At 41.7% G+C, this 109,654-nt stretch overlaps 2 protein-coding genes across 3 annotated transcripts; both read right to left on the bottom strand.

The window, feature by feature from the left end:
• Nucleotides 1-26,517: 26,517 nt before the first annotated feature.
• Nucleotides 26,518-81,181, bottom strand: TTC17 (tetratricopeptide repeat domain 17). Its single transcript, XM_066552182.1, has 25 exons — nucleotides 80,954-81,181; nucleotides 68,540-68,629; nucleotides 67,042-67,211; nucleotides 65,937-66,048; nucleotides 64,717-64,848; nucleotides 63,915-64,024; nucleotides 63,477-63,621; nucleotides 62,956-63,095; nucleotides 62,570-62,730; nucleotides 62,148-62,260; nucleotides 61,064-61,204; nucleotides 60,508-60,623; nucleotides 59,212-59,386; nucleotides 58,640-58,717; nucleotides 56,272-56,496; nucleotides 53,915-54,101; nucleotides 37,635-37,805; nucleotides 37,029-37,279; nucleotides 36,309-36,474; nucleotides 33,855-33,975; nucleotides 33,374-33,533; nucleotides 32,812-32,895; nucleotides 31,234-31,353; nucleotides 28,916-29,059; nucleotides 26,518-27,587 (listed from the first exon to the last, which is right to left on the bottom strand). Exons 1-25 carry the CDS (start codon nucleotides 81,167-81,169, stop codon nucleotides 27,456-27,458), a joined length of 3,660 nt encoding a protein of 1,219 aa, XP_066408279.1. The 5' UTR covers nucleotides 81,170-81,181; the 3' UTR covers nucleotides 26,518-27,455.
• Nucleotides 81,182-82,854: 1,673 nt separating this feature from the next.
• On the bottom strand, nucleotides 82,855-99,605 carry API5 (apoptosis inhibitor 5). 2 transcript variants are annotated; one of them, XM_066551949.1, is made up of 15 exons: nucleotides 99,428-99,605; nucleotides 95,711-95,872; nucleotides 94,827-94,920; nucleotides 94,275-94,340; nucleotides 93,763-93,914; nucleotides 92,238-92,444; nucleotides 91,595-91,699; nucleotides 90,812-90,901; nucleotides 90,057-90,238; nucleotides 88,778-88,871; nucleotides 88,211-88,267; nucleotides 87,084-87,160; nucleotides 86,606-86,746; nucleotides 86,423-86,432; nucleotides 86,141-86,343 (listed from the first exon to the last, which is right to left on the bottom strand). In XM_066551949.1, exons 1-15 carry the CDS (start codon nucleotides 99,494-99,496, stop codon nucleotides 86,245-86,247), a joined length of 1,605 nt encoding a protein of 534 aa, XP_066408046.1. In that variant the 5' UTR covers nucleotides 99,497-99,605; the 3' UTR covers nucleotides 86,141-86,244. The 2 variants fall into 2 exon arrangements, with proteins under 2 accessions (XP_066408045.1, XP_066408046.1); XM_066551948.1 differs by lacking the exons at nucleotides 86,141-86,343; nucleotides 86,423-86,432 and adding an exon at nucleotides 82,855-85,007 and having other exon boundaries at nucleotides 86,610-86,746; nucleotides 99,428-99,603.
• Between the last annotated feature and the right edge of the window lie 10,049 nt (nucleotides 99,606-109,654).

Genomic DNA, 109,654 nt, shown 5'->3' with positions numbered 1-109,654 from the left:
ACTATTCTGAAGTTTCTAAATTTTTTATGTTCTGGAGGGAGTGGACAGAGGGAAGCCATGTGCACTGGCTGAAGAGAGGCAGGGTGGGTTGGCTGGATGCAGAGGGAAGAGGGGTCTGGAGGAGAGCAGAGGAAGGAGAGGATAGGATTCTGGAGGCACAAAAGCAATTAGAGTGAGTGGGTTAGAAGACAACAGGAAAAAAAGCAAGGGAATAGAGCTGGGGCCCTAGCTCAGAAGTATGGTGAAAGGCCTGGTGCAGAATGAAGGCCAGGTAGGCAGTTAAGAATACAAATTAGAAACACTTCCCATTCCCCTCTGTTTTAGTGCAGTAGAGGGGAATTCTGCTGGGCATCAAGCCTGTCTCTAGCCAGAGCCACCTGGTGTTGTGCAGACATTGTTTTCCTTCATGTGGCACTTTTGTTTGACAAAGAATGAGTTTCTGAATTTCCAGAGCTGTAAATCCCCTTCCCAATGCACCAGGAGCAGCCTGGAGCTGTCCCTTGCCTCTTGTCCCTTGTGCTGCCATTCTGTGCATGGTACACCCACACCTCAAAGCACTGCCATGCTCTAACTTTCCCATAGATATGTCAAATAACCTCCAAGTGTGATGTGGGAAGCAGAAGGGTAAAGTTGGGATGGACATGTGGGAGGAAACAAGGGAGGAGAGCTGCCAACAGAGCTGCAAGGAGAAGAAGGAAAACGTGTCAGAAGGTAGGAAGGTACCAAGTGTGGGTGCAATGAAAGAAATTTCAGAGGACCTGAAGCACTGTAGGAAGTAAAAAGAACCCAAAGGAATATGGTAGATGAAAGCAGTGAAAAATAATGTGAGAAGTTGATCAACTTCAGAACCAACACCCATACCTCACAGGCCTTTGGGGCACTTTGTTTCAGGTCTCCTGCTTGTCATATGTGCTCTCTTCACATTTATCCTCTCCACCTTTCAAAGTGTAGTCAGTGGCCCAGGCTACTCCACAGTCCTTCCCTCGCTCCTCTTTGGAGCCTCTTGTTGGTACCTGCAAACATAGGAGCATAAAGAGGAAAGTGGTGTGCAAGACAGTGAAGGAAATCCAGTGCGGGGATCGGAGCTCTCAACGTGGAAAGGATTGGGTTTTTCTAGGGGTGTGTATGTTTATGTGAACTGAAGAAGACTCGGTATGACTTGGTATCCCCAAAACTTTGCTTAGAGGAAATTAAATTTCCTTCATTACCTTTCAGGAAGTAGAGAAGCAGAGAGTGGGTGAAAGCAAGCAAGGAAACTGAAGAGACCCAGAACTGTGTTGCATGCATTGCTTTTTGCAATGAGACCTCAACTCTGCCCTCTGGGTTCTGTGACACAGCAGGGCTCTCACCTGCCATTGCATGCACACTGGGAATGAGTATGGAGACTCCTGGACAGAGTCTAATGTCTCCCTTGATGTGGCAAAGCACAAGGTAAGGTCACACAAACAAATGAGTGCAAGCTAGGCTTGGCCACTGTTTGAGTGCTGAGTCTACATATATCACATAAAAAGATGCATTGACTTTTCCCTTTCTATACAGATTTCTTCTGTGTAATGACCTAGTTGACCTCTCCCAGTGACCAGGAGATCACACACAAGGCTGCAGACAATTCCTGCAGACACATTGGCCAAACCTCTGCTGGTGAACCAAATAACCCACTCACCATCTCTCAATGTAGACCTTGCAGTGTATCACGATATCAGCTTTCCCAAGCTACTCTGACAGACAATCAATACAGCTACAGTCAACACAGTTAATACACTCAGAATAGATGCAGATAAATGCTGGATTTCCAATTTGTTGTCTGTGATTCTAATAATAGCACACCCAAAGAGAGTGTCTATTTATTAGGCTCCTCAGTTTTTGCCATGCCATTTCCAGGAGCTAATGCTAGCAGCTCACAGCTAAGATCGTGTTGGGAAAGGATATTTCTTTTAACATTTCATTGTTGACTTCTTAGGTGTTGCAGTCCTATGACTATTGGAATTTTCTAGAAGAGCAGGGAGTTACCACACCACCTGCGCAGCAGCAAATGTTGTAAACATTAAATAATAGTGAAAGGAGGTAGTTCAGTGCACACAGTGCTGTATGGTTCAATATAAGAGAGCGTGCTGTACACAAGGAGATTGCAGTCTAAATGAGGAACTGCGCAAAGAAGAGCAATTAGAAGAGAGGAAGAAGGATGGACAAAGTAAGCTACCAAATTTCACTGTGGGTGGGACAGATCCATCTTGCTGTTTTCAGCTTTTAAATCAAATCAGCGTCTTGTATTTAAAGATTGTTAGTGATTACTGCAGGAGCTTCAGTCCTGGAAGAAGAACCAGGAAATCTGGTTCATGGCACATGGCTTTAGGGCTATTAGAGGCCACAGGCTACAGAGAGCAGGAGGCTGTGTCTAGCCTCAAGTCAAAGGAAGATGTCTTTTTTCCCAAGTGTAGGAGGATTACCCTTGGAATTTGATGTCCAAAGGAAAATTTCTGGTCTGCACAAAGTGCAAGGAGTGAGATGGAGGATTTATCTGGAATTTAGCAAAAGCAAAAAGTACTACCAAAGGCCTAACAAATTGGTAATATGGTGAGAGGTGACTGTCCTGCATCTCACCTAACCAAACATGTCCCAAGGGCAAGCTAGGGTTCCCAAAGCTTTGCCCATGCCACACACAGAATGTTGACTGTTGTGGTGTCACTGTCAACATATGAATTAGCTTCTGAAAGAGACTCGTATGCAGCAGCCTTGGATATGACATCCCAGGCTTTAGGCTGAGTTTGTTTCTGCTGATTTCTCTAAAAAATCTTATCACACACACATGCTACTGTTTTGTCAGAGGATCTTACATGACAGAAAGCCCTTTGCAGGTTTATTTCTACCTCTGCTGCATTGTACTCAAAATTTTCAGACATGCCATTTTAGGAAACTCATTCAAGACTTAAATCTGTTTCAGACTACAAGTAAATCCAGCCTGTTTCCCCTCATCTTTTTCTTTTTTTTATAAAACCTTGCGGTACCTACGTCTTGCTTGTTCCTGTGCAGAGGCAGAGATGGACACAGAGGGAAATGTTACCTTCTGACCTGCATGATGAGGGCATTCCCTGCCTATTTAAAATGAGGAAGGCTGAATTACTGAAGTTAAACAATGGTGGCTGTAGGCCTGGTCCTCCCATGCCTCATTACTTGAGGAGGCGTTCCTTGTGACACACCAGTTTGTCACTATGGAGTAATCCAGTATCTCCCCTCCGCATGCTGTAGGGACAGCACCGGTACTTCTCCTTAGTGCCTGGCTTTCCCCTTCCCCCTCCCCATCAAAGAAAGGAATGGGAAGTGGGAAATAATCCAGGGAGCAGGGCAAGGCTCACTGTCTGCAAACCCTGCCCCTTGTTTCAGCACGGTCTGTAATGACTGGTGGAAGAGCCCTTGACTGGTCACAGCCCATGGTGGGTGGAGGTCTGACAGCATTGCCCAGACACTTGGAAGGGAAGGGTTGCAGAAGGAGGGCATGGGCACACAAGGCAGGCAGAATGAGGGTTGTCTTCCCGATCCTGATATCGCTTAGGATCATCCTGATAAATTAACTTAAATTAACTGTCAAATTCATTCTTGGCTGAACTCCATATCCTGGAAATTTATAAACTGACTCCCTGCACATCTGGCTCCATTTTGGATTGAAAATACTCTAAAACTCTAAAAAGCCAGTAAACCATTTGTGAGGTGACAACTTATTGTGAGGTCCTCAGACAGGAAAGCTTCTGTTCATCTCATATTTTCTTTTATCCATTTCATTGGGAAATTTGTTTGAAAGCAGGACTTTACAGTGGTCTTTAGCAGTTCCTAGTGCTTTAATTCATTAGAGTACTCACACACACCTGAGACCATAGAAGGGCTGGGCTAAAGCATTCACAGGGGTCCATGCTTTCTGTTCAGTGCTCAGTCCCTCTCTCTTCCTTCTACACTGGTTCCCATTTGGTGAAACCACCCAAAGTGGTGAAACACCCTAGTGCTCTAGGGCAGAAAGAGACAGCAAAAGGTGGGGAACTTACATGGTGAGGATGGGTTCAGCCACACCTGGCTAGGAGGTGGATGTCAAGTTTGCTTAGAAATAAATATTCTGCTTGTAAATATGCTTCTTAGCCATTAGCCTCCTCTACTGTCACCTAGTGAAGGAATTAAAAATGTTTGGCAGCTGAGAGCATTTGCTCTCAGAGCATTTGCTACAAGACCTTAAAAAACTAACACGGCATTCCCAGAACCAGCTCGAGCCTGTGACTATCACTAAGATGTTGCTGGCTTTAGAGTTGCTGCTGTCATTACTTTCAGAGGAATCTGGGAGCAGAATTAGGCTCCCTGACTCCCTCACCAGAGCTCCCTGCTTCAGCAGGAGAGAAGCACAGAGAGACCCCAGGTGCCCTTTAGACCCCCACCACTTCTCCCTATCTTTCTGTTTCCCTGGGCACAAGACCCCGGCCAAAGCTCCCCGTCACTACCCGTGTGTTCTCCAGCAGCATTAACTTATGCACACACCATTCACCAATTGTTCAGCTTTTTTTGTCAATGAAGGCACATTTTATGAATTAGAAGAGCACATGCCCCCTTGTGGCTTGACTTCGCTCCCTGCTCCACACCGCCAGCCCCCTCCGCACCCCGGCGGGGGGACTCGGGCACGGGGAGGCTTCGCTCGAACCTGCACCGAGGTTAAAAATAGCCCACGGTACCCGAAGAGATGGCCGAGGTGTTTAAAGGATGAGCTGGAACGACAGCATGCAAAAAAAGACAGAAAAGGAAAAGAATTAAAAAAAAAAAAAAAGGCAGTAGCTTGAGCAATAGAGGGATATCTATTTCTACAGGGTTTTAAGAAGGGTTTAGTTAATTGAACCAAACTGAAAAGTAAGGCAGCTGACACATATGCAAAGTGCAGTCTCCTGCTCATCCATGGAGCAGGTACAGCACAGCAAATGGCTTCTGCCTGACCTATATGGCTCAGACACTCGCTAGAGAGCGTGAGTGGAGCTGATTCTTCACAGCCTTTTCTCTCCTCACCCTTTCCAGTCCCTAACACAGGATTTTCTGGGGTCGACTATGGTAGCAGTTTAATCACAAGAACCAATTTTACTGAGAATGAAATTAATCCCATGACCTAATTCACAGAGGGACTCCTGAGAGGATCTGGGTACAACACTTTGATTTGGGAAATACAGGACTAAAGACCAGAGGAGAAGAAGCAAGACTGACAGTGCATAACCCACCCATGGACCTCATTTGCAATCAGGGTCACATCCTGCAGTTGTTATTCATGGCAAAACCCAAAGAGATGAAGCCAGAACAAACCTCCAAAAGCCAGCAAGAGCCCTGGCATCATGGGTTGTGGGATTTCTGTCTCTGGGATTGTGTCTTGGGTTAGGAACTAGGAATGCCAGAGATCCAATTCCAGCTATCATATCACTCCTTTCCTGGGAAAGTCTCTGTGAAATGAGGATTTAGTTCTCCACCTCCTGGGGGCTATGTGGCTGAATTATAGATGGTGGAAGGTGAAAAGCAATAAACAAGAAAGCAACCAAATTGCTAGCATGAGGGAAGAACAGGTATTAATGTAATTACGAAAAATAAAATCTTTGTTTCTGCAAATGTGGGAGGGCGTGCTGTCTTATGGTTACTGGAGACAGGGAGAGGCAGGACTCCTGGTCTGCAATGCTGGCATGTGTGCAGCAGTCAGGGTCAAACTAAGTACTCAGGGCAGTTTGATCCTTACTTGCAGTTGCACATTCTTTGGTCAAGGATTTCCCTGTTACTCTGGAGGGAGTACCTAGCACTGTGGCGCCCATGGCTGGTATCGTGAGGGGGTTGGATACTAGACATAAACCACACAGACACACTTGTGCATGTGTATATTTGCAACCGTTTTCAGTGTAACTGTGTGTCTACATCATTAAAAACATTTTTGGGTTGGTATCTTACCTTTATATCTGGAAACACAAAGACCTTGATCATGATAAGGGCTTCTGAGAATGGACATAATAAAAGTTATAAATACAAACAGTAGTGGGTGTTATGAATGACCTTTGTTTCCTCTGCCTTAGACAGAAAGCCTTGTTTTCCAGTAAGGCTTACACAGTCTTATATAGCTTGTGGGATGTTTTAGTTCATGTGACTGTCAGTTTAAAATACTTGTGTGGAATATTTCACTTGAATGCTTTCCACCTTCTTCTCTCATACTTTGCAACACAAGTTTCTTCTCCTAAGTGAGCAGAGTGTCTCTAATACAAGCAGTGGTAGCTAAACCTGAAATTGCTGTGTATTCTTTTTCCTTGGTCTTGGTTCAAAACATTCAGTCTAGCAAATAAAGCCCATTCACACGTGGGGAGAGCTAAGCCAATAAACTAGATCTCTCTTTCCTCCTCAGAAATGCAGAAGAAAGCAGCTTGCTAACTTATCTTTCCTGGGGCAAGGGGCCAGCTCCTTTGGCTCCCAAAATGAGACGGGGACTCAACACTTGGTGGAAAACTTGTCATCACTGCCTGTTCACAGGAGCAAATCACCAGGACTGCATCCTAAATTTCTTCAATATGCTTTTCAAAGGTGAAACACATAAGATTCTACCCAGGAGAGAGCAAAGAGGCTTTTGTCTTACTAGCTTTGTAGCTCCTGTTAGAAATGTCTGGAGGGCTACTCCAGTTAGTGAGGACGTACTAAGGATACAATATAGCCCAAATTATCCTTGGTTCTCTGTGCTACAAAGACATCAATTCCACTAAGTTGGTTGTGTCATGCCCAGCGAGCCCCCATCAAACTGACCTGATACAATGGGAGCTGGTGGTGATCAGGGCTAACTCCAAAGGGCACTAGGAGCTCCCACCATCACTGGTTGTTGGCTGGGGAGAGATCCAGTCCTGCTTCTGTGGCCACCACCACTCCCAAGCACAGTGCAGAGGGTGCTTGTTCTTGCTCACCACATTTGCTCTGGTGTGGTCCAGGGACTTTGACCCCTGTTTGGCTCATCTGGGGTGGGTAAGATGAGAGTCTCTGCCTACCCATGCTGGGGAGGCTCTGAAAAGGAAAACTGCTTCCCCCTGCCCGTGTCTCTGGCACACCTGGTGGTGCCTGAGAGGGTGAAGCTCTTCAGGTCTTTGCATCGATGCAGCCTTAAACAGGGAGTGGGAGGAAGATGGCTGGTGATGGGCTGCCGAGCTCTTTGTACTGATGTTATTTCTGCATGACAGAAATTATGAATCCAGGTGGTTCACTCCTTTTGGACCCAGCGTTGGAAGAGTGAATGGTAAGAAGGCACCTCATAAACCAGGCAAAGGTACAGGTACAGAGGATAAAACTGTCCTATCATTTCCCTGGTGTAAACCCCTGTGGGGTCAGAGCAGTCATATTGCCAGAGTTACTTGAGCCCACTGCAGCTACAGATGTATTTTGTATTTTACCTTCCCTCTTTTTCAGTTCCTTGTCACAGTGGGGATGTGACTGTTTGAGTCAGGCAGGGCCGGCAGCCTGCCGTGCCTCGGGAATGGAGGTGGGCAGAGGCACGAAGCGCCGGGGCCGGCGGTGGGGAGGTGGGCTGCGGCGGGGAGCATATCCTGCCCTCAGCCGGGTGACTACATTTACCTTGGGGATGTTCGGGTTTGTAACGGGGTTGTTTGGAGTTATTCGCCCCCCAGCACGCAGGGCTTACGTGCCTGTGCCTAAAAATAGAGTGGAGCTCGGCAGGCCCTCAGTGCCGGGAAGGAGGGCAGCGGCAGCGCTGCCCCAGCGCGGCGGTGCCGCAGGGCGCGGAGCGGAGCGTGCCGCTGATGTAACCGCGTGTGTCCGGGCCAGGGCTGGGATGTGTGCCGGCTCCGTGCTGTGTGCGGGGCTCACGTGGAGCCACTCCCGCAAGGTGGTGGTGTGGGGGTGCCTGGGGCATGAGGACGCGGGGAGGGGGCCACCCGGGCTCTGCTCCCCCCGAGGGAGCAAGGGGCGGGGGTGCGGCTAAGCTGCGCTGAATCCCCTTTAAAAATCTGCAGTTTGGTGCCTTACTGGGTTTTATTTCTCTCTCCGGTTCCTCTCTAGCCCTGGAGTTCTGTAGTAGCCCTGAATTAGCATGTCACGTGTATGGCATGTGGAAATGAATCAGGGGCATGTGAGGAGGAGGAGGACGCCTGTGTCTGTGTTTGCATCCAAGGATCTCCTCTCACTCTGTGTTTGCGTAGGTGTCTAGCTCCCTTCTCCCTCCTCCTATCCCTGCCTGCCTCTCTCTCCCTGCCTCCCTCTCATCCCTCCATCTGGCCAGCCCAGCTCTCCCTGCCAGCTCAAGCAATACCTCAAGCAGAAACTGCAGCTTTTTCCCTGCACCCCATTAGAAAAATGGGGTGGCCCTAAGCTCTGGACATGTACTCAGGGGAGAGCATGAACGCACACACACTCCCAAATCAAGCTCTCCTTCCTGCTCTCCACCTTCCCTGGATTTTTGCTCCTTAGTCAGCACCTCAAGACCTGCAGACTGCACCAAGGGCAAGATTATTAATGCTAACAACAACAGAGCACAGCCGCAAACTGAGCCCCAGAACTGCCTCATCAGTGGGTACATTGCCCTCACCCCCCTTTTAGGGAACTGCCACCAGCACATCTGCACATAAAGCCAGGCATGAATCAAATCCACCCATGAACAGGGAAGGGAAAATGTCCCCACTGGGGCGTGGGAAGCAGGCAGGATCCCCAGGGAGAGGGGCCAGGCATGGCAAGGGGAGCTTAGACTCAGGGACAGCTGAGGGAGCTGGGGAGGAGGCACCGAGACCCTCCTGGGGGTTGCCACGCATATGCCATGGTTCTGACTGTCTGCTCCAGCCAAGGTCAGAGCTTGGCACCCCAAAAAGGGGATGATGCCAGGGAAGAGTTGGGAAGTACCCAGTCCCAAGTCAACAGGCCACATAAGCCCAGAATTCCCAGACCCATTTATGACTCTCACTGGACTTGCTGCCCCCTCCCATTGGGACAAACTCCTCTTTTTTTTAGATTCTCCCTCTGTACTGGGTGAGATGGGATGTTTCTGCATCTCCCCAAAAAGGCAAGTCTCACTCTGACTAGCTCCCAAGTACTCCCCCAGGCAAAGGTTGCCTCAAGATGGTTTCATTCAAAGCCCCCATACTAACCAGAAAATAGCTACCTGACCAAATGTCTTCCAAAACAGCTTCTGTCAAGCACTGGGGACAGCTGTCCTTGTCCACCTCCCCCCAGCTCCTCTCCACCTTGCATGCCATGGTCCCCCACTTTGCACACCTCCTCTGCTCTGCTCCCTGCCCCTCTTCGCCTTCCAGGCTTTCCACTGCCCTCCTCTCCTTGCCCGGGTCCCTGTGCCCTGCCCTGCCCTGTGGAATGCCCTGTCCTGTCCCCCCCCCGGGGGCTGCTGCTGCTGCTGCTGGCAAGGTGCAGCCTGGTGTGGCGAGAGGCTATAAATAGCTCCGTAAGCTCCACTCTCACTGACACCGTTTGGACAGAGGACGGAAAAATAAACAAAGGAAACTCCAGGCTCCAAGCAGCAGCTACATTCCTCATGCTACATAGTGTCAGATTTTCCTCCAAGGTGTGTGGGTAATATACAGATCGGCACTGGGGGGCTGGGGGGGGGAGCAGGAATCAAAACAAATTATACACACCCAGTGCATGTCAATATTTTGGTTCCTCTCATTCTGCCTTGTAGTAGTTAAGCACACACAGATTGCCTATATTTAGAAAAGGGTATATTTTTAAATACTCTGAAATGGAGATTGTTTCCATTAATAATGATGGAGCACATTGGAGGAGGCAGACCTGGTGAGGAGCTGTCGAATGTTGCTTTAGTGACATATAGAGGTCCGAGAGATAAAGGACAGGGCAGGAGCAGAACAAATATTTTGAAATCAAGCAGTGATTACTCTGAAGTTTGCAGTTGTGTTGCTATTTTTACACAGGGGGCTGTTTGCACGGGGAACTGTGCTGTTCACAGTTCCCTGGTGCAGAGACTCAGACAGTGGAAGAGGAATTATACTATCAGGGGTTTATTTTATTTTTGGGTTTTTTCCTTTTTCTCCCCTTTTTTTTAATTGAGGACAGAACATACACTGCAGCAGAAAGGTTCAACTCAGAATGGATGAAAGAAGGGATGGACACAGGAAAAAAGCAGCATTTATTGCCTAATTCTAGGATGCTAACTCAGCCTTGCTTAGGAAGGGCAATGACTGAATTTTAACAAAATCCTTTTTTTTCCCCCTTCAGCCTGTCATTCTCAAAATAGCCTCTCCCAATCTCAGTATTCCTACAAGGATATCTGAATAGTGAATTCTCATTTATGTTATGGGAGGAAGTAAACAACCAAATAAGATCTGCACCATAACATGTGAGGAGCTAGACATGCTAGGTATTAAGAGGCTGCCCAAGGACCTCAGGATGTGAAAAGAGAAAGAAAAGAAAAATAAAATAATAAAGACAAAAAAAAAAAAAAAGCCAGTTGCACTTACTTTATAGCTGGGTAAATAGAAGTTGAGTGACTTATCCAAGGCTGTAGAGATAGTCTGTGTCATTGCTGGGACACAAAGCCAGTTTTTCTGTCTTGGGACAACATTCTTCATATGATCAAGAAGGTGCTTCCATTTTTTTCTCCTAGATGTTTCTGCTTAGCTACTTCACAGGCAGGAGGATGTACAAAAGCAGAAATCCCAGCAATCTTCCTATTAGTCTCTCATGGAGGGACATGTACTAACCAGAGCTGCTCTCCCCATTGAGTGTCCAGCACGGTGAGGGGAGGCAGCCTCAGCAGCCTCCAAGGCCCTCCCTTCCATGTTGCAGTCACTCCTGTGCTCAGTCTGGCTGTGGTGAGCGCACGCCCGGGGCTCGGGGTGACAGCTGCCTGTGGTCACTGCCCGGCCCTCCTGCTGGTAGGGCTGCCCAGGAGGGTGTCCCTGCTCCTGTCCCCTGCTGAACTGAGTCAGCCTACTCCAAAGCTTCCTCACTCCTGGGGAGGAGAGGTCAGAGGAGGCTCCAGCATAGCTCTTCAGACACCTAGAGCAGGGAGCTTAGCGCTTCTCTCCAAGGGCTGTCCTGGTGACACTGGGGAAATCCACTCCTGAAGGGCCATGACCTGTCTCCTATCTCCCCCTCCTGGCCAGGGTTCAGCCCCTCTCCCCAGCCATGCCACATGGGGAAGGTCATCCTCCTCTGCAGCTGCCCAGAGTGGAACTGATCTTCACCAGCTATGGCAGTTACCTAACTTATCAGATCTGCACATGCAAATATACTCCCAGCCTCCTGGAAAAACCCATTCATGCACCAAGTTTTCCTCAAACTTGCATACAGAGGGAACAGATATAACCTGACAGGTAGGAAAGCACTGGGACCAGATATTCCTGAGGCTTTCTCTTGCTTCTGTCATGGCCTGACCTGGGCAAGTCATGCTCCCTGACCCAGCAGCATAGAGCAGGAGTAGCTGGGGTAGTCACAGGGTGAGATTAATCAGTGACTTGTAAATGCTTCTAAGCTCAGAAAAAAAATGAAAGTTAGGTGATGGAAGATGCTGAAAAGTTTGGGAATGTGGGAGAGCTCCCAATCAGAGTCTTTTTTAACCTTCCCTGCACACACAAACTGGGAAAGGACACTGCTGGGAAAGGAAAAAGCCCTTTCTCACCTGGTCTTCACCAACATCAGGGTGAACCTCAAGTTGTCAGATAGCTTAAGACGATCATGGTAGTTTTTTGGCTTTATTATTTTTTATCTTGGAGTGTTCAGCCCACAGCTTTTCTCTCAAAACTTTCTTACAAACAGATATAGTGAAAGGCAACAAACTGAGCTGCCTCCTTTCTCCAGAGGGAGAAGGGTGGATAGAGGTGGGCATATCAGGCTAAGCCTACTACACTTGCTGAAAAAACTTCCCTTGAAATATATGTGTGGAGTTCAAATCTATCTTCAGCTAAACCTTTGAATGAAAAATGAGTCGACAGCCTCATTCCGCCCATCTGATGCACAGGCGGCACACCCCACACACAGGAGCTTGGGATTTGGGGGAGAAGCAGTGGAGGGATTCCCATTAAGGAAACCCCGCTCACTGTCTGCTCTGGTAAGATGCGGGGGAGGGCTCCTCTCCTTCTCAGCGATATGAACATGAGATCAGTTGCCTCATGGTTGTGTAACGTCCTCACTCATTTGATAATTTGTGTGCTAGTCCCATTTAGAGCCAGCAAGAAGAAACCCCTTCTTTTGGGGATTAGGGGCTAAGGACTGCTACTGAGCAATGCCACTGGGCTTGTGTTCACAACTATTTGTCTTGCACCTCATTGAAACTCTTCCCTCTTCTAGGTTTCCTCTCCAAGGGAAATAGCTGCTTCACCTGGGATTGGAGATGGGAACCAGCTAGCACAAGTAGCTAACTATGTGTGTTGTGCAACTCCCTTGGGGTACTGGGGGTCACAACGTGGGAACTGAATGGATTTGACCTCTTAGCACAACGCGGTTGCAATGTCAGCATGCTGGTAAAGAGTGACGTAGCATAGGAGACCGGCCATTTCTGGAAAACGGAAAACTCATCTTGAACTTCCAACCTCCCTCTAGTCTGCTCCTTGGCAACAGAGGATGAGATGGACCCTGGTTTTAAACTATGGCAGGTTACCAACTTCTGCAGTTGTGCTATAGCTGTATCTACACTATCACAGGTTTGGAAGTACACTAATTTACTACAAGCTCTCTCCCCAAACCAAAATAGGCTCTTGTCTTCTCTTTATGTTTTGGTTGTGATGGCTCATCAAGCTAATGGTGGCACAGACTGCTCTCAAGGGGTTGTCACAGAGTGGCAGAGCTGGAGGGCACCTGGGTTACTTTATCTAGTCTATCCATCTAGCTGGAGCAGAGTCAGCCACAACCAATGTCATTGCTGACAGATGCCAGTTCAACCTTTTTAAAGGCTTTGCCAATACCCTTTGCACACATCTCCTTTTGACAGAGGACCTCCTTGTGCTCCTCCACCCTAGACAGCAAGTGCAATGGTTCAGCACTGGCCACACTTGGAGAACCTGGATGGACCTGGCCAAGGTCCATGGTAACATCACATAAAGTGGACTGGACTGTCAAACCTGGCAGGCAGCAACCAGCTTCTGTGCTAGCCCAGAAACATTAAGCAAGCATAGATTGAACCTGCACTGCAGAGCTGTGAGTCTTGAGAACAATGTAACTATGAGAGGAGAGACATCATAACTTCTACTCCTTCTTTTGGAAACTCTTGGAATCATGAAAATGAAATGGGGGTATAAAAAGAAATACAGCTATGGAAGACAGCTCCAAGGAAGACTTGCAATAGGAGGATGAGGTATAAGATGACTCCTAGCTGAGCCCCAGGACTAGGATTTCTACTAGCCTTGATGACAATAAGCCTCTAGCTGACAATGCAGGCTGCTGTTATGCTCTGATATAGCTACAGGGACAGTGGCACTGTGCCAGCTGGGTGTTTTATTCATATTTTGCTACTCTTATAAAGATAGGCTCAAGTGACTCATATGTCACTGACCACATACTACACAATTAAAGTCATTGCCTTGTATTTGATTTCTGGGGGTTAGGTTGTTGTTCTTTCTTTTCTTTCTTTCTTTTTTTTTTTTTTTTAAGATATTAATTCCTTTCCCTCTGCTCTCCTCAATTTAATTACAGCCATGTAATCTGGAGATCTGTAAGGCTCTAGCATGAGGTCTCTTGCTATCAAGTTCCCATGCTCACAATTAGCAAATGGAGACAAGAAGAGCAACACTGGAAGAAAGGGGTTTTAACTTAAGATGCTTAAGAGGATCTATGATCCTGTTGTCTCACTGACAGGAGGGCCATGGGTGAGGAAGGTTTCATGTTTCAAGCCAAGATTCAGGACACTTAAACCAGTATAAAAAAAAATCAGACTTTGCTGGACTTTCTAGAGATAGACATGTCTATCTTCTAGAGATAGACAAATTAGGAGGAATTCCTAGGACAAAGGCATTAGGAGCACTAAAGGGATTTTAATCTGCCCCCTGTAATGATCAAGAAACACTGAACAACACTGATGTCTGCCTGATCTTAACTGAGAAGTTCTCATTTCCTCTCAAATGTCAATGAATGCTGGCTTTTGAGCAACACAAGCCCGAAATAACTGAAATTAATTTTTTCACATTCTGATTATCAGCGAATGCTTTCCCTCTCTTTTCTTACTCATTTCATGCCACAATACCCTCAGAGATATCTCACTTAAACTTTGCACTTGCTCCTAGACAGATCCTTGCAGAGGGCAAGGGCCTTCAGCACAGTCAAGTGGAAGACAAGAGGCTTGGAAAAGTCCAATTTGGCTCCTGTGGTGCTTCCCCTAAGACTTCTACACTGAACTGATGTGTGGAGAGCACAAGCACATGAAACACAGGGCACACTGATTAGCAACATTGTCCAGAAACTTGTTGGCGTGCTTTTGAGTTCAGTATTGGTCCAGCATACTTTCCATGTCATGTATGAAAAGTTATGTCTCATACCACACTCTTGCAATGCTAACTAGCATCCTCAACAGGGTTTTATCTTATTTTAGGATGAACTCAAAGTATAGATTCAGAATGGTACCATCCCAGAATTAAGAAAAGTAGATGTAGTGTTTTGGGAAAAGATTCCAAGTAAGTGATTTGGTAGAGCTCATAAACATTTTCCATTTCTAGAACAAATGTACAGACATGAGGAATTCCCTTCTATAAATCCCTTCTTCCCAAGAACCCATTTTCTCCCTTTCTTCTGAGAGATAATTTTTTTTTATTTTCCTCAAAGTGCAGTAGAGTGTAAGCTAGCAAATATTTTACACTTGGCTTTCTCAGAGAAAACACCATACCTGTTATGACACACCTGTCTCCAAGGATCTTGCCTCTGTCACAGGATCTTCACTGCCATCTCAGATGCTATGGAGCCTCTTGCTCATGTCTGTGCTGTACCACAGTAATGGGTTGTCAATGAGAGAGAGAGACAATCTCTACACATCTCCTATACAGGCACCCCAAGATGCTGGTTGGGCCCAGTCAGACCTGAAAGTAAAAAAAAATGAGAGAACTGAAAATTTGCAGACCATGGTGAGAAGGACAAGCATATTTAGGCAATGCTATGCTTTAATTGCCATGGCTGTGGAAAAATTCTTCTACGGTGGCTCTTGCTGCAGCCACAACTGAGACTTTCTGTGGGCTGTGTCCCTGCACAGGTGGTCTCATGCTGAGATTTTGAATTGCCCACAGATACAGGGAAAAAACATTGGAATAAAAGTATGTGGTACATTGGGAAAAACATCGGACCTTCTCATGGTGCTTAAACATGGGACAGATGCAGCACCTAAAGCAAGATATAATGTATAATTCCCTCCTCAGCAATGATGCTCCATTATAGAAATGAAGGATAACACAAATAGCCAAAAGCATGAATGCCCTGGTTCAGCTTTCTAAATGGCAGTCTCCCCAAAAGGCAGGTGAGGGTCTGGAGCCTACGTGTCCCTCCACCCTGATGTGGTACCAAAGATGACAAGACGATGGAGGATGCTGTTGCATGTTTGATACTGCAGTGGTTTGGCACTGCAGGTTTGGGAAAAGGAGGAAACCTACCTTGAAGGTTAAAGTCAGAACTGAGAATCCCACCTCCTAATTTGTGTTCTAGGAATTGTCTATTAGGTGACTTTACACAGACAACTGTGGCTCACTGCCCCTCTTTTTATAAGCAGGTTAGTGACACCAGCTGTCTCCTGAGAGTACCTGAGTGAAGCAGTGGCTGCAAAGGGCTTTAGGAACCTGAGCTAAGGGGTGAGGGTAAGAAAATATTAACTGGCTGGTAGCAAACATGCCCTTCTGCATATTGACTACAAGAAAGCAAAGGGAAAAATGACTCTAAGAGCTTCTCCTTGTCGTTTCCTTTAGGCTTCTGCTGCCTGATTCTTGTTTCTGCTTCACAGGGAATTTTTTTTTTTTTTTGATCTGTCATATAGACAGAAAACTCCTGGACCAGGATTATGAGGGGTTTTTTGGGTGGGGACAACTGCAGATAGTACTGTAAAATGTACTAAGCCTGTACATTTTAATCTTCCTATGTGGCTAGATTAAATACATTTATAGCACACAAAATGTGCTGCAAAGTAGAAGCTAGAAGGCTGGCTTTGTTGGGCAGGAGAGAGTTAATCCCTATGGGGTGCTCATGTACGTCAGAGCAGGTTCCTGTCTGTGCAGTGCTCAGCTAGGATTGAGAGCTTTTGTTCCTTGTTGTTTTTCATGATTTCTTTGCATTTAATAGTGTTTGGATTTATTTTTTTAAAATACATTTTAAAGAGCATTTCAAGCTAGAAAATGGGGGGCAGTCTGAGAATCCTGTAGACTGCAATCCCCTATGTATCCTGAGATATTAAATATCATAGACACAGGCAGGACAAGTCCCCACCATGGCTGTGGCATCTGTACTTCAGCCTTTAGTGCCTGTGCCACACCCTGCGTGGGCAAGTTCCCAATTTATCTCTCATTACCTGCCAGGGGGTTGAGCAAGGACTAACAAATGGTGGTGCAACTTGGGGTGGGGCTGCTTGCACCACTTCTCCAGCTCTGCCCCTCTAGGTCTCCAAAAGGCAGCAACTACCTGTCCCAGCAGGATTGCTGACCATCAGGTGAAAAGAGCCGATGTTTTTCTCCTAGGCTCCACATAAAGTCCAGCTCGAAGCATGACTCCTATTTGATTTTTGTCTGAATTTAAAACAGTTTGGAAGAAAGTGGTGTCATTCTCTGAGGACGAATCCAGCCCGAAAGGTTTGAAACTGACAGAGCCTGAGGTGCTTTGAATTATCGACATTTCAGGGCCGATGCAGTGCTGGATAATGTCTCTGCCCGCTCCAGAGGCAGAAAAGGTGAGCAGGGAACTCCCTGCCAATGGGCTGTCCCCTGGGCTCGGGAGAGACGGGCTGCTGTGAGAAGCTGGAGGGCACGCAGAGGTGAGGCACGGAGCTGGTAAAAAAAGCTGGGGAGGGTCATCTGGAAAGCAACGATCGTGAGCTTCGTGAAATAGATAAAGATTAAGCAGCTGTGACTGAAGTTTTGGCCAAAACAACAACCCACAGTGAAAGGCGAGGGAATCACACACCGCAGCCCGAAGGGCGGATCGGCGTGAGGCTGCACAGAGGAGCATTCCGAGGGCTGGGAGGATCGCTCGGAGAAACCTTCCATGGGCAAACCCTGTCCCTGCAGAATCTAGAGCTGCAGTGGGTAAACCTCTCAGAAGTGCAGTGCTGGATTCCACCTGCCCCGGAGGGGAAGCCGGTGACATCGCGCCGCCTCCTCCTTTCCAGCCCCGGCAGCCGCATCCCCCGAGCTTCAGACCGTGTGGGCGGGGAGGGAAGATTCCCCCCAGCCGCCTGGGCGCTGCAGTGCCCGCGGGGAAGCCGGGCCTCCTTCGGGGCCGTTCGGCGGGCGGGGAGGCGGGGACGGGGCGGGGGTTTCCCCGCAGCCAGGGCTGTCCCGGACCCGGGGACCTGCGGGGCGAAGTGCGGGTGGCTCCAAGCAGGGGGCTCAGGAACACCCCCGCAAAACCTGGAGCTCCCAGGGAGCTACCATGGGGATTCCCGTCCCCAAAAACCCAGAACACATCATCCCCCTGCCCCCCCATCCACTCCGCAAGGGGCGAACCCGGGCCGAGGCGGGAACCTCGCGACCGCACCTCGGGCTCTGAGGGGAGCGGGGCGCCGCTCTCCGAGGGCAGCGCCCTCTCGGCTGCGGTGTGGGCGGGGGAGCAGCCGGGTGTCCATGGGGGCGATTCCACCGGGCTGGGGCCGCGGTCCGTGCGGGGGCAGAGCGCGGCGGGGGAGCCCCGACGGGAGCCCCGGGCCCGCGGCGGCGGCGGCGCTGCCCCGCCCGGCCGGCCGCCTCACGCCGGGCTGCGGCTGCCACCTGCCGGCCGAGGGGGGCGAGACGCCTCCGGCCGTCCCCGGCCTGCCGCCGGCTCCCCCCGCCGCCTTCGGGGCCGCCGAGCTGCGGCGGGAGCGGCTTTTGTCCCTGGCAGCGAAAGGGCCGGATCCCCCCCACCCCCGGACAGGGACAGAGCGGGATATCTGCGGCACGGACATCCCCTTCCCCTTCCAGCATGAGAAACTCCTGCCCAGGGTTAGTTCAGCCCGAAGCTGGGGGTACTGGGGAAGCAGCGTCAGCCTCGGCGTGTTCCTCAGTGTCCATCGCCAGCGCTTGTCGCACTGGCAAAGCCTGGCCGAGAAAGGAATAGAGGGGACAGATAGAGGGCTGCCATGAATCAGCAGTGAGGGCAGGAAGGGGGCTCTAAGTGTACCTAGGAGGCTCCAGCGCTGCAGTTGTGTAGGCACAAAACTGCACTACCAGGGCCAAAGATGGCACACAGAGAAAGGCAGAGCAAAAACTGGGTCCTGCAAGAGTGATTCTGTCAATGGAGACCAAGAGTGCATGGCAGAGGAGGAGAACAGGTAGCATGACTGTGACAGGGCACACAGCTCAACAAACCTGGTGTGCCCAGACTGGCAAAGAGTTGCAAGACCCTCACGTCACAGTGACTCCCCCCGGGAAGATGCTGGGACAGTCCGTGGGATGGGATAGGGGAGGTGTACTGGGATATGACAATCTTACCTGCTCCTAGTAGGATAGACCATCCCATCCAAGTCCAGATACATCCAGGGAGGAGCAAATACTAGTTTTGTCCTTGACCACTTCTCATCTTTGCTTCAGCTGCCCATTCATTAACTTGGAGGTAGAGCGAATAAGGCGTGACAGTGCTGGAGTGCTTCAGTGTCAGTGACAGCACTTTTCCCAGCATGGAGAAAGACAGAAGCACAGCAAGGGGGAGGGAGGTGGTTGGCATTGCCCCACAGCCACTGCTCACACCACTACCTGCTTGTCAGCCCCTCTGATCTTACCTCTAGGTGAGGAACAGAAACACAGCTGGAGGGAGCTGTGAGAGGGAGCAGACAGCAAGGCTGGCTCTCAGCCCCCAGGTGCTCTTCCCTCTTCTTCCTCCCACTCCTCCCACTTTCTTCCAGCTGCTGCTCTTTTCTCCCACACAGCAGCTCTAAGAGGCTGGAGGAGACAGTAAGGAACAGGGGAAGCACTTACAAGCTGACAGATGCCACTGCCTGGTTTCTTTCCAGAACTCCATCTTCCTTCGACCTTCACTGTCTCCTGCCTTTGCTCCAAGTTGGCAGCAGCATTCACAGAGGTGGCCGAGCTGCATGGTGTGGATGAAGTGGGGCACAGAGAAATGTGAGTGCCTGGGAACTAAAGCTGGTGACTGAAGCCCTGGGAAGAGGTCATTTTGCTGCAAGTAAGGGAGGATTAATGTAAACAAAAAAAAGTAAAGCTCATGGGTTCTCCCCCTGAAAACCAAGCCATGCCATCCAGGATCCATTTTGCTGGAGATCTCGTGAGTAGTGTGCAAGCAAGGCTCTGAGATGGTAATCAAGGGGTATTGGTGACACTTTGAAGTGAAAGAGTCACAGGGATGAATTAATTTACATTTTATCTGCTGTGACCTTGCTGTTTGTTCTAGTAATACCAACTTTTAAATGAATATTGTGAATTCATTCACACTTCGCATTCCCCTCTCAAACTTCCTAGAGTCATGCTGACAATACTAGAAGGTCTTGTTCTTCTTTTTCACCCACTTGAAGGGTTGTGTGCTGAACAAAGAAATCACAGTAACCTGGTATGCTAGGACATGCTATCCAGACTGAAAGAACTACAACTGCCATGCAGTCAGTCAAAAGGATTAAAAACAAAAAAAAAAAGCTCAGGGCTAAGCCAATACATAAAAAGATGGAAAGAAAATAAAAGCTCTGTCCCTGGATTCACACAGGTAATGGAATGGGCAGGTTCTAAGCCTCTGCCCAGCACTGAGGAAGGTTGAAACTACAGGCAAATAGAAGGGTTTGTCTTGGCTTCTCTTCTGAAGCATTTCTAAAGAAACTTCTACCCATTTGGGTTTTTTCCCTTATTTTTGTGTCTTGCTGGTCCTCCAACTGAAGAAAGCAAGCCTTGCCTACACTAAAATACACCAAGTTGTTTGTTCGTCTGGTCAAAATGTCTTTGAAACATTTTAGGAGAAAGTGTTTCATAAGAAACACTCTAGGCATCGAAAGGCACAAAATATCCTGTTTATGAAAAGGGACAGAGGGTTCTTTGTCAGAGTACCAGAAGCAGTGCTGCACTGATCTGATCTGCTCCTGAGGAAATGCTGTCACTTGGGTTGCAGCCACCCAGTTTTCTAAGAGCTTTCAGTGATGCTCCTGCTAAAGTTGGTTATTGCATGCAGGTGTAGGGGGTGTTGCTCTAGATATTCAAAGGAAGGCCCATGTAGACCCACAGTGACAAGATAAGAACTCTTGTAGAGCTCTTGCAACCTGATGTGCTGACTAAGCTGCTCCAAATAATTAAAACTGCCCTATGATGACAGTCAGGAATTAATTAAGTAGGGTTTGGAAGATCATTTAATTCACCTCTCCCAGATCACTGAAAAAGACTGTAAGACACTACTGTATTCAAGAGATAACACACAGATTAAATAGATTTTAGACCCAATTCTCATTATGGCAGTGTAATAGTTAATAGAACTGGTTCAGTGACTGAGGTAGGGTGCATCATGTACTTTTTGTTGTGCAAATGTGTGCATCCAGCCATGCTTAGGGACACACACACCCTGCCATCATGCCACCCACTTGCACAGCAAACTGCCCACACCCTTGTGTGACAGGTCCCCATGTCACACAAGACAGAACTCACTGTTTGCAGGTCCCCAGGAAGAGGGCAAGAGTGAGTGGGAAGATGAATCCCTGTGTGTGAGGTCTAGATTGGTTTCCCTGGTGTTAACACCTCAGTTACTGGAATCACATCCTGACCCTTCTTTTCCAGAGGTAACTTCAATCTAGCCTGAGAAGGCAATAAAAAAGCAGATTACGGATGCTGTACAGTCTTATTATAAAAAAACCTTAAAATTGCTTTCAAGCAAGTATTCTACCCTCCCAAAGAAGTCAGTAGGCTAAAAGCCAAGCTGAGTCTGCTCAGGCCTCAGTTTAGTCAGGAAGGCATGCCTTAGATAAGCATGTCACAGAAAAAGTGAAGGACAAAAGCTGTTAATGATCTTTTTTAACACAGAAGTAGCAGGCTCAAAAAGAACAGATATTTCACTGGAAACTGACCTCTGGGACTCCCAGCTGTAGATGACCAGGAGAGCCTTCGTTCTCGTGCTCTCAGGACGTTTCTGCACTTTGGCTTGTCCCTGGGCCAGGGAGGCTGAGCAGCTGTGGCCCTCCAAACTCCACGGGCACACTGACCGTGCAGGAATGCACGTCAATGCCAGGTGCCCCGCTGCCTGCAGTGGCTTTGCAACATTGACTCACGGCTTCTTAGGCGTCCTTCTCCTTGTTTTGTGATGCCTCCAGACAACCAGAAGGAACCATCCACTTAGGCCACTGCTTTGTCCTTTTCACTTTGTCTGGTTCTGCCACCAGGAAGTCTCTGATGGTACAAAAAGCAGGACCCTTGTCTTCCTTGCTTCTTCTACCTGGAGCTTCCTCTCTCTTCTTCAAGAGTCTCCTCTAAACCACTAAAGCCTGGTTTCTTTTCTGTTTTCACAGAGAAATCATTTTCCTACATTAGCTTCTACCATAGCAGTGAGATATGACTGGCTCCTCCATCCATTTTTGTTTGGATTGCATCTGCCCACAAGTTGGTGTCCCTTAACAACTTTTATATACCAATTCTTTGCTCCTCAGCATATGAATCACAAGACAGGGCACAGCAAAACACACTCCTAAGACATAGTGGTAACTCATGCTACCATACTGTAATCTGTAACAGCTGCAGCTCTGGGGAATAATTTTTTTAAAAAAACAAAAAACCAAACCAACAGTAGAATTAGACTATTATGATTAGATTTAGATCAAGAAGCAAAACAGACAAAAATTTTCCATTGAATTGTAGTAGAATGATGATCATTGATTTATCAGAGTATTATTCTCGGAGACATAGGGATGGGTTGGATTTCAAAACCACCAGTGGTGTCACCATGGAGGGACTGTGGCCAGAAGATTTGACTCAACAACTGTCTGCTCCCTGGTTAAGGCACCAGTAACCACTGAAATTCTTCTGTGGGCCAGTGTCTGGGGCTGTACACCCTTCAGAGCAGAGACTGGCATTTCTGTGAAGTACCTGGCATGCCATAGGCACATATAAACATGCACAGCAATACACTGTTGGACTACTAATAACCCGATTCTGAAGGACTGGAAATGGAAGGAGAAGCCTGAAATTAGATTAAAGAAAAAAAACCCAACAAATCAAAACAACCGCATTAAGAAAATACCCCTAGATTATAAATACCACAAAGCTAACTCCTGCTCACCTGTATTCAAAAGCATTCCTTCTGTGGCACTGTCATTGCATCTCCTCTGGGACTACTGAACTTGAATACTATTATTTTTGCTCTGAAATCCAGAAATAGATCATTAGGTTTAAAAGTTTAAAAAACCAGCTACTTACAAAAGTTTGAGGGAATGCTTTTTTAAGCAGTCAGCCTTATCAAAACACCACTCCTAATCAATCCTGAGCTTTTCAATACTTAAAAATGAAAAAAGCTTAAAGTACAAGAACCCTCTCCCTTAATTCAGATTGTCACTTTTTAAACTTTCTTTGTGTGGAATATAGGTGGTACCACTCTTGTGCAGATTCCCTAAAAATGGTAGTGAAAACAAATAGCCTTTAAACTTACTGCCTTTTCTTTTGTAGTAGTCATTTGCACAACTTTCTGTTGGCTCTCACAGATGACCAGCCAGTGGACTTCAGCAAGAGGACCACAAATTGATAGGAAAGCTGCGTAAGCCTCAGTGTTCACAGACTCAAATTGTTTTGTTTGAATAAATACTGGCACACTTGAGTACATTCAGCAAATCAAGAGTAAAAATAAAATCAACAAAACCAATCCCACACCTGACAAAGCCTTCTCTTGGGGGATGTTTCTTTTAAGAGAGTCTCATTGACTCAAAAATGGCCAGCTGGTCCTCTAAGAATCAAGACAACCTGCAGCACTCCAGAAGGACACAGCTAAGTAATGCTTGAGATGGGAGGATCAGCTGAACCTGCCACACAGCATCCAGTAGCTCTGGAGAAGAGGAGCTTGTGTTTTTCTGAATACCCAGGCAAGTCCTTCTAAAGCATTTTCATTCTTTCATTGCTGATACAGACTTAAACTTGGCCTATTCCTTCTCATAGGTTGTTTTTCATTTGGGTTGCTATTATTCATAACCTCTGATTACAGCAGTTTGTCACCCGAATTCATAACCAGCAATAATTTCAGTCCCAACCAATGCGCCCCCCCCAGTATGTTCTAAAAAGACATCAGACAATGTGTGGGAGGGAGAGATACAGCAAGGAGAGGAAACATGTTGCCTAAAGTCATACAGGAGGACAACAAGGGTAGGAACATTACTGACCTGGGTCCAAATGTGGGGGGGTTCCTAAATTGGTACCCAGACAAGTTAATGGCAGCTACTGCAAATTGTAGGAAGCAAAAGCATCACAATACAGCAACAGAACTAATTAGCATCTTCAGCTATACCATACTATTCTTAGGGAGAGGTTGTGGGGTTTTTGTTTGTTTTTGACCTTTTTCCTGTGAGAGAAAAAGAGAGAGAGTTATAGAGGGGAAAAGAAGTTTGTGTGCAGCATCAGAAAACTTTTCTGATGGCCATTTTCTATCATAGGTGATGCAAGGTGTCCACAGATGATGTCAGTCTCAATTGCATTTTAAAACCTCTTGTTTGAATATGATCCTATATGGTATTTCAGTGTTTCCTTTCTTTGTATGGCATCAGTGGAGTCCTGACCAGTACAACTAAGGCATCAAGAGTGAATCAAATCCAATCACTTTATAGATACAAGTATCTGATTCTTTTCCTGTACCATTTTCCCTCAAAAACCCCTGAATGTCAGGAGCTTTAGAGGCTATCTAAAGCCTCTAAAGTGAGGATGCTGAGGATTTTAAGGATACTATCTGTGAACAAATGGATACTTTTTTCCCATTTGTACTTCATTCCTGGATATGCTGAAAACAGCTGAGAAAACCCCATCTTTTTGGAGGAGAGAGGATTTTGCCATTTACCGATGGTTATGTCATCCCTAAATCAGACTACTTTGTGATATGTTAAGCAGAGCAGTCAATGTGAAATGAGTTACTAAGCCTCATTATTAGAAATCATACTGAAGTTCAGTTTGTCAAAGGTATCCAAACAGTCCACGGAAAGGAACAGGCAATTTGTCACACTCTACAACAGGGAGGGTAAATCACCCTCTCAAGGTAACCATCTTTCCCATTCACGAAAGACAGAGCCCAGACAACCACCTTAGCTTATTTTGAAATAAGTTAAATGGAAGAAGATGCATGTACTCTCTGAATAGGTATCTTACCCTGCAGAGAATTACACTTTTGCTCTTAGAAATCCAGTGGCCTCCATTTCAGCATGCTGCCCAACTTGTTTCCTGTTCATACGATCAGCATAATTAATTTTAATTGACTAACATTTGAACACAGTCAAAGCACTGAAGCCCACCACTTCTTGGCATTTATACAGAAGGGTTGAAGGCATGGAGATGAGAGTGTTCCATTAGCCTTCTCCAAGGGCAGAAGCCAGCATTCCCCAGCAGATCACCAGGGGGTGAAATCTTTAAGACACACACTGTTGCTAGCATTAGGCCAAGTTTATGCTCCCAAGTAGATCTTTTTACTTCCCTGCTTCAGTTGGATGTACTGCTTGTGCACTACATATCTAGGAATTACCTAAAATTTCAGGAAATACAGTTAAGAGAGAAGCATAGGCTATTTTAAAATTGGCTGTATGGCAGAGAGAGCACACAGTAGCCAAGTAGCAAATGAACATCTGTACATACAAATTTTATGGGCCTAAGGCAGTACACATTTAAGTACTTACCCAAGATTCAGAAGAAAAACCCATCATCAGACTACTGCAGTTTTCAAGAACCATTTCTAATGGGCAAATTCTCTGAAAATGTGAAACATAGCAAGAACAGCAATGTCCTGCTACCTCCTTGCTGCCAGTTTAAAGTAGGACCACACACATACTCAGTCTCCTTACATTTTTGCTTGATGTCTGTGTACAGTGCATCTTGCTGGATTTCTTAAATAAATCAGTAAACACTTCAGTAAGCAAGATGTAAGCTGGTGTGAGTATTAATTACCAATTTCAAGTGCCCAGCAACATTCTCTACGAGCATAATCCTTGCTGATCCAGAAAAGGTCTATTTTAATTCCATCTTTTGTCAAAGCCATGACCACCAGTGCTCCATATACTGGTGCTTTAGGCTCTTAAGGACCAGCCTTACTCTAGACTTAAATCTCAGCATCTCCCAGCAGCAGTGAGACAGATGCAGTAGAAAAGAGCTCAGCACATGGCAACCACTTGATACATTAGGAAACCATGTTGTAAGGTACACAGTCTGTACCAAGCTAGGTTTTTGCATACATTTTAAAACTAGTATATGAAATGGAAGATTTACCAAATGTATTTAAGTGACTCCCAATACTTATTAACCACTATAAAAGTGAAGCAGACTGCTTAACAAAACTGAATAAAAGCACCTGCTCTGCACATTAATTCAAGGAAAAGCCTTTGTTCTTTCTTCCTACATCAAATGGAAATTCTTTCCATTTACTTGCACCTTCCTTGCTATTTTCCCCTTTCACAGCTCTATGTCAGAAATCTTTGTTAATTCATTATCCCAGTCCATGATCCTAGTGGTGGTATTAGACCTTTCACGAAGTAATTTTCCTCTTGGAGTTTATACAGAGATACAGTTATGCCTGTCTCCAGCCAACAACATTCAGCCTTCCAGTAGCCTTGGGAAGAACATAAAATCTGACATGCTGTTGACTCTCTTGACAAAAATTTGACAGGTTCACACACTTTTAATAAAAATCTACCCAACAGCAGCACTTGCTCATACCTCTGTCAGGATTCCTAGATAAATGGAAATTACTTGCAATAAAACAGAGGTAAAATTTGCATTAGAACTGCTCATCTTCAGTCATATATAAAAATATTCAAGGATCCTTTTATGAAGTACTAAGTTCCACTATAATAAAAATTACACTGATGTCACAGTTTCTACCACTGCCATACTTACTCTTAATTTGCATCAATGAGACAGGAAAAATACTGGGGGAGAAAAAACACCCAGTAAGTTCAAAAGCATTGTTAGTTCTTTAAAAAGAATCACAAAGAAGCATGTTTGACACTAGAAGCTGCAGAGTGGCTTACATGACAGCTGAGTTAGTTAACTTTTCCTTATTTCCTTCTGCCACAAACAGAGTGAGAACAGCGGTGCAAGGAATTTTCCAAGGGTATGCAGGAAATCATTGTCTGTTCAGGATTGTCCAAGGCTTTCCTGGCTCCCAGCTCAGTCTGCTCCCAAGGAAAGGCTGTAGCACCTCCAGACTAACCTGCACTCTTGTGAGTGGCGCATCACATACACAGTACAGGAGAAGCTGTGAGTTGTTCATAAACAATTTATTTTATTTCAAGTATGTGCCCTTTTTGATTCTGGAGAATCATGTCCTCCACCAACCAAAGACAGAACTGATTTGGAAATCTTCCACCTGACTTTTTTGCTGTTGATACCTTGACACCATGTCCCTCCTCCTCCTTGGCAGCTGAAAGTATGGCTCAGGGTGAGCATAAACTTGCACCTCATTCCAAAACGGCTAGAAATACAGTGAACAAAGAATTAGTAAATCAACCACTCAGGGAGGCAGAGGGCTATGAATATACAGACAAATATAAAAACATCTCATTGGGATTTTTTACCAATTTTTTTTTTCCTGCAAGTATGATTAAAAACTACTTTGACTTTAGGGTCCTGCTGTTACCTCCTCCTCATTCCCCAACAGAAACGAAGAATTCCAATGATGCTTCATGTTTCTCATGTTTTTTAATAAATATTTAGAAGTCTGTTCCTCTCCTTCCAAAAAAGCAGGTAATGTGGTATGGAGTGAACAAGACTGGACAAAGCATGAGTTTCACATGGATGAATTGCTGATTATCTCTTCTTACTATTTGGTATGGTTGTGTGCTTTGCATTTCCAGTGGCTTAGATTATAAGACATGAAGCAAGTTATTTTGGATGCTGATGCCAATCTGAGCATTACGGAAAAACTAACAGTGCCTAGGTCCTGTTACAGGTGGTCATGGACTCATGGAAGTTTCTTGGTTTAATATTTACACGGATGTTTTAAAATTACGGTCTGTGAAATATATTTTCCAAAGATGCTCCTCTATTTGACAAAAAAATAATAAAAGTACCCTTGATCCAAATCTCATCTCTTTTTAACAGTCTTGTTAAAAATTTCAATTCATCAATTTATCTTAGCACACTTAAGAGCAGAATAGAGAATAATGACATTTTTAAAAAAGAGAAAGATGCTGATCTCTAAGGAGACCGCCGCTCTTTTTTCAGAAGTAAATGACACTGAATGGTGCGGATTCGGTTCTTTGCTGGGGCAAACTCCGGCTGAAGCTTTAGTGTTGACTCATACCATTTCATGGCCTTTTCAAACTCCTCCTGTGGAGAAAGAAACCCGAGCGCAAAGAGTCAGATTCTAAAAACAGTGAACACATTTTCTATGCCTTTCCCATCCCAACCAGTTGTGCAGCATGATATGCACAAAAGTAAAAAAACCAATCCTTGTGATTTAGGATTTTTTTCCTTCTCCCACAAATAACTGATTTTTTTTGGGCTAATGACTCAATTCTGCATAATCCATGGAAAGGAGTCAAGTTATTGCTGAGAATTATTGACCAATGTTCTCGCATTTTCTTTTTAATATTACACCTCTGTATTCTTGCTGCGCAAGTAACTTCTAAAAACAGATTTCAGTCAGAATTTGAGTAGATCAAAGCTTTAAAATCATGGACAATGAAAAACCATCACATTTTCTGAAAAGCTAACATTTTTAGAAACAACCTGAAATTATTTTTAAAAAATTACTCAATAAAAAGAGTAAACCTAAACAAAAACCCCCCAAAACTTAAAAGTGCATACAATAGCTAAACAATTTCACTTGATAAACTGGACTCCAGGCTGGTAGTTAGAAGCATTCATGTGGAAATAGCATCTATTTTTGTAGAGCTGAAATCTCATTACCTACGCCACCCTGCTTTTTTATTAACTAGGAAAGCATGCCAACATCCAATAGTGTATTAGAGGAAAAATGAGAGGAGAAAAGACCCAGAACATTCTGAGGCTTTCAGTTAGTTTCATCACTTATTTTTTTTCTCTTAAGTTCCTTTTCTCAGTAACTTTAGCTATGAAGTAGAGATAATATGAATTTCTGGCCATATCATAAAGACTAACTAGATCAAGGTGAGTTTTAAATCTTGATCTTAAAAGGTGTATTTTAATAGTATATATAGACAGTACAAAGAAATTTGAGTTCAATCTGAAAATTATATTGGGCATTAAGAATCCAGATATTGAAATGAACTTCCCTTGTGTTTGTTCACCACAACTGAGAGTTGGGTTTTACTTATTCCAAGCTTAGCTCTTCAAGACAGAGACCAAATTCATCATCAATTTTCCAGTATGATAAAAATATCCTGTATTTAGATGAATGGACAACCCAAATTACCAATTGTTTGCTGCTGTCTTTACAAAGCTTGGCACACAGCATTCTTAAGCCAGCTTATAAAAATGTTGGCCTTAAAGTATTAAATGACAAATAGGGGTAAAATAAGTAGTAAAAGTTTTGTCATTCTAAAGATACTAATTCTTGATGATCATACCAAATTTCTTGAACATTGCTCCTTCAAAATTATTTGTGAGAATAAGACTTTTACATACATGTAAATAGTGTCCCAAAGACAGCTATACCTGGGCAAGAGCACACTCACCATTGCTACATACACATTGGCCAGTGTGAAATGATTCACCACGAAGTGCGGCGCTATTTCCACTGCCATGGTAGCCACAATGATGGCATCATTCCAGAGTCTGGCATTGTGGAAGATGTTTGCTAGGCTTATTAGTGGTACATCCTGTAAGAGAAGAGCAAGCAACAAACAGTTTCTTTCCATTGCAATTGTCTCAGGATCAGCAAGACAAACAGAAGAATCCACCACCAAACCACACTCATCTGGTTCCTACCCACTTTCCTCTCTTTTGATGTTGAGAATAATGATCCAGACCTATTTTAATACAAAACTACATTTGAGCCTGAGTTACAAACAAAAAAAACCTCACATCCACTCACAATAGTGACAAACATTACTCTTGGACAGAAAAAAGTCAACGATTAACTCACTTAAGTGAAAGTACATTTAGTTTTTAGATGCTCTTAGACTATTTTTCTCTCCAAAGATGAGGTGCACTCTTTAGAGACAAGAGAAGCTGTTTTGTTTGAATACCCTCCTTCAGCTCTTGCATAAAAGGAAAGGGAATATGAACAAAGGGGACAGCAGGGAAGAAAACACGGTCTAATCATTAGTGCAACAGATGCATCATTCTTTGTCCTGCCTCTGCCACAGAATTGTTATTCTGATGCTGAGTAATAGCTATAAATAAAATTTTCTCAGCGAGACACTGATGGTATGTTCTTTATTTCCTGGATTTCCAGACTGTGACCTTGTCTGACTGAAAAAACTGTAGAGCCCTGGCAGCCATAACAAACTCTCTGGGAGCTGGGCCTCAAATCTTCAAAATACCGCTTAGTACCAAGGCTTAGGTGCCTTCAACAGGACAATAAAAAGTTCTGGATGTATGTGATCCCCGTTTCCTTGACCTTCACATGTCAAGGAATACCTGTGCTGGACAAGTTATTCATGTTTGAAAAGCAGATATTATGGAAGTCAGGATCACAGGAGAAGTTCACAGGAAAATTAATTACCCTTTATTTTCATGAGAAAAGTCAAGAGAAAGTCGCCAAAGTGCATAAAAACAAAGAGGAGGATAAACCAAAATACACAAAATAGCTTTTACTCAGAGTTAGCACTGAATTAAAAGTTGCAGCTCTATCTTTAGAAACAAAAACCAGAGTTTTCTCTGGGGGCAGCTTCAATATGGAGGACAAAAACAAGCACAAAGTCGGAGAGTCATACCGTCTCAAGCAACATTATATCATACTTCTAGAAAAAAGCATTACTTCACCATAATTTTGAAAACCTGTAGTTTCCAATCCATAATCTGACCCCTACAAATCACACAGCTAAGGACTCCTCTCCTGAGGAACCAATTACATGGAAAGACAGGAAAATAAGCAAAAGCTGGATGTGTTAGGTCTTGGTTCCAACCTTGTTTTAAATGGATAATGCAAATAAATAGAATTATAGGAAATATACAAAGGATATGCAGTGGGGATGTGCATTTCTTAGTTGAGGCATTTCTGCTGTTAATGGCTAAACCTTCCTAATAATATCCTGAAAGCATGAATTACTTTGTCTGGCAATTTTCAGACAAAGGTTGAAGACCAAGATTCCAGTGGAATTTGCATTTTTCCAGGCTGTACAATTTGTGGCCCAGGTCAAAAAGAAAAAACTGCTACGTTGAGTAAGGAGCCTATATTACATTTACCAGTTTGCAAGAGGGAGCTTAGTGTTCAAGAGCAGACATTACAATGCTCAGCACAGCACCTGCCAAGGTGAAGGGTACAGAGCACTTCAGCCAACTGAAACACTGAAGGCAAGACTGTGTTCAAAGTACTGCCTTTTTTTTGGAGCAAGGAACCGCTGCACAAAATCAAGGACGAGTGTACAACCGAGATTCACAGCCCAAATGCTTAAGATTCAAGCACTTTAGTAATTCCTTTAGATAATCACCTCCCACCCTCTCTAAAAGCACAACCAGAAGACATACTCCCTTCTCTAAAAGCATAACCAGAAAACATACACCCACATCTTAGGTTAGACTTGTCCAGACAACGTCTGATAAAGACTCCAAGTCCTACCAAACAGGAGGAAGTTCAAGTCTGGGATGCCCAGAGGAGATGTCACACCCACTGAACTGCAAGAAATTCCACTGAACCTTTTCTGCAGTTAGCTTTTTTTAAGTCCATACTAAACAAAGGGTGAAAATCTTGGTTTCACCTCAACTAGCTAGTATCTAATACATTACAGACACCTGATATAGTGTTGGCCTTAACAATAGTCTGTGAAAGCTCTGCTGTGACAAGGAAAACATTCTTTCACCTGAGGAGTGGGCACACATGTGTACACACCTTCATGTGATGGGGTGCATAGTGCAATGCTTGCCGTAAACAGTCAATTGCCTTCTTTCCTTGGCCTTTCACCCTCCAGTAAAGAGCTGCCATGCTAGAGAGGACCCATGAAGTCTGATTCTGGCAAAAGAAGAATACAAAAAACTGTCATGTAAACACTGGTAGCAAATACTCTTCCTACCTTTCACTCTTCCAATTTATTTGATATACTGAGATAGAGGATGTTACACTTTAAAAGAGCATTAAACTATTTTAAAGCAGCTAAAAGTTTCTGACAACATATACGCAATAACAAGGTAAATGAGACTGCCAAATGAAACAAATTCCAAGTTCAACATCATTTCCTTAGGAACAGAACAGCAGTTAAACAGCTTTCAACAGCAACAGTTTCAGCAGCCACAACAGCTTCTAACAGCTCTCTGATGCTGAGCATCTATATGTGCACACACATTACCCAACATGAAGGAAAAAACTTAGCTAAATTAGCTGATTGGACCTGTAGGCTCCCTGCAGTCACTGGAAAGAGAAAGGATGCCCTGGGATGCAGCTCAGTCCAGAAGCCTGCCAAAGCCCAGTCTCTACCTGGCTGACTCCCATGCCCTGTGTTACAAAGGAAAATACTGAGAATTCTGTTTCTAATCTCTGCACTAAATATTCAGCTTATCTGGATAAATCTTGGTGTCTGCAGGGGAAACTAGCATGTAAGCGAAAAAGCTAGTATACATCTAAAGTGAAAAAAACCTAACTCTTGTAACATGAGGATAAGAGTAATGTCTTTACTTTCAGGGGATGGACAAAGCTATATTGGTAATAATTTCAAAGCACAGCAAGTATCTCAGACAGCTTTAGGTCCAACAGGCTAGGGGCACCAAACTGTTTTCATTGAGCTCTCTTTTCCATAGTAGTTTGGGATATTGTCCCTACTAGTTGTAAGTACAGAATAGCAATCCCTGACATTGCTGTCTGCTTCGTGGATCCTGTGAAAATTATGCCCCTAATCCTCTCATCCTAGGGCTCACAGCTGAGGTCCTTTACCTAGGAAGCTTGGGTTTCTCTGGGGAGAACAAGAAGTGCAGGCTTGCACATGGTACCACACCTCTCCCTGAACACTGCACCAGGCAGAAGCAGCAGGCTGAAACAGGAAGCCCCTTTGAGCTGTCTGACAGCAGCATGCCAGGAGTGCTACTGGAGAGGGGAGACACGGCTTAGCTCCACTCTCCATAAGCTCCAAGTCAATGTAGCATAAAGAGAAAGAAGAGGGCCAAGAACTGTTGAAATAGTTTAATAAATCAATAATCAGCAATGCTGCTCACTACAGGGCACAGGAAACACTGGGACATTTGACAAGCTTAGGTTTCAGAAGAGAGATACAGAAGACACTTGATGGTATAAGCATAGGATATACCTCCACAAAATACCTGTGAGGGCATTACAGATGCTAAATAGACACAAATCCCTAGTCCAAGTACTAATACACTCCTTCAGCAGGATTTCAGACAAACGATTGGAGACCGGATTGACCACTATGCCACTCATGAGCAGTAAGCCCAGACTTCTCATCTTCTCCTTTACACATACCTTTTCCAGAGCTTTGGCTATTCGAGTACCAACTTGTTCTAGTGATTGTGGTGAGTAGTGGTCTTTGCCAAGATTCTGTAGGACCTGTGGAATAGGAAGTAAAAGTACTTAGATGCTGGAACCTAGTAAGAGACGTCGCCTTGCTCATTGGTTGCTTTTTTGCCTGGCATTTTTACAAATGCTGTAACCTGCTTCAACCTAAACACAACTGTCTATCTTGAGTTGATATCATCTATATAACACAGTGCTATAACTCCATGACACTGAATACTAAGAACACTAGAAATTCTGAGTATGCTGAGTTGGACTTTACCTTCACTTATTCATATACAAAGAGCTACAAATACAGAGACACTAATGATGTTTTAGGATTTCCCTCAAGGCAGACTGTAGATGGCTGGGAAAGCATTCTGGGAAAATTTCATGCTGCACTGTTCTTCCAGTTTTATCCAGGCATTCACTCACTGAAAGTCACCTCTGGAGACAAGGCACTGAGCTAAATGCACCTTGAATCTGCCACGGTATGGCCACTTATGTGTGACAGCCTTCAGCTCTGGCATACCTCTTTCAGCTGACTTTCTCCAGTGTAATGCAAGCTGGCCCGACTAGAGACACCTTGCAGGTGGTCCAAAGTATGCATACTGGCTGGGACGTTTGGGTTACAAAGGGGCTCCATGGCTGGTTCCTGCAGCTGTGTGGCAAAATCAATGTGTTCTGTAATGCTACAAATGTCATAAAACAAGTCAAATTAGTTAAGAGAACAGAATAGTCATTAGAAAGCTCTCTGCTGAACGTAAACTGCTCAGAACCTGGCAGAATCTCATCTGAGTAGCTCAAGAAACAAGAGAAACTGGATCTTTCATCTGCACTTGCACTTTCCAAGACTAATTGATGAAATTCCACATAATGCTTTCAAACTTCTTGGAAATCCTGGAAGTTTTTTCTTACTAACATAAAATCTTCAGTTTACACACACTGAAGACCAAGTAACTGTCCTGCTTTGTGTAAGTAACTTACTTAGGGCTCATATCCAAGATACTCACTCAATGTTTTTAGCAGAAACAGCAAGCCACGTGCTGGCTACAGTTGTAAGCTCTACCCTGCGGAGTTTCAGGCATTCATCAGGACTTGGCCAGCCAAGGCTACGGTAGTCACGCCTTTTTCCTTGAGAAAACAAAAATAGAAGAAACTTTCTGGAAGGAGAAAGACATTCTACTTCAGTACAATGACTCTTAAAATACTCTATGCCAGTGGATACATCCCCTACATTATACAAGTCGCTGTCTTGTAGAGACATTTCTTTAAGAATGTTCCTGAATCTAAATGGACTGAATGGGACTGGTAGCATGCACAGACAGAACCAGACTGTGCACAAGACAGATTAGGAGATGAAGTTTCAAACCTGTCTCATTACACTTTTTCCAAAACTACAGATTAAGAACAATTGCCAATCTTCTTTACAGGTAATGTCGCTACTTAAATGTCCTTAAACCAAATTTGTGAATCATCATTAATGTTCTACAGCTACAGTTAAAAACTAGTAAAAGTTTACTTGTCTATCTGTTGACAATTCCAGGCAAAAAAACCTGCCAATACTTTCAATGAGTATTGTTTAAGACAGTCAGTGGCTTTTACCATGTACTTAGACTCAAGATGGAATCCTTCCTGAGAGTATTTAACAATTACACTTTAGTTCTCCCACTTTGCAGAGGAGCAAAGCAAGGCAGGGAAAGGTTAAATAACTTGCTTTATATTAACTAACAGATTACTGAGAGAAACATGAACCTGATCTTCACATCTGAACTAAAGCCTACTGAAATCTTTCCCCCAAATTTGGTAGATACTATATCAAGTCCTAGGAAACTGGCCTGTGTTAAATGTTAGGAAACATTTTCCTCTGGTATCAGAAACATCCAAACTATTTGGAACGTAAGAAAAATTTGCTATAGCAGTAGATTTGCACAGTGGGAAGCCAAGTTTAACAACATGCCAGTCTATCGAATCAGCTACATAGAGAATATTTCAGTACTTATTTCTAGTTACATGAAATTTTGCCCATTTGGATGCAATGCCTATTTCTCATCCAAGTTACAGTAAACCACTTCAGCATATTTTGCAAATAATGAAGAAGTCTGCAATACCATGAATTTTGGAAAATATTGTGATAAAAAGAAAATTAATTTCGAGATACAAAGAGAAATTTCAAAGGAAAATGATCAGCTCCCATCGCCACCACTGTGAACTATCCAATTGCAAGTTCCTACTGGCGTGAAGGGGAAAGGACATAAAGAGATATGGAAATGCTACAGACACAGTTCAGTAGTGTGGGAAGGAGTGAAACACAAGACAGATACCTTCATTCCTCTGTTCTACTAAGAACTCCCTAGGTGATCTTCAATTTGTTACTTAAATTTTGATGATTTAGCTCTTGCAAAGAGGATGCCAGCAGACCCTGCCTCACAGGAATGTTGGGAAGATTACTTTACAATTGAGGGATGTTATGTAATAAAGCCACAGAAGTAACTCAGAGGGAAAGAAGATATACATTGAGGAAAGGACAGGTGTGTACTACTCACAAATGACAGTCTATTTGCATGTATTCCTTCCCCCCCATTTAAATATTTAATTCAATAACCTACATTTTTCAGTTGCTAAAAAAGGAGGTTGTTAAAGATTTAATGTAAAAGCCTTCAAAATGTGAAATCACTTTCCAGGTCATCAAATTGTCAAGAACTAAGATGCACTGTAGAACTTTGCTTACACATCAGTCCCACAACATTAAGATTTTAGCTCCATTGAAAGGTAAGACAAGAAGTAAAGGGGTCAATTACTTGGGTTTTATTCTCTGGCACTATATTAACAGAGTACCCTCCAATTCCTCTTATTCAACTAGCAAAAACTCCATCTGCCTCTCAAAATCTCATCTGTGTTGGTGCAAAACCCTTCTCTTCCATCGCTACACTGTTTTGGAAGACAGTCTCTAAGTTTTCTCTTATAATATCACTGAGCAATTATAGCAGAACACTTGATTTTTATTTACTTAATTTTTATTAGACTAAGCTTTCAGCTCTTTCTCTTTGAGTTGTATGTCTTCTGCTTAGCCAGAAGTCTTATTCTGCATCCTGATAAACTAACTCCTCTGCTTATTAAGTTTATCAAAAGAGATCACCAAAGTCCCCTCTCTCTTTTACAACTTCTACTCACAATATCTACCTCTTTCATCCTCCACTCTCACCACCTCATCCCCCAGAAGTTTTGGAAATTAACCAGAAAGTTTTCATTCAACACAAAGTTAGGCTTCACTTCATCAAGAAGGTACTGATGGAAGAGATTTCTTGGTTTTCCATGTACTCATCTAGAAGGGGCATTTCACTATGTAGTTTTTGTGATGCTTATTTTCAGTAATAAACCAGTGTAACATAAAGGCTGCAAAGGAAATAAACCATAGTAATACAAAAGCTGCAAATGATTTGCTATCTCTAGAAGTTACAGGTTACCTATTGGTCCAGGAGAAGGTATCTTTGGTCCACTGATCTCTAGAGCAGTTTGGTAAAAGTTTTCATTTTCTGCATTAGTCCCTTCTTCCACATTTCTTCCAACTGGCTCCTGAAGATCCAAGCTTTCAACTTTTGGTTTCTTTAAACGTTTGACCTGAAAAGTGATCTACCAAAAGAACAATATTAGCAAGGTTAACAGTAAGAAACACCATGACTGTTTTGCACTACTTGTTTTAGCCCAATGCACTAGTTGTTTTAGTCCAAAGATGTTACAGATGAGACCTTTGTCTCTCTCTTTTCCTCCCCATCTCAACTCATTCTCAAAGCCTGCTCCCTTTCACTGCATCACACCATGCAAACCAAGTATGCAACTTCTGACCTCCAACACAAGAAAAAATAAATTTAACTGCTGAAGAACTGAAAGGCATTTTTCATAATACATTTTACTGGCAACACAATGACAAGAGGGATTCCTGTGTTTTCATGCTAACTAGAACTTTTAGTTAAAATATTTTTTTATTTTTAATTGTGATCAAGAAGTTGGTGATGGATTGAAACTACTTGTTCATTTCACACTGGCCATCAACGACTGCATCTTTTAGGCTCATAGGAGAAGTTCATAGATCTGTATCTCCCAGTACTAAATTCCTTGAACTGTTTTCATCTTTGCCTTGTCCACAACACTTAGTACAAGACTTAAGTAAACTAACTCAAACTTACCCATTCAGCTTCATCATCATCACCACAGTCCCCAAAACAGGAGCTAGCTAGTCCATCCTGAGATCCCTTCTTCAGGACCCGGATTCCCTGCAAGTCCATCCGACGACCTTTTACCTCCAGTGCCCCTTCAAAAGCTTCCTGAGGCCAAGAATTTTCAAACTCATCCACCAAAGCCAGCATCTCTTCAGACATCTGCTCATCTTCTAAACCCTCCACTCCTTCTGAACCATTGCTTTCTGCGGTGACTGTGTCTAAGAGGGAATACCATAAAAAACTTAAAAAATTATTTTCCCTGTGCTTTCACAAATTGTACAAAAATAATCTTTTTTCTGTGACCTAATTTTTCCCCTTGCACAAGCCAAGTATCACTGACTACTCACTACACAAAGAGAGAACTAGACAATAATGCACATCTCCTCATCACAAATAAGCATCCCTGTTATGCTTGCAGAAGAATGGTGAAAAGAATGAAACTAGTTTATGGTTACTTACTACTTTATGGACAGAGAGGGGAAAACACAGCTTCTCAGTGGAAAACAGACAGCTCTTCTGAAAAATCTAGAAACAGTTTTATTGGCCAGAACTGATTTTGTAAGGCTGACTTACTTTCCAGTCTCAAGAAGGAGGAATCCCTTGCTGAACTCTGAGTAAGGATTTCTGGATCTTCTGTACCTCCTTCAGAGTGTCCTTCTGTCACTGCCGTAGCTGATTCATAGTGGTCATCAAAGTATTTCTCCTTGCCATAACTGCCATCTGGATTTTTCTCATGACAGTGGCCTGAAAGAGAGAAATTTAATGATATACCATGAGAGAAAGCTCCTCCTGGACACAAGTGCAGAAGCTGTATTGTGGAAGCCACCATCTTCTAGTTTTGTGTGGATTTTCTATGTTTTTAATCTATGGATTAAAACAATAATTCTACAAAGTATGAAAGACTTCATTCAGTGATTAAAAACTGATCTGCCCACTGACAAGGGAGATAATGTAAAACAGTTACAGGAAACTATGCTATTAGGTACATGCTGTGAACTACTAATGCAAGAAAAATCAGCTACTTTTCAAAGGAAGGTTGCACAGGAAGTGAGAAATTACTGTGTGCTGGTACCCACTCCAACGAACACTCCCAAGACACGTTTTAGTGACAATACACCATATGAGGTGTTTGCCTGCCACATGAATTTTCACTTAAGAGACCACAGTGGTGACCATGCTTGAGGAAAGAGCCAAGGCAGACTGATCTGGGAATGCCAGGCTGACCTTCTACGCCAGCAACAGACAGCATGTTGGTACAACCAGCTCATGAAAGAGAAAGACAAAAGTTAAGAGCATTAATCTGTGCAAAAAATCAGAAGTTTATACAGCTTAAAATTAAACATCTATAATTTTGTGCTCAGGTTACAAGTTCACATTCCACCAAATGCAAAGATCCAGGAATAACATTGGAAAGAATCCAAACATAGAGTCAGTAATAAGCAGAAATAAAAAAGGGCACACTTGCAACAGTAGTCTTTGAGCATCCTTTAGTACCACCTAAGCATTTAGACACTTTAAAGGGTGACCACCTGCATCTTTGTAACAACAGTTTTGATAATAAGTACATTTTAACTACAAATCTCCAATTTTCTAATACTAATTACTTTCCACGGCCAGAGGTGCTTAGGGAATACTTCTAATGATGCCATTCTCACATGTGTGAGGCTGGGAACTGCCCTGAACCCCAAGGTGCAGCTATGATGCTGAGACACAGACATATACACATCTACTGCTTTAAAACCCTTCCTTCCTTTATTTCAATCACTTGTGAGTGAAAACAGTATACGTGAACAAATGAATTAAGAAGCCCACAGCTGAATAAAAGCATTAGAGATTGTCAAGTACAGTCTCCATTCTACCCTCTCTGAGTGCAAATTGTATTTCTCCATGCATATGGGAAGCATTATTTTTTTCAACCAGAAGCATAAAATAACAAGAATGTGAATATAGTAGATCAGTGAGCCCTTTCTACTTCACACAATGATCCTATGGTACAAAGGAAAATTCTAGGTTTTACACCATCATCAGGCCAGTGTGATGAGAGGATGGCTCTAACTCTCACATAAGGGTAACTTGTTCCAGTGCTTCTCTGCAAAGTGAAACTACAGCTTTTAGCTCTCTGCTTCTCCACCTGGGAACACTCAGGTGTCACCTTTGGAGGAGAAACAAACCAGTATTTCCTCTGTGTGAGTGACCAAAATCAAACAAATTAAACTAGATTTATAATCTTTTGGGAAAACTATTTCTTGTCCTACCTCTTCTGTTGTATGTAAGAAAACAAACAATGTTATGAGTAAGTATATAAACCAGAAGTAGTTAACTTCATAAACTCTTCTAATATCTACCATCCACTTATACTCAACCTTTCCTACTCTATCAGTCATTGATTCTTTCTTCAGTCCCCTGCCCACCTCTCCCATTCTGCTAATAAAAACTAATCGGTTTCATATTAAAAAAAAAAAAGAAGAAAAAGATAAAACAATCACTTCAATATATGGAGAGCCTCACATTTAGTCATGACAAATGGTGCACACAGAACACTTAAGCTGTCCCCACCTGACATCAACCCAGCCTGATTTCAAGGCAAGTCAGGTGCTTAGAAATGTGATGGCCACAATTCCCTTGGCTGAAGATCCACTCATCATTAGTATAAAGAAAGAAGCAGAGGGGCTCAAACCTAGACAACTATTTTTAATTGAAATAAAAATGCCAAAAATGATTAAAACAGCTGGAAAGCACAAGCAGAAGGAAAAAAAAATGATGGTACTTAAAATTCTACTTAACACCAACTCTGTTAACATTAATTTACAAACACTGACAGCTAAAAACAGGCTAGATGACTGTGCCGGCTTTCTTGGGATCTGAGAGCTGCTATATATAGAAACCTGAGTGACCTAATTTTTTCAAATTGCTGCTTTCAGTTATCTGATATTGCTGGAGACAAAAACACTAGTTGAAAAACCAATGGAAGTTGAAGATCTCTAGTGAGTGAACCATGAAGCTGGTGGTTCTGAAACACTGCAAGTCAGAACTGCACAGCTTCTGTCAGCCAGAAGCTTGAAACCCACCAGGAAGTCCAGTGGGGAAGAGTGTGAGACCAGCAAGGGAACAACACAGCCCCAAACTCCAGGCACAGTCTCTGTCTGTAGAACTTTGGCTGTATCACCGCAATACTTAAAGCACCTCTGTCATGTGAAGGACAAAAGTGACCACTGACCTAAAAATGCCCAGCAATTTATTACTACTGTTTCATATATATTCTGGCTGTCTTAGTCTGCACATGTGAGTTTTCGGTGTAAACTCCTGACACAGTGATATTACAAAACTTGGAAGTCTAAAATTTCTACATTGTACTTGATAAGTTCAGCTTACTTCACCTTGAAAATTTACTAGAGAAGGATCACTTACTTGCTCATTTATTTTCTGAGAGCAGCTGTTGTCACTCTTCCCATTGCTTCTGTAGAGTTAAGAAAGCTCAGAGGGAAGAGGATCAGAGTCCGCCTTACCTTATGAGACCCGGCCACTAAATTCCAGACAGTGAAACAAAAATCAAACTGATGATACAAACAATTGTCTGGGCCTTTATTTAAGTGATGCAAATAACACAAACAGTCTGTACCAGGTTCATATAGAAATTGGCAGAAAAACCCACACAGTAGTTCCTAATTTACAAAGGAAATCTTCTGGAGAAAAAGCAAATACAAACTCTGTATTTGAGACTGAAGCCTTGAGACCTTGGAGATTAAAAGCAGAACACAGTATTGTTTATAAAAGGACTCTATTCCCATATTGTTATAACTTGTAATTTTTTTCGGCCAATGTGAACACACTTGTGCAGTACAAACCAAGCTTTAAATATAGTAAAGATTTGCTAGATTATCCATCCCATTTAATATCAACCACCTTCATGATTTTCAGGACTCCTCTCAAATGTCCACTGAAGCTGTGGCAACTACTGCAGTTGGTAGGGCAGAAAAAACCCCAGAGAAAAAGTCAGACTCAAGTTCTTTAGGAATGAACTCTTAAGCTGAACTCCACCTAGCATAAGGAGGGAAGCACCCAGAGTGTTGACATCTGTCATAGGGAAGGAGAAATATTAGGAGGGAGAAACGATGCAGTAACTGGAGGTTAAGAGTTGCTCCATCTATGAATGGGTAACAAATACTTAATCTGAACCATATTTAATGTTGCTCATTTCTCAGAAAAGTCACACCTGGAAACCATTATGAACTCTCCTCATTACATATGAACTTTTCTGGTGCTAGGTGTTGGTTTTTTTATTTTGTCTAAGAGCAAATTTCTGTCAATTTAGGTGATCCCAGATCAGACTGAAAGCCACTCACCTAAGGCAAGGAAAGAAACGTGGGAAGTGCAGAAAAGAGGAAAGATGAACAAACAACGCCCCCAGAGTATCACACAGAAGTGGTGCACCTTGAGTAAGTTCTTCAAAGTAATCAAACCTCACCATTAAATTAGGCACTGTTTGTTCTAAAAATGTAAATTAACTGCCACTGTAGCTGTTTGTTTCTTGTGGTATATCTGGTAGAGAGAATGAGGCCTCATTAAATATTTTCACTATTAAATTCTTATATACCAACTAAAGATACACGATTTGGTGTCATCAATAGCCTTAGAAATAAAAAGTAAAATTATCTCCAAGTGTCTTTGGTCAGCACAAAATTTTTACTGACATTTAGCTCTTTGTCAGGGCAGAACCTGCAAAAAAAAAAAAAAAAGGCATTCCTAACTCCATCACCTATGTTCCAACATCCTAGGTTTATGAAACTTATTGGGTCCTAACTTCTAATGTTATACAGACTAGTTCCCTTAATTTTTTTTTGGTACATATTTAGAAATTGCAGTGGCAGAATAATGCCTCAGAACTAAAACTCAAGTAATTTTAAATTTAGGTATTGTTTTTTTTCCCTACTGTTTGTAATAAACAGAGCTGCATTATCACCTGAATTATTACAAGAGTCAAGGACTGTTGCTGTAGTCAGTGACTTGCATTAGTTTAGGCAAAAATGCACGGTATCTGGAGATACGTGTCACTTAAATAATTTGCCTCTTTATGGGAAAACACAGCCAAGAGAGAATTGCACCTAATACAGATGTAAGTCAGCCTAATACCTGAGTTGTCAGAGTAGAGAACACACTGAAACCAAGCTGCTAACAAAAGTTATTAACTCCATACTTATTTTTTATGAATGCTTAAAACTAGTATTCCCCACAGTGAAATTCAGTAAAGATAGGTCTTTTTTTTTCTTTCTACAGGAAAGGTCTTTTTTTTTCTTTCTACAGGAATGACATATCACTGAGCTCAATGGAAATAAATTTCAATCCCTACATGCAGATGAACAGACTCATCTACAGACATCTCAGCAGCAGTGCCTCAGTAAGGAGTCTTCCCTTTACTTTTGCACTGCTCACACAGATGCAGAGACACATAAGTAAAAGGGGGTGGTGTATTAACACTTAACATATGAGAATGGACAATGATGCTGCTTAGAGGTCATGTGAAAAGTCTGGGTGTGCTCACCACCTGAGTGACATATATTTACAATTAGGCTAAAATATATTCATTACAGAAATTAAACTGAAACTCAGCACATTGTCCCCCATCACTTTTATAGAACCAGTCTTGTTCAGTGCTTTGTGTCACAGGCAGTATAATTTCCCAAGGTTTACAAAAATAATCTAGAATGAGAGAATTCACCTACCAGAACCTTTTGTGGATCTAGAACTATGGGGATCTCATTCATCAGCATTTGGGCTAAATGAGCACCCTAAGAACTGTCTTACTTTCTGCACCACAGTGACTTTGTTGATCAACAAGCCAGGCAGTGTCACAGGGAAGTGCTGTTTGGGAGACCATTCTCTAGACAACACAAAAACATGAACTTTGACTTTCCTGGCAACATTAACACTAGTGATTAACACACTGCATACTCTAATTACCCTGATCTTTCAAGGTGAACATGGCAATTTCCTAAAGATCTTCTGAGACATTAACAGCAACCATGTTATTCCAATCACATATAAACATATATTTGATTGCAATGCATTTGCTAAGGGAAAAAAATCCAAGCCACTTATTTTGACATGAGTTTTAAAAGCAGTAGGATGAGCAGTAACTACAGGAGAGATCTATCTTTAGCAGCTCTTGCTGCTCTGCTCACCTTAATAATAAATTAACATGGTTTTATTTAGATTTTGCTCTAAAATTAATGCAGTCCTTTTCTTACTGTTTTAATGAAAAGAAACCACATGTTTGTACTTCAAAATGAATCCCATGATTGAGCTCTGAAAGCAGAAACTGCAGAACACTTAGAACTAGAGAGGATGCCATTAAAAACATTACACAAAGGTCACAGGCCCTAACTGCTGAACTGCACAACAGTGCTGCAATAAAACTCCAGAAGCAATACCAATGGAATTTGTTGCTTTCCACACACATAAGCATAAAAAAAAACAACTACAAGAATATCCACTTAATTTTTAGTGAAAAATGATCACCATATGATAACAGCAGGTAAGTAAAAGAAGAAGAAAACTAGAAGTTTCAATTAAAATTAGCTGGCTGTGCAATACTGATCTGTGAATGTTTGCTAGGTCTGTATTTAGTTCAAGAGAAATACCCTAGATCTACCACACAATCACTGTGATTTCAGCCACGCACGACTCAGCTCCAGAACAGTAACACCAGGGGAGCTCCAGTGCCTTTTACAGTTGTAACACACTGGATAAACCACCAAAAAGATGTCTCTGCTATCTACATATCATCATAGATTCTATTCTGGATAACAAAAGACAGATGGCAGTAAGTTCCCACTCTGATGAAGTTCAGTATCCATATGGGTACTGGAAAAGAATGAGGAGTGTAATGCCCAAATTCTGAACTAAGCTTTTAATGTGTTTTCTCCCTACGCACAAGCACTATTTGTTAATTTTTAGCTTTTTCCTTTAATATAAATCGTCCTTTGAAAAACCAGAATTTACAGGACAAAACCAAACATTTTCAAAGGACAGGACAAACTGCTGATTGAAAAAGTGAAGTATTGAAAACAAATAATGAAAAGCAAAATTAAGTTGACTTTCACAAATTCCTCCCTTTGATAGCCAGTGGTCCTTCTTCAAAGATGATGAGAGGTATGCTCATAAAGGAATAGCCAAAGAAAACACTGCATAAAAAAGCTTTCATTTGATGCATAGCAAAAACCAGGATGATAATTTATGCCATCAAAATTTAGAACAAAGCACACAAAATGAAGCATAGAGAAGTTATTTCTTTTTTATTATTTATTCCAACAACAGTTTTCCAGTTAAGAGGTTTATATGGTAAAACTGTTCTCACTTGTGGGAAGTTTTAATATCTGATTTGTAGCAAAATAGCTGCTTCTAAATTGGTTAATTTATTTGTTTCATCACAGCAGTTCTGATTAAACCTTTCAAAACATACAAATGCCAACAATACATAACAGATTTCCTGATCATATTGAGAGAAATATCTCACCACTGTGTAACAGACCAGTCCCTGACAAGCAGATACAAAAATTTTCCTCATGAAATATAAAGAAGTGATAAATAAAACGTGGGAAAAAATTAAAGAGAAAGATAAACCTATTTAAAATAGAACATAATGCAGTTTAATAAGGGACATGCTTACAAAACATCCTGAAGAATTCAGTAGGTTACTCTATAACAGAGTAGAAAATATCAATCTTCCTCCCAGCATCACAGAGGGGAAAATCAAAGAGACTGATTACCTACAGCCTTCTCTCTCCACCTACTAAAATAGGAACTTATTTTTTTCATGATGCACATGTATAAGCAGAAACTTACTCTATGATGCCAGGAATAGGGCATAAAACATAGAAACATCTAAACATCTATATGTAGACCACCCACCCCCCACCCCCTAAATCCAGTCAGTGAATAAAAGAAGACTGGAAAATGTCTCTTTCAGAGGACCCTGTTTCTATGTATACAGCAGAAAAGTAAGTAGCCCTCCAGTCTGAATTTCAGTCTCTGCCTCAAGGATAATGATTTTTTCTACTTGTTTGTTTTGGGGAAAGAGAGAAAAAAAGCCAAGAGAAGTAAGCACATAAAAGCTCTGAAGACAAGGGCTTGTCCTCAGTGACTTCTCCCTGGGCTAGAATTTTTTACTGTAGGTAAGAAAATAGTTACTTATTAATTTCTTAACAATAAATACTCACCCAGTATTCCCAATATAAGGCTTGCTGTGAATATTAAATTACTACTATTTACATCCCTGTACAAAACACAATTCTGAAATCAGTTTATGATTAAGCAAAAGACAATTCTTAGTTTAAGTATCACTAGCATAAGCAAAGCCTACAGTGGCCTTTTTTTGAGCTTTCTAATCTTTCCTCTTTTCCACATATCTGTTATACTAGGCATCACATATTTTGTAGATCCTGCTAGATCCTAAGTATCTATGAACTCAGGTTTAAAAAGTACTTCAAGTACAATGGTAATATTCTACTGAGAAATGGCATCATACAGTTGAACTCTACGAGAGTTAGTAACTCCACCATGGGTTACTGTTAGCTTCCCACTTCTATGAATGCATATGTCTTGATAACCACTTTTAAACAACATACCACAGGGACCTGATTACATGTTTTTTATTCAGAGAAACTATTTTGATAGGCTGTATTTATGTTTATCTGTATATCTCTTCACTAGGTTACACTGTTCAGCAGGAACAGATTCATAGTCAGACTTGATCCATGACAATTTATAGATTTGTTTGGAATAGATATTCATGCAACTGCTCCTCCTAACTGGACACCAAGGCAGAGCTACTGGCACACCCAAACAAAAACCAGTGTTAACTGCCAGGTAGGCCTGTCCCTTACTAATCTAAGAGTGCTTTTAAGTGCTTGGCAGTTTGCCTGACAGGGCACATTCTACACAAATCCATTAAAAAGCAGAACTGTTCTATAAACAGGATAAAAAAATTCCTGGTTTGATGGTTCTGATGATCAAGATTAGCCTTAAGTAAGGAATACCTGCAGAAGGTTATGCTGGACAAGAATACTGCCAACCACTCTAGATTAGAATTCAACAAGAAAACACTCTCCTCACACCGCCAGAACAGTACAAAACCATAGAATAGTTATCGCAGAAAGACTAAAAATTTTTGCAAGAATGTCCTTTCTCCTCAAAATGGTTACAACATTCAAGAAGCTTCAATTTCTTCCTCTAGGGAAATGCTGAACTGTCCTAGTTTCAGTCTCTAGTAGCCAGAACAGATGATGGATTTAAACAACACAAACTCACATGAACCAGGCAACCAACCTTAAAAGGAAAAAACAAATCAATAAAGCAGACAGATCAGGGGTAGTTAAGTGCCTGGCACTCCATGGCTCAGCGTGCAGAGCTCATTTTAATCTGAGCACATGGCATTGCATGCTGCTTCCAGACAACCTCCACATGACTCATTACAGGCTGAGGCCACACATCACCACTTTACAAGTTCTCAGATTTAGGCCAAGTGAATACAGCCTTCAAGGTCTCGCCAGCTGCTAATGACACTAAACTACACATTGTCACTTTCCCATATGTGGTTCTTTTCTCTTCTAAACATGCTTTAACCAACTCACTAATTCAGTGCATACAGCTCAACTATAAACATGTTTGTGAAACCACATCTCCCTGCAGATGTAGCTGGGGAATTACTATTCCTCCTAAAAAGCTGCTGAACATATGCAGTTGTTGGAACTCTTTAAATAGGTCCAGCTCTAGGCGGTGCATCCAGTTAAGGTTCAGTAAGAAATTTTAGCAGCAACACATAAGTAACTGCCACTGGCAAAGAAAGTCTCTCAGAGAGGAAGACACAGTCACAAATTTCTCATTTTCTCTATATTCTTGTCATGGAAAAGCACCACACACACTGCAGAGAAATGGTAACATATCTGATAACTGAAGGTATCAGCTTTTGAAAACTTAGTTGGAGAGGGAATCTTTTCCCTTTGAGCAATGCCTAATGTTTCTCCTCCTCCTACATGAACGTGTAGCTATTGCTCAAGTAAAGGAAAGATCCAGGTAACGTGAAGAAAAGTCTTTTGTACTGTAAAGGCAGATAAAAATGGGAAATGTCATATTATATTTAATTTAATACTGTACTGCTTTTTCTTCATACTGAATGGTTTTGCATCAGTAAACTCTCACTGAATTCTCCTACAGTTCTAAATTCCCTTCCACAGTGCAATTCTCATTCCCTCAGTTACTACAGCAGCTGAGGCCATAATTTTCTCCTCTCTCCTCTGCTAGCCAATGGCCTTCTGATCTTGGGAAAAGACAGAATGGATACAGAACACTAAATATTGCAGGTGTACCATTCTTAACAGAGCATGATGCAAAGTGAGACTGATGACTGCTGGGAGAAGCTGTGAGGTACACTGCCATGCAAGAAAGAAGCAGGCCATGTGTGTAGGATAGCAAGGCATCCTCTGCATGATGAAAGAAGCTGCAGAACAAACTCAATCATTAGCATATTTAACCCATGCAAAAGAGAATGACATTTGAACAACACGGATATACCTAAGGAATCATGCATTGTTTACAGAAACCTTTAAGATTCTCAATGGCTTTTCAGCAAGCAGCAGCTTGGAAGCAATGTGCACAAGCAATGAGTGCACAGCCTTGGGGTACTGGTGTAGCTAAAAATACCATGTTTAACATAGTACCACATTCTTTCATTTTTCAATTTAAGAATCCCTTCTATACATCCTTTCTATAGTTTTGAAAAGAAAAATACATGGAAAGAGAAGACAGGTTTCAATGAGCTTGGCACAGCAGTATTAGGGTAAAGTCATTCACCTTCAACTTCCTTCAGCCACTCGAGAGACATGAAATGAAGACGTTTCAGGGAAAAGTATGATTTATAAATCAGGCTCCAAGGAGTGAAAAGTACCAAGAAGCCTGCATCTGGTCAACTATCTTCAAGATCACGTCAATATTCTTAATATTCTAATACTGCTGCAAAAGTGGACTGTGGGAACTGCTTCTTCCCTTATTGGGCTAGTGGTGCAGAAACAGTTGCACAAACCCAAAATAACTCGGTCACATTATTCACACAGAGCACATTCTCACGTGGATTTCTCCAAGATCTTCCACTCAGAAGCACATCTGACATTTCCCAACACCCTCACTCCCCAGGGATGTTGGATTCCACCAGGACAAAGAGAAGCCATCATTCTCCATATCACCCACCTGCCTGTATTCTGCAAGATGTTTTCACTCTACACAAGTACAATTTAATCTCCTCTTACTCCTTTATCACTAAAGAGCCCAAATATGGTGACCTAGAGTCCACCTGATCTTTCAGATGGACAGTCACTGTACAATCCTCAATGACAGAGATGCTTGGCTGCCAGAGGGAACAAGAATCCAGCTTGATTTTCAGATTCCAGGTGGAACTTGCAGGGTGAACAACAGGCACGTGGGTGCACTCCTGTGCGTGTATGGGGCACCAATGAACAACTGAGTATTTAACTTCAAAGGATAACAATGATCTTAGAACAGCCACTGTTTCACACAGAACCCACTTTCTCCATGCTACTGCTACATGACCAAGGCAAATTATTGCCCGGATGTGTTTCTGAGAGCTCTGACAAGCTGTTCATGTGCTTCATAGAATTCTGCTTGTTGTTTAAATACCCTACTGGTGTTGACTCTTCTGTTCATACAGATGAACTTTATCATAAGGCGAGAGAGCAACAGAGAAACAAATCGTCACCCAAAGATCCCACCCCTTTTGCAAACTCTAAGATAAGTAAGAGTAAATACAGTATTCTCAATAAGGTTCAGGAGCACTCATGAATTTTGCCTTCTAATATGCAAATCAAGGTGAGGAAAAGCTGAATTTTAAACATACAGAAGTGGTCCAAGAGTGAACACCTTAGGGGATGTTTATTCTGTTAACATTAATGTAACACCATTAACACTGTAAATGATAAGCATTCCTTGGACAAACAAGATACAGCAGCTGGAGAAGGAGGAAACTACTTTTACAATAAAAATGCCTAATGGGACCTCATTCTATAGGAAATGGAACAAAAATGCAGCTGTTGCTGGGACTATCAAGTCAGTCATAACTAGTAGGGAATAATTAAGTGAAAGGTGCATTTTAAAATGCAAAGTATTTCACATTCCTGTGTCTTAACATACTATTGAAAAGAAAATGATGTTATACCTTTGCTTAATGTTTGTGTATCCCCAATCACTAGAGGGACCTGAGTTGATTGCAGTTGTCAAACTAGTGTCAGATGCTTGCTTAAACTGGGATGTTGATTTAAGGAAGTTATTTAATCTGTCATAAGCTTACTATTAGAGTTTCAAGTAGAGATTCTCCTTTGAGGTCAACCTCTCCCCTTCAGGTCAATTTGCTTAAAGGTATAAGCTTATTAACTTTAACTTACTTTAACTTGTAAGAACCTAAGTGCTGAGGGATAAAGGGAAATCCACATACATATAAGCTGAAGCACCTTTTCCATGTTTTATTTTAAGGGGAAATAGACAGAATAAACCAGGAGTTTTGATTTCATGTGGCACGGAGTATTGGTACCACAAGAGGGCACTAAAGCCACGCCTAAAGCGGATCCCCATTACAGAACTCGCTCTGAGGAAGAAGGATGAACTGCTCTCACATACACTCCCTCTACACACAGGGACTCAGGTTTCTCGGTGGCATACACATACATTCATTATGAACTCGCACTCCCTCGACTTTGCAAAGAGCAGCACAAAGCCTTTTGTAAAAGCACTATCCTGCCAAGGATGAAAGACAGTAAGACTTGAACTTGAAGCTTGAAACAAGTTACGTTTCATGTTTTGAATAGCATCAGTCTATTAATAAGATTTTGAATTTTGGTCTTGTCTGAAAGAATGTGAAGTGCATGAGCTCACAAACAAATGGAACTGTGAGAGAGAGATAGATGCTTAGTCTGATAAAAATATTTTGAGTACAAATGACTTCTGTTTGCCCAGGCAACAATTCTGTTTACACACAGAAAAAAAAGTCTTATTCAACAGCAACTAACAAATCAGTATGTTTCAATGGCCAGCTGACCATCACACTAAAAATATGGTTCTCATATTCTGTAATCTTTGTAATAAGGCTTGGCAACATCTAAATGTTTACATCAGCCAGTGAACTGCCACAGGAACAATCCCACAGCTGGATAGTCTCTACAGACCTTAATACCTGATAAAAGCCACATGCAATATTTTAAGCCATAAAGGGTGGAAGACAAATCTCAGCAATGCGTCACTTAGCACCAGACAAAAATGATGCTGGCTTTCTCTGCTGGCTTAATAAGCAGCCCAAATATTTCATTTCTGCACCTTTGAGAGTGTCCCTGTTTTTCACATTAAGCTTTTTACACTTGTTAACACACATCTCTTGGTCTCCTGCTACCTGTGTGTCAGACATGGGTGCTGAAGTTATCTGTCAAGCAACATGAAGTTTCTTAACCTGCCTCACAAACTGACCCACCAGTAACCTAACAGCTGATGTGGCAGCACCCTTAACACTGCCAAGTCACCTCTAGAAGGATCACCACAGGATAATGCTGGAAAAACGAAGTCTTCCAACTGTTTTCTCAGTTATTTGGGAATAAGGCACTGTGTGGGTTCTTGCTGTATATATCATCTATATTAGATACAACTGCCTGAACTCAAACATGTCACAGGTGACAGCGTTGGAAAAACATTGGACACTTCTCACACATCCTCCATAAAACACCCCACCAAAAAGCTCTGCAGTTTTGGAAGTTCTTCTACAATGAAAAAAAAACCATTTATATAAACTTGAATACAGAAGGCAAAAGTTAAATAGAAAAGTGTTGGTCTGAGATTTTTAATTCTTGGGTTTGAAATATAAATTATCTATATCAGAAGTAAGTTACTAAAAAACAGTACCAGGCAGCAGTACAGACAGGAAAATATAAGCAAGCATCCAAAAACTCAGCGTTAGTCTGTCACACTTCCAACGTCCTGGGCTAACAGCAAACGTCCCAACATGCTTGAGGAAATGCCTATTTCACTTATTTGAAATAAACACCAAGCACATACTGTAATCAAAAATCAGGCCATGAATTCAGATTTTTGATCCCATATTCCATCTCATGCTAGCATATAATTCCAACTGACCATTTGCTGGATTCTGCCAATGGCTCACGGCAGCAGAGCAAGGAATTCCATGTCTCGCTACTCAGTTCAGTTTTCATGAACAGAGGCTTTTGACAGGCGAAGCAAAAACACAGCTATCACATGGGCCTACAACCCAAAGCACAGGAAGCCTACTGCTGTTACTTTCAGAAATACTGAAGGAATGCTCATCAAAACAAGATATTAAACCAGAGAAACATCTCACATTCCAAATTCTTGGTACATTTTTCAGTAGAAGATATTGATCTCAAAGGATACAAATACTTTATGGCATGCCATCAAGTGAATAATAACAATCTCTTTTCAACTGTTTTCCTTGGACTGAAGGAGCAGTAGAAAACTCCCAAAGTTTCAGGATACTTTTAAGAGCAAAATATGATTTCTGAGTACACATTCTTGAAATCATTCTGGTTTTGGAGACTTTACCTCACTTTCATATAGCCTGTCAAGGTTTCTCTTGAGTCAGTTGAAGTTTACAGTGGGGGAAAAATATTTACCCAAGCCATATGCAAATAAGATAGGTAAATCTACTTTTCATTTTTTAAATTTTGAGTTTGGACTTAAACCACAAATCATCATCAAGGCTGAATTAACCAATATGTTTATCTTACATTCTGCTCAAGAATGCACAAAGAAATTTATGCTATTTGTCAGCTTTATATTTTCAGGTTTCTTGCACTAAACCAAAAGATGACCTAAAAGATCTAATAAATAAAAATAAAAAATAAATATTAAGAAAAGTCCTAGAAAAAGGCAAATAATATAAATACAGAGTAAAATACTTAAATAACGGAATAGTGAAATTTAATGACTACATTAACATGCTAAGGCATATTCTACTCCTTGTTGATTTAGCAGCTTCACAAATTCCTTATTGACCAAATCCCAGCTCCAATGTACCAGATAAATATATTCAGGCTCACTTTGCTAACCAGTGGCCAAGCAGGCAATAAAAGGCAAGATAACACTTTTCTCTTAAGCACTTTTGAGATGGGTTTTCCCTCACATTCAAGAAACACAAATGTCCTAAACAGTATATGCTGTAACAGCTGACCTCAGAATGAACACCCTGGATCAGGAACCAATGCAAGCAGAAGCCAAAAATCAACCAAACTACATTATGCCAAGTTGAAGGAAGAAAAGCATATTAAACAAAAGATGTCAAAGATAATTTTGGAGTTCAGATACAACCACTGCATGTTTCTGTTTAAGTTCTGTGAATATACTTTTAAATTGCTTTCTGCTTAACTTCAAGACAGAGTAGCTATGACTAAAGTTTGACTGGAATAACTTTAACATTGTTAGTTTTTAAAAGACCTTAATTAGCAGTAAACAAACACTGTTTTGTTTTTCTTTTTAGAAGAATGTGTCTCTTGTGATGAAATGTGTAAGTTCTATTACTGCTTACAGTATCTCCTAGGATTTTTTTTAAGGGTAATCTGAAATTAAGAGATTGTCAGGTGCCAGCATAGGAGTTGACATTGTGGATATCAGCACGAGATCCATCAGCTGGGCTGCTACACCATTCACTGCAGCCCACACAGCCAAACAGCACTCAATTCTCTGCACAGCTGAGGGGCTCTCAATCACAGCAAAGTGCACAGGGACATAAAAAGTACTATTATTTTAATGGCACAGTCCTGGAATTTCACCTACAATGGCATCATCCATATTGTACCAGGAGATAGGATGGCCTCTAGTCTGTGTTTAGACAGCACAACTCTAGATGCTAAATCAGAGGAGGCTTCTCCATGCCTCTCCACTGGAAAGAGAATTTTAAAAAACCCTCAGGGGAAGTCCCAGGAATGCTAAAAATCACAAGCATTTCTCTGGTGAGGTTTACTCTGAAAATAAAGAAAATATTAGACGGAGAGGTACCTTAGTAACAACTTGAGACAAAAGGGATTAGAAAATATATTAATAAATCATCTTCAAGGTACTGAAAATATTCAGTAGGATTGAATAAAATGAAAGAATACACCTCCAAAAATTATTATTTTTTAAAAATATAAGTAGTCATTAATGACAATAAATAATTCAGTTGAAAATATTTACAAGTTTTTTTTGGGGAGAGATTGGATTCTAATCCATTCTTACAGATTTTTGGAGTGTTAAGAGCAATGATCTTGGCCTCATACAAATAATATAATGCTGACACAAGACAGTCTATTCCTTGAAGACTGAACTCTAGAAAATGACAACCAAAGTACCGAACGCACTGAAAGGATATGAATTCAAACTAAACTGCCCTTCATCAAATTCTCCAGCTTTAAGCAAACAAATCCAGCTGACTGTAAAACCTGAAGGGATGTACAAAGGGGCTGCCTAGAAGTAGATGTGCCCTTTCATAAATACTGAATCCAGCATTCCTTGTTAACCAGTAAGAGATATTGGTGGTGCTGTTAAGGTATTACTGACAGTCAGGAAGTAATTTGCACTCAGTGGAAGCCCTCTAGATATTCAAGAAGTCATCCTCAAGCAATTATTTGATGGACTGTAACTTTTCCATTAAAAGCAACGTCTCAACCGTGATCCTTAAAGGTAGAAAGCACTGTGAAGCAGAAGGGTGGAAACTTGGGGAAAAATAAAATCTCCAACACCCAAGGCAAACAGACATTATTTCACTTGTGGTCCACCTTTCAGCAGTTGCTTACCACTGCACACAGAAGAGGTGATGTTGTAGAGGAAAGGATAAAACTGCAGACAGCGGATCATCTTCAGGCTGCTTTCACACTCCAAGCACTTGGCTGTCAAATCCAGTGCATGTCTGAAGGCCTGCAGTGCTCCACTGATGTTGTTCTGAGCCAGGTATGCATTTCCTAGGCTCAGAAAAGTCAGGGGCTGTGAACACAAAAGCAATACACTGCAGCATAAGTATGTTCACTGTTTTAAGATTGAAGCCGACTAGGAAATACCCTTGTCAAGTCACATCCTCATAAATTTGGTGGGAAAGAATTTAGAAAACTTCCTAAACAGGCACTGCCTATTCTTACAATGGAAAACTAACAGACTGATGCATTGGTGGTAACCAAAAGCTGATTTGCCACAGGGTTGTGTTAAGAGTTCCATATTTCCACAACAAAAACCAGCTGTTAAATACACACAGACTGAAATGAAGCTTGAAGTACTTACTTACTAACCATCAGAAACATAATGCTTACTGCAGAGTATGCCACAGGACTAAACTGAAATGTGCAAAGGCAATTTAGAATCATTAAAAGTCCACAAAAAAAATTAAAATGTCACTAGTGTTCTAGCAGGACACAGATGCATTGCATTTGCCAAGAGTGTTCAGATTTACCTCAGAAAAGCCAGGTTACCGGAAACACCAATGTCGCACTAGCCCAGGGGTACGCATTTATGCCTTTCCATTCTTTGTAAAACAATATTTTTGTCTACTGCTTTTGGCTACTATCTCTAAAATATGTATTTCTTTGAAAAGTAAAGATTATAAACACCTTTTTCACTGGGTAGAAGTCAACACTTTATTACAGGCACAGAGTAAAGCATACTTTTATTGGTTGACTGAAAAGTCTTTCACTTGGTCAAAGTAATTTGCCTGCAATTACCAATACGCTGCTAGAATAAAGACTAGAGTATTATAATTTAAGCAGTCATTTTTCCCACTGAAACAGTTTTTACATTCATTATCTAAAAATGTGAAGACTGAGCAGTAGCTGAAGATTTTTCCAACTCAGCTTGCATTACTAAACAGTATTCAGAAAATTGTGCAAGCTGAACAACAGGATTTTTTTTCTTTTTAAGAGCTTTTGTTGATGGAGCACATCTTTTATTCCCAGTAGCTGTAATTAATTTTAACTTGTATTTACTTTCCATTATATTCCAGGAAATACCATTCAAGTGCAATGCCTCCTGCTAGTTTTTCTGGTACAATAGGTATTACAGGACTTAGTACACCTGAAAAAAAACACGAGCAGGCATTACTGTAATGAGGTAGCATTTACAAGTACTTTTGAAGAAAAGCCCTACTCACACAGCATGATCCTGAGGATTCCTAGGTTCCTCCCCTCCAAGCCTGTGTTTTCATATGTTCTTCTTAAGGCACATCAATCAAGCATAGTTGTTTCTGTAGTTCCTTTTTGCACTCTTACCTGCCACCCAAATGGACTACATTCCTTTCCAACACTTGAAATTTTGTTTCTGAATACTACACTGAACAAACTTACTCTGTTTTTAGCTTTTTTATGTGCTAGGTGACTGATGGCCTGGCAGGTTTAAATGCTGTTAATCTAACTAGAGAGCTAGAAGCACAGGAAAGAAGTCACTTAACTTCTTACTGAAGTGTCTGTGATGCAAGACCAAAATTACCTGCTAGAAAAAAGATGTTCCCTGCTATGCCATTCCCTCCCCCTTTCTTTTCACAACTGTTCTGGCCAGTCCAGTAATTCAAGCAGTTTCTGAATAATACAGAAACTGCCTATATGACATAGGTGACAACCTACAGAATGTTTATCATGTTACTGTTCAGAAATACAAAACCTGGTTTGAATCTATGGCTGGAAGTAAAGCCACCAAACACCTAGAACACATTTTCCTTTATGTAGATAGACAAAAGCTAGGGACAAATAAAACTGTACAGATAAAAATCAAGTGTCGCAGAAAGATGTCTATAAAGATCTTGGTGGCATACACACTACTTTAAGGGTTTTAAGAATCAAGATACAATGCTGACAACTTGACAGATCTCTGTTTTAGGTTAAAATCTCGCCAAACACCAAGATTAGATTCTTTGGAGGTACTGCTGATAATATAGGTTTTGGGAGGCTAGAAGTCTGTCACTGATGTACAAGAACTTCTCTAGATGTTTATACTCTCAACAATCAGCATCTCCCCTGGTGCAGTCAGGAATTTATATGGAAATTAACATCCATTGCAAATCACCAGCTGGAAGATGAACTGCATGTGCACGTAAACACAAGTAACATGTACTTAAAAACAATGAAGGAAAACATATTCACTGCTGGGCAAACACAAAACCCCATTATCTTACCTCAGAGGCATTGATGGCCAAAGCCTTCAGCAGGAGCCTGCTGGCATCCGAATGAAGACCATAATGAAACAAGAGGTTAGCAAGGTTGACCAGAGGGATGTCCTGATACTCATGTGGAGCCAAATTATATGCTTTTTGCAAACAGGTGATAGCAAAGGTGCTATTTCCAACTGCACGCCAGTACAATCCAGCTTCATTAAGCACAAGCCACAGAGGATCTTCTGGCTATAGGAGAGTCAGGGAAAAGGATAAAAACACCCACAAAGAGGTGTCTCAGGAAGACAGAAATACCTGCTCTTTAATAATAAGCAAACAGAACTCACTCTTGCATACTACATTGTTAAATGGATACAAATTAGACTTTGCTGTAACTATTAGTAGATTATTCAATCTGCTCCATTCTACTCAAATGGATGTGATTTACAGGTTGAACTGCAATTTAGTAGCAGCTGCTGCTCACACTCTACTCATATGAATGCTTTGTATCATGACCAAAAAATCCTTTAAAATGTACAAGCGATAATGGTTAGTTCATTATAGGAAGCAATGCTTGAGGGCCACTGCAGAGTCTTAAAATTATATAAACACAGATCAGTGTAAAATGCTAGAACTTGAAAGTCAGGCAGATGTGCTTCCAGGTCTTCTGTCTAACATTACCTTTCCCTGTCAATTTAAGGTTTCAGAGTTGCTTTTTCTTAGATTTAGTTATGTATTTGTCTTATTAAAGTTGACAACTGGCATGCATTAGATACTGTTTAAAGATTGTAAAATAGTAAGCAGTAAGTGAGAGCAGATGAAAGAATGGAGGAAGTGTCAAATACACCTTAAATGTTCCTTCCTCCTCTTTAACCTGTAACAGCAAAAAGAAGCACTCAACCTAGAGGAGAAATATCAGAATTCAAAAATTCTGACAGGTTGACAGAGGTAGGCAAAACATCCACTTTTAGATGCACTTTGAAATTATTTAGAAGCATGTTCTAGTTTTCAATATTTTCATCATTCTGTATTACCCAATTCTACAAAACATTTACAGCATAAAACCAATGCCTGAAATGGATGTTCAGTTCTAACTACATGTCTGAAGCCCAAATGCATGCTTGAGTAGGAAACATACAGCAAGGATTAAGGAAGCAAAACAGTGATACCATGTTGAGTTAGTAAGAACATTTTTGTTCCCGGTTTTAAAAAACCCCTCCCACAGAAGGGTTCTAACTATGGTTCTAGATGAACTGAAAGATATCAATATGATACAATATTCATCGTTTGGAGTACCTTACCTAACCTGTGATTTCAAGATTATTAATGATCCCTGTTTTGCAATGCACATTGTTCTTCATTCCAAACTCCTCATGTTCTTCATTCCAAACTCCTCATTGAATTACTCTTCATTCACAGGTCTCACTGATCTCCCTGAACTAAATTCTCAGCAAGTTATCAGCATTTTGTCTTTCCCAATACAAAGATACTAACTCTGGCATTCCTGCTCTAAGTAGTTTATCATTAGCAGAACAGGTAAAACACTAGACTGCTCCTACATCAGCAGGCAGAAAAATTCAGGCTTTTAGCATGACAGCAACAGAATACTACAGTGAAAACCAAAATACTCATGCATGGCACAGTAAGATATTAGACATGTATAGAAGAACTCTTCTGAACAACACAATAATAGGAATCAACTCCTACTGCTCATTTCTTCTCCTGGTTAAGACAGATGCACATAGTAAATGGTACTGATTTTAGACTAGAAAAGTATCTACATATAATACCTTGACACAACTTCTACAAGAAAGTTAAACTGAGAAGTATCAGCTTGACATGTCAAAAAGAGTCAACGTCTCTCTCAATGCTTCCTGTCACTTGACTCTCAAAGGCCCCACGCAAGATGGAGGTGGCATTCCACAGGCTTCTATACAGAGGTACATTCTTTGCGCCCCAGAGTGCTAATTATCCTGACAGAAGATTGACAGAGGGTTGGTTTCCTTGGAGGGAGAGTAGGGGGAAAAGCAGGGTAGTGGGAAGGAGGGGGAAGAGCACAAGGAAGGCATGCAGGAAGGGGTGGCAGACGGAGGAGTAGCTTCAATCTACTACTCCCAGTTAAGCAAATGGCTGCCAGAATTAGCTAATATATTGCTGCTCCATATCCTTACAACAAGAACAAGCAACTACAGGGCTGTTTGGTCCACATTAAGCTAAATTAGATACTTCTCTATGTATTTCTGCTTTGTAAACATGGCTTTTAAAGTTACTTTCATTTCAGTTACAGGCAGCAAATAAACTCCTTTCTAGTGTGTCACTGACTACTTTAGAAGTATAAAAACAAATCTCAAGCAAGAATTCTGAATTCATCTCATGTGACAGATGGACATACCTTTTTCATGGCATGATCTAGAAACACTCCTATCTTTGCCAGTGTAATAGTTTCATTGTTGATACGAGAATGCAAAACCTGAAAGACAAAGATTTGTTTTTCTCCAAACTACTGAATAAATTTTACAGTCAAGATCTACAAGGGTCATTCAACACTTGCTTCCTTAAATCTTCTCTTCAGCAAAGGGAAGATAAATATATTGTACTAAGAAGAGGATGTGAACACTTAACACAAAGCAACCAATCTCCAGAATGCACTATGAAGTTACCAGCTCGGTAGAATGCAGTAGCTCTTGGAAATTAATCGTATCAAGTGACTGTTAGATTTAAAAGAAAGATGTGATTTCAAAGAGTAAATTAAATTTCCCATTTTGTGTGCTTTTGGTCAGCATCTGAAAGAAGCCAGACAAGTTAACCCTTTCTCCAATACTATTAGAAAGAATTTGCCCACATTTTTCAGAAGTACTGATTACCTTGAAATATCAAAGTCTTTTATGATCTGAATAACATTTTTAAGGCAATAAAAAGAAGGATTTTAAACCAGAAGAGAACCAACAAGAAAACATCTCTTACCTGTCTTGCTTGATTGTCTGGCATCCTGAATTTCAAATCTAGATTAGTGTCTAGTTCCTTCACCAGTATGTTTAGAGATTCATTATTACGAGCATCAGTAATGGAAGAACAATCTGGTGCCTGTGCTTCTCCATGCTCAACAGTATCTCCTGGAATATTCAGTATTGGCTGGATTCTAGCAATAAGGAGAAACAAGACAAATTAACAGCATGTGCTGCATGCCATCATGTAGAAATACATGAATCTGCTAAGCCTTGTACTGCAGACTCCTATGAGACATGAGCTGCAAACATGAAGAACTCAAGGACCACCCTTCCCTTGAAAAGTGATTTACAAGGTCTTTACTTTCCATTTTTAAGCACAGAATAATGTGCTTATAACAAGAGCAATGAACAGTGCAGTGGAGATAACAGAAGGGTCTCATATTATGCTAATAAGGATTCTATGAAGTTTAGGACGAAACAGATACGTGATAAAAAAAAAAAGTTGAATTTTTTACACTAGAACTTGATTTCAAAAATATCAAGAGGTAGCCAAATTATGTATAAATAACATTCCAAGATGGAAACTGCTTTTCTCCAAAGGAAGTTGCTGGATGTTTTTAGATGGGAACCTTTAACACAAGCTCAATACTAGTATTGTAATGACTAGGTAGAACAAAACAGCCTTTTTACTATCACTGTCATAATTTAAGTGATTAGGGTATTACAACACTGTATTGAGCTATGTAAGTTAGCTACTGCAGTACAGACACATTTATTTTATCCTATATAATAATAAGTATTACTGACTCTTCCATGACTAAGCTGATTTTCTACCTCTGTCCCAAAGAAATGAGCTGGAGTTTTCCACTCCTAATCCTTTTTTACTGTTTTCTGGTCTTCATTGTTTTGTGTCATCATAACTAAAGCTAATAGGATGTATGTAATGTACAAGAGTTAACTGTAGTTATTAAATAGATGCTCACCTCATTCTCTCTCTCAAGTTGTTTTTTTATTAATATAGTTCACAAGACATTCAGACTTGTGCTTAAATCCCCATTCTGTCTGTGTTTAGTGTGCTCACCCTGGACCAACAGTCAGGGAAGAATCACCACAAAATTGGCTCTGGCTGTTATACTTACAGCAAAGACAACAATCAAAGAAAATGCCTTCCTTCCGTGGAAAGGCCAGATAAAGAGGTTTGAACACCTCTGTGCTGTTGCTTACTAATTGCATCCATCCTCTCCAGAAAGAAAATACTCTTCACTCATAAAATAAAGATTTACAAATACAGCTTTTAAAAATCAACACTTGCCTGAATCCCCTGTTTTCTGGAGGCAAGAAATAAGTTGGCAGTTCTTCTGGGTCAGGAATTCTGGGGAAAGATTTCGTGCAATCTGACCGCTGAGGCCAAAGAATATGCTGTTTGTCCTAAGGGGGAAAGGAATTATTTTTTAATATTTTCTCAACATTTTTAATATTCTAATGAACAAGGTAATAAAAGAAACATTAAAGGATAGTCTGAAGAAAAAAACCAAAGCAAAACAAAACTGAGATCTTTATAGCTATTATTTTTCCATATTTTTTTAATATCAGCAGTTGAAATTTCTATCTTTAGCTGTACCACTTTACTTGCAGCAGATGTTTACAGAACAACTCCCTCAGTGCTCCAGTAGTTTCAAAGGTTGGGAAACCAGTACAGAGAAACTAGACAGATACTTGTATGTTGAAGAAATTTGGAATGCTACATTCTCCAGTGCTGTCACACATCAAAACTGTGGCCCAGATGCTAAAAAGTTTCACACAAACAAGGAGAGGATTCCCTTTCACCCCTCCTCTGTGAAAGAGCAAAGCTCATCCTCTTCACTCACTCTGCTGGATTCCACACTCCACACTGAAACAACAGAATGAGCCACAGGGGAAGACTGTGAGGACTGGCTGTGAACACTTTGGTTTGCATGAAGGTCCAAATTCATGGATGTCATACTAGAAGTTGAAGAGTCTTCACCAAACTAGAAGCAACAGAAAGACAAATTTTAATAAAGGAGATGGCACATAGCTTGTTGAATTTCTCCACGTTATTTCCCCTCCCCACTTATGTAGTTAAGCCTCACTGATAAGCTGAACTGCGGGTAGCAGAAAAAAAAAAAGGAATTTAAGCCTCTTGATCCACTCAGACCATGAAAGAGTAATATTCATACTGTAAATAAGCCAACAATGAAAACACAAGTGCAAATCAAGGAAAAAATGCTAAAAGGTACCAATCAGATAGTTGTAATAGGCCATAAATAAAATCTACTTATCTAGATTGCACAGCTCAAAATCAAGTCAGAATTGCTAAGACTCATGGCTTTCAGAATTATCTCAATAATCTGAATTTATAATTACTATAATAAGAAAAACAATCAAAGACAAGAAGACAACAGCAAAATTAAAAATAATTATTCCTATTTTTCAAACTAGTTAAGGGGAAACTTCAGAACATACTCCACATTGCAAAATAACTGAAATCATAATCCTTATCTGCAGTTCTAACACAGCAGAGGTGTTGCTTAGGTGCTTGTCATTCTGGATTTTCAGTATTAGTATACACCTTGCTTCCAGAACTTCTTAATACTCTTGCACAAAATTTTCTTGGTGCAATCATAGGGAACTAAGGCTTTGGACTAAAATGAAGTTTTTGATTTCAAGTAATTCTCTTTTCTAAGTTAAACAAAGCCTTTTACAAGAAACCCTCTCTATTTCTACAGTTTACAGTCTCTCCGCTTGTACTAGTATCAAAAGAAACATGCATTAAAATACTTTGCACTCTGGAAAAGAAAGACTAAGATTTCTCACTATAATTACTACATCCAAAATGTAACCCTTTTGTCAACCCTGAAAAAACTGAAATGACTTTGCTAATAAAGCAAATGGTATGTAACTTGAAGCAGTGGTAACAATTCACAGACAAACCTGAACATATTCCACATTTTCAAAAATGTCTCCGCGGTGATAACGAACAGGCTGATCCCACTGACAGTGCAAGCTATGCTGCTGGTTGCCCAATCTGCAAATCTGGTGGTTCCCTGCAGAGCAGAAAATATTTTTTTATCCTAGAGAAGTGTGGTTTCTGAGAAGACAAAAGACAGCACACAGTAAACCTCTCTGCCCCCAGTATGGTCAATCCTTTTTATTTACTCCATCAGCCCAGAGGACTCAAAAGACTCAAGAAGAATTCCCTGTTCAAGAGCATACTGCAATCTCTTGTTTTAATAAGCAAAACCCAAGAGCCACTCAGGGCCATCTTAACGTATGAAGAAGTTATATCCTGACACTTATCTGAATATGTGCCATATTTCATTGCTTTAATGATCATGAACACTAAAAAGTTGTACCTAATTGAGCTTCTTTTGCCATCTGTGTCTCATGAATGATGTTCCTCAAGATTTGTTCCTCCTGGATGAGCTTGTACTTGTCTAAAACATCTTGTTGCCTAAGGTAATGGTCATGCTGCTTTTGATATTCCTTTAATTCATTTAATGTTCGCTGAAGTGATCTTGGAAATTAAACAGAGAAGATTTACTTTGAATGCTTTCTAGAATACCACTTTTTCCTACACTCTTGCATATTTTTAATGCTAGGTTTCTTAAAGTATTCTTATCCTTAATTCTATTGCATAATCAAAGAAATACAGAAATTTAAAAACAATTCTTCTTGAAATGTAAATAACTGCTGCAACAGAACTACAGAAATTCGATTGCCACTGGGATATTTTAGTTACCTATGCTGGGCTTCCAATTTTTGCTCAAGTTTTTGCTGACATAGGACAGCATGTTTCCTTTTTACAGCTTGCTCAAACCCTGGTTTGGCCTGCAGAGCATGATCATAACACAGGACTGAGTGGTTGTACTCTCCAAGCATCTGAAGAATTACCAAGAGAGAGAATTAGCCATTATGTAGTAATATTTAATAAACAATACTCAGTTTTTAAAGAAGCCATTAATTGAAATTTTAATTCATGATAACAAGTAGCCTGTCATTTCTGACACTCAAGCCACTACATCTATTAAAGAAAGGCTGCAGAATAATTTTACTGGAATTTATTTCCAGGTGCAGATAAAAGCCTTTGCTAATAGATAGACTTTTGAATAAAAGTATCTTGACAGAATCTTAAGCAATAAGCATGAGATACACATGGAGCACAAGACACACTGTAAAAGAGTAAACCATTACAAGTCAACCCCAAAAGATCAAGTAATATTTAATTTTCTTCAAGTGTTGGAAAATAAAGATTGTATTTACTGCGTATATATTTCCTAAAGTGTAATAGCTGGTAAAGAAGTCACTGTAATCCAGAGCTGCATGAACCACAATAGCTGCATCTGCAGAGAAGTGAGCCCGGTGCAAAATATTTGCCAAATTTACCAGTGCAATGTCTTTATTTTGCCTAAAAGAATAAAAGAAAAAAAATAGGAAAAAAATTAAAAACTAACATTAAAGGAAGTTAAGACTGTGTAAGAATCATGCACAATAATACATTAATTTGCCAGTCACACATTAAAACATATCACTTGCTAGAAAAAGGTCTCAACTATTTATATGTCTAGTATAGCACATAGAGACCAAGAACAAGTAACACAGATTATTCCTTAGCATACTGTCTTAGAAACTAAAACCTGTTTACTAACCAGGATAACTAGAAAAGCAATCTGAGAAGAAATCTTTATTAGCAATTCTTACCTTGAAGAAAAGTGAAGGGCACGCATGGCACATTCTACTACTTGGTATGGCTCATTCTTTATTCGCCAGTAAAAAGAAGCCATGTTATAGAGTACCCAGGAAGAAGAGTTCTGCAGTAAAGAGAAACAAATGAACTGTACTAACTACTAGCACATGAATTAAAAGGTTAATCAGGGCTTTAATTACTATAGGATGAAAAGCTGAGCACCAAAGTTGGTGCTCAGCTGCTCTAAGCTATCCTCCTGCACTGGAAAGCTGCCATTTGGCAACAGTTGTCAATGTTTAGGAATACTGAACTAGCATACTCATGTATTAAAGAAACAGAATTTCTGCATTTCAGGCAGATAAAAATACAAAATGAGGTGAAATGAGAGGTGGCAGTAGTTTAAGCATCAGCTGGACAGCATTCCAGCATCAGCTGGAATTCAATGAGGGTTCCTAGATTTTGCAGGAAGACATTTAACAAAAACATACACACTTCAGTACTGTTGTTTCTTCTTTGCTCTTCAAGTACCTGTATTTTCTGTTTTAAAACTCTAATTACCTTGAAAAAGCAATGAATGTGGCTTGCTAGACAACATAACTACATAAATCCTTAAAGATGACAGAAACTATCTATTTACTGGTTTTGCTGATGCCTTCTCCTGCTTCTCCTTGCCTATCAGAAAGTGGTCTCAGTTTGCCTTTTGAAACTGACTGTAAATCAAAAATACATGTGCAAAACTGGATTTGACTGGATCTAAACTTTTGAGACCTCTCCAGCACTCGTTTTAGTGCACCTAGCAAGATTCCAGTTTCATACCTTCATAAGCCCGTCATAAATACGGTGACCTATTTCCTCTATACTTCTTCCCAGTCTCCGTGATAAGTATGTGAAGATTGGATCTTCTTTAGGTAACAGGGGTGCAGAAAGATTAACCCTTTCTTGGACACCCTGAAATAAAAATTGAATACACATATTTGCTGACACTTAAGAGTAGAGAAATACAAACAAAAGCATGACTCCAGGAAAACAGTGGCTTGGTTATTTTACAATCTTATCTTCCTTTCAAGATCTTTGGTAATTGATAGAACAATTTCACCTCTGACAGATAATAATATATATTACTGCAGATGGGAAAACAGTAGAAGCAGTCAAAAGCAGCCTCTGCTTGTGAGTTCTACAGGGGAAATATTCAGTTCTGGTGGCACTGTGTATCTGGAAGATACTGATTTCACTAATGACCACTGAAGCACTGAAGTTAGTGTTGTAAGGTTATATTCACAAGGTGGAAGTATCCCTACACCTCTTCTCCTTTCTTCCTTCCCCAAGCATAAACACACTTCTTTCAAAAATACATCCAGACCCAGGAACAGAGCTAAAAAAAACCCCACTTTGTGTTTAGCTGTAAGAAAATCCTTATTTGTTGATGAAAGACTTGCAATAAAATAAATATCATGATAAAAGCACTAAAGTTGCAGCCACATTAGAAAATCTGCTCATATAACGCTGTTGACAAAACCAGTTCTCCCACCACTCTTGTGCTCTAACTTTTCTAGAGCATCTAAATTATCTCATCGTCTGGGTGAGGGCTTGGCATTCAGATACCAAACAGACATTCATGTTTGTTAGGAGCTACCAACAAAACTGCAAACATTTTTTTTATTCTGAATCCTCACACATTTTAACAACCCTGTTCAGCATTCTCCAAATTTCAACTGAGACAACTCACAAGCTAGCTGTAGTCCAATGAAAGCTACTGATTTGCTAATGAAATGTGTTATGAAAACAAAAGACTCAATTTTCCTAAAAGTGCCCTCTAAAATAAGGGAAAAAATAACAGGAGAAACTGTATACCTGATGGAACAGGTATAACCTCCGATACGCAGGTACTTTAATCAGGGCCCAACTGTAGTGTTAAAAAGTGTGAAGCAGTCTTGGAAGATTACAATACCTTTCAACCTGGAGTGAGAAATGCCAGTAGCAGTTTTCTATTCCTCTTCCTAATGGGGAAAAATACTTACTTGCATTTGCTCACTCACCCGTAAGTGCTGAAAAGCATGAATACTGTATGGAAGATCTAGAACTTTTGTACAGTCTGGCTGCTGCAGGTCTGGAGGCACTGGGGACTTTGTGTCTATATAGTCTTCAGGGCTGAGGACATAATAACATAACACAGCAGAGTGCAGATTAATATACTGCTGAAGCTCCTAAGAGGCAGTATGGTAGCTGATACAGAGTACTCTGATTTAATCATTACAGAAATCCCCTGTTCGGGCTCATTAGCCTATTTCTGTCGCATTCCCAGATTTCAGTTGTATTGGGATGTCATGACTATAGGATAAAGTAAATAAATTTGTCTGCTTTACAGAAAATATCAACATTTGGATAGCCTCCAAAATGTATCAGGGTCAACCAAGTGTATCATTGCTATGATTAATGATGTATCTGCCAGGCAAATGGCAATGCATGCAGGCTCTTCAGCTGAAACAAACAAACCAATCCCAAATACGGGGGATGAGAAGTCCAAATGAAGGTCTATGACGATAAAATTGATCTTCTCCCACTTCAAGTACTCATGTGATTATGATAAAAAAACCAACTAAAACAAAACAGTCATTCCTGAAGATGAATTACCAATGAAGCTGAATGTCAAGTACACTGGATGCTCATCCTTCACTTTGTAAACATGGGACAAAATATGACCAGAAAGTTCAACAGCTTGGTAATCAATGGAATTTCATTCAAATTTGAGTCAAGACAGTTTCCACTAAAATAAATATCTAGCTCAAAATATTGAAAGCACACTCAAGCAAATTCAACCCCCTTCTGCATGACATATTTCACTTTAATTCACACATCTGGTTGTATCAGTACAAAGTAACAGTGGTAGAACTGGGAAGAAAGGAAGTTTCAGGGCAGGGCTAGCATAGATAGTTGGGGGAAACAGCTTTTGTAGGTTGTACCTGCTCACAGCTAGTGGAAGATGTTGTTTCAATTTTATTCCACAGTAACACAAAACAATAACTACCGTCTAAAGAAAGTCAGTGCTGGTCATTTTTCACTTGTGTTTAGAGGTACTGTAATTTTATTTTCATTCAGTAAAAATCTCAGAATATAAAGTATGTTATTAAAGTGTCTTATTACCGGATATCTTTGCTCTCTAAGGTGATGTATGTGCCATCATACAGATCTAGGTCCCCCAGGGGCACCTTTGCTTTAATGCAGTCTGGATCTTCTTTATTATGCCTTTGTTCCAGCCCCGTGTCTCTGTCCTCATTTTCCTCTATATGAATCTTTTGAGCAACTAACTGTTTCTGTAGGAAAAAAAAGGAAACAGAAGCATATGACACCAATGAAAGCAAACGCTATAGCTGTTACAATTCAACAGTCCCACTTTTTCCTTAAAACAAAGTTCATTTCAAAAAATCTAAAAAATTCTGATTAAATTTTGGGAATACTTTCTTATCTTTAATAACATCTGTAGGACTTTTTTAGATTTGGATGGCATATAAATGCTTTCTTTAGAGATAATACAACTTGAATGAGTCCTTAGTTCTTCTGTTTGCCTAAAAAGTGGGCTAGTAGTGCTCCAAAACCATGGTAGGCCATTTAGGAAAAGAAGAAATGATTGCTACAAGTACATAATTTTTTTTCACATTTGGCCCCCTTTTTTCCACTGTAAGACCTTGTGGAAATAATACAAGACATTGCAATAACTCATCACCAGTCAGTGTGCTAAGTATAACTGAATGTGAGTACATGTGAATAGTACTGCACATGAATATCTGTGAAATGAGAAAAACCTGTATTTTTAATGAAAGCCATACACATTTGATTACATGCTACTGTGAAACAATAGAGATACATATGCTAGTAGCAATTTGTACAAGAATTTTACAAGTTACAATAGGTAACTGCTGCTGAAAGTCATTTGTGTACCAGGAGTTGGACATCAGCGATTTTCACACCCACAACCCATGTCCCAAAAAGCTTGCAAGTATTATTCTAGCCACAGCTCAAATGTCCCACCACAAAAAAGACTGTACTCTCATGAGAAAGACTGGCTGAACACAGTCACACCAGGGGTAGTCCCACTTATTTTCCTTTCTCCTACTTCACCCATTCACCTAAAGCTACCTCTGGGGTTCATCTAGCTTAACTTAGTTATCCCAATCTGATAAAACCAAAGCTGGCACAAGAAAGGGGTGCATGGCCAGAAGGGCTGTGAGCTGTTTGCTTACCTAACCCCTATTATATTTAAACTTCAGTTTATCAGTTTGAAGTTCATTAAACCCTTTCCAAAAGGGTGGTCCCAGACCCCTTTTCAATAATAAAAAGGCTTGAAGAAAAACAGAGATTATTTGCTCTGTGTTCTTCCAAAATACAGTACAACAGAATCTAGTGACTTTATCCAAAAATGTTAAGATTTATGGCTAACAACAGGGAATGATACAACTGAAGACCAGTTAGGCAAACTTGAGGCAAAAAATTCTTGAGATCTGAAAAATTTTTCATCCTTTCATTGAAGAAGAACTTTGCCAATAATAAATTATTTTTGTGATCTAAAACTATCACTATAAAGTCTATGGAAAAAAAAATCTGTATTTTCAGAATTAGTTAGTACTTAAATGTTATGCTTTACCTCCAGTTCTTTGAGGTAGTTAACTGTTGTTTCTTGTCTCATTAGTATTACCAAATCATGTGGGTTTCTCAAGTTCATTGGTGAATCAACCTGCAAGACATTTTAACAGTCCATCATGTAAGACATTCACCTAATTACAGTGATTTTAAAAGAAGGCAGTTTTGTTCATTCAATCACAGATTGTCTGTTCAGAGGTTTTCTGTCCAGTCAACACTCATAACATGTCCATTATGAAAATCCATACTTCAAACAACATTGTCATTTGGGAATCCAATTCAACCCATGCTTTAACTTTAAACCTATTTTAATTAAATCAGGCACACAAGTTCTAAGCATAAGAGGCAAATAAATTTCCACAACAAACATTACAAAAGAGTACTTACTGCTGAAATACTAGATATCTTGAACTGCAATCACAGAAACTTATTTTGTTTTGCACCTTGAAAATTCCTCCACCACAAAAGGAATAAAGGAGTTCAGCTTCAACTCTTCTCTGCAACTAATTTAACACACTGGCCTACCATTAGGATCTACTGCCTTCAGGATTAATAAGTAAAGGAACAAAATCAAGAGGGAAGCAGGGGAAGACTGAAAACTCTGTTACAGAAACCATGCTACAGCTTCCATAGCTATGCACAGGAGTTCCCAGCTCCATGAAGAGGGACATGAGAGGCAAGTCACTGATAGAGCAGTTACACACCAGCCCCTGGCTGGGCTCAGTTAACTGCAGCACTTCACCCCACGGCTGAAACACCCCAGCCTTGTCCTCATGCCAAACTCTGCTGTGTCACTGGGTGGGGAAAGCCCCTACAGCGGAGAAGGCGGTGTAGCAGCAGCTGAGCTGATGCAAAGGCTCACTTCCAGCTTGCAGCCCCGTTTCCTCCCCTGTGTCAGTGTCAGAGCAGTACCTGCACACCAGCTGTGGTAACCACCAGGATCTCTTGGAAGCTAACCCAAACTCAGGAGCTGAACAGAATGTTAACTCCCTCCTGGTTGTTTTGTCTGAACTAGTAAACTAAATTAGTTCATGAAGGATTCAATGAGTATGAGAACAGAAACAAGGAAATAGGAGTATGTGATGACAGAATGAAGAGACAAAGTGACAAGGACAGCAACATCTCACACTTTTAACATGACTCTTAAGATGGTCTAAATCAAGATGGTCTAAATCAAGATGTTTTTCCTGGATCTGCTCAGTTTCCATTCAAGTTTTCAGGATACAGAACCAGCTGCTGCATGAAGATGTGAGCACTTACCTGTTTGTTAGCACGGATACCTCTGAATGAGTTGTCCACCCCCATGACATCTGTGCAAACCTGACATTGCAATTTAATGGAAAAGTTTGCCTCCTGAACCACAGTTCTTCCTTTTCTGTCACCTTTCCAAGCAGCTTGGACAAATTTCTGTTACACTCTCTTACTGCAGAGAACTGCATCTCCAGCATATTTTCTGGTCATCTTAACGTGTCCTGTCAACAGGTTATACCTTAGGCTGTACTCTCTTGGTGAGTCAGTTAAGAAGCTCAAATCTACTTTCTCTGGACTACTGACTGTGAAGTCTACATTTGTTACAAGATTCTTGACTGAGGAAGGACCTTGTCCTCTGAGATATAAACACTTGTTCCTTTTACTAAAACCCTAAGGGTGGTTTTGACTAAATTTGGCTAAGTATTCCTTTCCAAAGCAAAAGCTGCAGGACTTCTTTTAGTATGGAGCCATTTTGATGGGTGGCTACCTATACAGTCAAAACAGTTATATAAAAAACTCAGTTTCTTCCTTTAATTTCCTAGCAAATTAATTTTCTTATATCACCAGACAAATTGAAAATAATGGGTGCTACTGACACTAATCCATTTTTACACTGTGAATTTGGAGATTCTGTATTCAACTGTTGCAAATAAAGGATGACCAAGTATCCACCATGATGCAGAGAAGCACAGAAAATAACATTTCAAAAAAATCTAATAATTTTGTTAGTTGAAGTGTTAAAGTGTACAGCATTTTATTCATGGTCATATTTCCTATTTCCTCCCGTGGGCCCCACCTCACTCTGAACTGGTTGCACACAAAGACAGAGTTATGCACTGAATGTGGCACTGGTTTATGCCTCACTTGCTAAAGAAACTACCACGGTATGTGCAAATGAACGAGAGATTAATTTGCAAAGAAAATAAGTTTCACTGTGTTTAAAGCACTTCATTACCCATTCCAAAATAGCACTGCTCATCTGACATCTAAAGGCTGCTTGCACGATTCTACACAGTCACAGGGAAAAGTCAACTATCAGCTCTACTTTCAGTGACAAACAGCATCTGGGCATTTTTGGAGAAAGTTATGCAGGCATCACCAACCAGAAAATCTTTTTCTGAAAGATGAAGGATCTTGGCTTAACATTCATTCAAAAACAGAATCATATTCAGGGTTGCCTTCTGTTTTTAACTTTTGGTAAGACAGTCTCATGAGAAGTCTGAAATTAGTATTGGAGAATTTGGAGCAGTATGTTACCAACCCAGTGTGTGTGGGTTGAGAGGAAAACAATGCTATAAGTACTACACTCCCATCAACTATTATTTGGCAGCAGAAACCAAAGTTTCAACAACCAATCAGCAATATCACTGAATTAATTCATAAAGTTACGGTGATCCACCAGGAAATCATCCCAGTTAAGGATATTTTTCTTTAGTCTTCAGAATTTCCCTTCCACATCTGACTCAGTTGGTCACCAGCAAATAAGTACTTTTTAACAACAGCAGAATCCTTCAGCCTAGTAGAAAGTTAACCTTACCAGTGTGTAAACACAATGCTCCTAACACAGAATTTTAGTAGTTGCATTGGGATTGCATGGCAAGGGGGGGTCTTCTGTGAGAAGCTGCCAGAAGCTTCCCCTCAGTCTGACAGAGAAGCTGGCTCCGAGACAGATTCGCTGCTGGCCAAGGCTGAGCCCATCAGTGACTATGGCAGTGCTGCTGTGATAACACATTTAAGAAGGGAAAAGAAGTTACTGTGGCCAGAAAAAAGTAAGAATATGCAAGAGAAACAGCTCTGTAGATACCAAGGTCAGTGGAGAAGGAGTGGAGAAGTGCTCCAGGTGCCAGAGCAGAGATTTCCAGCAGCCTGTTGTGAAGACCACAATGAGTCAGGCTGTCCCCTGCACCCCATCAGGGGCAGAGATCCACGTGCAGCCTAAGGGGGACCTCACAGCACAGCAGGTGGATACCCAAAGGAAGTTGTGAACCTGTGGGAAGCCCACACTAGAGCAGGATTTTTGGCAGGACCTATGGCCCTCCAGGAGACCCACACTGGAGCAGCCTGTTCCTGAAAGATGGGATCTCGTGGGAGGGACCCTGAGCTGGAACAGTTTGTGAGAGCCCGTGAGAAGGAACCACACTGGAGGTGTTCATGCTTTCTCCTGTGGAAGGGACACGACACTGGAGTACAGGAAAGAGTTCTTCCTTGGAGGAGAAGGAGTTCTTCTTGGAGGAAGCTGTGGTAAAACCACTCTGTGATGAACTGACCACAATGCCCATTCTTCATCCCCCTGTACCACCCAGGAGGGAGAAGGCAGAGAATCAGAAATTAAGTGAAGGTCAGGAAAAAAAAAGATGGGTTGGGGGAAGATATTTTTAAGATTTGCTTGTATTTCTCATTACCCTACTCTAGTCTGATTTGTAATAAATTAACTCATTTCCTCAAGCTGAGTCAGTTCTGCCTGTGGTGGTAACTGGTGAGTGATCTCTCCCTGTCCTTATTTAAACTCTTGATCTTTCTCTTGTATTTTCTCTCCCCTGTGCAGCTGAGGAGGAGTGATAAAGCAGCTTTGGTGGGCACCTGGTAAGCTCTTCATTACCCCCTTCTCTGTAGCGACAGACAGATGGCTTTTGAACTGAAACTTATTAATCTCAGATCCAGTCAGCAACACTGTGAAGACTTAAGAGTTCATTATCCAGCTTTTTACAACACCCATCCCTACATCAAACACGTTTTCTTCACAGTGCCAGCCATTTGTACAGTAGGAAAAAGACAAAGCTGACATACTGAGCTGTGAAGAGCACCAATACTGTGTTTGCCATTGAGGGGAGTAGTGACACCTCATGAAGAATACAGTGAGTAAGTTGCAAACAAAGGTTTGCAACTGCATAACTTGAACAGCACAGATATGAGTAGCAGCAGTGATAAAGATAAGTGGGAAGCAGGATGTGCTGAAATCAGGAAGACACACCTGAAGCCCTGCAGGGCTTGTTACATGGATGCTCACACTTCCCTCATCCTGCTTGTGCTCAAGTTCCACCTGGTATCTTCCTGCTTTCCTGTGCAGCCACATCCCCAAACCAGGAAAATTATACCCTGGATAAAACCACAAAATAATCAGAACTTTCTTGTGAGCTGTTGCTTATTAAAATTCAAAGAGAAGGCAACATAGCCCAAAGACTTGGAAAAGCCCTCAGAGCTTCACTCAGTCAGAAATACAACAGTCCAAATAAAAGACATTTGATGGATACCTAGAGGCTGTTCTGGATTATGCCCTTCCTTCCCATAACAAGACTCTAGGTAGATTTCAGAGGATGCTAGTTTCACTCAGACTCACGTCATGCTTGTGCTCTTACAAACACTTGCCACCTTCGCCCCCTCATGCAAAGTCTGTTGTGCCTTGTCACCTGATTTGGGAGTCAGACGAGTGAAAAATACACAGATATTGTGACTTGGATCACGTTTTTCAAAATGTAAGCAACTCTCCATAAGGCTCCTCTGGGATGAAACAGAACAGACGTCAACCTACACAGCAAACACAGCCTCGTGGTGTGGAGAGTGGAGACTCCTGCACCAGAACAGATGCTTTGTCCAACTTACTCATTTTAAACTCCAAGTGTTTGGCTGACAGCAAAGCACCACACTCATTTACTCTTCCTCCAAAGTGCTGAAACTGTGACATGCAAGATGAAGTGCTTGAAATGCAAGAATTTGACTTCAATTCCAACACAGTAAACAGGGAAAAAAAAGTTGTGCTGAAAAGCTTTCTTTAAACCTTTGACAGCTACTGTAGTTACACTGCAGAAAGCCTGCCAGTAAAACACTTTTCGAATAAGTGTTTTCTGTTCAACTTTGCTCAAAGGTGAAAGTTTCTTTATAAAGCACAGTTCAAATTTATTCACTGTCACAAAGTACACCAAGAACCTGATTCAGCAAGAAACACATAGAATTTGTGTAATGAAAAAAGACATTGAGTTGAATCAAACCCTGAAGTTTTAGTCTCCTATGTTACCTCCATATATCAAAGTCTCTCAGCAATTAGACTTGCAAGTTTTGCCAAACCTTCCAGCATATTTTTCCCAGCAATCCAGTCACATTGCACTATGAAGTAATTATTTTAAAATGAGGTTCGATGAATGCCTCAGTCAACTATTTTTAAGTAAGGCTTTTTTTTAAAATACTGTGGAAACCCCACTGTTAACTGAGGCACAGGCTCATCAAAATCAGAACTGCTGTTAGTGGCTCTGCACATCCTAAAAGCATTATACTATATGCAGAAGGCAGATTATTGGAGAAAGAAGCTGAAAACACACTGTATCAAATGATGGCATAGAGAAATATGGGCTCCCCATATTTGTTTTATAGGCAGTGGATGTTCTGTCTCTGTACAAAATAAAGGCAATTCCCCCTCCAACAGGCTGGAACTTCTTGCAGTCTTGAGGGGGAGCCAAGGATCTGAAAACTAGTGCTTGTCTTTTGGTATATTCTTCCTGTCTTGAGATACTTTACACTCCAACATGATGCTACATGGCATTTCTGAGGAAGCCACAAAAAAATCTGTACAGGTTTCAGTGCAAGACAAACTACAAAACTGGAAAATAAATTGACTCATCCAAATGATGAGTAGGCAGTGTCAGAAGATACTTGTTCCAAGATTGTCACTGAAAAATTCACACAGAAAAATGACGCTGAAATGAGTTTTTGTAAGTATTGAGCCATTTAAAGCTTACTGCTGCAGAATCTGTTAACAAACAGCACTAGATATTATGATATTATTAATACTAGCTGTGCTACAGGGAAAACACAAATTTTAAACACTTGTAGCACTTCAGAAATAAAACCTAACAAAGCTGCAGTATTACTGAATAGCTCTGCTCAACTGACATCACACAAACTATGAATATCCTAGGTAACAGATCTAAATACATCAAAGGGAAACAAGACTTTACTTGGAACACACATGTATCCAAAGTGTCACTAGTCATATTTAAGGGTACAAATTTCTGACCTGTATATTCTAGGTAAGGCTCATATTCTTCAGTAGCCATATGCTCAGCTGAATCAAAACAAGAGATGGAGAGATCATTCAGATTACATCTGTAATGAGCAAGTACTTTTTTTCATAAAAGCAGACTGGTTCTTGATGCCTGCTCACTGCCAAATCCTAAAACTTTTAAGTGTTCTAATATTGAAAATACAGACAGAAGACTGTAATAATTATTAGACCTACAAGATATCTAAAAAAAATTAACCCTGAGCAATAATTTCTTCAGAAAATGAACAACAGAAAACCCATTCATTTTTTCTGTTAAACTTTGAGGGTAATTACTTTATCCAGCAGTGTATTTTTAAAGCAGGCAGGTACATGCAATAACAGTGGATATCAGTCTTGCTGACTCTGCACTTTTGGGCTTTGGTGGGGTCTTCATGCAAACATGTGCCTGGGCCAATTCCAAGGCCACCCTTCAGCTCACAATACAGGGAAGGCATTCCAGCCACCAAGCACAACTCTTACCACAGAACAGCCAGTTTGAAACAGTTGATTCATATCATCTTTTCAGATTGTCCAACCCTTATTTTAAAGGTGACAGAAAACAGGAAATACAGTGTGAAGATCCTAAGAGAAACGGGACCTGGGAACACAGAGTGTCCAGAGGACAAAGGCTGTATGAAAACCAGGAGCTGAGGAATGAGCAGGGCATGCCTACACATGGTCAGAGCCACTGCTGCAGCGCTCTGGACTCACAGCCTGAACTGCCTTGGTGTGCATTACCATGCTCAGATAATCCAGACATCTCTGCACTAAAGCTTTTCTGTCAGCAGTCAAAACCTGGCAGAAGATTACCTGCTGGACTGTGGCAGCTGCAGCTCAGCAGCCCCTGGGATCTGCCTCTTAGCTTGTCCACCTCAGATGCAAATCTCTGACTGCTGAGTTGGGAGCAGTGGAAGCCACTTCTCTACCACGGCTCCACTGAATGAAACATTTGCATTTCTGATGCCACATACAGGCTACCACAAGGCCTATTTTTATAAATTCAGATCTAGCTGTGATGTTCACAGTGACACAGACAGACACAGGCTGTGCTCCCCTGGGAGCAGGCAGTGCTGTATGTAAAGGCAGAAAATTTAAAGATATGTATTTTTAAACTACTATTTTTCATAGCACATGAAGGCCTAGGGTCCTCTGGTGATCAAGAGAAAAGTTCTAAACCAGAACAAGTTCTCCTTTTCTTAAAGAAAACCTTACCTCAGAACCATTCTGCTTCAGCTCATCCTAGGGATAGGGTAACATCTAACAAACTACAGAACATTCAAACCAACCAGCCCAGGTGTCTTGGCACACCCTCATAAGGAGGGACTGACAACTGTTTTGGGGAAGGCATAGCTCCACCTTACACACTTCAGTAAAAATTAACAATTTTTTTGTTTATGTGTGTGGTTTTTTTTTTTGCTTCCTTGTTTGTTTTTTTGTTGTTGTTGTTTAGCACACAATAGACTTGGAGGGATAAGAAATTCAGTCAATTAGGATTTCATACAACCAAGCAAACTAACCTTTAGAGTAAGAGCAAAGCAAAGATTCACCTGTCATTTTCAAGATAGGACTGAGTGACTACTTAATGTATCACAGAAGATGCTTTTGTAAGTAGCAAATAGCTTTTTATTTGGCTGCACTAGAATCTCAGCTTTCCGTGGGTTTGGGTGGCTGCTTCTCCTGTATTCTTGAGCACATGGACCACTGCTCTCATCACAACCTGTTGGCATACATGTGCACTCAGGTGCCAGACAGAGTAATGTATTAACTAACTCTAAAGCCATCCATGAATCAACTTGCCTTGCTGCTGCTTGAGGAGCACTTGCACTCAAATCTGCAACCAAATGAACAACTGGTAGATACTGTCTGTCCTCTCTACTGGACTAAGCCAGAGTGAAGCATACTACAGCACTGCAGGAAATTCAGATGTCACATTCATTGAGCAGCAGGTTGTCTTAGTTCCAAATAAGTTAGCCAGCATTGCTCTTTGACTCTCCTCTCCAGATCATCTCTCATGAACTTCAAAACACACGACAACACATTAAAACTACAACAACTTTTTGCCAACTCAGATTCCTTGCCAGGAGCTCTTTGCTCCTGACAACACTTTCCCAATCCTGCTTTGGATCATCTGCCTGGGAAGTTTCTGCACTTTGTTTAATTATTCTGACCTAACTTCTTCAGTTTACAGCAGTCCACAAAAAGGCAGCTCTCTGAGTCCCCACTAGCTTGCTCAGTTTTAATCACCTCCATCAAGGTATCTCTAGAAAGACCCCACCTCTGCTCTCATATGTCTCTGAGCCATGGGAGCAGCTGGTGCCCACCATTAAAGCCATGAATGACTGTATTCCGCATTGCATTTCATCTGACAGTTGTCTGTCCTCTCTTTACACTGAGCTTCTCTCTTCTCTGGAAGCACACTAGTATTTCTGTAGAGTGACTAGCCTCCCTACTGGCAGACAAGCACTGTCAAAAATCAGTTATATATTAGCCTGAACTTTATAGTGTGAGTTGTGAAATGGCTTATAAACATGTGCACTGAGCAGATATAATCTCATTAAAGAGAGACGATTAGTCAGTCTCTGGCCTTGCAAGAGCACACATTTGAAGGTAGACTCAGACTAAAAAAGAACATGAACTGATCCAGAGAACGATGTCTTTGATCTGAAAACCAGCTACTGTAGCAACAGATACAGCTTGATGGCTTTTTTCTTGATGGCTGACACTGAAATATTATATGCAGTGCTAGTAATTTGTTTTGTCATTTAGAAATGCTCACTAGAAACTTGAACAGTGCCTACTTAGCAAGTACTCTTGTTTACTAGATGAAATCTTGATGATATATGGAAAATTGTTTGGTCTGTGTTAATTTTGCCACTGCTGCCAGGTTTTTGTATCACTAGGAAATCAAGGCTGAGCCAGGGTACTCCTGTGGTCTTGGGTCACAGAAAAGTCAATCTCACTTGAATGCTTGAATACAGTCCCATATTAAATGCTTGCACCCTTGCTGCACTGTAAGGAGAAACAGCTAAAAGAGACTTTAGGTCAGTAATTTATAATAATATCATCTTTCTTCCCTCAAACACATTCCAGCAACTATCTTTTGTATTTAGGTCAGGATCTGTGACTCCTGCTGTCAGCTCCTCACCCACATGTTCTGCACTTTAGTAAGAAGGAAAAAAAGCTCACAGCAGCAAACTCAAAACTACAAGGAAGTCACTTGTCACCGGTGCTCATCTGCATTTCCACTGATAGTGGCTCATTTAGCAGTGGGAATGTCTGGGTCTTACTATCAATTAAGTTCTGCCTACCTCATAATTATATAGGCTTCATTCAGATTAACTGAAGTAGTCCAAGTGAAGATCAAGCCTGTGCCTCTCTAAAAAGCTGGTAATCTTTGAAGATGTGTTTCAGACTTTAAGAATGCTAGTATTTCCAAAATTAAATCATATAAATGCTGATTAATATCACCACTCTTTGCCACCAGCAGCCACTTCCATTTGGAGACCGCTGTGCTGGAAGCACTGCAATGAGGAGTGCAAGGTCCAACAACAGCTGGCCACCAGCAACATCCCCTGGAGCACATAACATGCAGAGGTTTGCAGTGCCAATGAATCACAGAGTATCTCAGGCTGGAATGGACCCCTGAGCTCTCATGATACATAATAACTTAATAAAGAATACTCTGAAAAATTAAAGCAAAGGAATGCTCTGCGGTGAAGTTGGGAGGCTTTTGTCCTGTTAATAAGTTGTTGGTATTAGGAAGAGAGCTTAAATATTTTGAAATATTGTGGTTCTACCAATTAACTGATAAATCCCTTATGAATCCTCCAAGTGCTGCTGAGATGCTGCTTGAACTTGGGCACAACTGGTGCTGTGACCACTTCCCTGGGGAGCCTGCTCCAGTGACTGACCACCCTGTCTGTGAAGAACCTTTTCCTAATGTCCAGTCTGAACTTGCCCTGGCACACCTTCATTCCATTTCCTCATGTCCTCTCACCAGTCACCAGAGAGAGGAGATCAGCACCTGCCCCTCCACTGCCTTGCCTGAGGAAGTTGTAGGCTTGGATGAGGTCTCCTCAGAACTAGGCTGAATGAGCTGAGTGATCTCAGCTGCTTCTTGTAAGTCTTACCCTTGAGAGCTTCCATCCTCCTGCTTGCTCTCCTCTGGGAGGGCACACAGACTAAGAGTGTAATGTCCTTATTCAGAGGCACCCAAAACTGCATGCAGCAGTCAAGGTGTGACTGCACCTGTGCAATGAAGAGTGGGACAACAACAATTCCTGCCTGCTGCTGGACAGGTGGAGACTGTCACTTTTACTGCTAACTACTGAACTACTGCTACATTTTGGCACTTAAAACAACATTGAAGTTCACTAAAAAACTTATCCAGTGATTCCCCACAACACAAGTAAGTGGAAAAAATTCAATTCAGAGGTGCCATGCAGAGTTGGCAACAGCAATAACCACAAATCTAAATACAATTTTCATCAGAGCCAGGGACATGACAGTAACAGATGCCAAAATTAATCTAATTACAAAAAGCTCACTGGACAATTCGCAGCACTACATTCCAGGTACTGAAGAATCTAGCTTCTCATAGTCCAAGTAAGAACACACTTATAATTGGAATTTCCTTGCTGGAAATGGGTGAATCAATTTTGACCATGCAAGTAAGAGAAGCTATTCCACAGATACTGTTTTTTCACCTCACCAACAGGCTTTGAGAAATTGACAGAGGGAACATGCGAATGCCCCTGCTTAAAAAGCCTTTGGAACTGTAACAGAAAAGACTAATGCACCACAATGGTATAGTGGAAGCTTCTACCTGCACCATCAGTTAGCTGACATAATGAAAAACCATTCCTTAAAATAAGTAATGAATTTAGCTAATAAGATTTTAAAGCCTTTTTATCTAATTGGATTTTTTCCAAGTCACAGCTGCTTTTCTTGCAATAATCAAAATCAACACCTGACCCAAATTTTATAATATACACTCAGTATACACACACAGATGCTTCCAGAGCATTATCATATACTTGCACCAGTTCCCCACTATGTTAAGTGGCAAAAAGAGATGAGATAGCACTGGAAGTGGTGTCATTAATTAATTTATGATTAATGAGGGTGTTAGAGTGCCTGGATCTACCCAGACAGCCAAAGTGCCCGAGAACCATAAAGACAGAAGGAGTTTCCTGCAGAGAAAAGTCTGCTCCACCTGAGGACCTCAATGCATTTTGACAGGAAAATCCGACTAAAAATCCTCACAAATGGAAATTGATAATGGACATTCATGTCTCCACTCTATTGTACAGGGGGAAGGCCACATTGCTTGCTACAGCGAGCAACTCTTTCACTCCAGAGGGAAACGGAGAGATCTGACACAAAAGTAAATTTCTAGTACTGCTCCCTTAACAAGAAAGAGGAAGGCAAGCAACTAAGAAAAAGCCTAAGTAAGAGATACAGATCGACTCTTTCAAGCAGCTTAGTGAACATGTGGCACAGCCCACTAAAATAAGACATTTTGACTAAACCCACAGGGCGTGCGTGTGCTCCGGCACCGAGCACACATGCCACCGTTTCTCTTTCCTACTTCCAGCAGGAAGGAAAAGCGGGCGGGTCGGGTGCGGCTGGATGTGAAAAATCGCAAACTCACTGACATCTCCTCCCCGCGGCGAGGAGCCCGGGGCCGGCCCCGCTCGGGTCCCGGCTGCGAGCCGGGGCCGCGGTACCGCTGCTTTCGCCACCACAGCGGGACCCGGCCTCGTGCCGGAGGCTCCCGGGAGCGGCCCCAGGCAGGAACCGCCGCTGCTCCAGCCGAAATCCTTTCTCGGCTCACCCCAACAAACCAACCGCCCCTCCCCGATGCCTCGCCCCGGGGCTCCGGCGGATTCGAGCCACGTTTCACGAGCGACGCCAGCTCGCTGCGGGAGACCCCTGTGCCGGGGCCGCGGGAGCGACTGGCACCGGCGCCCGGCTGCTGCAGCGGCTGCGGGAACAGGCAGAGCTTCGCCCCGGGCCGAGTGCCCCGCAGCTCGGGGCAGACCAGGGCTATGGGTGAGTGACGGCGCGGACAGGGGCTCTCCGTGCCTCCGCAGCCGGGTGGGCAGCGCCCCACGTCCTCGGGCCGCTCACCTGCTGCTGGATCTTCCCGTCCTCGGTAACCACCCAGTGGGTGGTGGCAGCGGCGGGCCGCGTCCCCGAGGCCAGCAACGAGCACAGACCCAGGGCCCAACCGGAGAAGACCCATACTCGCCCCAGCCCGCCCCGCCCGGACGCTCCAGCCGCCGCCATCTTCCCCAATCCCGGCCTGCTCGCACCCCCCGGAAGCGGAACGGCCGCCCCCGCCATTTTGGGAGCGGGCGGTGCCGCGCGCTCGGCCCGGTGTGGCCGCGCCGGGGGGGCGGACCGGGACGGGGACGGGGGCGGGTCCGGGTCGGTGCCTGAGGCGGGGCCGGGAGCCCCCAGCTGGAGCGCTCTCAGTCTTGGAGCAGCCCCGGGCTGAGGGGTGGCCAGCAGCGGGAGCGCGGGCCTGGAGCACCGTTAGAGCACCGCGCACCGACTGCCCCGCGCGGGGAGCCGGGCCCGGCCAACAGCGGCTTCCCGCAGCCCTGGCAGCCGCCGGTAACGGCCGAGCTGCTGCCCCGAGCACTAGGCCGGCGTTAAATGCCAACAAGCGCCGTGTGGCGACACGCTGAATTTCGATTTAAAAGAGGTGATTTTTGTCCGGGGCACTGGAACATTTGCCACGACGGGTCGAGGGAATGACTTTGTGGCCAGCTCAAACCAAGCCGTACCTGCAGCCATGCACTCACAGTTAATGCCAGCCTTCCCGGGAGCTGGGTGAAGAGAGCTCTGAAGGCCACATCCCTTCTAGTGCTTTCCAGTTACACAGCAAAACCTGAACTTTCCTTTTCGTGTTCTAGTTGACAGTAAATACCAACACAGCAGCGGGAGCCTGTTTCCCCCGTACCGAGAGAAAGCTGAAAGCTGCCACGTTCAAATGTTGATCTGTTTAATCTTTCTGCAGTCCAGCTTCTTGGAAAAATCAAACTTCCTGGTGCCTATTAAACAGCAGTATTTGTTTGCAACTCAAACTTATTAAGTAGAAACAAGTTTACAAAATGGTGTGTCAGTGGCTCCACGGATTTGGTTTCTATCAGCCGAGAGAAAATACGGCACAAGTATGATAGTTCCTTACTGCTGCCAGAATTTTCAAATCAGGCGTATTAGATTTCACAAAAAACCCTAGGCTGCCCTTCCAAGTGGCTCTTGCTTATTAAAAATGTCAGGAAAATCCACAAACACCCGAGGTTTATGTCCAAAAAGGAAACAGGAGTCCTGCAACTTTATTCCAGGAAAAGGAGAGTCCATTGAGGCACACAGCCGTGGGGTTTTCTCTCTAGGGGTTTATCCCAAACTGGCTGCATGTTGCCCTCTTCCTTTCCCCACTGGCTGAGGTACCAGGAAGGTACAGCCTTCCTGAACCACCTTCCACGTATTCCTCCCTTGAACCCACCATTTTACACCGAGTTCAGAAACTCAGGTTTGTGCACACCCTTGTCTATTTCAGGAGCCAAGCTGCCTGGGCTCCGCAACAAACCTGCTGCCCAAAGTTAGCAGAGACATTGGGACGCATTTCAAAGATGTTAACACCCACACCTTCATCCATCAAATTGTTTGTAGACATTAGCTTTCCTCTCATAAGTTACTAAAAAACTGTATCACACTGTCAACATCGAGGAGCTTGAGTTAAGACAATGACTGACTCCTTTTCACCGAATTTCCAAATAAGATGTAAATGTGCAGCTTTTGCCGAATATTTAAATTCCCCCTCAAAATTCTACATTTGAAAGTTGAATTACTTAAAACTTGAAACATTTAATGCAGTCTAATTATGATTCCTTAGTGGTAAACAGCTTTCTGGATCTACAGCAACTTAAGGAGTAACTGAACTACAACAAAAAGGTACCACAGAACTTCTTTTACTAAGGTGACACAATACTGCAAAGTAACTGTGAAACAATGAGCCAAACAAAATTACAAAATGAATTTATTCCAAAGCTGTAAGGGAACATTTACAATTCAACAAGATGGTAAACAGGTGTTTCCACAAGAATTCACTATTTTAAAATTAGATAGGAAACTGGGGAAAAATGATCTAACTACTTCTGAGGCCACAAGAGCTTTGCACATCACCTCTGAAATACAGGAGTCACACAAAGAAAACTCACCCAAAATTCAGTGAGAAAAGCAGCTGCTAGTACCTAGTTACTAGTCTAAATACAAACTGTGTTTAGGCCTTGGGATTACATTATTAAATCCCCTCAAAATACCAATTATAGCCGCAAGTGCAAAATGTCTTTTCTTTTTCTTTTCCCTCCCAGAAGAAGCTTATTACATATCTAGTGCCTATTTTCAGAGTGACATTTTGACCTCACAAATTTCTTTGAAGCTTTTAGCCAAGTTTCATGGTTTTAATGACAAATCAGAGTTTAACAGCTGGCATGTAACAAGAAATACAGTCAGCTCACATGTCCTGGAATGTCCAAAGTTTCCTACCTACTGTTCCAGAGTTAAGCAAAAAGAGACTTTGAATTTAGCATCCTCAACAATGTTTCTAACTTTGACATAATTTTGGCATTCTGGCCTGCTGATTGTAGTGATAAATATTAAAGAGTGTTAATGAAAACACCTGAATGAGATTCACAAGCAAATACAAATGCAACTAGGGTGGGGAGACATCACCTTTTGTGGATATCACTGGGCAAAAAAAGGAGGGTAAGACGTATTATTCACTCTTCTAAAGCCTAAAGTATTTTACATCAACATGCTCTGGAACACTTAATTAAAATTCTTTTCCTGTTTTGACTTCTTTTTACTATAAACTAATTCCTTTACAATGTTGAATGACCTGAGAAGTTAAAATTTTGAGTGGTGAGAATAAAAAAAACCAAAACAACATTGTGCTCTTGCATTGTATTTTCTGGGTGCACATCAGTAAATAAAAATCTCAAGTTGTCATGGAAAAAATAGCATGGAATTGTTAACTTTTCTACTTGAATTGAACTATGTAGCTGGAATTTTTCAATGTTACCCAAAATACAGTTTTATTTATATATTTTTGAATGCAACTATTGGTTAAAAAAAAAGAACCAAAACACACACACACAAAAATCACAAAACAAGAAAAACCAACCAACCAGCCCACCCTCAAGTGCCAGCTAATCCAGAAATCTGCATAAAACAGAAAAGAGCCAGAAACACCTATGGTCCAGCTCCAGTCTATGAAGCTTAATCACTGCATCAGTCTTTACCCATTCCTGAAATAATTTGTCATTTATTGTTTTGGTTTTTTATGCTATTCATTTACTGAGATTTCACGGCATAACTATATGCACATATTCATATTAAACATTAAAAATTAATTTTCAAAACATCACTTTTGTATTACAATGCACGGAGAAGAGTAAGATGTGCAAACCAAAAAATGCCACATTCTCCACATCTCTAAGTAAGAATGCTTCATGCTACAAGCAGAACAGATTTCCAGCCATGTTGCAAACTTTAAAAAACCAGCATGTATTTAATTCAATTCAATTAAAGAAAGTAAATCAAAGCAAATTTAACAATGGTACTCTTCTCCACATATTGCAAAATATGGTTACAGATGAGGAAAGGATTACTTCAGCTGCTAAGCTTATCTAACACATATCTCTGTTGTCATGCCTTTCCTGTCCATTACTTAATACATAAACTCAATTATATATTTCAGTTATGCAGTAGCTGACTTTTAGGTTAATATACAAACTGTCAAGATGCAGCTTTTGATGAAACATCTATGCTCTTTTCCAATTTTGAATCTTGAAGACACTTCAAAAGTAAGAACCCAAAACTGCCGACTGTAAGCATCCAAAAATACAGTTGTAGTTTCACTATGGACAAGTTGTAGTCCGTTAGAAAAGTAGATCATACATACAAAGGTATAAAGAACATTTAAGTCAGTCTCAATGGAAGGCAGTCCTTGAAGAAAACAATGCTCCAAGCAAACTTGCTGAGTAGCACTTTCACTTTAGCCCTTCAGGGGCATGCAAGATTTAGCAGTCTTCTCAGTAGATTCTTCCTCGGCTGCGATTGCCACGTCCTCCCCAGCCTCTTCCTCGTCCACCCCGGAAACCACCTCTTTGCTCTGAAATAAAGAGTCAAAACTTTTCAGGAAGGTTTTATGCTGTATACAGATCCAAACTGAATAGCAGGATCTGGAGGTTCTGAAGGGTAACTTCAGTCTCTGAGGCTATGCCTCCTTATGGGCCATGAGATTGACGGGTTATTTTCTGATGGAAAATGGACCCCACTGACTTTTAAAAGGAGGTCAGGAGAATGAGCCCATCCAAATTAAGTGGAGCCTTTCTGCATACTAATACTGTGATACATAACTGTCCCTGTAATTTAGGACTATATTTGGGCCAATCTATCACCACAGATAGAAAGCTGGCTGCCTAGCTCTTCCTTCTGTTCAATAACACAATATTAACCTTGAGGTGTTGGTCTGATTTGCTACTAGTGATTTTATAAAACTATGGAAAACCAGAACTTTGTCTTTCTCTCTGTCCTTTCCTATCCTTAAGTTACCAGCAGCATATTATTCTTTTTTTCTGGGGCTGGTATCATCATTCAGTCACAAACCCTAGCTAGAGATGGATACCACACTAACTATTTGATACTGTAGAAAGTTTTTCCTTTCTATTTGTTAAGAACATATCTGATCACAGCAAAAAATTACCCAATAGCACAAAACTTAGTAAGTTTATATAGTTTCTCTGGATTTGTTTGAAGGCGTACCAAACCCTCATTCCTCTTTCATGATTTCTCTTCATGTATAGTCTTAAAATACAGTTTCTATTAATCTACAGAGAGAACTTCATGCTGGTTTTAAAGGCTATAGAAATTAGGAGCTGACTGACTAGGCTAAAGCATCTCACTAACAAGAAACAGTAGCAAGTAATAAAACATTTGAATGCTTCCCAATCTTTAGACCTGCAGGATTACAAGCTTATCTTAAAAGACACGGGTGTGTCATCTGATGTCTAGAATAAGAAATTTTGAGATGGTGTTATCTCTTCTCTTTGCTTTATATATCTGCCAAAGCTTTAGAATAGTTTTTCAACTCATGGGTGTGGGTGACAATTTGTCATAGCAGACTCTTTCCTTGCCAGAGGTAGGACCAATGGGCCTACAGGAAAGACAGGAACGGGCTGCTGCCATTGCTCGTCCTACTCATTCAGTCTGCAACTGCTCTTGTGCTTCACCCAAAAATATGACTTGCAGAAAGGCAGATTCAGTATGACTGGGAGCACGAGGATATAACTGTGTGCATGCAGAGTGAACCTAGCAACTCCCAGAACTTCTGGATCAGGTCTGCAACATCAGCAGTGGCTGTAATAGGAATGCAGCACAGGTCCAGTCGTATGACAGGAGGTGACCCAGCTCTGCCATTTGCTGCAGCTGGCCTGTTCAATGGGAAACTGGTGCACTGTGTGTCATAACAGAGAACACAACAGTTCAATTACTAACTCTAGGTATTAAAACACTACTAAAACTAACTTGCAAATGACTTAAGTCATAGGCTGGTAACATTCAAACACTGCAATACATCGACAACAAGGAAGAGACCAGCACAAACAAAAATTCATGGCAGTACAATTTGATCTTCCATGAAAGTGATATTTATTCACCCCACCCCAAGACACAACTGTCACTAGACAAAGTTTTTCCAAGCTGCCTAACTTACCGTAAGAAAAACTACCCAGGTTACTGCTGTATTTTCCACTGGGAGGATTGTATATTTGCCTGGCATCCCTTTTTGGTCCTGCTGAAGCTTTCTTTGGGGGTGAACTTGAAGTTGTATCTTCACTTGCTCTTTTTTGACTGACAGAAGAAAACAAAAATATATCATTACACCCCTATGGTGACAAGTACAGTAACAGTAGCTCAGCCACAAAGATCAACCACTGGAAGCCAGCAGCAGCCAATGATGATGCCCTGAATAACAGTATCTCAGAAGAGCCTCCAGTTGATTGTCTTTAGTATCCCTAAAGCAAGACTAAGAGCATCTCTCCATAGCCACAGGATGGGTGTTATTTCTGATGTGAAACTTTTAGCTCACATGCTGTCTATATTGTACAGACACAGCTTGGAAGGTTAATTTTTACTGTTTACAAAATAAACCCCACTGTTTTTCTTTTATTGTATGAGGAACTCTTACCTTGCATCTGCCTTCTGTACTGGTTTCCAGGACAACGTAACTGTACTTTTGTAAGAAGGAGGAATGTGGAAGAGATCCTATGGATGCAGAATAGGACAGTTTATTCTACAGTTAAATTTATGTCGATTGCACTTCAAAATTTCAGCTACTTACTTACTAGACTCCAGAATAACCACTACTTTCCAATAATTTTAAACCCTTTAGTCCCATGGCAGAGAGAGAAGGCAGTAGAACACTGCCTTATCTGGCTGCCTTTACTAGGAAATTCAAGTAGGATTTATCTTAGCAGAATAGTGTCCTACACTGACCAAATACAGAATCATACACTAGGTTGGGTTGGAAGGATGTTTAAATGCCATCTACTTCAATGACCCTGCAATGAGCTGGGACATCTTCCACTAGATCAGGTTGCTCAGACACCTATCTAATCCAGCCTTGAATGTTCCAAGGAATGGGGCATCTGCAGAGAAAGCCTGGGACTTCTCTCCTTCCCTGTGCACCACAAGCACCTTACAATGAACCACAGTGGCTCCTGTTGGAAGACATCTAATATCCCTATGATGGTACAAGATAAGCTTCTCAATATGGTAGGCCAAGTTTTTGGTTCACTGTGGGAAGTGAGAGTGAGAAAGAGAGGAAAAGGGGGTTAGAAGAAATCAGAATGGTTTTGTGGGCTCCAGATGAAAGTCTATTTCTTGCAGCCCATCTCTTCTAGGTGTTTTGGAGAAACAGGTTCTATATAGAAGCTTGCTCTGCCTCCTCCCTCCTTTAGATCTCCTTGCACATCTTTGGACTATTCCATACTCCTCACTGACACTGCAGGAAAGGGTAATGACAAGAAAATCCAGAGACCCCTGAAGAAGCTAGGGTGGTCTTTTCCTGGGGACAACTAGTACTGTAAGAAAGTGTGTCCACACCCTATCCCAAGAAAATAAGCAGCAAAAGCTAAGCTGCTAGCACGATCAGCAAGATCCACATCTCTTCAGAAAAAGTAAAGCAGCACCAACTCTGAGCTGGCTGCCACCAATTAACACAATACCACGAAACAACTTGGTTCAAATCTATTCCTTTCTTCTGCATAGGTTACTCTGCAGTGGGAATTTAGTCCTTCATAATGTGAGACTTACCTTGATTAAAACATTAATGTTATTGGTTATTTTCAAGGCAACCACTTTAATCTTGTTCTGTAAAAAAACCAGACACCAATGAGCATCTAGTACCTTTATGCCAACCTCATTACACAAAGCCATAACATGAAACTCATTGTTCTTCCTAGTGAATTGCTACAGTAACAGTGATAGTGAAAAGTGTGTACACTTGTACACTTCCAAGTTTTTATCACAGCTGCTTTTAAGATTCTTGTAGTTTCACACTAACTAGTTGCTTTTAATGTTCCAGTGAGGTTCCCACTGTGGTTTTTTTTTGTTCAACATATGAAAATCTCCCCTTCAAAACAAAGCACAGAGCACAATTCAACCAAATACATGCGGCTGCAGCAAGCAGCTAAAAGTCAAAACTAGATCATCTTCACTTGCAAAATGTAGCATAAGGTAACATGTACTTGCAATAATGTTAGCACTATTATTTCCTTAATCTATTTGCATACTTAAAACTGACTACAGCCTATTAATGTGTGCCAATGGTTCTTTCAGTAAGCTCAACTAGAAAAATCCGAATTCCTGAACAATTCTTACCTCCTCTGTTTTCAAAGCTTCTCCTGTTTTTCCTTGAAGTGCCAGACGAAGCTGTCGGATATACACCTGCAATCCTCGAGCAAAATACTGTAGCCTAAAACATTTAAAAGCAATCCCTTAGTAAAATTTACACAGTGCTGTAGAAATAAAAGCATAAGCAAAGAGAAGCTGTAATCTTGTTTCTTCCCCTTTAGGAAAAATGCTCAAAGTAAGTCTTCCATCAATCTGATTTGTGCTTCTTTAGCATCCAGACAATAATTCACACCTTCATAGAGTCAGAGAATTACAAAGGTTAGAAGAGACCTACAGGATCAGCTAATCCAACTGTCACACCTAAACCATACCGCAAGTGCCACATCCAGATGCCTCTTGAACATTTCCTTAGACAGTGATTCCACTACCTCCCAGGGGAACTTATTCCAGTGCCCAACCACTCCTCCAGTAAAATTTTTTTCTCTAGTATATAATCTGACCCTTTTCCTGGTGCAACATAAGGCCATTTCCTCATCCTTTCAGTTGAGACATGGCAGAAGAGACCGATCTCCTACCTCACTACAACCTCTAGACAGGCAGCTGTAGAGGGCAATGAGGTCCCCTCTGAGCTTCCTTTTCTCCAGACTAAACAGCCCCTACTCCCTCAGCCCCTCCTCATGAGACTTGTGCTCCAGACCCTTCCCCAGCTCCACTGTCCTTCTCTGGACGCACTCCAGCACCTCAATGTCCTTTTTCAAGCAACAGTCCTGAAACTGGATATTGCATTTGAGGTGAGGAATCACCAGTGTTGAGTACAGGGGGACAACCACTGTCCTGGTCCTGCTGGTCTCTTGATACAGGTCTGGATGTCATTGGTCTTCTTAGCCACCTGGACTCACTGCTGGCTCATACCCAGCTAGCTGTCAACCAGCACCTCCAAGGCCCTTTCTGCAGATCAGCTCTCAAGCCACTCCAGCCCAAGGCTGCAGTGCTACTGGGGTTGTTGTGACCCAGCTGCAGGACCCAGCACTCCAGCTTATTACATCTTATGCAGTTGTCCTTAGCCCATCGATTCAGCCTGTCCAAAGCCCTCTGCAGAGCCTCCCTACCATTCAGCTGATCAACACTCCCACTCAACTTGGTGTTGCCCACAAACTTAGTGAGGATGCAGCCAATCTCCTCAGTCAAGTAATTGATAAAGATGTTGAATAGGATGGGCCCCAATACTGAGCCCCGGGGAACTCCACTAACATTTTTTAACAAACAACTTGTAACAGAACATTAATACTTGCCTCTAAATCATTACCTGATTTTGAAGTCTTTCAATTTCTCTGCATTCAGCTTGGCTGTGAGGAAGTCTGGAAGTTTGCGACCTAGCTGATGGAAGCTATACAATAAACACTCCACATAACTGAACTGCAACTTGGGCTCTTCATTGCCAGCATTTTCCCCATTTTCTGCTTCCTCTGGTGGGAGTGGCATATACTCCTGAAGAACAGAAAGGAAAACAAATGCATGAGACACATTTATGCTGAATGACTGCTCTTTCACAGTGTTTGAATTGGATGGTTTATGCTGACAATTTAAGAAGTATCCACCATCTCTATACTAATGGATGAAGTACTGAACAAAGTCCTGGTGCAGGTGGTTTACCTACACTTCTGTGATTTGACTCAGAGGAAATACTATGGTGGCACAACTATCACAGGAAGCAATAATGTACTGCACCAATGCTTCTGAAATAGTGCTGAATTTGCTTAGAATTGTCAGTGCAGATACAGTGTTTAATGACATCAACACCAGTCTCTCATGACTATGAAATTTAAAAAGAAGAAACACACATGAACTTACTGGATTAAAAACATTATTCAGGTAACAGCTCTCTATCTACAAAGGCTTTAAATGGCAAAATTATGTTCAACCTTCTATCAGTGCACAGGACTATCTCTGAAATAGCCACTTCAGAAAAAGGATAAAGAGATGAATACATAAAAATAACTTGTTTTGATGAAAACTTAATTTCTTAGCGTTTTACATGAATAAAAACTGAAGTAGTCTTACCAGCAATTTATCAAACAGCTTCTTCAAATTTGATTCAAGCTTTTCCATATCACCACAAAATGAACTCATTTCAGCAAGAAGCTTCAAAACCTACACATAAGGATAGCCAGGTTTTTGTGTGTTAACTGAAAGTTACACAAGCTTAACTTTCAACCTAAAATCAATTATTATCACATCACCATGATGGTTGTCACAGTAGAGGCCAGCTATTACAACTAAACCCCTCCCAAAACATCAGGAAGCAATTCAAGGAAGAACATGCCTAATTTGTTTTTCCTGTCTGTAAACAGAAACACAGATTTGCATGTCCAATCCCAACAAGCATTAGTCAACAAGTAAACAAAACTTCATCTCCACATCTGCAGCACAGCTCACCTTCAGGTGAGAGCCACAGAGATCTAACTGAAGCCGTAGCACTGATTAATGTAAACAAAATTACAGACATTAAGCCACTCCCTTAGGAGGCTAAATTAGCCCAAACTATGCAACCATCATTTCAGTAAATGCTATGTGCTTAAAAAAAATTGAGAGTAATATAAAAATGATTACACTGATCTACTTATTCTACCTTGCTTCAAAAGCTTGGGACAGATGACACACACTTTAAAAGGCAATGCTCAGTCATACCTCAAAAGAGTAAATGTTTTTTCTAGTGCAGCTACTTTTCCTACAAGCCAAGAAATGAAAAATCCTTGAGGAAAGAGCTTGTGATTTTTAAAATAGCTGTCTTTATCTAGGATGGTTATTCTTCACTATTTGAAAGACATTTTAGCTTTGGCTTACCTCTAACTGGATATCAAGACCCTCCACTAGAGTAGTCAAAGAGCTGAGGTTTGGCAGAACATGCTCACAGAAGTAAGTAACAAATTTTGTGGAATGAACATTTTTCTGAAAAATAAAAAGAAACCCACAAACAAATGATCACACTTAATTCATGTTCGTCTTGAGTCTGAAGGGGCTAAATGTTTTTCTCCCATCACCCCTCCACCCTTATAAATGCCTGCCTCACAGCTGTACCTTAAAGCTTTATGAAACTGCCCTCTTATTCCTAAAACACAGACCTCCTTGCAGGTAGCCTAAATTCAGAGGATGACCACAACAGCAGCTGAAAAGATTGCTTGCAAACCAAGAATAGGCCCTTAAGCTCTGCAATTGCCTGGCACTAGACTTGAAATAATCAGATTAATACAAAATAATGTGGGAATCTTGTAAAAATTAACTGTAACAGCTTAAATTTGAAAAGAGAAGAGAAAAACACAAGGTAGCTATGCATTTGGAGGCTTTAAGGATGTTTTCCAACATTTGGATACATTAGAGGTTAAAGGTGGAGAAGTACTGATTTGTGGTCTTTCAAACATAATCATTGGGAACACTAAAGCCAAGCTCCAGCCATTAACTTCCTCATGCAAAGCAAACAAATACATACTGAGAACAGTGGCACTGCCTGCCGAGTGCACTGCAGAAGTCTGTCCACGCAGTCTGTATCTGATGGATTGAACGTTTGTTCCAGGTCAGCCTGCTCAGCCACCAGCTCCACCAGTTGCTGTCTCCCACTGACTGTCTGTAAGCTTTTTAATCCAGACAATATTTTCATGAACAGAACAAATTCCTCGCCTGTCACATCTTCCAGAACCTTAAGAGAAAACCAGAAAATGTATTTTTGTGGTGAATTTTGTGGTGACAATTTGCAAGCCTCCAAGTCAAACCTACTGGATTTGAAAAGGTAAAGTATGCAAATATTTAGCATTTAAATTTAACATTTAGTAATTTAAAAACACAAGTTTGAAGGAACACATTCAGTATAATTGAGTGCACCTACAGATCAAAGCAACTGTCATCAAGTTGTGCATAGGAAACTTTTTTTAACTCTAAAACAAACATTTGAGAACGAACTCCTATCTAACAAAAATCAAATGCTTCAGGCAGAATAAATGTTAAACAAGTATTTACTCATTACTGGTTGTTTTAAAACTTTTTGCATCTTTCTCATCTTAGGGAATACATGGAAATCTCCTAAGATTCTACAAAGACAAATGCGAAGTCCTGCACCTGGGATGAAGCAACTTCCCTGCATCAGCACATGTAGGGGACTGACTGGAGAGGGAACTGCTCTGCTGAAAAGACTGAGGGTTCTGGGGGACAGCAGGCTAAATACAAGTGACAGCACCATACCCTGGCTGACAAGCAGTGCTCTGGGCTAAGGACAAGAGCTCAGACTAAGGGAAACAAAGGGACAGGAGATTGATAGGTCCTTGGCTGAGCCCTCATTTGACCAAATCTGGAATACTGCACCTAGTGTTGGGCTCTCCTGTATGAGGAAGTGCTTGATAAGCTGGATGTCATTGGAAGGTAAATCAACAAGGTGATCTGTGTCTAGAGCACATGAGCTATGAGGAGAACCTAAAGCAATCAGGTTTTTCCAGCCTAAAGGAAGAGAGCTGTATGTGGGTGGAGCAAACTAACCTTCCAATACTTCAGAGCAAGACACTGCCCATAGCAGCCACGTTCTTTGATGAGGTGGACATGTCAGAATGAAACAATGACACAAAACTAAAACGGGAGGTTTCAACTGGAGAGAGGGAAAAAAGCATCTCTTGAGGACAACTGAACATTGAAGCTGGCTGCCCAGAGAGTATAGGAACTCTCCTTCGTAGGAGGTTTTCAAAACCCAACTGGAAAAAGCACCAGAGCTGAGCATGATTCACTGAGCTGAACAATCTCTCGAAGATCCTTTCCAATGTGAATGATTGGGTCCAATTCTAATCAAAGTCACTCTTACAAAATTAGAAGAGCCATGATTTTAACATTACCACAAAAAATGCTGCAAACTTGAGTGTATCAGAATAGATAAGTACAAGATTTGTACAATGCTCAAACAGACCTCCAAAGCAACACCAATGACAAGGGATGGTTGAACAATACTTGAATTTGAACCGAAATCAAACACTCACCTTCTTTGATTCAGTCAATATGAACTCCTCCACCTCCTTTGTCATCACTTCCTCTGGTAAGGTTTTCAGTTTTGTAGAAAGGAACTTAATAGCTCTCTCTCTCACAATATCCTCTCCCTGAAGAATCTGACTGAATAAACCTCCCAAAGTCCCTGAATGGAGAATAAATTGGATAACACAACTTATTTTAGAAGTTATGACCTGGACCATTTATACAGAAGAATGAAGTTTCCTCTTTTAATATTCCACGGAACATTTAAAAATAAATGCTATACTAACTTTAAAAAAATATTATTTTCATATATCTTGACATAAAAATTCACACTCTTTTATCAATCTACATAATTCAGATCCACAGTTATTAAGTTCAGTACTGCTTGCAAAACCAAACAATTAGTGTGCGTCTCGCTTTCACACTGTACTAACAAGATACAAAATTGAGTCCTGTTCTCATCCTACTACAGACTGCAAAGTATTAATATAAGCCATGTATAGAAAAACCTGTCCTTTACCTTTAGCATCCATCTTGAATATACTGAGCAAGGCATTGTTCACCAAATTGAATTCTGCAGAATCATCTGGAGAGAGAAAAAAAATTCATATACATACACTTGAAATGGAAAGGTTAAGGGCAGAAAACCAAAAAGGCTAATGCTGTACAAGAAGAGTTCTGTCCTCAGCATTTACCTGTAAACAACATAACTGGTATTTTTTAAAAAATTTTAAAAAATGCAACTGTATGGGACAAAATGCCCTCAGGCCCTTTCAGGTTCTAGAAACTGGATCAGAAATTCAGTGACTCTTTTTCAGAAAGCAATTTTCTGCAGTCTATAACTGGAAGGTTTCCCCCACCATGCCTTTTTCTACAGATGCTTTCAGAGAACTTGAATGAAAAAAAAATTTGTTTTATCTAAAAGATTTTTGGTTTTGATTAGAAGGAGAAAACACAAGAAGGACATGAACAACACTGGGATTAATTATAAATCAATGAAAAATGTTCTACAGAAGCAAAATTGTATACATATTTAGGTGTGCCATGAGATCAGCCAGGATGTGTCTCCTACCTGACTGCAGAAGCTGGGTCAGTATGTCTGCTACCCGAGGAAGGTTATCTCCAGTGGCAAACTGAGGCAATTCCTTGATTGCTTGTCGACGGATCTGTTGAGATTGTCAATAACATGGAAATTAAAAAAAATTTAAACTTTCAGGAATTACATAACACCCCAAATCCCCCTATTTAGACATAATTATGAATAAAATAATGTATTTTTTTTAGAGCTAGGCAGCACTGGAGAAAAATCAAAGTCAAACAGTACTTCTGTTCAAAAAATCATTCCTATGATCAACAAAATAAAGGCTAGAATGTGTGTTATTAAGGAGTTTTATTTGCTGACAGGAAGGACAGTTCTACAGTTGTGTATATGGCAGGGATAAACTCTAGGGTTTGTTCCCAGCACGGAAAAAAGTCCTTGAATGATCTGTCCAAATCCCTTAAGACTTGATGAACAGAAATGCTTCAAAGGTACAGCTTCTACCAGCACCACAGAAGCAGCATGAAGCATCTCAAGAAGCACAACAGTCAGAATCACATCCCCGTGGTTCTCAGGTGCAAACAAGATTCTGTCTCCCAGCAGTATTTATCAGAATCAATTACCACAAAGTGCATTTTGATAGGAAGCCATGTAAATGCTATTCAAATAAACTGTAAGTTTCTTTCTACAGAGCTATTCCTTTGATTAGTGGTGGGAGCTAAAACAGATAAATGAAAACTGATGCATCTTCCCAAACCATCATACAATGAATTAAATGCAAGAATACAATTAAATTTATGTTTTCCAAAGACCAAGCCTGCCCTCCCAAAAGACACAGCCCATTAAACAAAAAGAGAAAAAAACCCAGCAAAATACAAATTCAAAGTATCAACTTGCTACAAGGTTCTTATTCTTACAGAAACATCTTCATCCTCGCAGAGGTCCAACTGGGCGTTGATAGCTGAGTCAGCTAGCTCAGGAAAATGCTTGAAGAACTTCGGAATGAACTGGGCTGCAAGTCTCTTCTCCTTGGCACCTCCTTTCACACCATCCAAGATCACCTGGTAGGCATCCTTATGCTAAAAAACCAAAACCAGAATACATAAATGGAAAAATCCTGGCTTATTCTCAAGACAAGGAAGGACTTTTTTTCTCCCATTCTCTGAAACTATTTAAGTGAACCATATTATACAAGCTTCTTACAAAGGAATATATTTTTTTCTTAGATGATATAACCATGCCAATTTGGTAATATTTGCCTCTGTTGCATGGCTTTTATTGTTATTCTGGCTCCTGTCTGTTCAAGCATGTACCACTCCAGCTGCCAGCCCTAGGGGTAACACCTTCTGCACACTGTGATTAGATTAGTGCAAGAAATTCTATGAACCCTGCCACTGAACTTGGGCAGTTTTTCAAGGAGTTTCTGCCTTTTGTATGCTCATGGATTCTCTACTTCATGTCGTTGAAGTAGAGATTACAGTAACTGTGCCACTGCAGTGGATCATGAATTCTTACTAACATATATGGTGCTAAAGTATCTTTGCCATCTATTCAGGTAGCTAACTCCACCTGGAATCTCTGCTATGTATTCAGGTAGCTAATCTGGGATGAAATACAGTGCTTGGAAGAACTGTTAAGGGAATCTAGATTTTAGAAAAAGCCCAGAAAACTCCAATTTTAAATACAGAAATATATATTCCAAATACAGGAATAAACACTGCAGTTGGAGCAGCTAGAATTTTCTAGAAATATACATTCCAAATACAGGAATAAACACTCTAGTTGGAGCAGCTAGGATTTTCTCTAGCTGCTCCAACTAGAATCACACAGGTGCTTCTGATTCTGTGCCTGCAGGACCAAAACTTTAAATTAATTGAAGTCTTTGTGGTTAGCTGTGTTTTTGTAAAATAGAAGTCAGCATTATTAGGAAACTAGCGGAAATCAGGACCTTCTAAGATTAATTTTCCTCATGGCTGTGAAAAAGAATGCTTAAAACAGCTTATTCTACTTTGAACAGCAACCCTGACAGCACAGGACACTTTATTTCCATTAAATTTCCCAGAGCCACATATGTCATCACCACTACTCCACATGAAAGTTGTCCTATAGCAAATACAGATACTAATTTACAAAGCAGTACACTCACTGCCTTAATGACCTCTAAAGCAAACTGCATTTTAAAATTTAGTGCCCATGCTCCTGAAGCACTCCCTACAGCTTGTTGATAGCTGTGTTGCCAGAATCTGGACTGGGATACAGATCTGGATGAAAAATAAGCAGTGAAAGAATCAGTTGCCTTTCAGTTGAACCACATCACCACCCAGTTCCCTCTGGGCCAGTGCAGTGCACTGAGCAGCAAAGGCAGGAATGAGCCAGCACGAACCAGCAACGAAAACACACATCAGTACAGACATGGGTTCACAGGCTGCATGTTAAGAACAAGTAACATAAAACTTAATACATATGAAAAAGCATTCACACAGCACTGGAACAGAGCAGCCTGCGTTCCCTGCATTTGTGTTCCTTTATGCTAATTACTCCTACCATGTAGGCAAAATGCAGTTCAGGCAGGAGTTTTTTTATCTGTACCTGGCAGCACGGAATGCTCTAGAAAAACCACAGGCAACTACAGAAGCAGTTTGATCCTTCTGTTTTGTGCATTCCCTTCCCATCCGTAATAAAGGAATGTCCTAAGATGGAGAGAGCGTCCAGACCTTTGTTTTAAATTACTGTTAATTGACCAATCATCCATTAACTTCTCTAGGTTAGTTCTTGAGTCAATTCATGCCCTGCAGTGCCCTGTGCCAAGGTCCACAATGCCTTATGAAGAAATGTTTCTCTTCCTCTTTATTTTCAGCCAGCTTCCTAATAGTTTTTTTCAACTTCTCACCTTCATTCCACTTGTGGACACCTCACACCTGAGCACCTTTCTCAACTGAAACACTCTTGGACAAGCTCAGTACTTCTCTTGATGCCGTAATTCTGGGAGTGCCCATGCCCATGCTCAATGTTTCCTTGTTTGAAACAGAGTGACCATGACGTTTTGCAGTAAGAGATCACTTTCATGATGTTGTTAAGAGATAATAAAGCATTAAGTGGGATAGAATTGATGAACAAGGAACTCACAGCTTCTCAGAATGCAGAAACTGGAGCCACCAGGCAAGATTATGAAATGACAAATCCAAAGAGGTAACTCCACCACAAAAGTTAACAAAACAATGAAATGTTTTAGCACAGAACCTTTATATGCCAGAAGCACACTCAGTTCAACAGAGCATCAGAAAAGTTCACTGAAGAATAACCTCACCAGCTATGCTTGTTACAGAGACACTTCCTCTGGCTCTGGGAACCCGAAAGCTGGAGAGGGGCAAAGCTGGGAGAGTTTTAGGAATCCCCATTCTATACTTACCCTCAGAGGTTCTTACACACCTACCCTGTCACAGCCTGCATTTCTTAACCATGCTGGAGTTTGCTCTACCTAAGACTGCTCTACCCATTCCTTCCTCACAAAAGCTACTCACAAAAATCAAAGTGAGATGAGCTGTGCATTTCTAAAGTGGCAAGGTAACAGCATGTTTTAGTCTGCACCTCTCCCTGCAGTTCCCTACATTTTATTTGCACTTTGGTGTCGGCTCTGAGGTGATGTTTTTGTTGGACTGTCTGCAAGGATGCTTTGTTTCACTAGGGCATAACCACACAAGCAAAGTGAACGGACCTGAATTAAAACAAAACTTCAACACCCCCCTGCCTCCAACCAACCACCAAAATATTTGTTCTCTTAAAGAACTTTTTAAGTGACACTGTGTAGCAGTGTTCTCGTTTAGTTTAAAATCCACGGTTAGATACAGATATGGCAAAACTACTTTCCTACTTATTGACATTACGACCAAAAGGAAAAAAAAGTATCTTCTGCTTTTTCAGGGGGCCATTTTGGAAAATAAGGGACTAATACAATTCCAAAACTAGTTGTAACTAACCATAGTATTTTCTACTAGTAATATTCTAAGTCATCCTCTTTTCTTGAATAATTCAGTAATGGTGTAAACAAATGGCAGATCTTACCAAAATTTTACAGAAAAAATATTTTTCAGTCTTGAGGGTCGACCTTACGTTCTTGCCTCAAGGAAGAAAAAACCAAAGGGCTACGTGCAGCTGTCAAACCACAACAGACTTCACCTTTCCTCAGCAAGCCTTTTAGCAAGACAGCCTGCCAGACGCCCTCCAGACCTGCAAGTGCGGTGTCAAAGACTTCAAGGCCCGAATTCGCCAGGCGAAACTCCCCGGCCCCTTGGAAAAAACAGCTTTGACTCTAGCTAAGAAACGGTTAATATCCGAGACGCCGCATTTAAAGGAGAGCTGCCGACAGGACGCGGATGCTGCAAAAGCGACGGGAGCCACTGCGGTCCTTGCAGATCCGCGGGCGCGCTGTTCACTTTTACCCGCCCTGCGCCGCCGCCGGCCTGAGGAAACCCAGCCGAGCACAGCCCCGGGGGCTCGCCGGCTGTGCGGCGAGGCGAGGAGCCCCTCTGACGGCACCCTGGCCCGACAGCCCCCCCTCGGCCCGGAACTCCCCCCCTTGGCGCTACGCAAGCCCGAGGCCTAGCAAGGCCTTGCAGGCCGCAGCCACACCGCACCTGGCCCGCCGTCTCCGTGGCGTCCGCCAGGATGCCGTAGTTGCGGTAGAGCTCCTCCACGGTGGGCATGGCGCGGCGGGGAAGGGGCAGAGCCACCGAAACACCGAACCCGCCACTGACGACGCCGCCGCCGCCGCTCCGGCCGCCGCTCCCGCTCGGGCCGCGTCGTCAGCACCAGCGAGGCGCCAGTCCCGGAGCGGCCGCGCGCCGCCGCCTGCGCGCCGCCCCCTGGCGGTGGGAGGTGGCACTGCAGGGCCGGGAGCCGCGGGAGCCAAAGGCGGAGCGGGGCGGGACCGGGACCGGGACTGTGGCCGGGCAGCGCCCGACGGGCCGCGCTCCCGCCGCGCTCGGCCCTAGCGGCTGCTCACCGAGCCCTGCGTTATCCGCCCAGCCGCAGGCTCGGGCAGGGGCCGCGCTACGAGGTGCGCTCTTGTGCTCACAGATGCGCCATGGCCTTCACCTCTTGCAGTTTTTTTGTTTCCCCCTACCTCCCCCCGGATCTTTTTTCACATTCCTTCTCCTTCCCTTGACTGATGCTTTTCCCCAGCGCCTCGTTTCTGTGTCCCTCTTTGTCTGTCCTATACAAGTACATTGGAGATGCTCGGGAAGTGCCTGTTGCACGCTGAACTCCTAGTACGAGGCGGAGACTGCTTTCCTGTGATTTGGTGACTTGCATCTTTTCCTGCAGAGGAAGATGCTCCCTAATTCCAGAAACTGAAGTATCTGCTACTCAATGCCAATGAAGACAGCATGTGTTCATTAGGCTCCAATTGCCAAATAGAAATTGTGGCAAAGGTTTTAAGGCTGCAGTAGTGTCTTCTTGTATATCAATATGCTTTGGCCTCTTTCACAGGCACTTCAAATGAAAGAGGATTCCCCTTATGTGAATCTGAAGCTGAGCTACACAAAGCACTGGACCTTTCTTGAATATCCTTCCCAGCAGCATGAAGGATGCTGTTGGAGGCATCAGTCACCTTTCTCCCCTTCCTTGAATTGAGACTCAGTGCCTTTACCTGGGTGTTCCTCCACCAGGGGATTTGTGTCATTCCTGCACACTCTGATGGGGTCTGAGAGTGTGGAAGCTTCTGGCTGCTGTCAGATCCCAGAGAGCTCTAACCACATCCTGCCCCTCAGTGTGCTTGTGGCCATCACATTTACCCAAAGTAATCTAAAAAGAATATGCTGGGTAATCTTAGTAGTGGGAACAAAATGTAACATGAGAGAAGAAATATTTTTGATATGACAAAAGAGCTGCATGCTTAGGAGAACGTCTCATTTTCTAGGAAGGGAGAGCTTCCTTGGGCAGCCTAGCAGAGCTCATATTAAGCTTGTCAATCTCTTGTCCTCCAGCAGTTTCCAGGCAGCATTGCATCTGAATGCAGATTTTAAAATTCACTATAATCATCTTTATCAGCACTTCCATGGCCAACTTTTACAACTTGGCCACAAAGGAGGAAAGATGAACATCTCATTAAACTGCCTTTTACTCTCCCCTGCTGAAGTGTTTGTATAGATGGAGCTGCCTTGTTATCTCATTTTCTTGGTTTTTTTTTTTTTCATCAAGAACACTCTGTCAAACTGTAATTATATTCCATAGCAAGCATGAATAAATATGTAGCATTTATGCATTGTTGTATATATGACAGTTGTGGAGAAAAAAAGAAGTAAGCATGAATGAAAATGATTGTGAGAGGGGCTGTGTCCCTTCTGGGAAAGACTGGCTCTGCATTCTGTAGGAGAGCAGAAGGGGTGCTTCAGACACTGGAGAGTGATGGGAGATGAATTCCAATGGACTTTGGCTGCATGGCAGGGAGATTAACTGGTAGGGTGGGATGGTAAGCATTATGTATTTTGTTACAACTAACTATTTTAATCACATTTTTATAACATCTATTATAGGCCTTGGAATTATACTTTTCTACCTTCTGTAGCAGTGATACATTCAGCTGTTCTCATTGTCTTTCTATCAGAGAGCACACAAATGAAAAAAGGGTATTCAGAGCCACATTAAAAAATTATTTTCTCTGAGGTTTGTTCGATTTCCATCCTTTGATCCTGGAATTTTATTTCTTCAATTACTTCCTTGTTTCTTTACATCATTAATTTCATTTTTTCTCTCCTGATAACAATTTTAATTCTCTAGTCTTTTTAGTTTTTTCCTATTTATGAAATATGCATAACATTTTTTATAATGAATCTCTTTAAAATTAATCACCGTTAGTCTTTGGCTTTTATATGAAAAGAAAATAAATGAAGAGCTGATGGTGTTACACATTTTGAAGAAATTGTTTGAAATTATTTTTCAAAGTTAGTAATGGATCTCTTTACTAAAGTCGTGATATTTTTGAAAATACATTTTTAGGAACTCGGAAGATTGAAATGCACATTTGAGAATGACACACAGCTTTTTCAGACTCTGCAGTGCAAGTCTCATAGTTTCACAAAGCAGGGTTAATCTGGCCATCAGTCAGGATTTTTCTCTCTTTTTTTCTTCTCAATCTCTGCAAACCCAAGCTTGTGGCAATGACCCTGTGGTAAATTTGATAATGAAGTGGTGTCATTATACATTTGACTCCCATTCCTGTGCACTGCCCATAAATCAAGTACTCTGGAATCACTGCAAGTTCTCCAGAGGAAAAATAATTTATTTGTAAAATTAATGAAGTTTTCTGTTTTCCTCAGAGGAAAAAAATTATTTTTCCTATCCCACAAGTTCTCCGGTTTTTGGTAGAGGACCAGCCTCAGACAAAACCATAGATGGGGCAAGAAAAGACTTCTCTTATGACAGAAGAAGACATGATTAATAAAAAACTTCACACTGGAACAGTGGTTTAATCCCATGAACCAAACCTGGAAGGTTTCTGTGAATAATAAAGTGACTGAAATAGAGTCCATTTGTTCACTTATGCTGGATGAGCAATTGCTCCTGAATTCTTCTAAATTCACATTTTAGAACTGGGCTTAAGCCAGTAACAGAGGTTTTACATGTGAAAGGGTACAGCAATTACCCTCCATCCATCTTAAAAATCTGTGGAGATCTTTTCAGAAAAGGGTGTCCAGATATCACAAGGCAATACGAGTGCGTAACTATGTTCGAGATGTAAAGCCTTTTATTGGCACACAAGAAAGGTATCCTGCATAGCTATAAGCACCTAGCTGCTGTCTTCAGACAAGCGCAGATTTTCCACGAATTCCTTCTAGTGTGCTCGGGTTTTCCTGCAAAATTTCTCCCTGGCAAGGCGAGAAATTTGTCCCATCGGAGCGGCAATCCCTGCGCCTGCTGCACGGACGCGCTCCCAGGCGGAGCCAGCAGGCGGCGCTCGGCCCCCGCGGAGGAGCCGCTCCCGGCCGCAGGACGGTGCCGGCCCTTGTGGCGCGATTTCCCTGCACCCCGCAGGGCCCTCTGGAAAAACGCCTAGTCTGTTCCAAGTCACATCTCCAAATTCAGCCGAGAAAAGGGATTAGAGAAATAGAGCCGGTTTTTTCTTTCTCCCTGTATTTTTTTTTTCAGGTTGCTGCTTTTGTACACAGTCTGCTTGTACCCCTCTTACTGCTTACCCTGCCACAGTGTAAGCAATGTAAGAAATGTAAAACATCCTTTTGAATCCTTTGTGAATGTGTTAGTAATGCTCCTCTCTTCTACAACCCAGAAGCGCCCACAACCCCCACAAAGCGTGTGCTGTGCGCATTAACCGTGCTCAATCAGTGCTCTCGTTTGCAGACTGAAATGCTGCATGTCTTTCCACATGGGCAAGGCTGGCTAGAGATTGAAAACCCAGCCCTCTTCAGAGACTCTGATTGTCTTGTTTGTGTGGAACATTCATACAGCACTATTAGAGACAAAACATCTTGAAGAATACAAAAATGGGACTGTGAAATATGATATTTGGCAAGAAGACTTAAAAGCAGACATAGCATCCACAAATTGTTTATCTCAAAGAGCATCTGTGAAAGAGGGAAGATAACTGGTTTATACTGAGTTTATGCTACTTTTGTTGAAAAGTTCAGAAATGTGTACAATGCTGGCTAGGACAAATTAATAGGACAGATAATGGGTACTCCATCCTTCATTAAAAAGACATAAAACGATTGGGATGTTACTTTTATACAGGCTGAAGTTTGGATGCATTGTGCCTCTCCGCTATGATGGCCATCATTGACTTGCTATGCCACGATTCCTATCTCCTGGAACATTTCAGTGTGAGTCTGTTGCTTCTCTGGGCTCGCTCAGAGATGAACAGGTTTCATCTCTGTATTTTGCCTCCAAGCTTTTGCATTTTCACGCTGCCAGTTCACGATCCCCCACAACAGAGAAGGATCTCTTCAAACTGGAGAGTGATGGATTTGATGGGTGGACTGTTAGATGGATTAGGAGTTGCTTGGATGATTGCCTCCAGAAGGTAGTGCTCAATAGCTCAGAGTCCCAATGGGCATCAGTGATGAGTTGTGTTCCTCAAGGGTCTGTATTAGGATGAGTGTTACTTATTATCATCATTAATAACATAGAAGGTGGGATCAAGAGAACCCTCAGCAGATAACATCAAGCCAAGTGGTGCAGTTGACACACATGAAGGGCAGGATGCCATCCAAAGGAAGCTGGACAAACCTGAGATGTAGGCTCAGGGGAATATCATGAGGTTTAATAAGATCAAGTGCAAGGTGCTGCACCTAGGCTGGGGCAATCCACAGTATCAATACAGGCTGGGGGATGAACAGATCGAGAACAGCCCTGCTGAGAAGGCCTTGGGGGTGCTGGGGGATAGGAAGGTGGACGTGACTCACCCATGTGCACTTGCAGCCCAGAAAGTGAAACGTGTGCTGGGCTGCATCCAAAGCAGTGTAGTCAACAGGGAAAGGGAGGGGATTTTGCTCCTCTGCTCTGCTCTGGTGAGACCTTACCTGGAATTCTGGGGTCCTCAACACAGGAACGACATTGACCTATTGGAGTGAGTCCAGAGGAGAGTTACCATGTTGGTCAGAGTTTTGTCTCTTGTGAGGGAAGACTGAGAGAGCTGTGATTGTTCAGCATGGAAAAGAAAAGGCTTTGGGGTGAGATAATTTCAGCGTTAGAGTACTTGAAGGGAATTTACAGGAAAGATGGGGAAAGAGTTTACAAGAGTGTGTAATGACAAAACAAGGATGAACAGAGTTCAAATTGAAAAAGTGTAAGTTTAGATTAGATATTAGGAAAAAATCCTTAACTGTGAGGGTGGTCAGGTACTGGAACAGCTTGCTCAGGGATGTTGATCCCCCATCCCTGGAAGTGTTCAAGGCCAGGTTGGTTGGGGCTCTGAGCAACCTGGTTTGCTTAAAGGTGTCCCTGCCCATGGCAGGGGTGTTGGAACTGGATGATCTTCAAGGTCACCCAACCCCTTCTATGACTCTATGAAATTCCCTACCACTTGCCTCTTGCTTGATGAATTCAGCCATGGATGCTGACCCAGCTCGCACACTAAGCAGCTTGACATCCTGTACCTTCCACTGCTCCTGAGGCTGCTGCTGATGAGACAGCTGTTGCCACTGCTTCTGAAAACACGTGAGAGCTGCTCTGCAGCACAGTGACAGATTGGAAGTGCTAAAGCCACATGGCAGCAGGCTGTGAAAACTTTCCCACAGCTTCTGTGTATTTGCAGTGGCATTTGGAATGGCGTGGAGCACTGTTTTCATCTGTGCTGGCTGATAAGAGTATGAAAATGACAGTGGCTACACAGAAGGAGCTAGATGGTGACAAAACAGACAGAAGAATTTTGAGGACTGTGATTTGTTTTTAGTTGGTTCTGGCAATGTTATCCAGACATACTTCAGAAAAATCCCAGCAGTGTGGATGAAATACCTGGAATACTTGGAATATATGCTCAAGTAGCACTTAATAATGGTCCGTGCCACCTGGATGATATACTGTGGGCTGTAGCAAGCTGTGTAAACATGGCTATGGAAACCACAGTCTGCAGCACTTGCTGTGGTCCAAGTCATAGTTGAAATAGGATCTCTAAACAGATGATTCTTTTCAACTTGGAACTTGACTAGATTAGAATGAAATAGTATTCCTCTGGCACTTTGAGCCACTCTAATGTGAAAAATCATCCTAAATAGATGCAGACCTTTGTTATAATGGAAAGAAATTGATGGCAAGTTGAATCTCTAATTACTCTGAAAAAAGAAGCAAAATATTCTTTTTCCTTCTCCCATTTCTTGAACTAGAGAAATTAGATTGCCAAAGAGTTTTTTTCTGGCTTAGCTCTAAGACTTCTGTTGTCATGGGGATGTCAATTAATGGGGTTGTTTTTTATGTTCTTAACCTAGCTGTGCCTGTTCTTAACTAAGCTTTTGCATGCAGACCAGGTCTTACACCAATCTGAAAACTCATAATAATAGGAAATGGGCTTTCTGTATAACAAAGTCTCTTCTGAAGACTTTACTGTATGCCTTAATGTTTTTTTCCTCCTCAATATCATACTTCATTAAGTAAATGAATGGATGGACATGTGTTGCATACATACAAATTGGAAGATATTGTAAACACAGGTTTTGTTAATGCACACAGATATAAGTAATCTGAACTTTACTAGCAAATCTGGCTGTGTGCAGGTCCTGCAGGTGCGTGTTGTAAGGTGCAGGCTGTTCCTGTTCTTTGTGTGATCTGCAAAGACACTCGTAATATAATGCACAAATATGTGCACATATGTGCACAATGTCTGGCATCCTGCATGTGTCAAATATATAGGCGTGTGTGCAGTGCATGCCTGAGTGCATGATTACATATTTTGTTGGGTAAATACAAAATGTTTTACACTTTGTATACTCATTTCTCATAAATATGTGGGAGTCTATAGAATTCAGTGAAGAGATTTTAGAGTGTGCAGTGTGATGCATACATGAGGCTTAAAGCCTGGAAAGTACCTTTTTGAGCATGTTTATATTACATAGGCAATTCAACCTTTCCCATGAAAAATATTTAAAAATGATTCATATTTTCAATTGAGCTCTGTGTCTACCATGATTGCTAAAAATGCTGAACAGGAATAGATATTACAACAGTTTCCTAGATATTTTGCATTGGAGCTCTTCAACTGTCTCCTCTACCTCAAGAATCTGTGTTTCTTGAAGCACATGAATATTCTGTGCTGAGTAGAAACCCTTGCTGTCTGCCAGCATAATGTTGGTAGTGTCCTTTGTTGGCTTCCCTGGGGAGTTCATGTAAATCACTTTGAAATACAACAAACAATAAGATTCCTAAATGCTTTTAAACAGGACCAAATTAGAAAAAGCCTTCACATTGAAAACATAATTTTCAATTAGTATCTATTCAGTGGGAATGGGAATGAGGTGGGGGAGAGCTGGCATGTGAGATAAACTGGATTTGTTAACATGCCTTGAAAACACTTGCTGGCTAGCATGTCTTTTTTTCCCTTGTGAATACCTTGCTGTAATTTGATGACATTTCCATAGTCTCTCTGCTCTTGTACTACAGCTAGAAATGAACTCTGCCCAGCAGGCGGTAGACTTGAGACAACCACCAGCCTGCTGTGTTATGCATCATGTGGAGAGCTGAGTGTTGCTGCACAGGCTCAAAGTTGGGGAAGAACAAGTATTTTCTCTCCTCAGTCCCTACCTATTACTATCCCTCAGTTCATATAGGAGAGCACTGAACAGGGAGGTGAATAACTGAATGGCCAGAGACCAAAGTTACATCTCATTCCCTCAGGAACAACTCAATGTGTCTTTGGTAGCACTGATGTGGGAGGTGTTTTTACATGGATAGAGAGTGCTAGTCTGCAGGAAATGCACTGGAGACCCTTCACTACCTGAGTGCATTTTGGCAATATTTCTCTCTCCTTACAGAGAAAGAGCAGAAAGTTATTTGTTGCTGCAGTTGCTAACTACTAGAAGAGAGGCATGAAATACACCATAATTAGCTACTGTTTCTTTTGCCCTTTATTAATTTATTAATTTATTCTTCCTACCCTCCAGCATGTGGCAGCATCGACCATTTTTCCTTGTTTTTTGCATGAGGGTGAGTGTACCTAGTCCTTTTCTTCCTGCTTTGGTTTACTTACATTGGCTTGGACCTTCTTTAGATGACCTCCTCGCCTTACTTAATTTTTTCTGTCCATTCTCACTTTCTTTTGTTTCATGTTTTTGCTCTTGTTAGGAATTATAATTTTCTTTCTCTGATCTCAGGAAATATCAGCCCTGCCATGTCTTAGCATGGCTATGCCATGTTATTTTGCCCAATATATGGAGTGGCCCATCCCTGTGTTCCTTTGTATGTGCTCTGTAGGTTACCTGCCTCTCTCTAGCATTTCAAGCCCTATGCTAGAGATACTCTTTCACATTTGTCTGTGTATCTCTGGGACCACAGGAACTCCTCAGACCAGTGCCTCTCAGCCCATCACCTGCTCAGAACAGACCCTGGGATCACCAGTGCTGCCTCAGGTCCTTAGCACTTATTTCCTCACCTTCATTTTCTGTTTTGGCAGCAGAGACTGATGGTATTTATAATGGTCAGGAGAATCCGCACAGCACCTACTGGAAAAAGGAGCCTAAAAATTCCTTTATCAAAGTGAAGGCCAGTAGCATCTGGTACTTTCAGGGGTTTTCTGTCAAGACATGGAAGTTCTAGGACACTCATTTCACTAGTTGCACCTGCTGTGCTGAAAGTATGAAGATTTTGTCACACTGTTATGAATGCTGTACCTAGCTGAGTTTCCCTGCTTTTTCAAAGAGAAAAAATTAATTAAAATATGCACATAAGAAAGTGACACAGAATATGCATATCATGTTTTCAGGGAGTGAAAGTACTTTTTTGGGGGTATGTGATGAATACACTTCAGTGAAGACAAGGGGATGTCTTAATTTCTAATAGTAGCAGTGAGAACCAAAGAACCTTATAATAAAAAAACTTCTAAGAAAGTACTTTTAACATTTTAGAACTAAAGCTAGCATGTGGTTGTGTTTTGGGGTTGTGTTGTGAAGTGTGTTGATACTGGGGAGTTATCAACAGTGCTCTGCTGAGCAGTGCTCAAGGCCTTTGCTCCTCCCTACCAGTGGGGAAGCTGGGGGTGCACAAGGAGTTGGGCAGGGATACAGACAACACACCTGACCCCAAGTGACCAAAGGGACATTCCATACCTTTTGGCAACATGCTCAGCTTGTAAACCTTGGGGAAGAAGATGAAGGAAGGAGAGGGATGTTCAGAATAATGGTGATTTTTTTACTCAAGTAACCAGGGTATGATGGCACCCTGCTCTCCTGGGGATGGCTGAACACCTGCCTGCCCATGGGAAGCAGTGAATAAATTCATTGCTGTTTTCTGCTTATGTGCATGGGTCTTGCTTTACCTTTTAAACTGTCTTTATCTCAACCCATGGGTTTTCTCACTTTTACCCTTCTGATTCTGTTCCCCATCCCATGGTGGGCAGTGAGTGAGCAGGTGTGTGAGGCTTGGTTGCTAGCTGTGGTTAAACCACAGAATTCTCACTGTGGTTAAACCACAGAAATTCTCTCTGTGGTTCTCTCTTTTCCCAGACTCTGAAGCCAGAGGTGTTTATTATGTGCATCTTCTTGTTATTCTCTGAAAAATTGTCCCTCAACTCTACAAACTGGCCATTTTCCTCTGTCCCAACATCTCATCTATAATATATTCTGAATGAGGTCCAGTGCCTTGATTCAGTGCCTCTTTCATCTCTGCATTGTTTAGACAATCCCAAGCAAATGGTTATCTAGTATAATTATATCTTTTCATGATGGAAATCTGCAGTTGCAATACAATCTTACACATACTATGGAAAACTGAGTATAATACATAGTAAGAGTGAAAAACAAATTCACTCTAGAATGATGTTGCAGACATCATATAATCTCATGACAATTTGGAAGAGGCATAGGCTTGGCCTCAATTTGTATTTTCTAAAATGGTGTGAAACAGTGACTAGTGAAGACGTGTGAGGGTCAGCAGAGTTTGTGGCAGTTTGTGGACTGGCTACACTTTCTCCCTTACCAACTCACTCCTCTTTCCATTCTGAATTTGTGACAACAGGAGACCACTGAAACACCTTCTCAGCTTTGACCTACTATTGCCCAAACCATCTATTTTTCAGTACAAACAGAACAAACTTGGTAAGAAGATCCTCTGCAGCTATATATTCCTTCCTGCTTTGTTTGATGCGGCACTGAGAACTGTCTCCTGTAGGGGACAAGCAGGGTACAGCCTGTTTCTCTTTAGCT

The sequence above is a fragment of the Molothrus aeneus genome, chromosome 6 (assembly GCF_037042795.1).
Source record: "Molothrus aeneus isolate 106 chromosome 6, BPBGC_Maene_1.0, whole genome shotgun sequence".
NCBI lineage: Eukaryota > Metazoa > Chordata > Aves > Passeriformes > Icteridae > Molothrus > Molothrus aeneus.
This window is presented reverse-complemented; position numbering and strand designations above follow the sequence as displayed.

What these genes read in the sequence shown, in the direction of transcription:
- TTC17 (XM_066552182.1), bottom strand. Translation starts at nt 81,169, where the DNA reads ATGGCGGGGGCGGCCGTTCCGCTTCCGGGGGGTGCGAGCAGGCCGGGA. An exon ending in GGAGTGTGGAATCCAGCAGA is followed by an intron (nt 60,624 to 61,063) that starts GTGAGTGAAGAG and finishes TTTCCCCCTTAG; the next exon opens with GACAAACAGCATATTCTTTG. An exon ending in GAGAAAGTCAGCTGAAAGAG is followed by an intron (nt 32,896 to 33,373) that starts GTATGCCAGAGC and finishes CCTATTCCACAG; the next exon opens with GTCCTACAGAATCTTGGCAA.
- API5 (XM_066551949.1), bottom strand. Translation starts at nt 99,496, where the DNA reads ATGCCCACCGTGGAGGAGCTCTACCGCAACTACGGCATCCTGGCGGAC. An exon ending in CCACGGAGACGGCGGGCCAG is followed by an intron (nt 95,873 to 99,427) that starts GTGCGGTGTGGC and finishes TTGGTTTTTTAG; the next exon opens with CATAAGGATGCCTACCAGGT. An exon ending in AGGCAGTGCCACTGTTCTCA is followed by an intron (nt 91,700 to 92,237) that starts GTATGTATTTGT and finishes TTTATTTTTCAG; the next exon opens with AAAAATGTTCATTCCACAAA.